This window comes from Diabrotica virgifera, chromosome 9 (genome assembly GCF_917563875.1).
Source record: "Diabrotica virgifera virgifera chromosome 9, PGI_DIABVI_V3a".
NCBI classification, from domain to species: Eukaryota; Metazoa; Arthropoda; class Insecta; order Coleoptera; family Chrysomelidae; genus Diabrotica; species Diabrotica virgifera.
The window spans coordinates 223,597,868-223,742,046 of record NC_065451.1 but is presented as its reverse complement, the minus strand read 5'-3'; the positions used below and the strand labels follow the sequence as shown (position 1 = coordinate 223,742,046).

At 34.4% G+C, this 144,179-nt stretch overlaps 14 protein-coding genes across 14 annotated transcripts; all 14 read right to left on the bottom strand.

Moving 5' to 3' along the window:
• Window positions 1–33,345: 33,345 nt before the first annotated feature.
• On the bottom strand, window positions 33,346–35,246 carry LOC114325078 (zinc finger protein OZF-like). Its single transcript, XM_028273008.2, has one exon. The coding sequence runs from the start codon at window positions 34,968–34,970 to the stop codon at window positions 33,405–33,407; it is 1,566 nt and encodes a 521-aa protein (XP_028128809.1). The 5' UTR covers window positions 34,971–35,246; the 3' UTR covers window positions 33,346–33,404.
• Window positions 35,247–39,917: 4,671 nt separating this feature from the next.
• Window positions 39,918–45,455, bottom strand: LOC126891675 (zinc finger protein 850-like). Its single transcript, XM_050660914.1, has 2 exons — window positions 44,705–45,455; window positions 39,918–41,762 (listed from the first exon to the last, which is right to left on the bottom strand). The coding sequence occupies exons 1-2, from the start codon at window positions 45,178–45,180 to the stop codon at window positions 39,968–39,970; spliced, it is 2,271 nt and encodes a 756-aa protein (XP_050516871.1). The 5' UTR covers window positions 45,181–45,455; the 3' UTR covers window positions 39,918–39,967.
• A 3,155-nt stretch (window positions 45,456–48,610) lies between these two features.
• LOC126892969 (zinc finger protein ZFP2-like) lies at window positions 48,611–50,690 on the bottom strand. Its single transcript, XM_050662920.1, has one exon. It carries the CDS (start codon window positions 50,539–50,541, stop codon window positions 48,661–48,663), a length of 1,881 nt encoding a protein of 626 aa, XP_050518877.1. The 5' UTR covers window positions 50,542–50,690; the 3' UTR covers window positions 48,611–48,660.
• Window positions 50,691–58,023: 7,333 nt separating this feature from the next.
• On the bottom strand, window positions 58,024–60,530 carry LOC126892968 (zinc finger protein 883-like). Its single transcript, XM_050662919.1, has one exon. The coding sequence runs from the start codon at window positions 60,513–60,515 to the stop codon at window positions 58,515–58,517; it is 2,001 nt and encodes a 666-aa protein (XP_050518876.1). The 5' UTR covers window positions 60,516–60,530; the 3' UTR covers window positions 58,024–58,514.
• Window positions 60,531–64,808: 4,278 nt separating this feature from the next.
• LOC114325077 (zinc finger protein 845-like) lies at window positions 64,809–67,271 on the bottom strand. The gene has a single exon (XM_028273007.2). It carries the CDS (start codon window positions 67,099–67,101, stop codon window positions 65,353–65,355), a length of 1,749 nt encoding a protein of 582 aa, XP_028128808.1. The 5' UTR covers window positions 67,102–67,271; the 3' UTR covers window positions 64,809–65,352.
• A 2,157-nt stretch (window positions 67,272–69,428) lies between these two features.
• On the bottom strand, window positions 69,429–76,847 carry LOC114325035 (zinc finger protein 567-like). The gene is made up of 2 exons (XM_028272958.2): window positions 76,783–76,847; window positions 69,429–71,610 (listed from the first exon to the last, which is right to left on the bottom strand). The coding sequence occupies exons 1-2, from the start codon at window positions 76,845–76,847 to the stop codon at window positions 69,429–69,431; spliced, it is 2,247 nt and encodes a 748-aa protein (XP_028128759.2).
• Window positions 76,848–79,135: 2,288 nt separating this feature from the next.
• Window positions 79,136–81,998, bottom strand: LOC114325076 (zinc finger protein 271-like). Its single transcript, XM_028273005.2, has one exon. The coding sequence runs from the start codon at window positions 81,467–81,469 to the stop codon at window positions 79,181–79,183; it is 2,289 nt and encodes a 762-aa protein (XP_028128806.1). The 5' UTR covers window positions 81,470–81,998; the 3' UTR covers window positions 79,136–79,180.
• Window positions 81,999–93,015: 11,017 nt separating this feature from the next.
• On the bottom strand, window positions 93,016–95,674 carry LOC114325074 (zinc finger protein 883-like). The gene has a single exon (XM_050662913.1). The coding sequence runs from the start codon at window positions 94,929–94,931 to the stop codon at window positions 93,162–93,164; it is 1,770 nt and encodes a 589-aa protein (XP_050518870.1). The 5' UTR covers window positions 94,932–95,674; the 3' UTR covers window positions 93,016–93,161.
• A 4,115-nt stretch (window positions 95,675–99,789) lies between these two features.
• LOC114325075 (zinc finger protein OZF-like) lies at window positions 99,790–101,145 on the bottom strand. Its single transcript, XM_028273004.2, has one exon. The coding sequence runs from the start codon at window positions 101,143–101,145 to the stop codon at window positions 99,790–99,792; it is 1,356 nt and encodes a 451-aa protein (XP_028128805.1).
• Window positions 101,146–101,824: 679 nt separating this feature from the next.
• LOC126892966 (zinc finger protein 182-like) lies at window positions 101,825–106,010 on the bottom strand. The gene has a single exon (XM_050662914.1). The coding sequence runs from the start codon at window positions 105,095–105,097 to the stop codon at window positions 103,667–103,669; it is 1,431 nt and encodes a 476-aa protein (XP_050518871.1). The 5' UTR covers window positions 105,098–106,010; the 3' UTR covers window positions 101,825–103,666.
• Window positions 106,011–106,848: 838 nt separating this feature from the next.
• On the bottom strand, window positions 106,849–108,264 carry LOC114325034 (zinc finger protein 664-like). Its single transcript, XM_028272957.2, has one exon. It carries the CDS (start codon window positions 108,262–108,264, stop codon window positions 106,849–106,851), a length of 1,416 nt encoding a protein of 471 aa, XP_028128758.2.
• Window positions 108,265–108,975: 711 nt separating this feature from the next.
• On the bottom strand, window positions 108,976–115,939 carry LOC114325033 (zinc finger protein 845-like). Its single transcript, XM_028272956.2, has 4 exons — window positions 115,833–115,939; window positions 113,862–114,642; window positions 112,884–112,957; window positions 108,976–110,368 (listed from the first exon to the last, which is right to left on the bottom strand). The coding sequence occupies exons 1-4, from the start codon at window positions 115,937–115,939 to the stop codon at window positions 108,976–108,978; spliced, it is 2,355 nt and encodes a 784-aa protein (XP_028128757.2).
• Window positions 115,940–116,507: 568 nt separating this feature from the next.
• LOC114325032 (zinc finger protein 567) lies at window positions 116,508–123,636 on the bottom strand. Its single transcript, XM_028272955.2, has 4 exons — window positions 122,586–123,636; window positions 118,893–118,902; window positions 117,212–118,800; window positions 116,508–116,542 (listed from the first exon to the last, which is right to left on the bottom strand). The coding sequence occupies exons 1-4, from the start codon at window positions 123,634–123,636 to the stop codon at window positions 116,508–116,510; spliced, it is 2,685 nt and encodes an 894-aa protein (XP_028128756.2).
• Window positions 123,637–131,516: 7,880 nt separating this feature from the next.
• LOC114325071 (zinc finger protein OZF-like) lies at window positions 131,517–132,824 on the bottom strand. Its single transcript, XM_028273001.2, has one exon. It carries the CDS (start codon window positions 132,822–132,824, stop codon window positions 131,517–131,519), a length of 1,308 nt encoding a protein of 435 aa, XP_028128802.1.
• Window positions 132,825–144,179: the final 11,355 nt, after the last annotated feature.

Below are 144,179 nucleotides of genomic sequence, written 5' to 3'. Positions count from 1 at the left end.
GGTACATGAATTAAATTATTTTTCTATTTTTGCCAATATATGGTTCAATCAGTGCACGTGGCATCGCCTGTGTGCAAAACATTTAATGGCGCCCAAAAATGCCCAATTTTTTAAAAAATATCTAAAAACTCTCTAATAACTCTAGTGGCGCTCCTTAATTGCTGTCGCGTGTGTTCGCGCACACATTTCACACTTGGACTACGCGACCCTGGTATCAATATAATAATCAAATCCTCAATTCAAGTTTACTTTCATAAAATAGATATTACCAAGTCACTTATAACAGTCCATTTCAGTAAGTATAGCTTTTACATTATAAAATGAAATGTTTAATAATTTTCTCTTTTAAAATACATAATAATATCTAATACCCGTACTTATTAGTAGGTAATTAATTTTTCAATTTCAATGCTCTATATCAGTGGTTCCCAACCTTTTATGTCTGGCGACCCACCTTCTGATGTTTTTTCATATTCGCGACCCATCCCTCACCCATGATGACATATATATGTACGCTACTCAGCTACTGTAAGAGCCGCACCGCGACCCACCTGAAATCTGCCCGCGACCCACCAGTGGGTCGCGACCCACCGGTTGGGAAACGCTGCTCTATATGATTTGGTACTGCATTTGAAATGGAAACAATAAATATTCAAAATGTAGTTGTCGGGATTTTTACTTAGGCGAGGATTGTAGCATGTCGAGATTTTGGCCGTCGGGATTTTGGCTGTCGGGGTTTTGGCTGTTTGGGTGCCACCGCTATTTGTCTAACCCGACTGGACTACTATGTTTTTTCTCCGATCATGAGTTATCATATGCCTTTTAAGGTGGGTTATCTGGACGAAAGCTTTCTTACATATGAAACAAGAATATGGTCTCTCTCCAGTATGGACTCGCATATGTCTCCTAAGATTGGGTCCAGTGTAGAAAGCTTTCTTACATTCGGAACAAGGATATGATGGCTTGCCAGCATGAATTCTCATATGTATGTTATAACCGCTACTGTGAGTGAAGGCTTTATCGCATAAATCGCATTTGTATCGCTTTTCTCCAGAATGGACTCTCATATGAAGGACAAAGCAGTTTTTCTTTCTAAATTGTTTACCACAGACAGCACAAACATACTTCACTCCTTTATGGGTACTTTCGTGAACCTTAAAACTTTTTTTTGTACACATTTTCCCGCATACGTTACAAAGAAGTCGTCCTCCAGATGAATGCAAATGGCGGTTATGGTTGTCTAAATTTTCTTGGTAGGGAAAGGTCACATCACACTGATTACACTTGTATTTGGTATGAGCTACCTGCACATGTTCGATCAACGAATAGTATGACGTGAAGGTAGATTTGCATCGGCTACATTTATATGTATCTCTTTTATTAAAGATTACGTGGAATATTTTATGATCTTCGAACCACTTCTTCGATAAGAACGCTTTGCCACATTCATCGCAATCCATTTCCTCTTTTACATGCACTTTAAATATATGCTCGTATAAGGTTCTAGTGTCTTTTGTTTGAAACTTTTTGCATATCACGCACTCATACAATTCTGGATCTTGATTGTGCTTGGCATTATGTATACTCAAGTTAAAATCGTCTTGAAAAGTACGTTTACACGTATCACAATGATGGTCTATCGGTTGGTGTTTATTAGCAACATGTCGTTTATATTTAGCTATGTTGTTATACGTCGTCATACAAATTGGACAACTTACTTCTGTACTGCTTATGTCATATGCATCGTCATTTTCTACGATATCACCTAGTTGATCTGTTATATTCTTGTGCATTTCGTAGTGCTCCAGAAGAAGCTCTTTTTCACGGAATTCTTTCTTGCAAATTTTACAAGCCCATGCGACATTTACTATTTCCTGCATTAAACCTTGTTCGTTTTTCACTATTTTTGGTCTGCTGATGGACGATATAGTATTTTTTACGTAAGGAGTATAGTCGAAAGTATTAACATATGTGGGCGAAGCACTTTTACCCTTGGTTACGACTTGAATGTTTGGATCTACATTTGACAAAGTTGTCGGGTGATTTATTATCTCTTTGGATGGGACTACTTTCAGTGGAGTTGGAGATCCAGATCCAACAGTATTTGATGGCATCAAAACTTTCGAAATTACTTTAAGTAATGGTGGAGAAGTCTTTGTTGTCATCAACAGTTGGTTTTGTGAAGGATTGAAATATGTGGATGAAGCACTTTTACCCTTGGTTACGACTTGAGTGTTTGGATCTACATTTGACAAAGTTGTCGGGTGATTTATTATCTCTTTGGATGGGATTACTTTAAGTGGAGTTGGAGATCCAGATGCAACAGTATTTGATGGAATAATAATTTTCGGAATTACTTTAAGTACCGATGAAGAAGCCTTCGTTTTTATCAACAGTTGATTTTGTGATGGTACTTCTTTAAGAGCACGTGGAGCAATTTTTGATGTCACCATTTGGGTTTGTGATGGCACAGCCTCAGATACAGAGTTCTTTGGTAAAATAATGTAATATTTTGATGTTCCTTGGACACGTGGTAGTCGAGTGGGTAAGGCTTGAACATTTTGAAGGTTGGAACTATTGGAAGATGATAATGACTTAAACAAAAAAGGTGAAGTTACTTTCAGTGGAGTTGGAGATCCAAATACAACAGTATTTGATGGCATCATAAGTTTCGGAATCACTTTAAGTACCGGTGAAGAAGTCTTTGTTTTTATCAATGGTTGATTTGGTGATGTTAGTACTTTAAGTGTAGGTGAAGCAGTTTTTGATGTCACTAATAGTTGATTTTGTGATGGTATTACTTTACGTGCACTTCTAGCCGTATTTGATGTCACCATTTGGGTTTGTGATGGCACAGCCGCAGGTACAGAGTTCTTTGGTAAAATAATGTAACTCTTGGATGATCCTTGGAGACGTAGTAGTCGATGGGACGAGGCTTGAACATTTTGAAGGGTGGAACTGCTGGAAGACGATAATTAATTGAACAAAAAAGTTGAAGTGTTTATTGTCCTAAAAAAAGTCACATCAATATAATATTTATTAAGGTAAAATATTACTAACACAATAACAGATAAAACACATTCATGTAGTGCGACTCAATGTACTCTGATATTGTTAACCCCTTCGGTACGGTGATGCACCCGTGTGCATCATGCTTGACTGTGCGCTCAGTACAATGATGCACACGGGTGCATCATGAGTTTTCGTTCGCCATATACGGCGGTGCCGCCATCTGCATCATATTTCAGGTATTTTTGTTCCGTTCGAATTACCTTATTCAAATCTAAAAGTGGGGAAACCACGCCCAAAAGTGGGTGATGTCCAGAAGGAGATTAGATTTAGTTAATTTGATTGGTGATAAGGTTTTTTGGATGCTTGACTGATGGGATTGTGTGGGAGGTGAGGTTACTGTGCTGCTGTTTACAACTTACCTTACTATCCCTTGCAAGATAATTCGGATGGAATTTCCCAGATTAGGAGACTGGGACGATATCAAGCACAAAATAATCTGGGGAATTCCATCCGAATTATCTTGTTTAGCTTTTTTAATGATTTTTGTTTAAAATGGTATTTTATGGATAAAATTTAATTTAACTCACATGCCATGTAGAATGATAAATTTAATAAAACTAGTTTTATTTCTAAAATTAGTGTTATAATTATATTAAGCTCTCGAATCCGTATATAGGAGCCGACTTGCCGAATGACGGTCCGGCACGAAGGGGTTTTAAGGCATGTATCCATTAAGTTGGTGCTCCGTGTAACTGCTCCAATGGATACGGCATGTGCTTCTCTACATATAAACCGCCAACGATCGGATCGCCGAGGGTAAGCGCCGCTCCGGGAGCACCAACGTATCCACTACGTAGAGCAGTGACACGGACCAGGGAGCACCAACGTAATGGATACGTGCCATTAAAAAATACGTGCAGCAAAAAAATACGTGCAACAAAAAAAAATGAGAATACCCAGGGCGTAGTGAGAAATGTTTAACAGCTGTATCCCTTCTCTGTTGTAAGTGTAATAACATATTGGAGAATCGCAATTCGTCAGGTACATCACATTCTGAAAAACAAATTATTTTGTTCTTCAAAAAGTAGCGAGGTGCGATACTTCGTGATGTACAGTGCTATTTAAATGCATTAAATGGTTTCTCTATCGGCAACTTTATTTACTCCGCGATTCAAAAACCTATCCCGGTCTACATCACTTTACGATGTGAAAGTCAAAAAGAGATTGAAAAAACTCGTTTTTCTAAAAACTGCTTTTTTCAAAGGCGGTGAGCATTGCAACTCAAAAACTACTTGACCGACCCACCTGAAATTTTGCATAGATTTTCTTTAGACATCTCGTGAGGTAACTCTGTCGAAATAATTTTTGTTTTATGCTTATTTTTTATTTAACAATGATAAATATGTTGATTTTCACCCATTTTTACGAAAAATTTCGTTATTTTGACTTCTAAACTCAAAAGCTAATTAAATCTTTTTGAATTTTTTATTTCACACGATCCAACGTCGACTTTTGATGTCCACCGAAAAATCCATTTCTGTCTGTAAAAATTTGCCATCGTTGGCTTATTTTTCAATATTTTTCCTTGCAATTTTTTTCGAATAATCTCTGAATTGTACTGATTATATTTATTTAATTTTAATTTAAAAATAAAATAACTCTACCATATTTTAAAAAAAATACAAAAATGTGCTTGAAATACTGATTTCAAACCATATCCCCTCCCTTAAGTGTGCCTAGTGCATTGTTAAATGTGGACTCGGAAATTATATTGAAGTGCAGATCGGAAGATTTCAAAAGTTTTTTAAGGGGATGGATACGTATTTTCGGATGCAATAGTATTTGAATGAGGATTAATTTTTTTCGAATCCTGAGAAAATTAATAAGTATTTTTGAAAAATTTAAACGCAGAATAAAAGATTACGTTCTTACCGAGGGCCGAAAGTTCCTGAAAACTTCTATAATGTTTATTTTAATAAATTACAGCTCTGAAAATACAAGAGAAGTGTGATATTTAATTTCAAATATTTCATTCAAAAGAAACTGCTTGTTTATTCTAAGGGGCTTTCCGCCCTCGGTAATAATGTAATCTTTCATTCTGCGTTTTAACTTTTTCTAAAATACTTAGTTTCTCTAGTTTTCTCAGGATTCGAAAAAAATCATATTACGATTTAAATGATAGTATACTCGTGACGTAATCGCACCCTTAATATTCATTGGTTAGTCGATCTGGGCAACCGTAGTAATGTCTAGAACCGTGGGCCTAGCTCACTCTCTCAAGGTGTGTGTTCGTCTTGTCCTAATCAAAAATATGAACTATGAAGATATGGATTGGAAGCAAACAAAACGATATTTTAACTAATCATGTTTATTGTTCAATAAAGATATAATAAAAATATGACTTATTAAAAGACACCGCCGGGAGTCAAACATTGTATTTGTTTCACATTGTGTGTGTACCACATTGTTTCTTAAGTTTTTTACCGTTAAAAGTTTTTTAGTTGTATTTTACGAACATTTTGTAGATTTTGTGTAGTTTTTAGTTGTAGAAGTACTTGAACGACTTTATTTAGTTTTAAGCATTGAATAAATACACATGAGTGAATATTTTCGAAAGTTGTTGGTAGACAATACACATGTTGCTAGTAGGTACAAGCAAAAGATTGTCAAAATAAATAATATAGATTTTTCCTCAAGGGAACTGAGTTAACATACGGTGGGGGCAGTTTTCCAAGCGTAAATAACATGGACATAGTTATTTACCATTTTTATAGGACGTTTTATATCATTTAACCATTGTTTTTGTCTCTCAGATGATAACTTATTTAGTTGTTTTATGCTTAAAATGGTAACCGATAAAACTGAACTTTATCATGATTACTTCGCATTCCACAGTTCAAAACACAACAGGAATGAGGCATATTATCATTTTAAATTAATTCTTCCAGTGAAAATGATAAATTAATCATTGTAGAAAACAAAATTACAAAGAAACGTAACTAAAATGATCTAAATCACATTAAGAACTCATAGAATAACATTTATATTTACCTCTAAACCGCCATATTGATTTAATTTTGACAGCATGTTGGAATACCCTATAATGAATTAGATAAAACTTATTATAGTTCGTCCGCTATAACTTTTCCCGTGCGTCACGATTCATTTTCAAACAAATTAAGTCAAAACATAAAGTGAAATGAACGTCGATGTATATATACATTTTGTATACTGTATACTATATACTACACCACAGCCACCTTTACTTTACAAGCCATGAAGAGAAAAAGGCAACGTCGCAATTGATGACGTCGGTAGTCTGACTTTCGGACTACCGCTTTCGAAACTACGATTTTAAAGTACAAATTCAAGTAAAATTTATAGTATTTTTTGAGTCGAACAGGAAAATATATTAATTAGAAGCTTTTACAATATCAAATTAAAAGTAATTCCTTGTAAGTAACGTTTATTATACAAAAAAACAAACAATGACAAGAATATGTGTAAAATAATTATATTTTAAATAAATAATATCTTATTTCAAATTATATACAAAATATCGCCAGAAATAACTATAAAAACAATTGCTCACAATGTTTGATGTGCATTGTTGGGGTTTAGAGTAGATAACTTTCTTTTTTGTTATCGCCCTTATCGTTATTTTTCTTTTTATACTTTTTTGACGATTCATTACTTTGATGGCTGCTATTTTTGTATAATTATTTAAAACAATATTACACATAATTTTTACAACAGCAGAATAAACTTTGAAGGCATTTTCCCCACATTCACACTAAAATTCACAATTTAAGTGAAATCCTTCATGCTGTTGTAAACTTTTCATTACCAAAGATCATAATAACATCAGGTGACAATAACTGTTTTGCAAAAATATTTTTTTAAGATTGGGATTGTTAATAATAAATTCAAATGTTGAACAAATGTGATAATAAATAAATATTCCTTAATCCGTTGCTAAGCACAAACCATCCCTTTGCAAATAATCATAGTAATCTTCTCCAGTTGTCTCTCCTTTACTGCAATAAAACAAGCTGTTTGAACTAGAATCATCTTAATAATATACCTTTTAAAGCTCTTTATAATTTGTAGCACGAAATATTGTAAAAATTTTCAGTTTCTCTGTAAATATGGTGAATATTGTATACAAACAAATGAGAACTGACAAGACTTAACCGGTCAACCATTAGATGTTGCCAAGTTTTAACTTCATGGCTTGTTAAGTAAAGGTGGCTATGACTACACACATCGGCGTACGTTTCACTTTAGGTTTTGACTTAATTTATTTGAAAATGAATCGTGACGCATGGGAAAAGTTATAGCGGACGAACTATACTAATGATATCACAAACTTATTACTAACTACAACAATTGTAAAATTGTACAGATCCGTCTCTAATTACCATTAGGTGGATGCGACTTTGTCTTTAAATAAATCAAAATTTGTTCATTTAAATGGATTTTACTCCACTTCCTGAAAAGTATAGTTAGTGAATTTTACTTCTAACATAGTAACTAGACCAGGGCATTTAGGAAAAAAAACGATTTTTTAAATACAGCACCTAGAGACTTTTAGCATTGTGTTTAGGATGATGTCACGAAAAAGTCTACTATAGAAAAATGGGTGGAAATGCATAGTTGCATTTTAAAGTGAGTAAATTGCATCCAAAAGTGCATAAATATGTCAAAATAAATTTATTAAGGGCCAGATTTTGTTACTTGGTGGTTTCTGGGGTCGCTTAACACGAATACTTCATCAGAACCGACCGCCGGACTAACATTGCTAAGGCACATCATCTGGAGTTTTGAGGCTTTTCGGCACTAAATTGATGCCAACAGATTATTTGGGAGTTTTTGGGGTCGCTTAACAAGAATACGCCATCAAAACCGACCCCCCGGTGCACCTGGTACCCAAAAAACATCCAAACTCCAGAAGATAATATGCCCTGAGCACCAGTTGGTCCAGGTGTCGGTTCTGATGGCGTATTCGCAATCAGCAACCCCAAAAACCGCCTAGTAACATATTTGCATGCATTCATTAACGAAAACCTTTGAAACTTCAAAAGATGACGTGCCTTAGCAGCGACCTTGGGCACCAGGTGCTCCGGTGGTCGGTTCTGATAGCGTATTTTGACATTATGCGCTTCTGGATGCATTTTTCTATTTACACCCATTTATTTATTGTAGACTTTCTCTGACATTATCGTGAACATAATGCAAAAAGTTGAAAGACTCTAAGTGCTGCATTTAAAAATCAATTTATTCCGGTCTTTTTACTGCTAAATGCTGATCTAGACGATATACATTTTATACACTTCAGAGATGTAGGCAAAATTAATACATTTTATTCAAAAAGCTCGTTAAAAGAAGATTGGTGACAAATAAAAAAAAATTATAAGAATATTTATTAAGATCGATAAAAACATTGAACTATTTAAAAGTATTACACTCTTTCTCATGAACATCTTTATTGGTTTTGGAAATAAACTTTTTTTACATTTGTCTTTCTCGCCAATTATGCATTCGCATATGAAAGATTTCTTACATATGGAACAAGACTATGGTCTCTCTCTCATATGGACTCGCATATGTATCCTAAGAGCGGATCCAGTGCAGAAAGCTTTCTGACATGACAATGACGCCAAGACTGGCTGTGGGCAATATGCAAAGATGCATCGAAGGAGAAAAGGATCCCAAAATATTGGAAAAACAATTTAATACTACCAATATAAAAGAAGGGCAAGGAAACTCTTTGTGACAACTATAGAGCAATCTGCCTAGCTCAAGTAACATAAAATATACACAAAAATATTGGAAAAAAGACTTAGAGAATATGTAGAACTAAATCTGGAAGAAGAACAAGTAGCATTCAGACCGGGAAGACAGACTAATGACAACATATTCAATTTAAGAAGACTGATAGAGAGAAAAATAGAAGGAGAAGGAGAAAACACTCATAGACTTGAAAGCTGCCTTCGATTCACTAGATAGACAGGAAATCAGGAAATGCTTAAAGGACTTGGAAGTACTCACAGAATTAATCAAGATTATCAAAAGTACATACGACGTAGTGAAAGCTAAAGTACAAATTGGAGGTCAGCGGTCAGAAGAGTTTCTAATGGACAAAGGACTAAAACAAGGCGACAGTCTCAGCCCCTTACTCTTTGTAATAATAATGGACCGAATAATAAAAAATATCAGAGCAAGGGGAGCAAGAAGTTAAAAACACAATCGGCTGCAGAAATTTGGAACCAGTAAAAATAAATAGTCTACTATACGCAGATGATATAATGCTTATAGCCAATAATAAAAATAAAATGAAGAAAAACCTTAATATATGGACTGAAGAAATTGAAATGATGGGAATGAAAATAAACATAGACAAAACCAAAACAATGATAATAAATTACAAGGAGGACCTACACAACAAAGAGATAAAGTGCAATCAGATAACAGTAGAAGAAGTTATCAACCTATAAATACCTATTATGCATTCGCATGTGAAAGATTTCTTACATATGGAACAAGACTATGGTCTGTCCCTCATATGGACTCGCATATGTATCCCAAGATCGGATCCAGTGTAGAAAGCTTTCTGACATGTGGAACAAGGATATGGCTTCCTGCCAGCATGAATCCTCATATGTATGTTATAAGAGATTGTCTGAGAGAAAGCTCTATCGCATATTCCGAATTTGTATGGCTTTCCCCAGTATGGACTCTCATATGACGTTTAAAGCCTTCGTTCTTTCTAAATATTTTACCACAGCCAGAACAAACATGCCTCCCCGCCTTATGGGTAATTTCTTGATCCTTAAAACTTTTTATACACGATTTTCAAAGACAATATAGTGCAGGTCGGCCTATATTCGGATCCTGTACTATCACGATCCTAAGGCAATCGTGGATTTCAAAATAGTATGAGACACGTGGTTAGAACCTTACACAATGGCGCCCAACGTGGGCACTTTAATACAGCTCCCGACTCTGAGCAACGAAACCTTAGTATCTTTGTTATATATGATCAAATTATTACAAAACTTCGTAAAAAGAAGATTGGTGACAAATAAAGAAAAAGGTTACAAAATATTTCTTAACAATGAAAAAAAAAACACAATCTTGAACTATTTAAAATTGTTACACTTGAACACTCATAAACACCTTTCAAGTTTCTGGAAATAAACCCATTTGAAACAAGACTATGGTCTTTCCCTCATATGGGCTCGCATATGCATCTTAAGAGCGGATCCAGTGTAGAAAGCTTTCTGACATGTGGAACAAGAATATGGTCTCTCGCCCGCGTGAATCCTCATATGTATGTTATAAGAGCTTGTCTGAGAGAAAGCTTTATCGCATATTTCGCATTTGTATGGCTTCTCCCCAGTATGAATTCTCATATGACGCTTAAAGCCATCATTCTTTCTAAATATTTTACCACATACAGAACAAACATGCCTCCCCGCCTTATGGGTACTTTCGTGATTATGACGATTTTTTATAGAACTTAACATTTTTCCGCATACGTTACAAAGAAGTCGTCCTCCAGATGAATGCCAATGGCGCTTATGTTGGTCTAAATTTTGTTGGTAGGGAAAGGTTACATCACACTGATGACATTTGTGTTTGGTATGTGCTTCCTGCACATGTTCCATCAACGAATAGTATGACGTGAAGCTAGTTTCACATCGGCCACATTTGTATATATCTCTTTTAATGATGTATACGTGAAATATTTTATGATCTTCGAACCACGTTTTCGATAAGAACGTCTTGTCACATTCATTGCAATGCATTTTCTCTTTTACATGCTCTTTGGATATATGCTCGTGTAAGTTTCTTATGATTTTTGTTTGAAACTTTTTGCATATCACGCATTCGTACCATTCTGGATCTTGATTGTGCGTGGTATTATGTATACTCAACTCAAAATGATCAGTAAAAGTATGTTGACATGTATCACAATGATGGTCTTTTGGTTTGTGTTTATAACCAATATGTTGTTGATATTTAGCTATGTTGCTATAGTTCGTCATACAAATTGGACAAGTTACTTCTTTGCTGCTTATGGTGTATGCATGGTTATTTTCTACGATATCACCTAGCTGATCTGTGGTATTCTTGTGCATTTCATGGTGCTTCATTAGTTGTTCTTTCTCATAGAATTCCTTCTGGCAAATTTTACAAGCCCATGCGATATTTACTATTTCCTCCATTAAATTTCGTTCGCTTTTCACTATTTCTTGTCTGCAGATGGAAGATAAAGTATTTTTTACGTAAGGAGTATAGTCGAAAGGATTAAAATATGTAGACGAAGCACTTTCACCCTTGGTTACGATTTGAGTGTTTGGATCTACATTAGACAAAGTTGTCGAGCGATTTATTATATCTTTGGACGGGATTACTTTCAGTGGAGTTGGAGATCCAGATGCAACAGTATTTGTTGGCATCATAACTTTCGGAATCACTTTAAGTACCGGTGAAGAAGCCTTTGTTTCTATCAGTAGCTGTTTTTTTGATGGTATTTCTTTAAGTGCATGTGGAGCAGCTACATGTGACAAAGTTATCGGGTGATTTATTATATCTTTGGACGGGATTACTTTAAGTGGAATTGGAGATCCAGATTCAACAGTATCTGTTGACATAATAGCTTTCGGAATTACTTTAAGTACCGGTGAAGAAGTCTTTGTTTTTATCAATAGTTGTCTTTTTGATGGTATTGCTTTAAGTGCAGGTGGGGCAGTTTTTGATGTCACCAGTTGGGTTTGTGATGGCACAGCTGCAGATACAGAGCTCTTTGGCAAAACAATATAGTACTTGGATGTTCCTTGGACACGTAGTAGTCGATTGGACGAGGCTTGAACTTTTTTATGACTGGAACTCTTGGAAGGTGATAATGATTTTATCCTAAAAAACACATCAATGTAATATTTATTTAAGTAAAACATTACGAACACATAAAACACATTCATGTAGTGCAGAGGAGGCCAACCCGTCGATCGCGATCGACCGGTCGATCGCGGCCCGTAGGACAGTCGATCGCTGACAAGGAAAAATTATCTACCTTCCTACCTATTCCCGTCCTAAATATTACGAAAATTCGTAGTCGGTAGGTCGCAAAGAATTAGAAATAGGGCAGTCAATGAGAGCAAGAACAGGTTATTACCTCCGAATTCTATCCTACTGCATGGATTTTAATGAAATTTTAGGAATAGCCTGAAAATATTTAAAGTCTACCCTATGCCGATGTGTGCTTTCGTCTTGGGGGCGGTTCTCACCCCTTCTCGGGGTGGAACATTTTTTGGTTAAACAACTACCAAAGTTGCTAGAGAACCCAATTCTAAGCAAAAACTGTTCTATAATTTTTTTTTCAAAAACTCAATACTTTTTGAGTTATTCGTGGTTGAAAATTGGCCATTTTCGTTGAAATATAAGACCTTTTCAAACGGTTTTTTGCGAATACCATAAAAAAAGTGCATCTAACTAAAAAAATTATATAAAACATTTTTGTAGCTCATAAAGAAACAAAGAGATTCGTTCCTTCTTCAATCTTCTAGTTATAACACAAAAAGAGATATGGTAGGTAAAAAGAGTTTGTTTTTTTGGTGCATGCCCAAAGCAGTGTATTCAACTTGAAATAACAGAAAAACGGTCGAGTTTATGTATATAATGCTACCAACACTTTTTATTGTGCTTGAAAGGTCCTTTCAAATAAGCAATATTAAATGTCGATTACATTCAAACTAAGCGAGATATGCTGCAAAAAATTGATGACTAACGAATTTTAAGAAAAAAATTGAGAAGTATATTTAACGCCTCATTCACAAGAATTTAAATGCATCGTTTTCCTTCTACAATACACTTTACTACTAGTGTAGGAAACAAAGGTTGAACCTTGCAAAATGGACACAAGTCCGGTTTTATTTTTTTTCTGGTATATCAAGGGGTGTTTATTATAAGACTAACTTTTTCTGAAAAAATTTCGCCCCGGAACCTCCCTTTTCACCCCTTTAAAGGGGGTAATTTGTGGTTTTTGCGGAACGTAGCCCTTCCTGTAACATTTACAAAAAATTTCTTTTATAGAAATATGAAGAGGACTATATTTTCTACGATTTATTTCCAACACCATCTCTCTATCATCCACCGTTTAGCGGGGGTGGCGCCCTAAAGTTGACAAGTTTTAAAAAAAGATGTTTAAAAACAAATATATATTTTTCCCTAACTGTAACGGAAATTAAGAAGAAATCCTGCGGAAATTATTCACAAATAATTGACTGATTTTTTGGTATAGGTCTTACTTAAGGGTAATTGCCCTTTCTTTAATTACAGGGTGTTACATTTTAAAAAACCTCTTTTTATACCACCTGAACCGTTTATGCTAGAGTAAAAAGACTTTCAGAGATTACCCATGTACTGGTGCTATTTACAAATTTGTATAATGCACCCCCATTTTTTCCCCGTAACCACCCCAAAAAAACGAAGAATTAATAAATAAATTGATTTTCTTGGAATCCTTCACACACAATGCCCTTTATTAATATGCTTCATACATCATTTTGTGGACGTTATTATTACCCATGCATGGACACCAAAAACAATTTCCTAGTGCAACCCCTGAAGCAAAAAAAAAAAATAAATAAAATGGGGAGTTGAAAATTTTTTTTCGTTTTTTGCTTTTTGATCCATATGGGCATATGCTTCATCGATAGTGCTTTTCAAAAATATATATGGTTATTGCAACATCTCTGCGAAAACCACCCCTATCCTTGAAAATATACTGCAGAAACTACCCCTATCCCTTGGCGAACATGTTTTTACGATTTTCTCATTACCTATGTATTCTTTTTAAACAAAACTTATACAAGGTTAAAGACCACTATTTACTCTAAAAATTATGTCCTATTCATTTTTTCGTATAAGCAACCGTTACGGCACAGTGGCGCCGTAAACCTCATATATGCTTTGGCGGGCTCCAGGTTTTGTTTTTTTTTTCGTCATCTGTTCGTTTTATTGATAAAGTACTTATGCAAAATAAAACAACACAGTGTAACCTACAAATTATGACTTATGCACATTTTACATTCTTTGCTCCCCAAAGCCAGAGTGGTGGCCCAAAGTAAATTTTTGCATATTTTCGCCACCTACATGCATTTTATTGCATTAATGCTACCTTAACAGCACAATATTTACCCTTAGGTGGTCGCTACGCAGTGGCGGATCCAGGGAGGGGTGATGGGGGTTATCACCCCCCCCTCTCAAACCAAGTGATATTATATTCAAAGATTATAAAAATATTCATTTATTTTTATAGAAATTTAACCAATTGGCACCCCCCTCTTAACGATGCTGGATCCGCCACTGTCGCTAAAGCATAAAAAGTCATTCTTATAAAAATAATATTAATATAATATAAGTATTTCTATAAAAATAAATGAATATTTTTATAATCTTCAAATATAATATCACTTGGTTTGAGAGGGGTGGGGGTGATCGCCCCCATCACCCCTCCCTGGATCCGCCACTGCTTAGCGACCACTTAGGGGTGAATATTGTGCTATTAAGGTAGCATTAAGGCAATAAAATGCGTGTAGGTGGCGAAAATATGAAAAAATTTATTTTGGGCCACCACTGTAGCTTTGGGGAGGAAAGAATGTAAAATGTGCATAGGTGATGATTTGTAGGTTACACTGTGTTCTTTTATTTTACATAAGTACTTGATCAATAAAACAAACAGATGACGAAAAAAATAAAGAAAAACTGGAGCCCGTCAAAGCATATATGAGGTTTACGGCGCCACTGTGCCGTAGCGGTTGCTTAAACGAAAAAAATGAATAGGACCTAATTTTTAGAGTAAATAGTGGTCTTTAACCTTGTATAAGTTTTGTTTAAAAAAAATGAATAGGTAATGAGAAAATCGTAAAAACATGCTGGATAAGGTATAGGGGTAGTTTCTGCAGTATATTTTCAAGGATAGGGGTGGTTTGCGCAGGGATGTTGCAATAACTATATATATTTTTGAAAAGCACTATTGATGAAGCATATGCCCATATGGATCTAAAAGCAAAAAACAAAAAAAAATTTCAACCCCCCATTTTATTTATTGTTTTTGGCTACAGGGGTTGCACTAGGAAATCGCTTTTAGTGTCCATGCATGAGTAATAATAACTTGCACAAAATGATATATGAAGCATATTAATGAAGGGCATTGTGTGTGAAGGGTTCCAAGAAAATCACTTTATTTATTAATTCTTCTTTTTTTTTGGGTGGTTCCGGGGAAAAAATGGGGGTGCATTATACAAATTTGTAAATAACACCAATACATGGGTAATCGCTGAAAGTCTTTTTACTCTAGCATAAATGGTTCAGATGGTATAAAAAGGGGTTTTTTAAAATGTAACACCCTGTAATTAAAAAAAGGGCAATTATCGTTAAGTGAAACCTATACCAAAAAATCAATCATCTATTTGTGAATAATCTCCGCAGCATTTCTTTTTAATTTCCGTTACAGTTAGGGAAAAATATATATTTTTTAAAAACATCTTTTTTAAAAACTTCTCAAATTTGGGGCGCCACCCTTGTTAAACGGTGGATGATAGAGAGATGCTGTCGGAAATAAATCGTAGAAAATATAGTCCTCTTCATATTTCTATAAAAGAAATTTTTTGTAAAAGGTACAGGAAGGGCTACGTTCTGCAAAAACCATAAATTACCCCCTTTAAAGGGGTGAAAAGGGGGGTTCCGGGGCGAAATTTTTTCAGAAAAAGTTAGTCTTATAATAATCACCCCTTGATATGCCAGAAAAAAAATAAAACCGGACTTGTGTCCATTTTGCAAGGTTCAACCTCTGTTTCCTACACTATACAGTGTCATTTTTATGTTCAAAAAGTTGAGCGGGTTTAAAATGAATGGTTTTTGAAAAAAATAAGATCAAATTATAGAGCGCATATTTAAATTTTCTTAAAAATCTTCTTTTTCTCCATGTAACTTGAAAATGATAAGAAATATTGTTATAAAAAATAAAATCAAAATGTTTATCTAGAAGAAGCCTTCATTTTTGTATGCCATTTTTTTTGGCATCTCTTATCATTTTCGAGTTACATGGAGAAAAACGAAGATTTTTAAGAAAATTTAAAAATGCGCTCAATAGTTTGATCTTATTTTTTTTTCAAAAACCATTCATTTTAAACCCGCCCAACTTTTTGAACATAAAAAGAACACTGTCGTAAAATGTATTGTAGAAGGAAAACGATGCATTTAAATTCTTGTGAATGAGGCGTTAAATATACTTCTCATTTTTTTCTTAAAATACGTTATTCATCAAATTTTTTACAGTTTATCTCGCATAGTTTGAATGTAATCGACATTTAATATTGCTTATTTTAAAGGTCTTTTCAAGCACAACAAAAGTTATTGGTAGCATTATACACCTAAAATCGACCGTTTCTCTGCTATTTCAAGTTAAATACACTGATTTGAGCATGCACCAAGAAAACAAGTTTTTTTCACTTACCATATCTATTTTTGTGTTATAACTAGAAGATTCATAAAGGAAAGAATCTCTTTGTTATTTTATAAGCTTCAAAAATGTTTTATATAGTTTTTTTAGTTAGATGCATAGTTTTTAAGGTATTCGCAAAAAACCGTTTGAAAAGGTGTTATGTTTCAATGAAAATGGCCAATTTTCAACCAGGAATAACTCAAAAAGTGTTGAGTTTTCGAAAAAAAAATATAGAACAGTTTTTGCTTAATATTAGGTTCTCTAGCAAATTCCGTAGTTATTTAAGCGAAAAATTTTCCACCCCCGAGAAGACAAAAGCATACATCGGCATAGGCTAGACTTTGTTTCTTGGGCTATTCCCTACTTACTGTGAAAATATCACGTAAATCGATATAGTAGGATAGAATTCGGAGCCACATACCCTCATTGACTGCCCTAAAAGGCAGACAGTAGATCTCGAGTCCGATTAAGTTGGCCACCCCTGATGTAGTGCGACTCAATGCACTCTGCTATTGTCAGAATTCTCTTATGTAAGTGTAAAAACATAATGGAGTATCGCACCTCGCCAGGCAAACTGCTACGCACATCGTATCCTGAAACACAAATTATTTTTGAAGTTATACTTCTTTAGGCGCAATTAGGATTGAATTTTTATTATTTTGCGCGCATGCGCACACAGACAGTATGGCGTTAGTTGCTAAATCTTTTAAGTTATGTATAAATATATCAGTGCAAAAAAGGTGTAAAAAGAATGTATTAGTGGTTTTAGTAAATATATTTATTATAATTTTTGTGTATTTGGATTTGTCTACCTCAGGAGTAAGATAAGTATTATTAAAACATTTATATTTTTATTATACTTCACTTCGTCTGTCTGTTACCGTGAATTGTCGTTATGTCCGAGACGATATACACCGAGACCTCGTAGCGTGATTGGTATAGCATTCGGCTAGAGATCGAGAGGTCTTCGGTTCAAATCCGGATCATTCCTATTCTTTCTTTTTATTTTTGGAAATTGGTAAGCATTAAAATTAGTTTAGTATTTAAATAAAATTAAAATAAACTGTTTTAAGTATATTTATTTAGTTGAAATCATATAAGAGAAGTATAACTTCTTACGTGCGTACAAAGTACACACACATTCTGTTTTTTTCAAATTATTCTTCAAAACGTAGCGAGGTGCCTGGCAAGGTGTGATGTAAACTGCTGTTTAAATGCATTAAATTGTTTCTTCATCGGCAATAGGCGATATGCATGTGCGTAGCGATTTGTGATGCTCCACTAAGTTTCTACACTAAATTACTCTGCGTTTCAAAAACAGATTCCGGTATGTATCACTTTACGATTTGACAGACAAAAAAGAGATTGAAGTGTGACAATCTGATCATTGACCAATGAGTAACGTTTTATCTATTCTATCTTACTAACTACTTAATATCTAAGAGTCACCCTTTAATGTCTTCTTAGTTGTCTTTATTATAACTGGGGCACTTTTTGCTTGCGCACTATCACACAAAGCGCTGCTTTTCACTTTTATCACGCACTACACCAACACGTTGCTTGCACACTAGTCGCGCAATGCTCCGCTATTAGCTTTGTCGCACACTACACCAACTCGTGAAGTTTGGTCCTCTTCAGTCTTCTTTTCTGGTTTGAGTTGTCCAGGAGCTGGATGACCTCAATATTTTCGTGGAGAAGGAGTTTTTTTCATGACTTTCTGCGTGTTTGATTTCTATGTCGACGGGCTCCATTCGTAGATCCTTGTGGAGGTCATCATAATAGATGTACCAGGGTGCGTTTACTATGTCCCTTAATACTTAGTTTTAAAAAGTTTGTATTATTTTCAAGTTTGTCTTTTTTGTACATTCCCATAGTTTGATACCATATGTCCATACTGGATTTATAGACCAGTAAGGATCTGCGAAAAAACGTCTACTTTGGATGTGAGAGGTGGCATTCGGATTTTTGCAGATAAAGTTAGGTGACACCTTCAGTAATAATAATTGACTTATGTTCCTTCTCAAATATGCCCGGAACATTAATAAAAAAATTAAAATATTAAAAAATTTCGAAAAGCATCGATTTTTTTCTGCTTTCTTTGCTTATAACTTTAAAAATATTCGTTTTGGAACAAAGTCGTACAGAAATAAAATAAAGATAATTGAAATTTGTATGATATACGACTGGTAAGAAATGTCTTAAGGTATTACCTTTTCTGCAATATAGCAATAAATACAAAATAAGGGGGCAAAATAAGTCCGTTGTTATTCAATATGTTTTAACCACTTTGGTGGCACTTAGAACCTTAGTAATTCGCTTAGGAAATTCTTTGTAACATACTTAAATCGTGTACCAAGTTTCATTAAAATCGACCTAATAAATTTGCAATCTAAATGTTTTTAAAAAAGTTCAAATTTTTTAAAATCTTTCTGAACAAAAAGTAGACCATTTAGAAGTTGGCTAATTTTTTTACACTTTTTTATACACTATTTTATCTAATACACTTTACAGAATTAAAATCGGATTATTTAAGGGACCCCAGCAATGTTTTAAATTTATAAAAAATTTTTTGGCTTATAAACAAATAGCTTTGTTTAATAATAAAAAAAAATAATTTTTAGCAATGCAAATAATTAAAACCAGTATAATTTGACTTAAACTTTCAAATGCTGTCAGCAGAATTGCTATTTTATTTTTTAATCAAACGTTATTCGCGTTCAAAAATTGCAAAAATTGCAATTTCTCGATTTTTTGAAAGTTCCACTGCGTTTATCTCGAAAACTATGCATACTACGAAAAAACTTGTAAGAACATTTTTGCTTAAAATTACCCAAGAAATACAAAAAATGTTTTATTTTGCGAAAAATCGATTTTATGTAATTCCTCAAGTTCTTTGTTTATAACAATCTTATCGACATCCGGATCAACTGTTACCCAAAAAATTCGTGTTCTACGGGTCAAAATACATAAAAAAAACTTGGGTAAGTCCATCTAAATAAAGGAGCCCGTAGCACCCCCTCCTGGCCACAGCACTAATTTGTTTATAAGCCAAAAAATTGTTAATAACTTTAAAACATTGCTGAGGCTGCTTAAATAATTGGATTCCAATTCTGTAAAGTGCATTAGATAGGTGGAGTACTTCTTTATATGTAAAAAAATTAACAAATTTTTGTATGTTCTAGTTTTTGTTGTGAAAGATTTTAAAAAATTTTAATTTTTTAAAAAAGTTTAGATTGCAAAATTATTATGCAAAATCTAGTAAGTCAATTTTAATGAAATTTGGTGGACGGTTTTAGCACATTACAAAAATTTTCTAAGCGAATTAGGAAGGTTCCAAGTGTAACCTAAGTGATGAAAAAACATTGAATAAGGACAGGCTTGTTTTGCCCTCTTATTTTATATTTATTGCTATTTTGAAGCAAGGGTGATGCATTACGACATTTTTAACCAATCGCATCTGATATAAAATTTAATTATGTTTGTTTTATTCCCGTAGGACTTTGTTCTAAAATGAATAGTTTTTAAGTTATAAGCAAAAAAATTAGAAAAAAAAACGAAATTTTTTGAAATTTTTAAATATTTTATTTTTTTTATTAATGTTCCGGGCATATTTGAGAAGGAGCATAATTCAATTATTATTAAGGAAGTTATCACCTAACTTTATCTGCAAAAATCTGAATGCCACCTCTCACATCCACCTAAAAACAGATCCTTACTGGTCTATTATAACTTGTTTGTAAATCAGCATCTTGTTATACGTTGACAACCCTGAGTATCTTCTCAATAGCCAGTACAATTTTTTTTATTAGATATTTAATTCTTCTTTCTTTTTCTTTACATGTCAGTGGCGGATCTACGGGGAGGAAAAAGGGGAAATTCTCCCCTAAAAAGATTCAAAATTAACGAAAAAAAATGTTGAAACCATAAAAATATATTAACTGACATGAAACGTAAACCACAGACAGAAAAATTCAACCCAATAAACACGCTAGTTAGGAAAATTAAGGGAACTTAATGCCTATAAGTTATTATTTATGTCTTTTATAAAGTTTGGGTATGTCTTTTGGTTGGTGTTTCATTGAAAGTTCCCCCCTAAGAGAAAATTTCCCCTCCCAAGGCAAATTTATAGATCCGCCACTGTTACGTGTGCTTTCCAGCAAAGCTTCGTGTCTAGCGTTAGACCCAGGTATTTGGCTGTGTTGGCATAAGTAATGTGATGTTCATTAATTTTTATTGCTGCGTAGAGCATTATTTTATTAGTGAAATCAACATGTATTGATTTGCTTTCTTTCAATGTAATCTTCCACGTCTTAGTCCATTTGTAAATTATTATTTAATAATAATTAATAGTCCATTACTCTGCTCATAAATCAAAAATAAAATTATTATATGCGCGAATCTGATTCGCGTACGGTTCAAGCAGTGACTTACGCTTGGGGGTCAAAAGATCAAAGTGTGCTGAAGTCGCTATCCATCTACCACTCTCGAAAACTTCGTACAAAGAAGATTGGTGACAAATTAAAACAATTTAATAAAAAATATTTATTAAGAGCAATAAAACATATTTAAAACTACGGAACTATTTAAAATTTACACCATTTGTTCTCATGAACATCTTTCTTGGCTTTGGTAACAAACTTTTTGTTACATCTCGAACAAGGATATGCTTTCACACCGGTATGAATTCGCTCATGTGTCTTAAGAGTGGATGACTGGGTGAAAGCTTTCTTACATATGTAACAAGAATATGCTTTCACACCGGTATGAATTCGCTCATGTATCTTAAGACTGGCTGACTGGGTGAAAGATTTCTTACATATGGAACAAGAATATGGTTTCTCCCCGGTATGGACACGCATATGTTGTCTAAGATTGGATCTAAGGGAGAAAGATTTCTCACATTCGGAACAAGAATATGGTCTCTCGCCAGTATGGACTCGCATATGTTTCCTAAGACCGCTTCCATTGTAGAAAGCTTTGTTACATTCGGAACAAGGATATGGTCTTTCGCCAGTATGGAGTCGCATATGTTTCCTAAGACCGCTTCCATTGTAGAAAGCTTTGTTACATTCGGAACAAGGATATGCTCCGCCACCATCATGAACGTTCATATGCTCGTTATAACTGCTTTTGTGAGGGAAAGCTTTACCGCATATTTCGCATTGGTATGGCTTCTCTCCAGTATGATATCTTGTATGAAGGATTAAGCCTTCTTTCCTTACAAATATTTTACCACAGACAGAACAAACATAATTCCCCGCCTTATGGATAATTACGTGATTATGTAGATATTTTCTTGCAACCAGTTTTCCGCATACGTTACAACAAATGCGTTCTTCAGGTAAATGCAAATGACGATTATGTTTGTTTAAGTTTTGCTTGTAGGCAAAGGTTACATTACACTCATTGCATTTGTATTTTGTATGAGATTCCTGCATATGTTTCATCAACGAATAGTTGGACGTGAACTCAGATTCGCATTGGCCACATTTATATGTATCCCCTTTATTAATGTCTACGTGAAATATTTTATGACCTTCGAACCACGTCTTCGATAAGAACATATTGTTACATTCATTGCAATACATTTCCTCTTTTACATGCTCTATGAATATATGCTCGTATAAGGTTCTGGTGTTTTTTGTTCGAAACTTTTTGCATATCACGCACTCATACAATTCTGGATCTTGATTGTGCTTGGCATTATGTATACTCAAGTCAAACTCGTCAGTAAAAGTATGTTGACACGTACCACAACTATGGTCTTTTGGTTTGTGTTTACGAGCAACATGCTGTTGATAACCATGCATGCTGGCATGAGTCGTCAAACAAATTGGACAACTTATATCTTTGCCACTAATGTTACATGCATCGTTATTTTCGTCAATATCACCAAGCTGATCTGTGGCATTCTTGTGCATGTCGTAGTGCTCCATAAGAAGTTCTTTGTCATCGAATCCTTTGGTGCAAATTTTACAATCCCATAGGAATACTCTTGCCTGCATTAAATTTTTCTCTATTTTTTGTCTGCGGGAGGACGATACATTATTTTTTATGTAAGGAGTGTAGTCGAAAGGATTCAAATATGTAGACGAAGCATATCTACTTTTGGTTACGACTTTGGGTTTTGGACGTACATTTGACGAAGTTGTCAGTTGTTTTAGTATATCTTTGGATGCGATTACTTTTAGTGGAGTTGGAGATCCAGATCCAACAGTATTTGATGGCACCATAAGTTTCGGAATTATTTTAAATACCGATGTAGGAGATTCTGTTTTTATCAATAGCTGATTTTGTGATGATTTTACTTTACATGCACGTGTTGATGGCACCATTTGGGTTTGTGATGGCACAGCTGCAGATAAAGAGTTCTTTGGTAAAATAATGTAATATTTCGATGTTCCTTGGACACGTGGTAGTCTAGTGGGTAAGGCTTGAACATTTTGAAGGCTGGAACTATTGGAAGATGATAAGGACTTAAACAAAAAAGTTGAAGTCTCTTTCAGTGGAGTTGGAGATCCAGATCCAACAGTATTTGATGGCATCATAACTTTCGGGATTAGTTTATGTATCGGTGAAGAGGACTTGGTTTTTATCAATAGTTGGTTTTGTGATGGTATTACATTAAGTGCAGGTGAAGCAGTTTTTGATGTCACTAGTAGTTGAGTTTGTGACGGCTTCACTTTAAGTGCACGTGGAGTAGTTTTTGATGTCACTAGTTGGGCTTGTGATGGCACAGCCGCAGGTACAGAGTTCTTTGGTAAAATAATGTAATACTTGGATGTTCCTTGGACGCGTAGTAGTCGAGTGGGCAAGGCTTGAATATATTGAAGACTGGAACTACTGGAAGACGATAATGAGTTGAACAAAAAAGTTGAAGTGTTTGTTGTCCTAAAAAAAGTCACATCAATATAATATTTATTTAAGTAAAATATTACTAAGACAAGAACACATAAAACACATTCATGTAGTTCGACTCAATACATTCTGCTATTATCAGAATAGCAGCAAAAAATAAAAAAAAAACTGATAATTCCTGTTCTGCGATAATTTTGCTTTGGAATATACGCAATAAATTTATTAGAAGTAATTCTATCGTGATTAACTAGATTATTTGCACATGTGTGAGTTTTAAAAATAACTTAACTTTGTCTCTGCCTACCAATTTAATATCAATAGCATCATTTTTGAAGGAGCTATTAATGAATAAAAAATGACCTACTCGGTCTGGTGATAATCTTTTAATATTCGGATCGATAGATTCTATCAATACAAAATACGGGATTTTACCGGATGATGTGTACCTATTATTTAGATCGAAACGAGGATTTACAGTATCCATATTTTCATCTTTATTTTTATCACGTTTTGGAACAATTGCAAACCATCCTGGATAACATACCTCATGAAGAACCCTTAATTGTTATGGGTGATTTTAATGCACGAATCGGAAATGAAATAGTTCCAGGAGTAAAACAAAGATTCAATGAAAACCATGTCAAACTCATGGCTAATCTCTGTGATTTTAACGAACTGAGAATCAATAATACATGTTTCGACCAAAAGCTTCAGTATAAATATACGTTTGAAAACTCCAGGGGGCACAAATCTATTATTGACTTTATAGTCACTAATAGAAAATCCACCCGAACCAGATTCTAGATATTCAAACTTTATACTCAGCAGACGCAGGGAGTGAACACAAACTAGTCCTAGCAAAAATAAGAATGAAACTAAATATAATAAAAATTCAATGTAGAATCACTGTCGAACGATTCTACAAGAGAAATGTACCAAAGGGGGCTAGCACAGAAGATACAGCTGAAACAAATATACGACATCGAAGATATAAACGCGAGCTGGGCGAAAATTAAAAACAACATTGAAGAGGCAGCAACAGAAGCTCTAGGAAAACGCAAAGTCATGATGAACAAAAGAAACAACAACAATACACTATGGTTCAGAAAAGAAATAAAAGAGAAATGTAAAGTGCAGCGAGAGGCCTACATGAAGTATAAAACATATAACACTCCAGAATCCAGAGACACCTATAGAAGAATACGAAATGAAACAAAGCAATTGGTAAGAACAACAAAAATTGAACACTGGGAACAGTTTACAAAAAGGATGGAAAGCGACTTTTACGGAACAAAAAAACAAATATGGACATTCATAAGAAACCAACGGAAAGAAATGGCAGAATTGAAGGAATACAATAACAGCAGCAAACGAATGGGAAATATACTTGACGGAACTGTTTAAAGGAAAGGAAAATAATCAAAACAATAACCTACCTGAATTAAGACACGGAACAGAAATCAGTTTTAAGGAAGTAGAGATAGCTATAAATTCACTCAAAAATAGAAAGTCACCAGGACCAGACGGAATAACCAACCAGCTTCTAAAATACGGAGGAGAAAGTATAACGCTAGAGACGACAAAACTTATACAAAAACTAATATTGCACTGCAAGATACCAGACGCATGGAGAAACAGCATAATGATACCAATATTCAAGAAAGGAGACAAAAACCAAGACCCCAACAATTATAGAGGTATAAATCTACTGAACACAGCACTAAAACTAACCACAAAAGTCCTAACCAACAAAATGAATAAACTAACAACTTTATCAGATGAACAACAAGGATTCAGATCCGGAAGGTCCTGTGTAGACGCCGTATTTGTACTGAGACAAATCACAGAACAGGCCATTGAGTACAATAAACCAGCATATCTATGTTTTATAGATCTGACAAAGGCTTTCGGTCGCATCCAAGTCGAAGACGTCTTACATTTACTGTATAGAAGAAACATACCAATCAATATTATAAAAACCATCGAAAACATCTCATAATCGAATACAAGCAAAGATAAATGGAAAACTAACGCAGTCTATACCAGTACAAAGCGGAGTCAGACAAGGTGACTCGTTAAGCCCACTGCTCTTTAGTATAATAATGGACGAAATAATAGAAGCAGTACGTAAAGGTCACGGTTACAGAATGAAGAAACAAAAAAAATCCAAATATTATGTTATGTAGACGACGCCGCATTAATCGCCGAGACAGAAGACGATCTCCAAAGATTAACACACATCTTCAATACAACAGCCAAGAAATACATTATGATAATATCACCAGAAAAAACCAAATGTATGACAACATCTAAATACCCATTACGATGTAAAATCGAAATTGATGGGAAAATAATAAAGCAGGAAGCATGGTTTAGATATGGCAAAAGACTAAGTTTTCAATCTAATGGCATGTAAAACAACATAATGTTACTCTACATCTCACCAGACTGAAAACAATGGGAACCTTCTCTGGTTACACCTCCGAGGTTTCTACAATTTGCAAGCCATAATGGACGCGAAGACTAAGGAAGATGAGCGAATTTTACATTTTATAATTCACGTCCCATCTGCTCAGCGCGGTAATGTTCCAACGAGAATGGTTCCCTTCGTACTCCAATCAGAGTAAACATGTAAATCAAAAATGAATAACCATTTTCAAAACGAAACTACAGCCGCATCATATTCTAGTCCAATCAGAGAGTGCAGCAAGCACCTCTACCGGTTTCGAAACTTATTAGTCTCTCATCAGGAGGCACATGTGTGACCTTACAAAAGCTTTTGATTGTGTGGATATTCAAACACTATTGATAAAATTGGAGTACTATGGAATAAGGGGTACCATACACGACCTTTTAAAATCATATCTTACAGGAAGAACACAGATAGTTGTATTTAATAATCAAGAATCTAATCCTTTACCAGTTTCAACTGGAGTACCACAAGGATCCGTTTTGGGACCTCTGCTATTCTTGATATATATAAATGATTTACCAAGTGCCTTGGATAACACCAACTGTGTTCTTTTTGCAGATGACACAACCTTATTATGTAGAGGTAAAACTGATTACAGTCAGGAAATATTAGAAAAATCTAAATCCTGGTTTAACTGTAACAAACTTAAGTTAAACGAGCAGAAAACCCAGACCATAGTATTTAGTTCTGATAGATGGGTTAAACCATCTGAACCAGTAAAGTTACTAGGTGTTACTATGGATACAAGGTTGAACTGGTCGCACCATATTGAAAAATTGTGTAAGAAGCTCGCCTCACAGATTTTTGCTATGCGCAGGTTGGCTACTTCTGTGAGTCGAGATATTCTTAGGTCAGTTTATTTTGGAATGGTTCATAGTATCCTGACATATTGCATACTTCTTTGGGGAAACTCGTCCTATGCATATAAAGTTTTCACTTTTCAAAAAGCAGCAATCCGAATTATTGACTCAGCGGAATATCGCGCCAGCTGTAAACCCTTGTTTAAAAAGTATGGCATTCTTCCTTTACCTTCAATATATATATTGGAAACTTTGTTAACTGTTCATAATAATATACAAGATCTAAAAACACATGCTGATCAACATCAGTATAATACAAGAAACAAAAGTCATATCATTATACCATATTCCAGATTGTGTGTTACACAACTTAATACAATAGATTATAATCTGTATAATTGTTTTTTAAACCTAAACAAAAATATTGATATTAAGGCAATGAATTCTAAACAATTTTATAAATTAGCAAAACACTTCCTGCTGGAACACTGTTTCTATAGTATTCAGGAATTTGTTTGTTTGAGCTCCTAGTGTGGTCGTTTTTATGAAAACTATATTACACCTAACTGATTTTTTTTTAGATTTTTATATTATTTCTATTTTTCACGTTATATTATGTGTTCTTGTATTATTTCTTAGTTATTTCTTATGTATACAAAAGTGACTTATTTATATTGTGACATGACATGTAGTGTTTACTATGTAAAAATTGTCAATAAACGTATCTATCTATCTATCTATCTATCTATCTATCTATCTATCTATCATAAGCTGCTCTCTCTGATCCAACGAAAACAAACCCCGGCGTGCAGTCACGGATTGCAACGAACGAAATGGCATAGATGCTCTAGCGACAACTGCTAGCAAAAGACTAAGTTTTCAATCTAATGGCATAGAAAACCACATAATGATACTCTACATCCCACCAGACTGAAAACAATATTCAATATTGAAAACTTAGTCTTTTGCTAGCAGTTGCCGATAGGATATCTATTCCATTTCGTTCGTTATACTCCGTGACTGCACGCCGGGGTTTGTTTTCGTTGGATCAGAGAGAGCAGCATATGTGCCTCCTGATGAGAGACTAATAAGTTTCGAAACCGGTAGAGGTGCTTGCTGCACTCTCTGATTGGACTAGAATATGATGCGGCTGTATTCTCGTTTTGCAACGAAATTGAAAACGGTTATTCATTTTTGATTTACATGTTTACTCTGATTGGAGTACGAGGGGAACCATTCTCGTTGGAACTTTACCGCGCTGAGCAGATGGGACGTGAATTATAAATTTTAAAATTCCCTCATTTTCCTTAGTCTCCGCATCCGTTATGGCTTGCAAATTGTAGAAGCCTCGGAGGTGTAACCAGAGAAGGTTCCCATTGTTTAGAGTCTGGTGGGATGTAGAGTAACATTATGTTCTTTTTTATACCATTATATTGAAAACTTAGTCTTCTTTGTAATAATTTAAGTTGCTTATAAATAAAAAATTAAATTATTGTATGCGCGAAGCGGAGCCACATACCCTCATTGACTGCCCTAAAAGGCAGACAGTAGATCTCGAGTCCGATTAAGTTGGCCACCCCTGATGTAGTGCGACTTAATGCACTCTGCTATTGTCAGAATTCTCTTATGTAAGTGTAAAAACATAATGGAGTATCGCACCTCGCCAGGCAAACTGCTACGCACATCGTATCCTGAAACACAAATTATTTTTGAAGTTATACTTCTTTAGGCGCAATTAGGATTGAATTTTCATTATTTTGCGCGCATGCGCACACAGACAGTATGGCGTTAGTTGCTAAATCTTTTAAGTTATGTATAAATATATCAGTGCAAAAAAGGTGTAAAAAGAATGTATTAGTGTTTTTAGTAAATATATTTATTATAATTTTTGTCACACTTCGTCTGTTTGTTACCGTGAATTGTCATTATGTCCGAGACGATATACACCGAGACCTCGTAGCGTGATTGGTATAGCATTCGGCTAGAGATCGAGAGGTCTTCGGTTCAAATCCGGATCATTCCTATTCTTTTTTTTTTATTTTTGGAAATTTGTAAACATTAAAATTAGTTTAGTATTTAAATAAAATTAAAATAAACCGTTTTAAGTATATTTATTTAGTTGAAATCATATAAGAGAAGTATAACTTCTTACGTGCGTACAAAGTACACACACATTCTGTTTTTTTCAAATTATTCTTCAAAACGTAGCGAGGTGCCTGGCAATTTGTGATGTAAACTGCTGTTTAAATTCATTAAATTGTTTTTTTATCGCCAATAGGCGATGTGCATGTGCGTAGCGATTTGTGATGCTCCACTAAGTTTCTACACTAAATTACTCCGCGTTTCAAAAACATATTACGGTATGCATCACTTTACGATTTGACAGACAAAAAAGAGAAGTGCGACAATCTGATCATTGACCAATGAGTAACGTTTTATCTATTCTATCTTACTAACTACTTAATATCTAAGAGTCACCCTTTAATGTCTTCTTAGTTGTCTCTTTAGTTGTCTATCACACAAAGCGCTGCTTTTCACTTTTATCACGCACTACACCAACACGTTGCTTGCACACTAGTCGCGCAATGCTCCGCTATTAGCTTTGTCGCACACTACACCAACTCGTGAAGTTTGGTCCTCTTCAGTCTTCTTTTCTGGTTTGAGTTGTCCAGGAGCTGGATGGCCCAATATTTTCGTGGAGAAGAAGTCTTTTTTCATGACTTTCTGCGTGTTTGATTTCTTTGTCGACGGGCTCCATTCGTAGATCCTTGTGGAGGTCGTACCCATAATAGATGTACCAGGGTGCGTTTACTATGCCCCTTAATACTTAGTTTTGAAAAGTTTCTATTATTTTCAAGTTTGTCTTTTTTGTACATTCCCATAGTTTGATACCATAATGTCCATACTGGTTTTATAACTTGTTTGTAAATCAGCATCTTGTTATACGTTGACAACCCTGAGTATCTTCTCAGTAGCCAGTACAATTTTTTTATTCGATTTTAATTTTTTAATTCTTCTTTTTTTTCTTAACATGTCAGTGGCGGATCTACAGGGAGGGAAAAAGGGAAAATTCCCCCTAAAAAGATTGAAAATTAAAGAAAAAATATGTTGAAACCATAAAAATATATTAGCTGACATGAAACGTAAACCACAGACAGACAAATTCAACCCAGTAAACACGCTAGTTAGGAAAATTAAGGGAACTTAATGCATATAAGTTATTATTTATTTACTAAACTAAAAGGGAAGTTCCCTAGGTTGGCTGTATACCATATAGTTAAAAAACTTTAACATCAAGTAAAAACCACTTCTATGTAAATGGTATATTTATTAAAAATTTAAAAATCCCAATGAATTGAATAAAATGTGTCCAATTCATAACGTTTTCGGACCTATCAGTCCATCATCAGTGAATTCGAATACTTGCTAAATAGCCCCAGAGCCAAACAATGGTTGAATTTATAATTCAATTTACATTATGTCATAGTAATATTGAACAGGCTAAACGCCGATGTTAAAAGATATAACCTCCGGGAACATGGTGAAACCCTACCAGGAAACTTAAACAACCATCTTAGGCCAACGCTGACTACCAAGTCAACCATTGTTTGGTTCTGGGGCTATTTAGCAAGTATTCGAATTCACTGATGATGGACTGATAGGTCCGAAAACGTTCTGAATTGGGCACATTTTATTCAATCAATTGGGATTTTTAAATTTTTAATAAATATACCAATTACATAGAAGTGGTTTTTACTTCATGTTGGAGTTTTTTATTATTTATGTCTTTTATAAAGTTTGGGTATGTCTTTTGGTTGGTGTTTCATTGAAAGTTCCCCCCTAAGACAAATTTCCCCTCACAAGGCAAATTTCTAGATCCGCCACTGTTACGTGTGCTTTATAGCGAAGCTTCGTATCTAGCGTTAGGCCCACGTATTTGGCTGTGTTGGCATAAGGAATGTGTTGTACAATAATTTTTATTGGTTTAATAATATGTAATTAATAGTCCATTACTTTGATTATAAGTCAAAAATAAAATTATTATACAGGGTGTTTCATTGGGAAACGGAAATACTTTAATTGTGAATAGAGGTCACCGAGGCGGTTCTAGGTACACTACATTTTTTGCTCTACCGACTTTTATAACAGAGTTACAGGGTGTTTTATCGACTTTGCCAATTTCTTTCCTAAGCCATAACTTTAGAACCACAGTGTATTATTTTTTGATATTTGGTACACATGTGTCTCATCCAAAACCCAAACGACCGACATACTAATCACAAAAAAAATCCAGATCCGCATTAACAAAAAATTATAAGGTAATTGTGACCTTAAAACAACACACTGTATATTGAAATTCTGAAAATCTGTTTGCATATTTGAAAAGAGCACAAAAACCAAGTCTAATCGTTCGCTTCAATTTTTCGGCCAGACAATTTTATGACTTTAATTTTGAAATTAAATTGAATTTTTTTAAGAACTCTTGACATTAAAAAGCAATTTAGTGGGAAATAAGCCACAATTAAATTGAAAAAATAATTTTATTAACGTTTCGAAGCCCAAATCGGGTTTCGTTGTCAAAATGCAAAATACTACTAATATTAATAATACATAAATAGTAGTATTTTGTATTTTGACAACGAAACCCGATTTGGGCTTCGAAACGTTAATAAAATTATTTTTTCAATTTAATTGTGGCTTATTTCCCACTAAATTGCTTTTTAATGTCAAGAGTTCTTCAAAAAATTCAATTTAATTAATTATTATTAATATTAATATTAATAATATATAAATAGTAGTATTTTGTATTTTGACAACGAAACCCGATTTAGGCTTCGAAACGTTAATAAAATTGTTTTTTCAATTTAATTGTGGCTTATTTCCCACTAAATAGTTAATCATAAAAAATGCCACAAGGAAATAGCTTCAGAACAACATTAAAAAGCAAGTATTATTATCTTTTAATTATAAATTATTAAAGCTATTGAATAAATACCCATTTTAAAATTAATCAATACTTATTTACCACATAGGAACGACCCAATTATTAATCACAAGAAAAATCCAGGTCCGGATTAACAAAAAACATAAAGTAATTTTGATCTTGAAACAACACCCTGTATATTAAAATTTTCAAAATTTGTTTGAAGACTTGAAAAGACGATTAAAATTTGAGTTTATCGGTTTGCTTTAATTTTTTGTGAAGGAAATTTAATGACTTTAATTTTGAAATTAAATATATTGATATTTTTAAGAACACTGAAATTAAAAAGCAGATTTTTAAAGCACTTTTAACAATAAATTATTAAAGTTATTAAATAAATACCCATTTAAAAAATAATCAATACTTATTTACGACATTCGAACGACCCACTTACAAATCACAACAAAAATCCAGGTCCGGATTAACAATATAAAGTAATTGTAACCTTGAAATAACACCCTGTATATTGAAATTTTCAAAATCCTTTTGCACATAAGTATGAAAAACTAAGTTTAATCGTTCGCTTCATTTTTTTGGCCAGACAATTTAATGAATTTAATTTTGAAATTATGTCGAAATTTTTAAGAACTCTGGGAACTCATAATAAAAATTTCGGTATAATTCCAAATGTAATGTCGTTAAATTCTCTGCACAAAAAAAAATAAAAAGAAACATTAAACTTAGTTTTTCGTGCTCTCTTAAGGTGTGCAAACGTAATTTTAATATACAGGGTGTTTTTTCAAGATCACAATTACTTTGTATTTTGTTGTTAATACGGACCTGGATTTTCTTGTGATTAGTCAGTGAGTTCTTTTAACGCAGTAAATAATACCTGATTATTTTTAAAATTAGTATTTATTCATCAACATAAATGATTTATTATTAAAAGTGCTTTAAAAACCTGCTTATTAATTTTAGGGTTCTTAAAAATTTGAATATATTTAATTTCAAAATTTCAAATTTCAAAAGTAAATTTTTGCACAAAAAATCAAAGTGAATCGATACACTCGGATTTTTGTGGTCTTTTCAAATGTGCAAAGAAATTTTGAAACTGTTAATATACAGGGCGTTGTTTCAAGGTCACAATTACTTTATGTTTTTTGTTAATCCGGACCTGGATTTTTCTTGTGATTACTAATAATTGGGTCTTTCCAATGTGGTAAAAAAGTATTGATTCATTTTAAAATAAGTATTTATTCAATAACTTTAATAATTTATAATTAAAAGTTAATGATACCTGCTTTTTATTGTTGAGTTCTTAAAAAATTTAATATAATTTAAAAATTAAAGTCAACAAATTGTCTGGCCGAAAAATCGAAGCAAACCATTAGACTTAGTTTTTTGTGCTATCTTCAAATATGCAAACAGATTTTCAAAATTTCTATATAGAGGGTGTTGTTTTAAGGTCACAATTACTTTATAATTTTTTGTTAATCCGGACCCGGGTGTACCAAATAGCAAAATCGATAAAACACCCTGTAACTCGGATATACAAGTCGGTAGGGCAAAAAATTTAGTATAACTAGAACGGCCTCGGTGACCTCCGTTTTTCCGTTTCCCAATGAAAGATCCTGTATGCGCGAAGCGGATGCGCGTACGGTTCAAGCCGTGACTTACGCTTGGGGGTCAAAAGGTCAAAGTCTGCTGAAGTCGCTATCAATCTACCACTCTCGAAAACTTCGTACAACGAAGATTGGTGACAAATAAAAACAATTTTATAAAAATGTTTTATTAAGAGCAATAAAATTAAAACTACGGAACTATTTAAAATTTACACCATTTTTTCTCATGAACATCTTTCTTGGCTTTGGTAACAAACTTTTTGTTACATCTGGAACAAGGATATGCTTTCACACCGGTATGAATTCGCTCATGTGTCTTAAGAGTGGATGACTGGGTGAAAGCTTTCTTACATATGTAACAAGAATATGCTTTCACACCGGTATGAATTCGCTCATGTATCTTAAGACTGGCTGCCTGGGTGAAAGCTTTCTTACATATTGAACAAGAATATGGTTTCTCCCCGGTATGGACGCGCATATGTTGTCTAAGATTGGATCTAAGGGAGAAAGATTTCTTACATTCGGAACAAGGATATGGTCTCTCGCCAGTATGGACTCGCATATGTATCCTAAGAAAGGTTACCTTGTAGAAAGCTTTGTTACATTCTGAACAAGAATATGCTCTGTCGCCATTATGAATGCTCATATGATTGTTGTAAGTGCATTTGCGTGCGAAAGCTTTACCGCATATTTCGCATTGGTATGGCTTTTCTCCAGTGTGAACCCTTGTATGAAGGATTAAGGCTTCTTTCTTTACAAATATTTTACCACAGACAGAACAAACATAATTCCCCGCCTTATGGATAATTACGTGATTATGTAGATTTTTTTTTGTAACCAGTTTTCCGCATACGCTACAACAAATGCGTTCTTCAGGTACATGCAAATGGCGATTATGTTTGTCTAAGTTTTGCTTGTAGGCAAAGGTTACATTACACTCATTGCATTTGTATTTGGTATGAGATTCCTGCATATGTTCCATCAACGAATAGTTGGACGTGAACTCAGAGTCGCATCGGTCACAATTATACGTATCTCTTTTATTAATGTCCACGTGAAATATTTTATGATCTTCGAACCACGTCTTCGATAAGAACGTCTTGTCACATTCATTGCAATACATTTTTTCTTTTACATGCTCTTTCGATATATGCTCGTATAACATTTTGGTGTCTTTTGTTTGAAACTCTTTGCATAGCACACACTCGTGCCATTCTGGATCTTGATTGTGCGTGGTATTATGTATACTCAAGTCAAACTCGTCAGTAAAAGTATGTTGACACGTACCACAACTATGGTCTTTTGGTTTGTGTTTATGAGCAACATGTTTTTGATAACTATCTATGCTGGCATAAGTCGTCAAACAAATTGGACATTCTATATCTTTGCCACCTACGTTATATGCATCGTTATTTTCGTCGATATCACCAAGCTCATCTGTGGCATTCTTGTGCATGTCGTAGTGCTCCATAAGAAGTTCTTTGTCATGGAATACTTTGGTGCAAATTTTACAATCCCATGGGAACACCATTGCCTGCGTTAAATTTTTCTCTATTTTTTGTCTGCGGGAGGACGATACAGTATTTTTTATGTAAGGAGTATAGTCGAAAGGATTCAAATATGTAGACGAAGCATATCTACTTTTGGTTACGACTTTGGGTTTTGGACGTACATTTGACAAAATTGTCGGTTGTTTTAGTATATCTTTGGATGCGATTACTTTCAGTGGAGTTGGAGATCCAGATCCAACAGTAATTGATGGCATCATATGTTTCGGGATTACTTTAAATACCGATGAAGGACACTTTGTTTTTACCAATAGTTGATTTTGTGATGGTTCTACTTTACGTGCACGTGGAGCAGTTTTTGATGTCACCAGTTGGGACTGTAATGGCACAGCCGCAGATACAGAGTCCTTTGGTAAAATAATATAATACTTGGGTGCTCCTTTGACACGTAGTAATCGAGGCAAGGCTTGAAGATTTTGAAGGCTGGCACTCTTGGAAGACGATAACGTGTCGAACAAAAAAGTTGGAGTGTTTAGTATCCTAAAAAAACGCACAGTAGTAAAATATCTATTTAAGTAAAACATTATTAAAACAATAACACTTAAAACACATTCATGTAATGCGACTCAATACATTCTGCTTTTGTCAGAATATCAGCAAAAAAATAATGAGACTGATATTTCCTTTTCTGCTTTGGAATATAAGCAATAAATTTATTAGAAGTAATTCTATCGAGATTAACTAGATTATTTGCACATGTGTGAGAAGGTTATAAATATATTATATATAAATATATTATATATAAATCACATAAATAAATTATTAGAAGAATTTTTTTGCTTAGCAACAACACTTTTATTTATTCTAGTAATATTTTGTATTTTGACAACGGCACCCGATTTGGGCGTCGAAACGTTAATAAAATAATTTTTTTCATTTTAATGGTGGCTTATTTCCCCATATAAATAATTAATCATAAAAATGCCACAAGGAAATAGCTTCAGAACAACATGTGTGAGCTTTAAAAATAACTTTAACTTTGTCTCTGCCTACCAATTTAATATTAATAGCATCATTTTTGAAAAAGCTATTAATGAATAAAAAATGACCTACTCGGACTGGTGATAATCTTTGAATATTCGGATCGATAGATTCTACCAATACAAAATACGGGACTTTATCGGATGATTCCTACCTATTATTTGGATCGAAACGAGGACTTACAGTATCCATATTTTCATCTTTATCTTTATCAGGGGGTGGCTTTTTGCCACTGAGTGTGATACCTCTTATGGATCTTAGGGTTTTCATCTCTGTTGTTCTCATTATTTGTTTGGTCTTATATGTCTTATAATTGTCTTATAAATGCGGACTTTGCTTTCGGTGCTCATATTATATTTATTCCGCCACATTATATCCCTCAGGAAACCAGATATTCTCGCTGATTTCGTTGCCTGCTGTTTTGATTCTTGCCACAGATGCCTGTGGCAATATTTCCACACCTAAGTATCTACAATCCATTACCTGTTCGATTATATGGTCGTCCACTACTAATTTACATCTAATTGGGTTCCTGGATATTACTATCGATTGGGTTTTCTCTTTGGATAGTGTCAGCTTATACTTTTTCGCGGTTATTTTGAATTGAAAGAAGATTGGTGACAAATAAAAACCTTCAGATGCCTTCAGATTTTAAACCACAAAATGACAAAATTAATGAGTTCAATTCAGTCAGTTACAAGCCTTCGGTCGGAAAAGAATAACACACCTCTCTGAGAACTAGGCACAAGCACTCCTTTTTCCCAAATAAATATATTATTATTGACAGTTTATTTAATATTATTTTATTTGTTTCCGTGGACAATAAGGTTATCACACGCAACCCAACACCAACCACTGAACAACTCCATTTGGAGTACGTAGGAAGCTTCTCGTTGGAGCTTTACTACGCTGAGCAGATGGGACGTGAATTGCAAATTGTAAAATTCCCTCATTTTCCTATAGTCTTGGTACACGTATGGCTTATAATTTTTAAAATCCTAGAAGGTTGTTACCAGAGAAGTTTCCCACTGTTTTCAATCTGATGGGATGTAGAATCATATTTTAATAATAATTCGCAAGGAAGAACTTCCTGTAGTTGACTGTATACCATTAATTACAAGTGAAATTTAATAAAAAAATTTCCTCTTGGTAAAAGGCATATTAGTTTAAAAAGCCCTAAAGGGCTACAAAAATATGAACAAAACGTTTTCGCTCTGTAACAAGAGCATCATCAGTGTTACCTAAAATAAGTATAACCATATTAATTAAAGCAAAATGTTAAAGTTAAAATGATGACCAAGGTAAAAGCAAAGTTTGGTTATACTTACAAGAACATGGTGAGCCAACCAAAAAATACAAGGTCTAATACAAATAAATACATCGAAAAATCCAAAGGATGGATAAAATTCCTAAGGATATGGTCCTAGGGCAACATATGACTCCCACACGTGGTAAGTGGGTCAAAAGGTAACTAGGTCATTATGTTATAAGATGTGGCAGGCAACTAAGAGATGAGACTTCAAAAGCGAATCTGTCTGATGTCAGGACGACAATTGTCAATGATTGAAGTTTTATGAAATGTTGGTTACGCAGCTACTAAAATTAAAGTTATTTATGGTACAAGCAATGATAACAGCTAACATCAGTGTGTTGGAATTATAAAATTACAAGAACTTTGTGAAAATAAATTATCTAAGATTTATAAAATAATGGGCGAAGTTGAAATTCCATAATCATCAATGAGGTGTATATAAATTGATGAAGTAAAGATAGGCAAACCAAAATACAGGAGACATGTTTTGTGGTTTGTGTTAAAATTAGATAATTAATATTTGTGAACCAACACAAATGATGGTTGATAAAAAAAGGGCTGCATGAAGATGAGACAAGTGAATAGGGGTTGTGATATCGAAATTTTTTTTAATTTATCTATCCAGCGTTCTTTTATTCTGTTTTACCTTTTAATTTTATTAAATAAACACATTTAAAAAAAAATTTTTCCCCATTTACTCAATAATTTTACTTAACACTTAACTTCATCTGACCTCACTTTAGACATAGCTTAGGCTTAGATACTTTTATCCAATTTTATTAATTTTTCTGTGCCCTAGATGTTATTTTACATAAAAGGACAGAATAAATAAATTTGGACTAAGCTTTAAAACAACCTTTTCAGTCATTTAAATTGTTGTTGATGAATCCATCTATATCCTATTAACTATAAACAATTTTTTTGCACTACAACATTACTCAGCATTCGATATCACAACCCCTATTCACTTATCTCATCTTCATGCCGCCCTATTTTTATCAACCACTATTTGTGTTGGTTCACAAATATTAATTATCTAATTTTAACACAAACCACAAAACACGTCTCCTGTATTTTGGTTTGCCTATCTTTACTTCATAAATTTATATACACCTCATTGATGATTATGGAATTTCAAATTAGCCCATTATTTTATAAATCTTAGATAATTTATTTTCACTAAGTTCTTGTAATTTTTTAATTCCAACACACTGATGTTAGCTGTTATCATTGCTTGTACCATAAATAACTTTAATTTTAGTAGCTGCGTAACCAACATTTCATAAAACTTCAATCATTGACAATTGTCGTCCTGACATCAGACAGATTCGCTTTTGAAGTCTCATCTCTTAGTTGCCTGCCACCTCTTATAACATAATGACCTAGTTACCTTTTGACCCACTTACCACGAGTGGGAGTCATATGTTGCCCTAGGGCCGTATCCTTAGGAATTTTATCCATCCTTTGGATTTTTCGATGTATTTATTTATATTAGACTTTTGTCTGTTTTTTGAAAGGCTTTGACCTTGTATTTTTTGGTTGGCTCACCATGTTCTTGTAAGTATAACCAAACTTAACTTTTACCTTGGTCATCATTTTAACTTTAACATTTTGCTTTAATTAATATGGCTATACTTATTTTAGGTAACACTGATGATGCTCTTGTTACAGAGCGAAAACGTTTTGTTCATATGTTTGTAGCCCTTTAGGGCTTTTTAAACTAATATACCTTTTACCAAGAGGAAATTTTTTTATTAAATTTCATTCATATTTTAATGTCGTTTTATGTATTATTAGATTGAAAACTTGGTTTGTTTCTTAGCAAATGTCGCTACGGCATCCCAGCCATTTCGTTCGGTGCAATCCGAGACTGCACGCTTCGGAGTATCTTGGTTCAATCAGAGAGAAGAGAATATGTGTCTACTGACGAGGGGAAAAAAGTCCCGAAACCGGTATAGACGCTTGTTGCACTGATTGAACTAGAATATAATGCTGCTGCGTTTTCGGGTGGCAACGAAATTGAAAATGTTTATACATTTTTAATGAATAAAATTACTAATAGTTAAAAGACTGATAAGTTTGTACACACTTGAATGAATAAAGGAAATGAAAATATATTATGTCAAAGTGTGTAAATAATTTATTTCTTTAGCTGAGAGCTTTCGACATAAACGTCATCATCGGAGCTAATGGTCAAATAGTAAAAAAGTACCTCTACATAGAGGTATAATCATAATCATGTGCATCTTATGAATATAAATATAATTTTTGATTGCAAATGCTAACTGCTTTGTCCTCCGTACAACACCAAACAGTAAAAAACAGAAAAAAGAAAAAAAGGCCACATACACGTTGCACAAACACATAAAAACTTTTTTCATGGTATGGGTGTTGGTATCACCCATCCATTCTTGGCCTAGTAGAGACAGCTGACTGACCAACACTGACGTTTGTGCAACGTGTATGTGGCCGTTTTTTCTTTTTTTTTACTGTTTGATGTTGTACGGAGGACAAAGCAGTTAGCATTTGCAATCAAAAATCATATTTATATTCATAAGATGCACATGATTATTATACCTCTATGTAGCGGTCCTTTTTTACTATTTGACCATTAGCTCCGATGATGACGTTTATGTAGAAAGCGCTCAGCCAAAAAAATAAATTATTTACACACTTTGACATACTACATTTTCATTTCCTTTAATAAAATTACTGTATGCGCGAAGAGGATGCGCGTACGGTTAAAGCTGCGACTTACGCTCGGGGGTCAAAAGGTCAAAGTGTGCTGAAGTCGCTCTCCATCTACTACTCTCGAAAACTTCGTACAAAGAAGATTGGTGACAAATAAAAACAATTTATTAAAAAATATTTATTAAGAGCAACAAAACATTTAAAACTACGGAACTATTTAAACATTTTACACCTTTTTTTCTCATGAACATCTTTCTGGCCTTTGGTAACAAACTTTTTGTTACATTTGGAACAAGGATATGCTTTCTCCCCGGTGTGAATTCGCATATGTGTCTTAAGACTGGATGACTGGGAGAAAGCTTTCTCACATATGGAACAAGGATATGGTTTCTCCCCGGTATGGACTAGCCTATGTTTTCTAAGATTGGATTTAAGGGAGAAAGATTTCTTACATTCGGAACAAGGATATGGTCTCTCGCCAGTATGGACTGCCATATGTCTCCTAAGACAGGTTCCATTATAGAAAGCTTTGTTACATTCGGAACAAGGATATGCTCCGTCGCCATCATGAATTCTCATATGGTTGTTATAAGTGCTTTTCTGTGGGAAAGCTTTACCGCATATTTCGCATTGGTATGGCTTTTCTCCAGTATGAACTCTTGTATGAAGGATTAAGCCTTCTTTCTTTACAAATATTTTACCACAGACAGAACAAACATAATTCCCCGCCTTATGGATTCTTTCGTGATAATGTAGATTTTTTTTTGTAACCAGTTTTCCGCATACGTTACAACAAATGCGTTCTTCAGATAAATTTAAATGCAGATGGCGGTTATGTTCGTCTAAATTTTTCTTGTAGGCAAAGGTTACATTACACTCATTGCATTTGTATTTTGTATGAGATTCCTGCATATGTTCCATCAACGAATAGTTGGACGTAAACTCAGAGTCGCATCGGCCACATTTATATGTATCTCTTTTACTAATGTCTGTGTGAAATATTTTATGACCTTCGAACCACGTCTTGGATAAGAACGTATTGTCACATTCATTGCAATACATTTCCTCTTTTACATGCTCTTTGGATATATGCTCGTATAAAATTTTGGTGTCTTTTGTTTGAAACTCTTTGCATATCACGCACCCGTACAATTTTGGATCTTGATTGTGCTTAGCATTATGTATACTCAAGTCAAACTCGTCAGTAAAAGTATGTTTACACGTACCACAATTATGGTCTTTTGGTTTGTGTTTATAAGAAACGTGGTATTGATAATTAACTATGTTATCATACGTCGTCATACAAATTGGACAAGTTATTTCTTTGCCGCTTATGTTATATGTATCGTTATTTTCGTCGATATTACCAAGCTGATCTGTGGCATTCTTGTGTATTTCGTAGTGCTCCATAAGAAGTTCTTTGTCATGGAATTCTTTCCTGCAAATTTTACAAACCCAAGCGAACACTTTTTCCTGCATTAAATCTTGTTCGCCTTGGCTACGTTTCTCTAGTTCGGCTATTTTTTGTGTGTGGGTTAAAGATAAAGTGTTTTTTACATAAGGAGTGTAGTCGAAAGGATTAGCGTAATATTTGGGCACAGGACCTTTACTCTGAAATGCGACTGTTTGGTTTGGAAGTATATTTGACAAACTTGTCGGATAATTCATTAGCTCTTTGGTTGGTATTACTTTCAATGAAGGCGCAGATCTAGATCCGACAGAATTTGATGCCATCACAACTTTCGGGATCGCTTGAAGTACCGGTGGAGAAGTCTTTGTAGTGATCAATAGTTGGTTATGTGATGGGATTACTTTAAGTGCAGGTGGAGAAGGTTTTGATGTCACCAGTAATGGCACAGCCGCAGATACAGAGTTCGTTGGTAAAATAATGTAATACTTGGGTGCTCCTTTGACACGTAGTGATCGAGGCAAGGCTTGAAGGTTTTGAGGGCTGGCACTCTTGGAAGACGATAATTTGTCAAATATAAAAGTTGAAGTGTTTAGTATCCTAAAAAACTCACATTAGTAAAATATTTATTTAAGTAAAACATTACTAAAACAATAACACATTGATGCGTTTTTAATGTCTGCTCAGATGGCGACAAGGATAAAAATAACTACATAGATATTGGGTGTCGAAATGGGGCTAAAGTAGAAAAAGCAGACACTCAAACCTTCTTTTGCTAACAGCAGCTCAGGAGTTGTTCGGTGGCGGGTCGTGGGTTCATTAGGGAGATAAGGGGGTTTTAAGAAGACTAACTATCATTACCAAATAAGCAAAGGATACTTACACAGACTTGAGGACTTTCCTACTATTTAAAATATGACGAATAAAATATCCTCCGATTCACTACTGGTTACTTACTGGACACATATCTTACTTACGGATACCAAATGGGGGGAAATTCATCTGAGATTCCTCTTTTGGGTCAAACTGGACTACTCTTAACATCTACCTTGGCTTCTATGCCAACTTCTTTTTTCTTTCACATTAAAACTCAATTTCAGTTGCATTAGAAATCTGGTTAATAATTTTCCAAAAGGTTATAGAAATAAAAATAGTTACATTTTATAATGTTTATTCAAACCTTTAGACTTTATTATTTTAATTTTAAGAAAACATATTCTTAAAGAAATACATATCTACTTTAACTTTACAATAGGAATGACAAAAAAATGTATAACCTTTTATGACTTCTAAGAATACACAAAACTTTAAACTTTACATGATTTTTACCAATACAAAAAATTTTCAACTTTATTGGGCAGTGTATCTCAAAATAAGATTTGACCTGTATATTTCAAAGTTATTCAGCTGTCAAATGGCAGTGCCATTTTATTTAATTTAAAAAAACTACCATTGTGAAAGCAATCTTTATTAAAATATTTAAAAATTTTGCCAACTGCAAATTTTAATATTATTTTTATATTATAAACAAGATTTACAGTACCTTCTTTTTTTTAACATTTCATTGTCACACTCAAACAAAACAAACAGACATCGGTGTCCTTGACAAGAGGCGTAGGAAGCATAACTTGGAAACAGGAACAACAATCCATCTTCTACAAAAACCTGTGTACAGCAAAAGGAAACGATTGGCAAGATTCTCCAGCAACCATATTATTAAAAACTGGACCATATTTGACTACACAGGGCTTCAAAATTCTAATACGCAATAGTATGCCACGCCCAAACAAATCCTCCATGAGTTCTGGGTTGCAATACTTGCAAAAGGCATTTGATTCAGATACTACACCATTTAAAGGAATGATTTCGCATCATTGAAGACTAAATACTTCAAAAAAACACTAGTTATGGGCTTCTGGCACCATTTCAACTTGAGACGCCATCTTCGGTTCGCAGCTCAGGTGTCAATCTCGAACTACTCTCCTTCTCACTTTTCTTCTCGCGCGTCGAGCCGATCACTTTCCTCGGCTGAACACGTTGACCAATCGGCTGAGACAACCAAGGAATCTTTCAAAATCTACTCCAATAGTAGCATGGGATTCTTCGCGCACAAAAGAAAACCATTCTATGCGTAGCTGTTAAGGGAATTTCAACAAATTTCACAACAAAGAATTACGACACTGTTTACTCAGGTGTCGCAAACTACGTATAAAATAAATAGATTAGAGGAGCCATGTATACAGGGTGGGTTAACAAAATACTTAGGATAGGATATAAAATTAATGTTGGAGTTTTTTCAAACGCCACAACATAAATCACATTCATGTAAAAGTCAATGCACTCTGCTATTGTCAGAAGAGCAGCCAAAAATAAGGATACAATGCCACAGCGGAAAAAAATATTTATTACTGCTAGGCCTGACCACACCGGAAGTAAACCGTACATAGTGAAGGAGCTAAAATATGACAATTTTTTCGCCCTTTACAACTTAACTATTTCGTTTACCGTGTCCTCAATTGAGGACAACCTATTTTATAATTTTTTGTATGTAGCTCCATTTGTTTTTACCCTTGTAACACATTGTCCCGATTATGGACATCCTATTCCGCTAATAAGTACTTGTGCTGCCATTTAACAGTTTCTGAACAAAATATTAAATTTTTTGAAATATTGGTTTCTCTATTTCATGCGACATTTCTATATTGTCATGTGAGAAATGCAATGTTCATCTCTGTATAAGTAAATAAAAAAATTGTTTTGTAAGATATTACAAGAATAAAAAACCGCTAAACGCTGTAAAAATGAGTGGCGCATACAACATTCCGGCTAAAAAAGAACTGATATGAGTTATACGTGGCGCGAAAACGTATTTTCATTTTAATGAAAATTAAAATTATAGTTTTATTTTGAAAGATTTTTTTCATAATATTTGCTAAATTTGAAGTAAAACGCATCACAAAAGAGTGACTTTGATACAGTTTGCATTTTGAGGATCTTTTAGTGCGCTTTACTTCAAATTTAGCAAATATTGATGGTATACATACATATATGAGCAAACAAAAAAACTTTGCCGACCCTGTCTCTAAGGCCACGAGCCGCCAGTGGTAGGGGGGTTGGAATTCAAGCGCGGATGCGCTTGGCAGTCAAAAGGTCAAAGTGTGCCGAAGTCGCTATTTATCTACTACTACTCTCGAATATTTGGTACATAGAAGATAGGTGAAGACAAATTATAAAAACAATCTATAAAATTTTTTTATTAAGAGCAGTAAAACATATTTCAAACTACGGACTATTTAAAATAATTACACTTTTTCTCATGAACATCTTTCATGCCTTTAGTAATAAACTTTTTATTACATTTGGAACAAGGATATGTTCTCTCCCCGGTATGGATTCTCATATGTACCTGAAGAGTGTTTGACTGGGAGAAAGCTTTCTTACATATGGAACAAGGATATGGTTTCTCCCCGGTATGGACTCGCATATGACTCTTAAGACTGGTTGACTGGGAGAAAGCTTTCTTACATATGGAACAAGACTACGGTTTCTCTTTGGAATGGACTCGCATATGTTTGATAAGAGCCGTTCTATCGGTGAAAGATTTATTACATTCGGAACAAGGATATAGTCTCTCGCCGTTATGAATTGGCATATGTATTTTAAGACTGGATGCATGAGAGAAAGCTTTTTTACACATAGAACAAGAATATGGTTTCTCGCCAGTATGGATTCGCATGTGTATCATAAGGCTGGCTGTGTTGAAGAAAGATTTCTTACATTGGGAACAAGAATATGGTTTCTCACCTTCGGAACCAGGATATGGTCTCTGGCCATGAATTCTCTTCTTATGTGTGTTACAGACGCTGCTATGAGCAAAAGCTTTGTTGCAGAAATTGCATTTATATGGTTTTTCCCCAGTATGCACTCTCATATGAAGCTTGAAGCCTTGATTCTCTTCGTAGGCATTAAACGGGAGGTACGGCACATTTAAATCTGCCGATGTTTTATTTGGAAGCATCGGCAGAAATTGCAAAAAATAATCACGCCGTTTTACGTCGTTTAATTGATATTGTATTTTTTTAAGTAGTCAGGAATTATCATTTAGGGTACAAGATGAATCGGAGCATTCGTTAAATCAAAATATTTCTAGAGAACTAAAAAAATTGTTTGAGAAATACGATTTGGAATTTGCTAATTTATGTGTGATTCGAATATATTTAGCGGCGTGTATAAACCAGTACAGAATGAACTAATGTAATCAATTAGTTACATACTGAATAACGTTAATGAATCAGAATTCAGAAAACCATTTGCTTTTCGCTAGAAGTAGATGAAACTTCTGATTATCATGTCATTCACAATATTATTTAATCAATTATTATTGTTCGATACGCGTTGCGTGGTAATATTTATGAGAGGTTTTTAGGTTTTACAGACGTGAGTAAAAGCAAAAAGGCAGAATATATTTTTGGTGTTTTAAAGAACAAATTAAAATTTTTTGATATCAAAAATAAATTGGTAGGGCAAACTTATGACGGCGTTGCCGTGATGTCGGGTGAATTGAATGGTCTCCAGGCAAAAGTTTAAGCTATTGCACCACAAGCTTTATTTACTCACTGTTATGCGCATAGAACGAATTTAGTTTTGCAGGATACGTGTAAAAAAATTAAAGAATATTGTCTTTTCTTGCCAGTCTAGCTCGCCTAAACGGACTACTGTTTTAGAACAATTTTTTTCGAAAAAAAAAAAAAATGCAAACAGTTTGTCAATCACGATGAAATTTTAAATCTCGGTTAGTTTTCATTGTATAGTGGAGTCAATGAAGGTGAATATGAGCTATTACCTCCGATTTCGTTGAACCTTGATTGATTTGAATGAAAATTGGTGAGTGGTTAGAGGATATCTCAAGGAACAAAGGTGACATGGTGCCAACTTGCGCTTTTACCATGGGGGTGAATGCTACCCCTTCTCGGGGGGTGAACATTATTTTATTGAAAATAACCCCATAATTCGATAGAGGAACAAATTCTAAGCAAAATTTATTATATAAAGTTATTAAAATAAATCAAAACTTTTGGAGTTATTAAAGATCAAAGACTTTAATTTTTCTTGAGATAAATTCATGTTTTTAACCGATTTTTCATCAATAACTCAAAAATTATGTTTTTACAAAAAAGTTATTATTATCAAAATTGAAGCTATTAAAGAATGAAATAAACTCCTTGCTAGAAAAACCTTTTAGTGTTTTACTAGTAAACCTTAGTAAACTAAAAGTGAGTTATAGGTAATTGAATGTATATTTTTTTCGGCGAGTAAAAAAATCTACGTATTCAAGCTGAAATAATGGGAAAATGATGCATTTTATAACATAAACTTATTAAACATTTGTCAAAGTACTTAAAAATATGTATCTATCAAATGAGCCCCCGAACATGTTCATATCATTAAAATTTATGCTCCAAAATTTTTTCAAAATGTATCTTTTAAAGATGTTTCCAAAAAATGTTACTGTTTTTTTTAATAACTCCGTTCATCCGGGAAAATGATGCATTTTATAACATAAACTTATTAAACATTTGTCAAAGTACTTAAAAATATGTATCTATCAAATGAGCCCCCGAACATGTTCATATCATTAAAATTTATGCTCCAAAATTTTTTCAAAATGTATCTTTTAAAGATGTTTCCAAAAAATGTTACTGTTTTTTTTAATAACTCCGTTCATTTTTACGATGTCAGGTTTATCTAAAAACCATTTGAAAGTTAATTTCAAGTGCTATTTCACTACGTTGAGCTTAATTTTTTAAACCCCTTACTTTTTTAAAAATAAATGGTTAAATGGCCCCGGTTGCATGGTTTTCACAGCAAAATTTAAGATTTAAACGTTTCTATCGCGGTTATTTTTTACCCTATAGAAATAGTAAAACAGATAAAGTATTTGTCACAGAAAAAACTAAAATTTGGTTATATATCATTTTTACGTGTATTGAGTATTTTTGGAGTTTTTATCAAAAGAATATGAAAATTACAATAATTTTAAAAATTATGATTTTTTAAAATTATACCTTTTTTTCAAAAATATGCATTTTAAACCGGTCAAAATTATTCAAATAATTACTTATGCTAATATAAAGAAGTTGTTGAAAGGATTATTATAAATTTTATTTTTTGTGGAAATCGCGTATGTTTGATTTTTCACTTTTTCCTAAAAATTCCAAAGAGTTCTCTTATTTTCATCATAACTTGCTTAATTTTGATGCCATTAACTTGTTCTTAAGCTCATTTGATAGGTATTCCGAAGTACTTTGACAAATGTTTAACAGGTATATTTTATAGATTGCATCGTTTTCCCGTTATTTAAGCTTGAATACTTAGATTTGAGTACTCGTCGAAAAAAATACACATTCAATTGCCAATAACTCACTTTGAACTAACATTAGTTTAGTTCTTTAAGTGAGGAATGTATTAAATTTTTTATTACCTTCAATTTCAGTAATGATAACTTTTTTCCAAAAGCTTATAGTTTTCGAGTTATACGTGAAAAACCGATTTAAAACATGCATTTTTTTACGAAAAAATAAAATTTTTGGTCTTGAATAACTCAAAAAGTATTGAGTTATATTAATAACTTTATATAACAAATTTTGCTTATAATTTTTCCCTCTGTCGATTTATGGTATTATTTTTAATAAAATAATTTTCACCTCCGAGAAGGGGTGGCATCCACCCCCAGGGTAAAAGCGCAAGTTAGCATCATGTCACCTTTGTTCCTTGAGGTATCCTCTAATTACTCAACAATTTTCATGAAAATCGATGGAGGTTCTACGAAATCGGAGGTGGAAACCTTCAGTGACTGCACTAGTAGTAGATTTTCGTAAACAGCTTTTGAAAATCTTTTACTTTATTTTATTTTATAAATATAAGTTACCTTCGTCAAATAATTTCCAAGATATTTATTATTAAAAGTTAGGTACTTAAAAATTATGCTGATCCAAATATTTTCGGAAAGTGGTATAAGTTACAAAATATGTATAGTTTTATATACTACCTTAGTACTGCAATTCTTTACAACAAACGGTTCATCAATTCTCTTATTACCACCAACTTCTGCCTCAAATAACCGGGATTTCTCTTTTCTCAACAGAATCAAAACGTAGTGTCGAAACACCATGAAACAAGAGAGAATGTCAAGTAAACCAAACAAAAAAGAAACAAAAGAATCTCCTATGATGATTTAAGCCTTTTAATTAGATGGTATACCTATATGAGCAAACAAAAAAACTTTGCCGACCCTGTCTGTAAGGCCGCGAGCGCCACTGGTAGGGGGGTTGGAATTCAAGCGCGGATGCGCTTGGCGGTCAAAGTGTGCCGAAGTCGCTATTTATCTACTACTACTCTCGAATATTTGGTACATAGAAGATTGGTGAAGACAAATTATAAAAACAATATATAAACATTTTTTTATTAAGAGCAATAAAACATATTTCAAACTACGGAACTATTTAAAATTATTACACTTTTTCTCATGAACATCTTTCATACCTTTAGTAATAAACTTTTTGTTACATTTGGAACAAGGATATGCTCTCTCCCCGGTATGGATTGTCATATGTACCTGACGAGTGTTTGACTGGGAGAAAGCTTTCTTACATACGGAACAAGGATATGGTTTCTCTTTGGTGTGGACTCGCATATGTATCTTAAGGCTGGCTGACTGGGAGAAAGCTCTCTTACATATGGAACAAGAATACGGTTTCTCTTTGGAATGGACTCGCATATGTTTGATAAGACCCGTTCTATCGGTGAAAGATTTATTACATTCGAAACAAGGATATGGTCTCTCGCCGTTATGAGTTTGCATATGTATCTTAAAACTGGATGCATAGGAGAAAGCTTTCTTACACATAGAACAAGAATATGGTTTCTCCCCAGTATGGACTCGCATGTGTATCATAAGACTGGCTGTGTTGAAGAAAGATTTCTTACATTGGGAACAAGAATATGGTTTCTCTATCATACGTATCATACCAGGATATGGACTCTCGCCATGAATTCTCTTCTTATGTGTGTTGCAGACGCTGCTTTGACGAAAAGCTTTGTTGCAGAAATTGCATTTATATGGTTTTTCCCCAGTATGCACTCTCATGTGAAGCTTGAAGCCTGGTTTATTTACCAATATTTTACCACAAATATAACAAACATACTTCTCTGGTTTATGGGTTTTTTCGTGACGCCTAAGATATTTTACGTTTGTAAATGTTTTCCCACATTCATTACAAAGTAACTCTTCTGCAGTTACATGCAGATGGCGGTTATGTTCGTCTAAATTTTGCTTGTAGGGAAAGGTTACATCACACTGACCGCATTTGTATTTGATATGAGCTTCCTGCACATGTTCCATCAAGGAATAGTTGGTCGTGAAGGTAGATTTGCATCTGCTACATTTATACATATCTATTTCGTTAATTTCTACGTGAAATATTTTATGATCTTCGAACCACGTTTTCGATAAGAACGTCTTGTCACATTCCTTGCAATACATTTCCTCTTTTACATGTTCTTTGGTTATATGTTCGTATAAGTTTTTGGCGTTTTTTGTTTGAAACTTTTTGCATATCACGCACTCGTACAATTCTGGATCTTCATTGTGCGTAGCATTATGACGACTCAAGTAAAAATCGTCAGGAAAAGTACGTTTACACGTATCACAATTATGGTCTTTTGGTTTGTGTTTAAGAGCAACATGTGCTCTATAGCTGTCCATGTGGGCATATGTCCTCAAGCAAACTGGGCAAGTTACTTCTTTGCTGCTTATGTTATATGCATCGTTATTTTCATCGATATCACCTAGCTGATCTGTGGTATTCTTATGCATTTCGTAATGCTCCATTAGTTGTTCTTTTTCATGGAATTCTTTCGTGCAAATTTTACAAGCCCATGCTAACATTTTTACCTGCATTAAGTTTCCTTCACCTTTCACTGCAATTTTTTGTATGCAGATAGATGGTAACGTGTTTTTTACCTTAGGAGTATAATTGAAAGGGTTAATATATGTAGGCGAAGCACTTTTACTCTTGGTTACGACTTGAGTGTTTGGATGTACCTTTGTCGGGTGATTTTTTATAATTTTCAATGGGACTACTTTCAGTGGAGGTTCAGATCTAGATATCACAGTATTTGATGGCATCCTAACTTTTGGGATTACTTTCAGTACCGGTGAAGAAGTCTTTGATTTTATCAATAGTTGCTTTGGTGATGGATATACTTTAAGTGCAGGTGGAGCAGTTTTTGATGTCACCAGTAATTGAGTTTGTGATGGTATTACTTTAAGCAGACGTGGAGCCGTTTTTGATGTTACCATTTGGGTTTGTGATGGCATAGCCGCAGATCCAGAGTTCTTTGGTAAAATAATGTAATACTTGGATGTTCCTTGGATACGTAGTAGTCCAGTGGGCAAGGCTTGAACATTTTGAAGGCTGGAACTCTTGGAAGATGTTAATGAGTTGAAAAAAAAAGTTGATTCGTTTATTATCCTAAAAAAACTCACATCAATATATTTATTTAAATAAAACATTACTAAAACAATAACACAAAACACATTCACGTAGTGCAACTCAATACACTCTGCTATTGTCAGAATAGCAGCAAAAAATAAGGAGACAATGCTACAGCGGATAGCTATTTGTATAACAAGGGAGGAAAGTGCTACTTTTCCTCCCGAGAATGAAGTTTACTGCCCGACGCGTAGCGGAGGGCAGTAATCATTCAAGGGAGGAAAAGACACTTTACTCCCATGTTAAACATATGATTTTTCACCTTCCTCAAATAACAAGTCATTTTTTCATTTTTACTTAATTTACTCGCATTTATGTAACTAACCAACAAAATTTATTAGAACTAAAACTAACAAGTAGGTACAATATAACTGTCAACTGTCAAATATAAGTCAAATTATTAATGTAAACATTGTTAAATCAAAATAACAATTTACTGTTTTTTACCATTCTGCAAAATACAGGGTGTTTCATAAACGTTAAAATGTATAGATACTTACGAAATAGAAATTAGATATGATACAGGGCATCAATAAGTTATATTTCATGAATGAAATACCATGACGTCACTTTTACTTTTCCTCCCTAGGAAGGAAAAGTACAAATTTGCTCCCTACAATCAGGTCCGGAAAAGTATACTTTCGGTAGAGGTAGGTGCAAAAAAATATTTGTCACTGCCAGCTTCCGAATTTGACCGAGCTTCTATTGCTAAACAGAAAAGTATTGATCTCATAAAATATAAATATATATTTCCTTTGGTCTTGTAATATTAGCTAATAAATAGATTTGTTATTTGGACCTACATAAATCGACAAATGACAGTCGACATTTTGTGATCATTTCAAAGTTTAATTGTAAACAATATCAAATGTTTTTCAGTTTATCGAATTCTGGACTTATTTTGAACGAGAAGGCGTGAATCTCACCCCCAGGGCAAAAGCACACATTGGCACAATATCATTTTTTTCTTTGACATGTTAGCTATGGGTATGCCAATTTCATATAAATCCAAACGGTTCTTTAAAATTTATAGCAAAAACCGTCAAAAAATGTACTAAAATTTTTGTTTGTTTTATTTGTTACAAATGTTATCTTGGGAAATGTTTTTAACCACTTGGAAGTTTTAGTAAATTTTAGAAAAAATAGGAATTTTTTTTATTAAGTGTTATGGCCAATAGGTCCTGAAAGGCGCCCATATAAAAATTTATCAGAGATCTTTCTGTTTTAAAGGACATCTGTAAGTATCTATCTGTAGTATAATATTGTAGCACTCAGTATAACACATATTTAATGTTTAAGGTTAGGATTAACTATGTGTTAAGCTTCAGTTTGCGTGGACATGCTCCTAATCAAATTATCAACATTTTGTTGTGGTAGGTTGCTCCATCCTTCAAGAGCAGCTTGTACTAGCCGTGCCGTGTTTTGTGGATTATCCCGACGAGCTCTAATTTTTCTTTATGCATACCTCACAAATATTCTATAGGGTGAGCTCTATAAGAAGAATATGAGATTCTATAAGCTCGGGTGAGCAAGCAGGCCACTCCAAACAAGGGATACCTTCTGCTTCAATGACGTCTCTAGTCACTCTAATGGTATGTGGAGGTCCATTATCACTCAAGAAAATTAAATTTTCTCCTGTTGCACCTCTTCAGAGCCTAACTACAGGTTATCAACATGCCTGTGAGCAGTTAAAGTTGATTGGATGCAAATTAAAGGATTTTTTTACGATCACAATTCCTCTCCAGAACATTACACTTCCCCTTGTATATTTGTGAACAGATCTGACAGTTTTCGTTCTTGCTTGTCTTCCTCGACCTCTAAGTACACGATTTCGTGGGTCATCTGATTTTACACAAATCCTGACTTTTTCTGAAAATAGCACATTTTGTCAATTCCTAATGTTCCAGTTTTGGTGGTGAAGACACCAATTTAGGCGATCAATCTTGTGTTGCCTGGATAACTCGGGAACCCATAACTGTCTCCTGCTGTATACTTCTTGGCACGAACTCTTTTTCTTATCGTTTCAATTGAAACAGTTACACCTGTAGCTTCCAAAAACTGCCTTTGGAGCTGAAGGTGAGAAATAGTTGAGTGTCTTCCAGCTGATTGGACAATTAAACGATCGTGGCGAGCCGTTATTACTTTTTGGTGACTTTCCCTTGCTTTATTTTTGAGGTTTCTAGTTCCTGTTACCTATCATAGGTTTTGGACGGAACGCCCTGTATTACGCCTAGCTCTGCAGCTATGTCCCTCTGAGAACATTACTTGTTCCATAAGACCAATAAGCTTTCCCCGTTGTAAGTTGTATAACCCCACATGAGGCATATTTTCGTTTTTGGACGCAAAAGTTAGTTAATTTATTTTCGTTTAATTTGTAACTCAAACAATTAACCTATTAGTATAAGAGCTGTGAGACATTTTTGAGTAGGTATTTTAGGCAACCTGAAAATTTTTCAGGTGACTCTTCTATGATAGCTTAATACAAAAATGCCGATCTGGCTGGAGGGTAGCGGTTATTTTCCCCAAAAATCCCCCCCAAAGTTAAAAAAGGGTAAAAATTGTTATTACAAAAAATATCATTGATATGCCTTGAAAGTAAATTTAAATATTCAAATATAAAGAAAATAAACAGGCCAGACAATTTGAGGGCGATTTTAACTCTGCAAGATACTTGCATGGGCGCCCCAGGATTATTTTCAGGGGGTGCATCTGAACTTCAGAAGATTTCATTTGAATCTGTACATACTATTAACGAGTATAAAATATACAACTATACATGCATAGATATGTACATTCCTTCCGGACAGGGAGCTGCAATTGTTATTATGACAGGGTATTCTTTAATTTTAAAAATAAATATTCTAAAAAAGAAAGGTTTTTTTTTGGTAAAATTTTTCAACAAATTACGCGTGCATATAAATGAAAACCGCTATAGGTAAGCAGCAGTGTGAGAAAGAGCGTATACCGCTAGCTGTTTGCGTCCTCTGTTGTAGCTGAGCGAGTCCGTTCGCTCGAGAAAATCACGTGACCTGGCGATATCCATGTTTTTGTGCCTCGAAACGTTAGAGTAATTATTGTATATATCATAGTTTTTTAAGTATTTTTTCTTAATTAAAGGAAAATAATACGTACTATACAACAGATTTTGCAAATATGATAGAAAAAGACAAATTTATTATTATAAATATATAGGTAGAAATGTATAAAAATATAAACTAAATTAATTCTGTGTCCGAATCTTGTACTTCTTCTTCAAACTCCTCATCTGAGCTTAAATGTTGATTCTCTTCTTCTTCGTCAGACTCCCCTCGAGACTCAGATTCCTCTTCTACATGATCTGTAAATAGTTGTAATATGTATTTAGAATTAGTTAAAGATTAATCAGTGATTAATTGATTGAGTTGCTACGTATTCTCTGTCCTTTTATACGGAGTCGAAGCCTGGACAATCTGAAGAAAAACTTGCCATTGTTGAGATGTGGTGTTATCGAATAATGTAAAAAATATCATGGGCACAACACTTAACAAACACTGAAACATTAAGAAAGATGAAAAAGACAAAAGAAATACTCAACACTATGAAGGAAAAAAAAATTAGTTAAAATAAATATACATTCTCTTCTTCTTCGTCAGACTTCCCTTGAGACTCAGATTCTTCTACCTGATCTGTAAATAGTTGTAATATGTATTTAGAATAAATGAAAAATTAATTAGTGATTAATTGATTGAGTTGCTACGTATTCTTACTTATATAACCAATGCTTAATACTTTTCCTTATATAACCAAGCACATCACGTTTCTTTCCTTCATAGTGTTGAGTATTTCTTTTGCCTTTTTCATCTTTCTTAATGTTTCCTTGTTTGTTACGTGTGTCCATGATATATTTAACATTATTCGATAACTCCACATCTCAACAACGTCTTTCCTCAGATTCGCCCGTGATTGTCCAGACTTTGAGTCCGTATAAAAGAACGGAGAATACGTAGCAACTCAACTAATTAATCACTTATTAATTTTTAATTAATTCTAAATACATATTACAACTATTTACAGATCATGTACAAGAGGAATCTGAGTCTCGAGGGGAGTCTGGCGAAGAAGAAAAGAATGAATATTTAAGCTCAGATGAGGAGTTTGAAGAAGAAGTACAAGATTCGGACACATAATTAATTTAGTTTATAGTTTTATACTTTTCTACCAATATATTTATAATAATAAATTTGTTTTTTTTTCTATCATATTTGCAAAATCTATTGTATAGTACGTATTATTTTTCTTTAATTAAGAAAAAGTTACTTATAAAACTATGATATATATAATAATTACTCTAACGTTTCGAGGCACAACAACATGGATATCGCCAGGTCACGTGATTGTCTCGAGCGAACGGACTCGCTCAGCTACAACAGAGGACGCAAACAGCTATCGGTATACGCTCTTTCTCACACTGCTGCTTACCTATAGCGGTTTTCATTTATATGCACGCGTAATTTGTTTCATCAAATGGCAATTGAAAAATTTCACCAAAAGAACCTGTCTTTTTTAGATTATTTATTTTTAAAATTAAAAAATACCCTGTCAAAATAACAATTGCACCTCCCTGTCCGGAAGGAATGTACATATCTATGCCTGTATAGTTGTATATTATATACTCGTTAATAGTATGTACAGATTCAGATGAAATTTTCTGAAGTTCAGATGCATCCCCTAAAAATAATCCTGGGGCGCCCATGCAAGTATCTTGCAGAGTTAAAATCGCCCTCAAATCGCCTGACCTGTTTATTTTCTTTATATTTAAATATTTAAATTTACTTTAAACTCACGTCAATGATATTTTTTGTAATAACAATGTTTACCCTTTTGTTTAATTTTGGGGGGGATTTTTGGGGAAAATAAACGCTACCCTCCAGCCAGACCGGCATTTTTGTATTAGGCTATCATGGAAGAGTCACCTGAAAATTTTTTAGGTTGCCTAAAATACCTACTCAAAAATGTCTCACAGCTCTTGGACCATATACTGTATCGAGCTGTACTATCTGATTTTCTTGTCGATTGGTTTATTTTCAATAAAAACCTTTATTCTTCGCAACAATAACAAGTTTTTCGAAAGAAATAAATATTGCTTTGAAATACATGGTGATTCCATGTAAGTTTGGTTGTGTATACAGTGTGTCAATTTTAAAACTTACAATGGGCTATATCTCACGAACAAAAGCTGATATTGAAAATTGCTTGAAACCGTTTCTAAGAAAGTACGGGGGAACTAAAATAACATGAAAGAGAACTCACCCCTATCAACCCCCTAGGCCCCACCCACCATAACTAAAAAATTTTAAATTACAAACCCCTACTTGTGATACATCATTTAAAAGACTATAGAAAGTGCTATCCAATGGTATAAATAATAATTATACAGGGTGTTAATATCAGCCGGCTTACTATGACTTTTATATTTGTAATGCTATCTCCCGGACTATTATTGTGAATGATAAATGTCCGTTGGTACATTTTTTTGTATAAAAACTTAATTTGCCGTTTTTGCAAAACTTAATTTGCTGTTATTTGGTTTCTGTCAGATACAATAATTTTTGGTTTATTTGAGACCTTTAAATGTCATTAGTTTTGATTATTTGTACGATCGGTACTGTCATTAAGCTGTAGTTGTCACGATGGTTTACAGTATACCTGTAGTATACCTGCAGTATACCGTGGAGATCATTTTCATATTTGCGTCCCAGAACTAGTGTTATTTACGAACAGCTCAAATATTTAATGAAAGGCATCCGGACAAAAATTTAAGTCACGTGTACGTCCGCGATTTAGTTGAAAAATTTAGAGAAACGGGATCAGTGCAAAATAAAAAAAGGGATGCCCCAAGATTACTGAATGAAGCATCCCAAATTGAGGTCCTTGGAAATTTTGCAATAGAGCCTACTGCATCAACACGTCAAGTATCTGCAATGACAGGACTTTCACATGAGTCGGTTAGAAAGGTGTTGAAATTACATAAGTTTCACCCGTACAAAACATAAATCCTTCAATAACTAGGCGATGATGATCCAGACCGACGAATTGAGTTTTGTGAACTCATGACTGAAAGAATTCGCGTTGAACCGAGATTGTTAAAAAATATTTGTTTCACTGATAAATGTACTTTTATGCTGAATGGTAATGTAAATAAACAAAACTGTCGGTACTGGAGTGATGCGAACCCGCATCGATTCAGAGAAGGTCACACTCAATATCCTGAAAAACTGAATGTTTGGGCAGGAATATTAGGCGATGCTATAATTGGCCCCTTGTTCATACCAGGCAATTTAAGTGGCGACATTTATCTCGATATGCTGGAAAACACCATCGAACCTTTAATTGTGCATGAATTAGAGAAGCAAAGGGACGACCAAGGCAACCTAGCTCTAGACGAAGATTTGCTGCACTTCCAACAAGATGGAGCACCTCCTCACTATGCAGCTCCAGTTAAGCACTGGTTAGATACTAATTATCCGAACAAATGGATTGGAAGGAGAGGTCCTATTGACTGGTCACCGAGATCACCAGACTTACCGCCACCTGACTTTTTTCTATGGGGTTACTTCAAGTCAGTTGTTTATAAAACTCAACCTGCGTTACTTGAGGAATCGCGAGAAAGAATTACGCAAGCATATCGCGCTATTACAAGAACAACATTTGCCAAAGTTCGTGCAGAATTTGAAAATAGGCTGTATTATTGTTTACAAAACAACGGAAGCCACTTTGAACATTTATTTAATTGACATTGTTAACAAATTTGTAGTTCAACAAAAACCTTATTAAATTTTTTATTTAATTTTTAAGTTTCACAATTATTGCTTCACCCTGTATAATTATTATTTATACCATTGGATAGAATTTTTTATAGTCTTTTCAATGATGTATCACAAGTAGGGGTTTGCAATTTAAACTTTTTTGGTTGTGGTGGGTGGGCCCTAGGGGGTTGATGAGGGTGAGTTCTCTTTGATGTCATTTTAGTTCCCCCTTACTATCCTAGAAACGGTTTCAAGCATTTTTCGATATCAGCTTTTGTTCGTGAGATATAGCCCATTGTAAGTTTTAAAATTGACACACTGTATATTATTCTAGCAGTTATTCTAATAACTAGAGAAACGGACGTCTTTCCTACAAAGTTTATATGCGCAAGCGTATGCGCGTACGGTTCAAGCCTCGACTTACGCAATGGGTCAAAAGGTCAATGTGTGCTGAAGTGGCTACCCATCTACTACTCCTGAAAACTTCGTCAAAAGAAGATAGGTGACAAATAAAAACAATTTTATAAAAATTTTTTTATTAAGAGCAATAAAACATATTTAAAACTACGGAATTAATTCTACAAAAAAAAACTCAAAAGACGGCTTCGGCCCCAAAAAAATACTAACCAATCCCACAAACGGGCAAGAGGGGCCCATATCTTCGAGCGCCGAACTGGACTTAGCCCAGAGCAGGGACCCGGGCGCCCGAGCAAGCAATACAGATCGAAGATAAGTCACGAGAGATAGCTAGGGAATAGAGCACCTCACGCTGGCCTGCATTGATCGAGGTAGGATTTCATGTGGGAGTCCGTGTACCTAGGACTCTAATGTGATAAGCATTTTGCTGATTGAGATCCCCTGTACCGCACCAGAGTGCTATCGGGGGGGAAGTGGATGGTCTGGAGCATTGGAGCAGACATGAGTTAATGTGAAAGTCATTCTCAAGGAGTGAGCAAGTCTCTCAGGCTAGGTTAAATCACTGTTACTTGCTTGCTCGCAAGCATTTAAAATTATTACATACACTTTTTCTCATGTTTATCTTTCATGGCTTTGGTAATAAACTTTTTCTTACATTTGGAACAAGGATATGATCTCTCCCCGGTATGGATTCTCATATGTACCTGAAGACTGGTTGACTGGGAGAAAGCTTTCTTACATATGGAACAAGGATATGGTTTCTCCCCGCTATGGATTCGCGCATGTCTCGAAAGAGCCGCTCTATTGATGAAAGCTTTCTCACAGACGGAACAAGGATATGGTCTCTCGCCGGTATGAATTCGCTCATGTATTTTAAGACTGGTTGACTGAGAGAAAGCTTTCTTACACATGGAACAAGAATATGGTTTCTCACCGGAATGGACTCGCATGTGTATCGTAAGAAAGGATGTATTGGAGAAAGATTTGTTACATTCGAAGCAAGAATATGGTTTCTCCTTGGTCTGGACTCGCATACGTATCTTTTGAGCGGATCCATTGAAGGAAGATTTCTTACTATCGGAACCAGGATATGGTCTCTCGCCATGTTTTTTCTTATTATGTGTGTTATAATCGCTCTTGTGAGCAAAAGCTTTATCGCAGAAATTGCATTTATATGGTCTTTCCCCAGTGTGACCTCTCATATGAATGTCAAAGCCTTCTTTCTTTTTAAATATTTTACCACAAACATAACAAACATAGCTCCCTGCTTTATGGATTATTTCGTGATTCCTAAGATTGGTTAATTTTGTAAATGTTTTCCCACATTCATTACAAAGAAACGGTCTTTCATATGAATGCACATGGCTGTTATGTCTGTCTAAATTTAGCTTGTAGGGAAAGGTTACATCACACTGATTGCATTTGTATTTGGTATGGGATTCTTGCATATGTTCCATCAACGAATAGTTCGACGTGAAAGTAGATTCGCATCGGCCACATTTATATGTATCCCCTTTATTAATGTCTACGTGAAATATTTTATGACCTTCGAACCACGTCTTCGATAAGAATGTCTTGTCACATTCATTGCAATACATTTCTTCTTTGACATGCTCTATGAATATATGCTCGTATAAGGATTTGGTGTTTTTTGTTCGAAACTTTTTGCATATCACGCACTCGTACCATTCTAGATCTTGATTGTGCGTGGTATTATGTACACTCAAGTCAAATTCGTCAGTAAAAGCCTGTTTACACTTATCACAATTATGGTCTTTTGGTTTGTGTTTACTACCAACATGTTGTTGATAGCAAGTTATATTAATATGGGTCGTCAAACAAATTGGACAAGTTACATCTTTGCCACTAATGTTATATGCATCGTTATTTTCGTCGATATCACCAAGCTGATCTGTGTTATTCTTGTGCATTTCGTAATGCTCCAGAAGAAGTTCTTTTTCATGGAATTCTTGCTTGCAAATTTTACAGGTCCAAGCGAATACTTTTTCCTGCATTAAATTTTGGTCGTTTTTTGTTACATTGGCTATTTTTTGTGTGCCAATGGATGATGAAGTATTTTTTACGTCAGGAGTATAGTCGAAAGGATTAACATATGTGGGCGAGGCACATTCACTCTGGGTTACGACTGGTGCATTTGAATGTACATTTGACAAAGTTGTCGGGTGATTTAGTAGATATTTGGTTGGGATTGCTTTCATTGAAGTTGGAGATGCAGATCCAACAGTATTTGTTGACATCATAATTTTTATATTTGATGGCATCCTAATTTTCGGGATTACTGAAGAAGTCTTTGTTTTCATCAGTAGTTGGTTTTGTGATGGATATACTTTAAGTGCAGGTGAAGCAGTTATTGATGTCACCAGCTGGGTTTGTGATGGAACAGCTGCAGATACAGTGTTCTTTGGTAAAATAATGTAATATTTCTGTGTTCCTGGACGATGTAGTAGTCGAGGCAAGGCTTGAACATTTTGAAGGCTGGAACTCTTGGAAGATGATAATGAGTTGACCAAAAAAGTTGAATTGTTTATTATCCTAAAAAAATTCACATCAATATAATATTTATTTAAGTAAAACATTACTAAAACAATAACACATAAAACACATTCATGTAGTGCGACTCAATACACTTTGCTATTGCCAGAATAGCAGTAAAAAATAAGGAGACAATGTCTCAGCGGAAAGATATTTGTCACTGCTAGGTCTGACCGAGCTTCTAATGCTAAACACAAAAGTATTGCCCTCATAAAATATAAATATATATTTCCTTTTGCCTTGTAGTATTAGCTAATTGTTTTGCGTTTCAATTTCAAAATAAATAGATTTGTTATTTTGACCTATATAAATCAAGAAATGACAGTCGACATTTTGTGATTATTTCAAAGTTTAATTGTAAACAATATCAAATGTTTTTCAGTTTATCGAACTCCGGACTTATTTTAAACGAGAAGGGGCGAATCGCACCCCCAGGGCAAAAGCACACATCGGCACAATAGCGTTTTTTTCTTTGACATGTTAGCTACGCGTATGCCAAATTTCATAAACTGTGATATACATAGTTTAATTATTATATTTATTGTACGTAGTATTGCAACATGCCTTGAGACAGGTTGATACATTGTTATTATTTCTATTTAAAGTTCGAAGACCAGATAAATAAAGTATAACAGTAAGATGGAGTAGTATTTATTATATTTGATCAATTAAGGACTAAAAGGCACTGCACGTAACTATCAACGTGTTAATTTAATTCATATCTTGAAAATGTATGAACATTTTCAATTTTGTTGCAACCCGAAACTGCAGCAGCATAATATTCTAGTTCAATCAGAGAGTGCAGGAAGCATTACTAGCAGGTAGTGCAGGAAGCAGGTACTTTTTGAATCAAAACTTTTATTCTCTTAATAGTTTACTTAAAAAACTGTTTTCAAAATAAACGCATTTTAAATCTGCGATACAACGTAATTCTTTGCATATCATTGAAGTTACACCCGGAAAATAAACTTGAAACCATAATAGTTGTGTTAGGTCTCATATTTATGTCATTGCATCGCAAATTCCATTTAAAGAAATTGCCGAGACATTTTTGGAAATTTTTATGGTTTTAAGTTATTTTTCGGGTGTAAGTATAATGATATTATGCTAAAAATTATGTTGCCTCGCAGATTTAAAATGCGTTTATCTCGAAAACGGTTGAGTTTAGCGAGATGAATGTAGTATACCATTTATAAGTAAAAACATTAAGAGAATAAAAGTTTTGATTCAAAGAGTATGTAGGATGGGTACTAAAAAAATGAACCTATTAAATGAGCGCTGAAAGGCGTAGGTGGCGCCCTCTGGGTAAGTCATCATTTTTGGTGGCAAATTTAGATTTCTTGTCTCAAAAAACCCCGCATACCAAATTTCGTGTTATTATCCCATGCCTTTTAGGAAATATTCAAGAATAAATAAGATAAAAGTTTAACTTTGACACCCTGTATTTCGGTTATTATCAACTTTTGTACTAAGGTTAGTTAGCTTAAATCGACCTATTTTAACCTTAGGAATCTAAAGTTAAGCTATGGCCCATTTTTTACCAAACACACTGTATATTATTCTAGCAGTGACTCTAATGACAATAACTAGAGAAACGGACGTTTTTCCCATGAAGTTTATATGCGCGAAGCGGATGCGCGTACGGTTTAAGGCGCGACTGACTCTTGCTGTCTAAAGGTCAATGTGTGCTGAAGTGGCTACTCATCTACAGTGGAACCTCGATAACTCGGATTAATCGGGACCGCGGCCGATCCGGGTTATCCGGAGAATATGGTAAAATTAATAAAATACGGTATACTTACAGATAAACTCCGTTATAATTGAAATAACATGAAATGAAATTGAAATAACATGTATATGCACAGTACACATCTAAATTACGTATATAGTCCATTCTTTCACGGTTTTTGCTCTAAATTTTAAAGAACCGCTTGGATTGACATGAAATTTGGCATACGTATAGCTTACATGTCAAAGAAAAAAAGTTATATTGTGCCGATGTGTGCTTTTGCCCTGGGGGTGACTTTCACCCCCTCTTGGGGGTGAAAAAATATATGTCCAAAATAAGTCCGGAAATGGGTAAACTGACTAATTTTAAGTAACTTTTGTTCTATAGAGCTTTTTCGCCAAGTCAACACTTTTCGAGTTATTTGCAAGTGAATATGTTCATTTTTCAACAAAATAACCACATTTTTAGACGGTTTTTCGCAAATAACTCAAAAAGTAAGTATTTTGTCGAAAAAAACGTTCTTAGCAAAAATATAGCCTATAAAAAAGTAAAAGGTCCCTTTTGTTTTTGCAAAAAAAAATCGGGAAGACCACCCACTAATTAGCAACTTAAAATTAAATTAATCGTTACCACTCCACAAATTATTTTACTTATGTTGTGTTTATATGATCTGTAAGTTTCATCGATTCAAAGTGCTTATTTATGAAAAAATTTGGTTTCAAAGTAAAATTTTTAAAAATTTAAATTTTGAAAAATATGTTTTTTTTTCAAAATAACTTAAAAATTGTTAGAGATACCAAAAATCTCGAAAAACAAAAAAAGTCGGATTTGCTTTTCTGAATATTATGTATTTTTTTGTTTCTCTGTTAGACAAAAATTGATTAAGATTTGGTGTTTCTAAATTTGCATACATTCGTGATCAGTGACTCGTTCAATCCCTTTTAACTACAGCCCTTTCAATAATAAGGACTTTGAACCGATGAAACTTACAGATCATATAAACAATATATACATGAGTCAAGAAACTTGTGAAGTCGTAACGATTAAGTTAATTTAAGATACTAATTAGGGGGTGATTTTCTCGATTTTTTACCAAAACAAAAAGGGACTAACTTTATTTTGAGCGTAACTTGTTTAATTTTGATGCTAAAAATTTTTTTATAAAACAAAAATGAAGCTTTTTTTAAACACTTTAAATAAGTTGTAATAAGTTTTCCCCGAAATGTGCTTCATTTTTGGTTATTTCACGTTAAAGTATTCCATTTGGAATTTGATGAATATGAACCTATTTTTCATTAGCTATAACTCTGCTTCTACTAGGTGTAGAGACGTGATATATACACCATTTTTAAAAATTTTTTACAGGCTATATTTTTGCTAAGAATGTTTTTTCGACAAAATACTTACTATTTGAGTTATTTGCGAAAAACCGTCTAAAAGCGTGGTTATTTTGTTGAAAAATGAACATATTCGCTGCCAAATAACTCGAAAAGTATCGACTTAGTGAAAAAATTCTATAGAACAAAAGTTACTTAAAATTAGCCAGTTTATCCATTTCCTGACTTTCTTTGGACGAATATTTTTTCACCCACAAGAGGGGATGAAAACCACCCCCAGGGCAAAAGCACATATCGGCACAATATCACTTTTTTTCTCGAACTTGTTAGCTATGTGTATGCCAAATTTCATGTCAATCCAAGCGGTTCTTTAAAATTTAGAGGTTTTGCAATATTTTACCGTTAAAGAACGGGCTACTGGTAAACCACGTTCGCATTCCGCACAAAACCACACATACAAAGCGTCGTCGATAGTCTCATTTTTAGCTTTATTAGCTTTGCACCGGCACCGATTGTCCAAACTGACTTTTGTTATCATTTTGAAACAAAATTCTTCAATTATAGTTCTATTTTTCTTCCAATCCGATACTGTAGATTGTGTAGATATACCGACACCATATGATGCTGCAATTGTTTTTAAAGATTCGCCTTTATCAATCCTACCTAATGCTTCTAGTTTCTTTTCCATTGTCACTACAACATTTTTACGTTTTGTTGCCATTACGTAGACAAAAAACACGCAATCACAAACTTATCTGAAACACGATTACATAACGGAAGCGAACAATACGACTGTGTACTACACACAATGTGGTCATAATCGCATGTTATTTAAGAACAGACTAAGATCTTTGTTTAAAAAAGGATTTTTTAAATATGTAGTATTTTAGTAATTTTTAAACAATGCTAATACAGTTTGAAATAAATAGGTGTACAAAAAAGGAATAACAGGTGTCTGTTGTTTCCGATAATCGGCTCTGCCGCCGTGTGCCATGAGTCATTTTTACTATCGTTTAGTTTAGTTCAAATTACACAAATACCCATTATCTCTCAAATATTATATTACATACATTTTTATTGTTGAAATGTTTGTCTGATAAAAATCGTCTCAAATATTATATTACATAGATTTTTATTGTTGAAATGTTTGTCTGATAAAAATCGGTCCGGGTTAGTCGGACTTCCGGGTTATCGGGGGCCGACTGATCGGGGTTCCACTGTACTACTCTCGAAAATTTCGCACAAAAAAGATTGGTGACAAATAAAAACAATTTATAAAAAAAAATTTATTAAGAGCAATAAAACATATTTAAAACTACGGAACTAATTCTACAAAAAAATTCAAAAAACGGCTTCGGTCGCTAAAAAAATCAATAAAACATTGACAACAGGCACAAGTCACAAAAATACTAACCAAACCCAAAAAAACGGGCAAGAGGGGCCCCCATCCTCGAGCGATGAGTCACCGAACTGGACTTAGCCCAGAGCAGGGACTCGGCGCCCGAGCAAGCAATACAGATCGAAGATAAGTCACTTGAGATAGCGGGAATAGAGCACCTCACGCTGGCCTGCATTGATCGGGGTAGGATTTCATCTGGGAGTCCGTGTACTCAGGACTCTAATGTGATAAGCATTTTCCTGATTGAGAGCGACCCTTATAGCGCACCAGAGTGTTATCGGGGGGATGGAGCATTGGAGCAGGGTAGAGTGATTCCTGATTACATGGGTTAATTCTCCTCGCCTCAATGAATTGTATCACCCAAATGTCATTCTTAAGGGCTGGGTTAAATCACTATTGCTTGCTATTTAAAATTATTACATACACTTTTTCTCATGTTTATCTTTCACGGCTTTGGTAATAAACTTTTTCTTACATTTGGAACAAGGATATGATCTCTCCCCGGTATGAATTCTCATATGTTCATGAAGAGCGGTTGACTGGGAGAAAGCTTTCTTACATATGGAACAAGAATATGGTTTCTCCCCGGTATGGACTCGCATATGTCTCACAATAGCCGCATTATCGATGAAAGATTTCTTACATACGGAACAAGGATATGGTCTCTCGCCTGTATGAATTCGCTCATGTACCTTAAGAGCGGATACCTGAGCGAAAGGTTTCTTACACACGGAACAAGAAAATGGTTTCTCCCCGGTATGGACTCGCTTATGTTGCGTAAGAATGTGTGTATTATAGAAAGATTTGTTACATTCGGAACAAGGATATCGTCTCTCCTTGGTATTGACTCGCCATGGTCCCTCGCCATGAACTTGCTTCTGATGTGTGTTACAACCGGTCTTGGTCCTGAAAGCTTTACCACAGATATTGCATTTATGTGGTTTTTCCCCAGTATGAACTCTCATATGAAGGTCAAAGCCTTCTTTCTTCTTAAATATTTTACCACAAACAAAACAAACATACCTAGCTGCTTTATGGACTATTTCGTGACTCCTAAGATTTTCTAATTTTGGAAATGTTTTCCCACAATCATTACAAAGGAAAGGTCTTTCTTTTAAATGCACATGGCTGTTATGTCTGTCTAAATTTAGCTTGTAGGGAAAGGTTACATCACACTCATTGCATTTGTATTTGATGTGGGCTTCTTGCATATGTTCCATCAACGAAAAGTTGGACGTGAATTTAGAGTCGCATCGGCCACATTCATATGTATCTCTTTTATTGATGCCCACGTGAAATATTTTATGATCTTTGAACCACGTCTTCGATAAGAACGTCTTGTTACATTCATTGCAATACATTTTCTCTTTTACATGCTCTTTGGATATATGCTCGTATAAAATCTTGGTGTCTTTTGTTTGAAACTCTTTGCATATCACGCACTCGTACAATTCTGGATCTTGATTGTGCTTGGTATTATGTATACTCAAGTCAAACTCGTCAGTAAAAGTATGTTTACACGTACCACAACTATGGTCTTTTGGTTTGTGTTTACGAGCAACATGATTTTGATAACTATCTATGGTATCATACGTCGTCATACAAATTGGACAACTTATATCTTTGCTGCCTGTGTTATATGCATCGTTATTTTCGTCGATATCACCAAGCTGATCTGTGGTATTCTTGTGCATTTCGTAGTGCTCCAGAAGAAGTTCTTTTTCATGGAATTCTTGCTTGCAAATTTTACAGGCCCAAGCGAATGGTTTTTCTTGCTTTATATTTTGGTCCTTTTTCACTGCATCGGCTACTTTTTGTGTGCCAATGGACGATGAAGTATTTTTTACTTCAGGAGTATAGTCGAAAGGATTAACATATGTAGGCGAGGCACATTCACTCTGGGTTACGACTGGTGTATTTGAATGTACATTTGACAAAGTTGTCGGGGGATTTAGTAGATATTTGGTTGGGATTGCTTTCAGTGAAGTTGGAGATCCAGATCCAACAGTATTTGATGGCATCATAATTTTTATATTTGATGGCATCCTAATTTTCGGGATTACTGAAGAAGTCTTTGTTTTTATCAATAGCTGGTTTTGTGATGGTATTACTTTAGGTGCACGTGGAGCAGTTTTTGATGTCACCATTTGGGTCTGTAATGGCATAGCCGCAGGTACAGAGTTCTTTGGTAAAATAATGTAATATTTCTGTGTTCCTGGGCGATGTAGTAGTCGAGGCAAGGCTTGAACATTTTGAAGGCTGGCACTCTTGGGATATGATAATGTGTCGAACAAAAAAGTTGGAGTGTTTATTATCCTAAAAAATCTCAAATTAGTAAAATATTTATTTAAGTAACACATTACTAAAACAACAACAAATAACCAAAAAAAGCTGTGATATTAAATACTTTCTTGTTTACAATATAGCATAAAGTTTTAATAAGATAAGAATTATGGTTGCGAAGGAGGTAGTAGTATTATAGTTTGGTGTCTTTTTTGCATTCAGTTTTAAACATTGTTTTTAAAGGATATATACGGTCTGAGCTTCGCTGGTGTCGCTCCTAGCGGATTACTAATGCAACTTTGACCGGTAATTTTTAAATTTAATATTTAATTGTTATCGCTTAATATTTACAACGCAAAAAAGTAATTAAATTGTAATCGATTTTTTTAAGATTTTGCTAATCATTTTGACGTTCTATTGATAAAATATGAATTTCTTACTTCGGATACTTTCACAATTATCGTGTAGATGGCGCAGATTAATTTATAATTACATATTACGGAACATTAGAAAAACTTAAATTCAGCATTTAAAACGTAAGTATATTTAAGGTAAAAATATATACCACAGCTTTGGCCAACCAATATTTTTTATAATTAATGTTTTTAATTTTAATTTTAAATTAATCACTTTGACATTTATGTCAAATATCCGGTAAACGTTTACAGACTTGCCACTACTGGCGCTCGCGAATTTGTAAATATCCCCTCTACGTACGAGCTCACAGCGTATACAGTCGGAAAAATGAAAGAATACCCATGGACGATCACATCAATCACTTATTTTGTATTTACTGTCTTTTTCTATAACAAACGTTTGCTATTTATAGAAGAAGACAGCTAATACAAAATAAGTGATTGATGTGATCGTGCATGGGTATTCATTCATTTTTCCGATTGTAAAAAATATCTAAAGTAATATTTTATAAATAAATTATGACATCATAACAAGCGAAAGTTTTGTTTTTGATAAAATTAAAATAATATTAAAAATAAAGGTAGGTACCTGTACAAGCACCTGGGCATGAAGATAACTGAAGATGGAACACTCGATGCTGCTATAAACTTGAAGCATTTGAAATGTGGTCATTGAGAAGAATGATGCGCATACCGTGGGTGGATAGATTTCGAAACGATGACGACTTTAAGAGGGCAAGCGTGGAAAGAGAACTCCTTGGATTAATAAAGAAACGCAAGATTAGTTACCTTGAGCACATATTAAGACGAGGAAAATATGAAATGCCACAGTTAATCCTACAAGGGAAGATCGAAGGTAGGAGAGGAGTCTGCCGCAAACTACTATCTTGGTTAAGGAATGGACACAGGCGAACTGTATCACACCGCCAAGAACAGAACCTTAGTAATGAGATAGTCGCCTACGCACTTTCGTGTATGGCATGTTAAGAAGAAGAAGAGCAATGGACGTGTTACGTTGGTGGTTAATGAAATCAATTAACTTAAATTAAAATAAGTGTAAAAACAACAAATTGTCAATAATATATTTATTTGTGTCGGTAAAATAGCGTGAATATTTCTCGAAAGAGGGTTTGTTATTCTTTGCGAGTGTGGTGGTGTGTCCGCGCCGGGTGGTCGCTGTGACTATACTGAAAAAGAAACACATGCCTGTAGTTTTATGTTGAAGACTAATTTATCGACATAAAGAGGCTGGCCATTTTATCTGATGTTTTAAAAGTTGAAAACATTTTTGTCAAGAAGCGTCCTCGAATGCATTCAAAAAGTGATTCATTGACATAAGGTCTGATAAGGTAACTATTTAATGGGGAATTTTTAAACTGAGATTGAACAGGCCATTACCATCTGGTTTCGTATAGAAAGAATTGTGAATTTTAAATGACCCATATTATTTTCGTTTAGAAAAGAAAGTTAATACTTAAAATTAGCAATTAAAAAAATAATAAATGAAGCGTGTCGCTACAGACGCCTTTCCAGCGAAGTTTCTAAAAATAAATAATTGCAATTTGCTTATAAATAAAAAATAAAATTATTATATGCGCGAAGCGGATGCGCGTACGGTTCAAGCCGCGACTTACGCTTGGGGGGTCAAAAGGTCAATATGTGCTGAAGTGGTTACTCATCTACTACTCTCGAAAACTGCGTAAAAAGAAGATTGGTGAGAAATAAAACGATTCATTAAAAATATTTATTAAGAGCAATACTCTTTCTTACATTTGGAACAAGGATTCGGTCTCTCACCGATAATGCGTTCGCATAATATGTTTTTTAAGACTGGATGACTGGGAGAAACCTTTTTTACATACGGAACAAGAATATGGTCTCTCCCCAGTATGGCCTCGCATATGTATCACAAGACCGTATTTATTGGAGAAAGATTTCTCACATTCGGAACAAGCATATGGTTTCACGCCAGTATGAATTCTAGCATGTGCGGTATATCTGCTCTTGCAGCTAAAAGCTTTATCGCAGAAATTGCATTTGTATGGTTTCTCCCCAGTATGGATTCGCATATGAATTTTAAAGCCCTGCTTTGCACATATATTGCCACAGACATGACATACACATTTCCCTGTTTTATGTGCTTTTTCGTGATACCTAAACCAGAGTAAATTTCTAAATGTTTTCCCGCATTCTTTACATAGGAACGGTCTTTCTTTTAAATGCAAACGGCGGTTATGTTCGTATAAATTTTGCTTGTAGGGAAAGGTTACATCACATTGATCGCATTTGTATTTGGTGTGGGATCCTTGCATATGTTCCATCAACGAATAGTTGGACGTGAACTCAGATTCGCATTGGCCACATTTATATGTACCTCTTTTACTAATGTCTATGTGAAATATTTTATGACCTTCGAACCACGTCTTGGATAAGAACGTCTTGTCACACTCATTGCAATACATTTCCTCTTTGACATGCTTATTGGATATATGCTCGTATAAGATTCTCGTGGTATTTGTTCGAAACTTTTTGCATTTTGCGCACTCGTACCATTCTGGATCTTGATTGTGCGTGGTATTATGTACACTCAAGTCAAAATCGTCAGTAAAAGCATGTTTACACTTATCACAATAATGTTTTTTTGGTTTGTGTTTAAGAACAACATGTCTTTTATAGCTATCTATGTGGGCATATGACCTCGAACAAATTGGACAAGTTAGTTCTTTGCTGCTTATGTTATTTGCAAGGTTAATTTCGTCGATATCATCTAGGTGATCTCTGGTATTCTTGTGCATTTCATAGTGCTCCATTAGTTGTTCCTTTTCAAAAAATTCTTTTCTGCAAATTTTACAAGGCCACGCGAATACGGATTCTTTTTCCTGCATTAAATTTCGTTCGCTTTCCAGTATTTCTTGTCTGCAGATGTACAATAAAGTATTTTTTACGTAAGAAGTGTAGTCGAAAGGGTTAATATATGTGGGCCAATCACATTCACTCTTGGTTACGACCTGAGTCTTTGGATGTGCCTTTGACAAAGTTGTCGGACGATCTTTTATATTTTTAGATAGGACTACTTTCAGTGGAGGTTGAGATCTACATGCAACAGTATTTGATGGCATTCTAACTTTTGGGATTACTTTAAGTGCCGGTGAAGAAATCTTTGTTTTTGTCAATAGTTGATGAAGTATCGGTGAAGAAATCTTTGTTTTTACCAATAGTTGGTTTTTTGATGATATTTTTCTAAGTATACGTGGAGTCGTTTTTGTTTTCACCATTTTGATTTGTGATGGTACAGCCGCATTTGGGTTTGATCTAGATGCAACAGTATTTGATGGCATCCCAACTTTTGGGATTACTTTAAGTGCCGGTGAAGAAGTCCTTGTTTTTTCAAATAGTTGGTTTTTTGACGGTATTTTTCTAAGTATACGTGGAGTCGCTTTTGTTGTCACCATTTTGGTTTGTGATGGCACATCCGCATTTGGGTTTGATCTAGATGCAACAGTATTTGATAGCATCCCAACTTTTGGGATTACTTTAAGTGCCGGTGAAGAAGTCCTTGTTTTTACAAATAGTTGGTTTTTTGACGGTATTTTTCTAAGTATACGTGGAATCGTTTTTGTTGTCACCATTTTGGTTTGTGATGGCACAGCCGCATTTGGGTTTGATCTAGATGCAACAGTATTTGATGGCATCCCAACTTTTGGGATTACTTTAAGTGCCGGTGAAGAAGTCTTTGTTTTTACCAATAGTTGGTTTTTTGATGGTATTTTTCTAAGTATACGTGGAGTCGTTTTTGTTGTCACCATTTGGATTTGTAATGGCACAGCCGCAGGTGAGTTCTTTGGTAAAATCATGAAATAGTTGGATGTTCCTTCGATACGAAGTATTCGAGTGGGCAAGGCTTGAACATTTTGAAGGCTGGAACTCTTGGAAGATGATAATGAGTTGGAAAAAGAAGTTGAATCGTTTATTATCCTAAAAAAAACTCACATTAATACATTAATTTAAATAAAATATTACTAAAACAATAACACATAAAACACATTCACGTAGTGCGACTCAATACACTCTGCTATTGTCAGAATAGCAGCAAAAAAAATAAGGAGAAAATGCCACAGCGGAAAACATATTTGTCACTGCCAGGTCTGACCCAGGTTCTATTGCCAAACAGAAAAGGATTAGTCCAGAATAGAAAAATAAAAACGAAAAAAAAAAACAATACAGGTATTTGATGGTTCTAAATCGTAGGGGGAGTATAGTTAATTAACAATAAATACAGAGGTACTCGTAACTCAACCTCATGTTTTATAAATAAAGGCCAAAATCATAAAATATTGTTTTTTGCATATAGCATCTTTAATATCATATATATGTTACCGGCCAAACCCGATTTCAGGACAAACAAGTTGAGTCTAACCCAAACTAGTTTGTCCTAAGCGCGTTAGGATAAACTAGTATGGCCTAGGCCAAACTAGTTTGTCCTATCGCGCGTAGGCCAAACTCGTTTGTCCTAGAACAAACTAGTTTTTCCTGATGTAAATACACACACTTTTAATTGATTACAGATTGGTTGCTGATTTAACCCATTTGGTCCCACTGTACTCGTCTAAGTACAGCAGCAAAAGTAATGACACATCTGGTAAAAAAAGTGGTACTCCACGTGTATGTACGATTCTATTAGGAAGTGTTCTACTAGATTTTCACAACTTATACCCTTGGTGGCGCTTTTCTTCGTAATTTTTGCCGCAGTAATTGTAACCTAACCTCGATATTTCTGTTTGATTATTGAAGTGCTTGTTATTTTGTGATTTTGATATTATTTATCATTTTTTTTAACTTTTACTGTTGTAAGGGTAAGTACTAGTAATGTTTATTTATTCAGTATAAGATTTTTTTTATTATTTTTGTTTTTATGTTACAAAATAGACCTGTACTCATTTGAGTACAGTGGGTTTGTATGAGATCAAAATGATTAATTGGTCATCACTCATCTAAACAGTTCATAAGGGGAAAGCCAGTAAGATTCGGGTACAAGGACTGGATGCTTTGTAGTTCAACTGGTTATTGCTACAATTTTGACACAATGTGTCCATTATTGTCGAGCATCAGTGGATAAATCTAAAGTCGCGGCGTTGCCTTTAGGATCACAAGTTGTTCTAAAAATGCTTGATGTCGTTGATGTGCCTACTGGCCACGAAGTATTTTTTGACAATTATTTTACTAGTTACAATTTGATGGAAACTTTAAAAGAGAAGGGCTTTAGAGCAACATGCACAGCAAGAGAAAATCATATAAAAAAATGTCTTTTGTTACCTTCCGCTGTAATTAAAAAGAAGAATCGTGGATATTACGAATATCGCTTTGATAAGACATGTCTACTACTTTTTGTAAAATTGAACGACAACAATGTCGTCACAATGGTATCAAATTACGATAGTATTGAACCACTTTCAAAAGTGAATCGTTGGTGTGCTACTGCCAAACGAAAAATTGATGTACCCCAACCAAAACTTTTTTCATCATACAATGCTTCAGTTGGCGGTGTTGATCTCTTTGACCAATCGGTTAATAACTACCGAGTCAGTATACAAGGTAAAAAATGGTGGTGGCCCATTTTTACCCACATGCTCAACTCAGCTCTTGTTAACTCGTGGAGGTTACAAATATTTGCTGGAAATAAAGAAATGGATCTTTTGGCTTTTCAACGAAATGTAGTAGGCCACTACGTCATTATTTAAGAAGTGTCGGGAAATCTACTTACTCTAGAAAACGACTAGTAGGATCTACACCAATTAGTCTAAAAATGGATGGAAGCGGTCATTTTCCAAAGAAAATAGACAAACAACTTCGATGTCGCTTATGCCATCAAAGAGTACGTTGGACTTGTATAAAGTGTGAAGTTACTCTGTGTATTGAACGTGATTGTTTTGTACAATTTTATACTAAATAGATTATAATACAGGATGTAACCAAGTATGTACCTATATTGTAAGAACATAAAATATTTTCATTTTTACACAATGTTTTATATTTTTGACCCCCGATCAGCCCATTGTACTCGTATGAGTACACCTACTTTTTGTTAAAAATTTAAATTTTTTATAGCAAATAACAATGAATTGTTACTATTTAACCCAGATTCAACAAGGACATTCAAAAAATCTTGTATTATCGAAAAAAAATGTCGTGGGATCAAATGGGTTAAACGTAAGCTTAGAAGACACTGTTAAGAGTTGTAAGACTTTAAAGTATTTAGGGTAAATGATACGAAATAAAATACGAACAGTTAAAGTGGAGTTTACGAGAAAGTGTCTACAAATCACCAGGAAGGATAGAATAAGAACAGAGGGAATATGAAACAGAAAAGAAGTAGAATGCTCAATTACAAAAAAGTTGTGGTAGTAAAAGTAAAGCCCTGGAATGGTACGAACATGTACAAAGAATACCGGAGCACAGGTGGCCGAAAAGATTACTGGACTGGCACACACGGGGAGATGCTGTGAGATGGAAAACTTACATAGGAAATGCTATGATAGATAGATACCTCGGGGATGGCGACTGGGAGAATAGAGTGCTACGGAAGACGAAAACGACAAACTCATAATGGGAAAAAGCCAAGAAGAAGAAAGTAATTTGATACCTCATTTGTCAATCTACCTGGTATAGTGACGGATGAGTTATATTCGCGGCTGGACGGACAGACAGCCTAGGTCAAATTTCTCACCATTAGTACCATCCTTGTATTATAAGCTTTAATTTGACCCCACATTTTTGTCATTCTACCTGGTATAGTGACGGAAGAGTTATATTCGCGGTCGGACGGACAGACAGCCGAGGTCAAATTTCTCACCTTTAGTACCATCCTTGGATTATAAGCTTTCATTTGACACCTCATTCGTCATTCTTAACTGGTATAATGACGGAGGAGTTGATTTCATGGACAGACAGAAAGACGGACTGACGAACGGACAGACGGACGTGGATAATTCAACGTTTTCACATTTTTTCAAAATTGGGTGAAAACAATATTAATTCGTACTTGATTTTATTCGTAAGTGTATCTTTTCTTTATATTTTGGAGAAAACCTCATCCTTTTATTTATTATTTTTTTATATTATTGGGACGTAAAATTAAGCCATTTAAGGTCAAAAAATCTTCTTCTTCTTTTTTTTTTCTCAAAATGTTATTTTATGCGATTTTACAGTGATTTGGTGTTTATTTAAACAATTTTGCATTTTTTATCCTAAAGTATCAATGGAAAACATAATGTTTTTATTGAAGGGACTCAAAAATGTCATTATGGCATTATAACAACTTATTTTGATTCAAAACAAGTTTTTGATCAAGTTTTATGGTGTAGAAAACGTTAAAATACCGTTTTTACATTTTCCTCCATTCCCAAAATACATCATAATCGATTTGGCTGAAAATTTGCCCACAGATAGCCAAAACATACGACTTTAAGTGGTTAGAAGGATTTGAATTATATTACAATACCAAAAAAGTTACATGCAATATCACAGTAAAAAATGTAGGCGTCTACTGTAAGTAAAATTAACTCGGAAAATATCGACCTCACGACAAAAATTGTTAAAAAAATTGTAATAATTGTAAATACGATTTATTTGGAACAATTTCAGTTCCTACCATTTTTGTCGAAAAGTTAAAAATGGCGGAGATATTGAGCAAAACAGGTTCTCCTTTAAAAATCAAGATGGCGGCTAACTCAACGGAGGAATTCATTCGCGATTTTAAATTTAGGCTACTATTGACTCCCTTAAAGATTAGAAAAATAAAATTTTGGGCAGCTCGACATGCAAGGTCAAAAACTATCCCGACTGGACTAATATACCTACTTTTGAGTCTGATATTATTGTATTTAACTTTTTTGATATTGTAATATAATTCAAATCCTTCTCACCACTTAAAGTCCTATGTTTTGACTAGCTGTGGGCAAATTTTCAGCCAAATGGATTATGATGTATTTTGGTAATGGAGGAAAATGCAAAAAACGGTATTTTAACGTTTTCTACACTATAAAATTTGATCAAAAACTTGTTCTGAATCAAAATAACTTGTTATAATGCAATATAATGATACTTTTGAATCCTTCTATTAAAATATAAAGTTTTCCATTGATACTTTACAATAGAAAATGCAAATTTGTTTAAATGGACACCAAATCACTGTAAAATCGCATAAAATAACATTTTGAGAAAAAAAGAAGATTTTTGAGCTTAAATATCTTATTTTTACGTCCCTCAGAAGCTATACACCAAGTTTCAGAAAAATCGGAGATCCAAAAGTTTTTGCCTGAGTGATTTGACATGGAATGTACCTAATAATAACTTTTACCAAATAGGCCGTAAGGAACTTATTATACCTTGATCATGAGGTAATTAAGTGCCTTTATTAGTGTGCAAAATTTCAAGAAGATCTGTTTGTTAGTTTAAATAGGACCTCTCCAAACGGCGCCCCTCCTAAATTGTAGGAGATTCCTCTACTTGTTTTCAATTAGGACGTCTTAGTAAGTGTCCTTGTTTCTTGATAATGGTGGTTAGGTCCCTAATCCCCTAAAGGTACCTACGATGCAGGGTTGCAACCACCGCGCACCATTGATGGGGTTGATTAACTTCGACACACTAAGTACTTGAATATATTTATTAACTAACTATGTAATGACAGTAACTAGTTGGTGTTGGATGGTTGTTACCCCATCTGGACTTTATCTAAGTCTGACCGTGAATTATTAATAACAGTATTTTTGTTCACTTACAGTTTTTACTATGCGTGGTCTAGTTTACACAAATCAATGCCAACTACTTACATAATCAAAACAATGAATTGTAATATTTACTTTAAGACTTTTAAAAATTAAACCGATTAAATATTCTTATATTCTGGACGCTAATTTAAATCCTTTACATCCCCATCCCTTACAAGAAAAATTTTCTGAGCAATGTACATTATTTTTCTCTTCCCTTACGAAAAAGAAGAAAATTTTTCTCGACATCATCACCAACCGCTTACTGTGTTTGTTACAAAACAATAGAAAATTAAATACCTATTCCTTATAACTATTAACTAAACACAAAGAAAAAAAATGTTCAATATCAATATTGTTCCCGTTTTCACATGTCACTCACGGTGTTCCTGGACTGTAAGCATATGGTCTGTTCTTATGTACCTTCTTGATCTTATTGTTTTCCATTTTAATTTTACAATTAACGTTATTAACCTGTTATTGTGAAGAGGCCTACATAAGGACTATCAAACTTACCATTCTCTTCTCTTTTGACCAGGACTAGGTCTCCTCTATTTTGAAGTGTTGTGGCATCGCTTTGGACTTATTCTTTTCTTGACGCTTTTTTTGTGAAATAAAAATGTATACCATTTTTATTCTGTTGCAATGCGAGGCCAAAAATGTATTAATTTTTACTTAGATTAGAGAGCGCAACCAGCACTCTTATCGACGATTTCGACTCTTGTTAGAGGCTCTTCAGAGAATGCATATGTTGCTTTCTCTAATCCAGTACATTTTTCGACATATATTAATCCCACACTGCAACTGACGTGAAGGTATTAGGTGACTAGCGCCATCTGGCAATTGAAAGATAAAGTTTTTCAATCCTAATAGCAACATTAATAATATTGAAAAATATTAAAAATATTACTAAAAGATTTTTAAATTGAAAACTTATTGGTACATTTCCCTGGTGACACCTCCAAGGCTTCTACAATTTGCAAGAAAAATGGATGCTGCAGTGAAGACAAAAGGGAAGGAATTCTACACTATGCAATTCACAACCCCGTCTGCAGCTTGGTAAAGTTCTAACGGAAAATGCACTTAGTTACTCTACGGAGTAATACTACTATAAAATAAAAATGTATATGTACCATTTTTATTCAGTTGCAGTGCGAGGCCAAAAATGTCTTAATTTTTACTTAGATTAGAGAGCGCAACCGGCACTCTTATCGACGCTTTTTTTGTGCTTTAGTTAGAAGGTGTTAGCTCTCTCGTGTGCGGATTGTTGTTTATATAGTAACTCATTGTAGTAGGCATCTATGTTGTTACATGGTTGAACCTCTCGTGTATGGTCTTCTGGTAAGTTAACTTTCCTGTCAAACAGCAATTCGAACGGTGTGTAACCATGACACGCATTAGGAGTTGTATTGTAGCAGTATGTGAACATTCTGCAACACACATCCCAATTTTCTCTGTCTTCATCTATGAATGACCTTACGTACTCGTTAAATGTTCTGTGCAGTTTCTCACAACTTCCAATCGACTGTGGATGGTATGCCGTTGAAAAGTTGTGCTCTATCTTTAACAGTTTTGTTAGTTCATTCATTACTTCGTTTTTGTACTCTGTGCCTTAGTCTGTTCTTATTTGTTTCATGAGTCCGTGTGTTGGTATAAAATGATCGAAAATTCCTCGCGCTATGGTCTCGGCTTCTTTATTGCACACTGGTATACTTACTGCGTATTTCGTCAGTTCACACAACATTGTGATACAGTATCTATTGCCTTCATTACTTTTAGTAAATTATATGGTGGTTGCAACCCTGCAAGCACCTGTGATGGGGTTGCAATCACCGGTGATGGGGTTGCAACCACCGGTGATGGGGTTGACTTCGACACATTTCTTCTTCTTCTTTGTCTAGTCATTCACGTCCACATCTGAACATAAGCCTCTTCAAGTCTTCCTTTCCATTGTTTTTTCGTTTCAGATCATCTGTCCATCTCATAGGAGGTCTGCCTCTGGGTCTTTTGCGTTGGTATGGTCTCCAGGTTAGAATTGTTCTGTGCCATTTGTTTAGATCGCTCCTAGCTACATGTCCAGCGTATTCCCATTTCAATTTTAGTGATTTTTGTACCACATCGGTGACTTTTGTTTTTTGTCTTATCCATGTGTTTGTTTTCCTGTCCTTAAGTGATATCCTCTTTCCATCGCGTGTTGAGTGACTCTGAGTATGTTCATATTCTTTTTTGTGATTGTCCATGTTTGTGCCCCATATGTTAATATCGGAATAATGCATGCATCAAAAAACTTTAGATCTAAACTTCGACACACTAAGTACTTTAATATATTTATTAATTAACTACGTAATGACAGTAATTAGTTAGTGTTGGATGGTTGTTACTCCATCTGGACTCTAGCTAAGTCTGTCTCTGAATAATCTCTGATACCTTTTTACGTATACATATCTAATGAGTATTTGTTTGTTATGATTTCATATTTGTCTAACGCGACCGTGAATTACTAATAACAGTATTTTTGTTTACTTGCAGTTTTTACTATGCGTGGCCTAGTTTACATAAATCAATGCCAACTACTTACATAATCAAAACATTGAATTGTAATATTTACTTTAAGACTTTTAAAAATTAAACCGATTAAATATTCTTATTTTCAGGATGCTAATTAAATCCTTTACACATCTACTACTCTCGAAAACTTCGTACAAAGAAGATTTGGTGAAGACAAATAAAAACAATTTATAAAGAAATGTTTATTAAGAGCAATAAAACATACTACGGAACTATTGAAAATGATTACACTTTTTCTGATGCTTATCTTTAATGGCTTTGGTAATAAACATTCTATTACATTTGGAACAAGGATATGTTCTCTCTCCAGTATGGATTCTCATATGTACCTGAAGACTGGTTGACTGGGAGAAACCTTTATGACATATGGAACAAAGATATGGTTTCTCCCCACTATGGACTCGCATATGTCTCAAAAGAGCCGCTCCATCGACGAAAGATTTCTCACAAACGGAACAAGGATATGGCCTCTCGCCGGTGTGAATTCGCTCATGTATCCTAAGAGCAGCTACCTGAGCGAAAGCTTTGTTACACATGGAACAAGAATATGGTTTCTCCCCAGTATGGACTCGCATGTGTATCGAAAGAAGGGATGGAATGGAGAAAGATTTGTTACATTGGGAACAAGAATATGGTTTTTCCTTGGTATGGACTCGCTTACGTCTCATCTGAGCGGAACCAGGATATGGTCGCTTGCCAGTATGGACACTTCTAGTATGTCTGTTGTAACCGCTCCTGGACATGAAAGTTTTACCACAGAAATAGCATTGATGTGGTTTTTCTCCAGTATGAACTCTCGTATGAATGTCAAGGCCTTCTTTCTTCTTAAATATTCTACCACAAACAGAACAAACAAACCTAGCCTCCTTATGGACTGTTTCGTGAGACCTAAGATTGGTTAATTTTGTAAATGTTTTCCCACATTCATTACAAAGAAACTCTCCTTCAGTTACATGCAAATGGCTGTTATGTATGTCCAAATTTTGCTTGTAGGGAAAGGTTACATCACACTGATTGCATTTGTATTTGGTGTGGGATCCTTGCATATGTTTCATCAACGAATAGTTGGAAGTGAACTCAGATTCGCATCGGCTACATTTATAAGTATGCCTTTTGTTAATAAGCCTTGTCCCCTTGTACACTTTGTCCCCTACGTGAAATATTTTGTGAATGTCGAACCACGCCTTCGATAAGAATGTCTTGTCGCATTCATTGCAATACATTTCCTCTTTTACATGCTCTTTGGATATATGATCGTATAAGGTTCTAGTGTTATTTGTTTGAAACTTCTTGCATACAACGCACTCATACAATTCTGGATCGTGATTGTGCTTGGTATTATGTACACTCAAGTCAAAATCGTCAGTAAAAGCATGTTTACACTTATCACAATTATGGTCTTTTGGTTTGTGTTTATTACCAACATGTTGTTGATAGTAAGTTATATTAATATGGGTCGTCAAACAAATTGGACAAGTTACATCTTTGCCACTAATGTTATATGCATCGTTATTTTCGTCGATATCACCAAGCTGATCTGTGGTATTTTTGTGTATTTCGTAGTGATCCAGAAGAAGTTCTTTTTCATGGAATTCTTCCTTGCAAATTGTACAGTTCCAAGCGAATACTTTTTCCTGCATTAAATGTTGGTCGTTTTTCATTGCATTGGCTATTTTTTGTGTGCCAATGGATGATAAAGTGTTTTTTACGTCAGGAGTATAGTTGAAAGGATTAACATATTTGGGCGAAGCACATTCACTCTGGATTACGACTGTTGTATATGTATGTGCCTTTGACAAAGTTGTCGAGCGATTTATTAGATCTTTAGTTAGGATTTCTTTCAGTATAGTTGGAGTTCCAGATCCAACAGTGCTGGCAGATGCCAACATAACTTTTGGGATTAATTTAAGTACCGGTGAAGAAGTCTTTGTATTTATCAATAGTTGGTTTTGTGAAAGTATTACTTTACGTAAATGTGGAGTCGTTTTTGTTGTCACCATTTGGGTTTGTGATGCCACAGCCGCATTTGGGTTTGACCTAGATCCAACAGTATTTGATGTCATCATAACTTTTGGGATTACTTTAAGTACTGGTGAAGGAGACTTTGTTTTCATCAATAGTTGGTTTTGTGATGGATATACTTTAAGTGCAGGTGGAGCAGTTTTTGATGTCACCAGTTGGGTTTGTGATGGCACAGCCGCATTTGGGTTTGCTCTAGATCCAACAGTATTTGATGCCATCATAACTTTTGGGATTACTTTAAATACCGGTGAAGAAGTCTTTGTTTTCATCAATAGTTGGTTTTGTGATGGATATACTTTAAATGCAGGTGGATCAGTTTTTGATGTCACCAGTTGGGTTTGTGATGGAACAGCTGCAGATACAGTATTCTTTGGTAAAATAATGTAATATTTTTGTGTTCCTGGACGATGTAGTAGTCGAGGCAAGGCTTGAACATTTTGAAGGCTGGCACTCTTGGGATGTGATAATGTGTCCAACATAAAAGTTGGAGTGTTTATTATCCTAAAAAAAGCTCACATTAGTAAATTATTTATTTAAGTAAAATATTACTAAAACAATAACAAATAAACAAAAAAAAACTTCGTAACAAGAAGGTTGGTGACAAATAAAAACAATTTATTAAAAAATATTTATTAAGAGCAATAAAAATACTCACACATGATATAACATTGCAAACATTATTCACAACGACGTTCCCGATAAAACAGATGTAAAGATGCCTTCTGGCACGAAACATTTTTAATTTTAGTCCACAATTCCGGAATGTCAGACGGTGGATCGGTCTGCCTTTTTCAGCAGTCCCCATATGTACAGGGTGTCCCAAATTGGTATGTTTTGCAGTGTATACTGAAAACTAAAGGAGATAGAAAAAAAGTAGTTAAGATGTCGTGACTTCTTTTTTCGTTAAAGTAACGATTGCCCAATCAAATCATCAATAGCTCCTCACACTATCGAGATACTGGGCGATTATTGAAAAATGTCGAAAACGGCAGGGTTACAGATCTTCCTTATTAAGAAAAATTTGAAAAAACTTTGTAGGAACTTTTGATATATATATATATATATATATATATATATATATATATATATATATATATATATATATATATATATATATATATAGTTTAGTATATTCCACAACAAAACACAGTATATTCCACAACAAAACGCCAAGCCAACAAGTGCAATGTAAATTTTAGTCTTTTGTTTTGTTTTATGTAATGTTTACAATTATTCATTAAAGTGCTTATTGAAAATGGCAATTAGCCGAAACGTTTAAGCCATAATAAAGTGTTTTATTTTTATCAGACCGAAAACCCAGGAATTAAAAAATTTCTATTATATATATATATATATAGTGATTTTTTGAATATATATATATATATATATATATATATATATATATATATATATATATATATATATATATATATATATATATCATTATGGACGGATTCAGTGGCGCACAAAAATTTTTTAGAGGGTCTCGCTATGGAAATATAAACCCTACTTATGTTTTTTTAAATGGGACACCCTGTATATTTTGACATTTTTCGTTTACCTTTTTAATTCTCTTTTATCTGATATGACATATCATATATCTATTTTCAGTTGTTGGAACTACCGTGCAAATAAATTGTTTATAGTTGACGCCAGGTTAAAGGCACTTAAAAATAAAACACTCGGTGACGTATTTTAACATTTTAATATTAGGGTACCAATCATTGACAATTTTATTAAATTTATTTATTAAAATAAAATCAGTACCTACCTAACTTTAAAATAAAGTAAATACTTAACTGCTTATTATTGGCTCAAAGTGAATTTTTATTTTTAAATTGTTGATTCCATATTTTATAAATAAAATGATCACGAAATAGAATACACTGTATTCTATTACGTTTTTCGTTTCCATTTGTAATTTTTTTACCCAATATATTATTATTGTCTTTTATAATTTCTATCTAAAATGACATATTGTTACATTTTGTAAGAATGTTCATTTCATCGAGTAGGCTTTGGTAATGTTGGCATGGAAAATAAAACAAGACATGTGTCATCTGTGTTTTCTGTCAGAATTAATATTGCCACCTAAAGTATTGTCAACAAAAACATGAATTTTGGAAATTATGAAAAATACGATATGCATTTATATTGAATATCAAAAGAATGTTATTGCTGCATCTGAATTATATTTTCAACGATATCCAGAAATAATGCAACCAGACAAGAGAATTTTTAAAAAGCTTTATTCAAATTTATTACAGTATGGATCTTTCGTAAAACCACGGCGTCAGTATGAAAAAAATAATAAAGCGAGACTTTTAAATACGTTGGGTTATACACACGCATTACCATAAAACTTCTTTATGTCAAATTGAGAAGGAAATAGGTATTCCACAGACAAGTGCTGGGAGAATTTTAAAGAAACATAAATTTAGGCCTTATCGTACATCTGTCCGAAAAAAATTATATCCCAACGATTATTTGAGAAGGATACAATTTGCAGAATGGTATATAGAAAAATATAATAAAAATCCAAATGTTTATTCAAAGGTAATATTTAGCGATGAAGCTCGCATATCCAGTGCAGGAATATTTAACCGACACAATGAACTATATTGGAATGACCTATATGACCAATGACCTATTTTTGTCAAGCATAATAAATTAGTTTATCACGTATTTGACGATAAACTAACTGCTGTCGGATATGTAGATATCTTAGAAACGAATTTAAATGACATTTTTGATGAGGAATATTTGGCTGATCGGAATACATTTTGGTTCCAATAAGATGGAGCACCTGCCCATAATGCAGAATTCGTTGGAAATTATTTAAATGAAAAATTTCATAATCGGTGGATTGGAACTTATGGTCCTGTTAGGTGGCCCCATCGTTCACCAGAACTAAATGCTCCTGATTTTTTTATTTGGGGATTTTTTAAAAACAATATTTAAAAAACTGAATTTAACACCAAGGAAGAATTATTACAAAGCATTCATCAAGCATTTAGAAAAATAAAACCCGTACATATACTCAATTGTGTAAGATCTGTAAGAAAAAGGTGTCAATTATTATTACAACAAAACGGTGAATATTTTGAGCATTTATGATAATTTTAATATTTTTGTAAAATTAATTATAGTTGTTACGTTGTTTATTATTGTTGTTTGTTGGTTTATGTTAATGTTATTATTTTTGTAAAATTAATTCTTGTAGTTAAGTAGTTTTTTGTTGTTGGTAAATTCGTTATTCCAATGTTTTAAGTTGATTGATTTTATTTTTGCTAAATAAAAATGTCAAGGATTTGTACCCTATATTAAAATGTTAACATACGTTACCGAGTGTTTTATTTTTAAGTGCCTTTAACTTGACGTCAACTGTAAACAATTTATTTGCACGGTACCTCCAACTGAAAATAGATATATATGTCATATCTGATGAAAGAGAATTAAAAAGGTAAACGAAAAATGTCAAAATATACAGGGTGTCCCATTTAAAAAACATAAGTATGGTTTATATTTCCTTAGCGAGACCCCCTAAAAAAGTTTTTTGTACGCCACTGAATCCGTCCATAATATATTTATCAAAAGTTCCTATAAGGTTTTCTAAAATTTTTCGTAATAAGGAAGATCTGTAACTCTGTCGTTTTCGACATTTTTTCAATAATCGCCCAGTATCTCGATAATATGTGAGGAGCTATTGATGATTTGATTGGGCAATCGTTACTTTAACGAAAAAAGAAGTCATGACATCTTAACTACTTTTTTTCTATTTCCTCTAGTTTTCGGTATACACAGCAAAACATACCAATTTGGGACACCCTGTACGCATCAGGTGGTTTTAGGTCTTCTGATGGTACACGACAACCCCCACGGAATTTTCCTAATTTATTTGTTATAAAAATAAGGTCATAATATTATAATTGCAATTTGTATAATTTATTACGATAGTAGCAAAGTTCTAAGTATTCAACTCATTTGAAAGACTGCAAAGAAAGCACACGCCATTCTTAAAATACGTATAGTACCTCACCATATATGGTCATGCATATTGGCACTGTTTTTAACTATAACAGATATAAATAGGAAGGTCGAGTACCTGAGACATCGTTGTTGTCGTTGGACTCCGTCGCGCGTGATCAGGGGATATAGTTACCGAGAAATGGGTTATCCCCGACCTATCTCAAGGTCAACGTAATGTAATTGTACATTTAATTATATAAGAATAAAGTTTCTGTAAAAAGTTTAAGTTTGTTTGTTCGGGGTAGTGTCTTCGTCCAGCAACCCCCAACTTCACAGTCTGGTGAATGGCGATCTCTCAAAATGATCGCGTAGTATTTGAAGAGACTCCCTAGCCGTGTGACAGATTGCCCGGTCTTGCCGAAACCATTGTTGACTTTAAGCTTGAACCGTTTTCGCGACCTTTTCTGTACGACCGAAAATAGTACTTCATGATAAGTTCTTTTCTGAGAAACTGAGAACCATCCTAAAACACCTACCATTAACACGACATTCACATACGTTATAAGTCAGAAGAAATATTCAAAAAAGCATTAGAAGATGAAGTAGTAGGCATAAAAATAAATGGCTTACCCATATGCGCAATTAGATGCGCCGATGACACAATACTAATAGCAGAAACTATTACAGATCTACAAAAAATTTTAGATAAGGTTGTTGCAACGAGTGAAGAATTTGGTATGTCACTAAACATAAAGAAAACGAAATTCATGTTTATATCTATGAAAAATATTAGAAACATCAATCTACACGTAAATAATAAGACGATATAACGAGTTCAGAATTATAACTATTTAGGGACGAACATTAGTGAAACAAACGATTATACCAAAGAAATCCAAATTAGAGTAGAAAAGGCTAGAAGTGCATTCACTAATATGAAACAAATATTATGTAGTAGAGACCTCACCCTAAATCTTAGAAAGCGAGTACTAAAATGTTATGTATTTTCTGTTCTTTTGTATGGTGTGTAAACATGGACTCTCAATAAACAATGCCTCAATAGATTGGAAGCATTTGAGATGTGGACGTACTAATGAGGAAGTACTAAGGAGAATACAGAACAGCAGGCAGATACTGGATTCCATCAAAATAAGAAAACTTCAATACTTGGGTCATATAACACGTGGTGACAGATATGAACTCCTAAAATTAATTATGCAGGGAAAGATTAAAGGAAGGCGCAGCATAGGTAGGAGAAAAATGTCCTGGCTGAGAAATCTCAGAGAATGGTTTGGATGCAGCTCAACTGAACTCTTTCGGGCTGTAGTGTCGAAAGTGAGAATAGCAATGATGATTGCCAACCTTCGTCGTGGAGATGGCTCGTAAAGAAGAAGAAGATAAGTCAGTGCACTCAATGCGTTTCGGCGCATGACATATGCAAATTTAAGCCATACGCATTTTAGTACTGTTTATTTTTTCGCATACCGCATTAGGAACAATTTTTTGTTCATGAACATCTTTCATGGTTTTGGTATATTACACTGGCGGGCAAAAAATTTAGGTCACATTTAAATTTTGTGTTTTGAGGTAGTAATTTGTTTGTATACTCTGGGCTAATTAGCAAAGTTCATGGAAAAGTTATTTACCAGCAATTTTATTGCTGGAATCGAATTATAAGATCCTATATATTAATAATATATGTATGCAAAGTCCGCAGATAGTGTGCTACTTTTTTTATAAACAAAATGGCGCCGACAAATCGTATTTTTTTCAATTATTGCTCTATAACTCCGAAGATTTTAACTTTACAACAAAAACACCCAAATAAAAATTCACCTCAATTAAATTCTGCATAGAGATATGTTTTTCAAGATTTGCTCCGACGAAAATTTTTCTCGAAAAATGCGGGTTTTCCTAACAAAAACTCTAATTTTCAAATAAAGTTTTAGGTAGGTAATTATTAATCAATAATTAAATAACTCAGTGACATCAAAGCTTTCTTGGTAAATTGTAATTCCAGAAGCCGGTGAAAATTAAACGAATATTTTAGCAACAATTAAATTGTTAATTAACAATTTACAATCGCAATAATAACCAAAATAATCATGATACATTGATCAAACTTATAAAGATTATAAAGATGAGATGGTTATTTAATATTTTATCGACAAAATATAAATTTTTCTTTTTTTTGCATAATCTTTAAATTTTGAAAAAAAAAAGATAGTTATAATACGCTGGTATTATTAGTAAAGTACAAAGAAAGGTTATTTACCAGCAATTTTATTGCTGGAGTCGAATTATAAGATCCTATACATTATTAATATAGGTATGCAAAGTCCGCAGATAGTGTGCTACTTTTATTATAAACAAAATGGCGCCGACAAATCTTATTTTTTCAATTATTGCTTTATAACTCCGAAGATTTTAACTTTACACCAAAAACACTCAAATAAAAATTCACCCCAATTTAATTCTAAATGTGGGTTTTCCCACTAAAATCCCGAATTTTCAAATATATTTTTTGGGCCAGTAATTATTTATCAATAATTATATAGCTTGGTGAAATAAAACCTTTCTTGGTATAGATTATAAATTCAGAAGCCGGTGAAAATGAAACGAATATTTTAGCAACAATTCAATTGTTAATTAACAATTTACAGTCGCAATAACAACCAAAATAATCATGAGACATTGATCAAGCTTAGTAATATTATAAAGGTGTGATGCCTATTTAATATTTTGTAGACAAAATATAAATTTTTCATTTTTTTGGATAATCTTTAAATGTTTAAAAAAAATTGTTATAAAAAAATTAACATTTCTCAGAAATTGTTTATTATATTCTAATTTTATAACATACTTAAAATGCGTATTTCATAGGTCTTGAAAATGAATGCTTTAAAAATTTTTTCCAACCATTTGCAAAAAAGTTATGAAACAGCAAAGTAAATATACGAATTCTCCGTTGTTTATAATTTGTTTTAATTGTTTCAAAGCTTAAAAGTGAGTCAATGGTACAATCTAATTACTCACAAAGAATGTCAAAAGTTATATATATATATATATATATATATATATATATATATATATATATATATATATATATATATATATATAAGGCTGAAATATTGGGGTAGCAGCAATCTCAAAGAAAACTCTTTATAATAGTTCCAAGCTTTCGAAAATGTTTATTTTCATCATCAGGGAAACTACAATCATAAATAGACAGTATTTAACAAATAGGCTAACTGAAATCAATAATAATTGCTATCTTTGTGTTACCATATAATACTGTCTATTTATGATTGTAGTTTCCCTGATGATGAAAATAAACATTTTCGAAAGCTTGGAACTATTATAAAGAGTTTTCTTTGAGATTGCTGCTACCCCAATATTTCAGCCTTGTTTCCTAACTGTTCAGCAAATATTATATACCTGTTATATATATATATATATATATATATATATATATATATATATATATATATTTAATATATAAAATGATGTTGTTTAATCGAGTACAAATATAAAAATAAATAAGCAAAATCATTGGCTAATACTCGTAAAGTGAATGTGAATTTAGTTGGAAATATATAAAATGATGAAGGGTCATCATTCCATACATTTCTGTGCAACTATATACACCGGTGTTTCGGCCTATTTGGGCTTCGTCAGTATAGTGTAGCAAGTTAAAAAAGTTGTTTGTTAACTTGTAAAAGGATTACTACAGGAGCAAGGTTACCATTTTTGGTCAGATTGTTAGAAGACCTGCAGTCGCAAGGCTACAACTAACATTGCCAAGGAGGTAAGGCTACCTGAGGAAATGAAAAGCCATAACATTATTAAATAAAATGATGTTGTTTAATCGAGTACAAATATAATTTATATAAAATATATTTAATATATATTTTATATTTTAATCGAAGATTAAAAATACTTTTTTTTTGTAATTTTTAGCGCAAAAGTAGGCCTGATACAGAGTCGGAGCTAAAATGTTCACTCGAAGCGACTGACACGCAGCATACATTATTTATAAAAGTGTACGTCTCGCGCGGCCGGTCGTCGCTCCGAGTGAAACTTTTAGCTACAGTACTGTATTATTCTACTTTCGCGCGTGTAAATTACAAAAGAATATATTTATAATCTTTAATTAAAATATAACCATTAAACTGATAATCGATATTTATTTGTAAATAATTAGCTTGTACTTTAAACTCACTTCTACGCTTTGAAAGAATTAAAAAAAATTATAAACACCGTAGTAATCGTATGTTTACTTTGCTGTTTCATAACTTTTTTGCAAATGGTTGCAAAACAGTTTTAAAGCATTCATTTTCAAGATATTTGAAATGCGCATTTTAGCTATTTTTTAAAATTACAATATAATAAAAACTTTCTGAGAAACGTTAATTTGTTTATAACTATTTTTTAAACATTTAAAGATTATGCAAAAAAATAAAAAATTTATATTTAGTCGACAAAATGTTAAATAGGCATCTCATCTTTATAAGATTTCAAAGTTTGATCAATGCATCATAATTATTTTGGTTATTATTGCGACCGTAAATTATTAATTAACAATTGAATTGTTGCTAAAATATTCGTTTAATTTTTATCAGCTTCTGGAACTATAATCTAAGCCAAGAAGGCTTTTAAGTCACCAAATTATTTTATTATTGGTAGATAATTACTTATCTAAAACTTTATTTGAAAATTAAAGATTTTGTTGGGAAACCCGCATTTTCCGAGGAAATCGGGAGCAGATCGGGATCCGAGCAGATCGGGAAAAACACGTCTCTATGCAGAATTGAATCACGGTGAATTTTTATTTTTAGTGTTTTTGTTGTAAAATTAAAATCTTCGGAGTTATAGAGCAATAATTGAAAAAAGCACGGTTTTTGGGGAGCCATTTTGTTTATAAAAAAAGTAGCACACTATCTGAGGACAATAAAATTGCTGGTAAATAACTTTTCCCAAAAATGGCCTATTCTCCGATAATCAGCCCAGACTAGTATCCGTTTCTTAGTAGACGCCGATATATTACTTTCCGAGAAATAATGTACCATTTGTTATTATTATAATATGTTAGTTCAGTTACGTATTGTCACCGTATTTACGACGTTTACGACTTTTTTATGAAAAATCTGCATTCACTCTAGCACAACCTTTACAGTAAATTGCCAATTTTTCCAAATAAGTATTATTTTTTTGTGTAAAACCTATCGACGGTGCAGTGTATTGTTGATGGTGTATGTGTATATCTAATGAATCATAATGCCTTTAGATCCAGTTACTATGGCATTGAAACAATATGGCCGCGGACAAAGTGAAACTGCAAGATTTGTTGGAAGGAGTATATGTGCAGTTCGAAATGTTTACCAGTGCTATGAGGAGACTGGTCTAATAACCAGAAGACCAGGATCCAGGCGAAATCGATTCACCACCCAAAGAGATGATCGGTTTGTGTTATTTGCAAGTTTGCGGAATAGCAGAGCCTCTGCGGTTTTCTTATGTATCAACTTCTAATTAGCGAATGGACCATTAGAACTATTCTTCGAGCTGCTGGGTTATCATGCGCAGAAAGATGGCTACAGGCCCAACATTACAACGGCAGCATTAGTTAGCAAGATTCAATTTTGCTCAATATCGCCTGCATTGGAATAATGTAAATTGGAGCAAGGTACTGTTTTCAGCCGAGTCCCGATTTTGTCTCTATGGGTCACACGGATGTCGTTGAGTATGGAGAAGATCCGGAGAAAGATATGCTGCGGCTTTGTATTGATGAGCGACATTTGGCGGTGGGTCGGTTAAGGCCTGGACAGGAATTACTTCATAAGCACGCACAGAGTTAGTCTTCATACAAAATGGCTTCCTTACGGTTCACAGATACATTACAGAAGCTTTAGATGATCATATTATGCCTTTCATGACTAGTGTGGGCGAAGATGGCATTTTCATGCAAGATAATGCTAGACCCCATACTGCCAGAGTTGTTAGAGAACATTCTGATGAAGTGAGAGTTAGGCGGTTTGATTGGCCACCACTCAGTCCAGACATGAATCCTATCGAACATGTCTGGAACGAGTTGGGCCGAAGTAACCGAAGGCATAAACCCGCTCCAAGCGCTGCCCAGGAGCTACGAGAGTTGTTATTACAAGAATGGGATAACATCGACCAGAATGTGATTCGTAATTGATGTACGCCTCGTCGCTTACAAGCTGTTATTAATGCAAGAGGGGGAAACACACGCCATTGATGAACATTTTTTCCATAACTTTTATTTTCAATATTTTTTTGTCAGCTTCTTAACAATAAGGTCGCACTTTGTTTTAACTGTTATATGTTGTACAACCGCAAACGGAAGTTTACAACCGAAAATCTCAATGAGACATCAAAATTTCTTTCTTACATTTTAGACCAGGGCTCATCTGTAAAAATATTAGTACATTTGGACGTTGAGAGGTGACTCAAATTTTTTTGCAGAAATTGCTTGAAAATAACTCTAATAATAATATTTGAGTTATCCTCCCTCTCAAAAAGGTCCGGAACATTGTTTAAATAATCAAAATGTCAAAAAATGAAGGAAACATTCGACTTCTTTCTTCGTTTTTTGATTATAACTTTAAAAGTATTCATTTCCGAGAAAAGTTGTACTGATATAAAAGTTGCGTAATTAAATTTCCTACAATATAGAATTGTTAAAAATTTAAAAAATAGTCACCCTTTTTGCAAAATAGCAATAATTGCGAAAAAACATACAAAACCAAGTATTCGCATTTTACGTTTTTCAACGATTTATGCTACACTTAGGACATTATTTCACCCAGAAAAACTTTATGATACCGTAAAACAATACTGCAAATTTCATTAAGATCGGTTTAACAGATTTTGCAAAATAAATCTTGCAATCCAGCTTTCGCAAAAAAAATTCATTTTTTCAAAAAGTTACAGGACTGAAAATAAAGCAGATAGCAAGTTGAATTTTTTTGCGGATAGAAGTGTTCTGTACCTTTCATTTGCAATTTTCAAAACTAAAATCGATTAACTACCACGGCGTCAGGAATATTTTTAAATAAACATTAATTATTGGTGCTACGCGCAGGACAGCGGATAGTTTGCTCTGATTGGGCATTCCAATGACCTTTGATAATGATTGATACATTTTAATTTTTATTACATTTCGATATAAATAAATAAATTTGTTTATTGCAACATTAAAACACATACTCTATCCTTTGAAATAACACTTTTTTTCGCAAAAACCTTCTTTGTTCATATATTTTAACTTAGAGAATAAAAGTTTATTATTTTTAAACATATGCAATTGTTTAAACAATATTTCACAAACAATAATAAAATTAGTTTGATTTTTGTGGAATTAAAATATTAAAATACAACAAAATATAGAGTAAGAAAATAATATGTTAGATAAAGATTGGAAGAAATTTTGGTAGAAATCAACTTGTGTGAATCGAACACCGCTGTCCTGCGCGTAACACCAAAAATGAATGTTTATTTAAAAAATTTTCCTGACGCCGTGGTAATTAATCGATTTTAATTTTGCAAATTGCAAATGAAAGGTACAGTACACTTTTATAAGCAAAAAAATTCAACTTGCTATCTGCTTTATTTTCAGTCCTGCAACATTTAAAAAAATGAATTTTTTTTGCGAAATCTGGATTGCAAAATTTATTTTGCAAAATCTATTAAACCGATCATAATGAAATTTACAGTGTTGTTTTAATATATCATAAAGTTTTTCTGGGTAAAATATAAAGGTCCTAGGTGTAGCATAAATGGTTGAAAAACGTAAAATGCGAATACTTGTTTTTGTATGTTTTTTTTTCGCAACTATTGCTATTTTGCAACAAGGGTGACTATTTTAAAAATTTTTAACCAATTCTATATTGTAGAAAATTTAATTATGCAACTTTTATGTCAGTACAACTTTTCTCAGAAATGAATAGTTTTAAAGTTATAATCAAAAAACCAATAAAAAAATCGAATTTTGGCTTCATATTTTGACATTTTGATTATTTAAACAATGTTCCGGGCCATTTTGAGTGGGAGGATAACTCAAATATTATTATTTGAGTTATTTTCAAGTAATTTCTGCAAAAAAATTTGAATCACCTGTCAACGTCCATCTCAAAACAGATGCCCCCTGGACTATTTGGAAGAATGATTCGGTTCTTGTCGCTAATGCATTCGCATGTGTTTATTAAGAGTGGATATATGGGAGAAAGCTTTCTTACATATGGAACAAGGATATGCTCGCTCCCCCGTATGAATTCGCTCATGTATCTTAAGAGTGCGTGACTGGGAGAAAGCTTTCTTACATATAGAACAAGAATATGGTTTCTCCCCGGTATGGACTAGCATATGTTTCTTAAGATTGGATCTAAGGGAGAAAGATTTCTTACATTCGGAACAATGATATGGTCTCTCGCCTGTATGAACTCGCTTATGTTTCTTAAAACTGGATAAGCAAAAGAAAGATTTTTTACATATGGAGCAAGAATATGGCCTCTCACCAGTATGAATTCTTCGATGTGTGTTACAATCGCTCTTGTGAGCAAAAGCTTTTTCGCAGAAATTGCATTTATATGGTTTTTCCCCAGTATGAACTCTCATATGAAGGTCCAAGCCTTCTTTCTTTTTAAATATTTTACCACAGACTGAACAAACAAACCTAGCCTCCTTATGGACTGTTTCGTGAGACCTAAGATTTGTTAATTTTGTAAATGTTTTCCCACATTCATTACAAAGAAACTCTCCTTCAGTTACATGCAAATGGCTGTTATGTATGTCCAAATTTTGCTTGTAGGGAAAGGTTACATCACACTGATTGCATTTGTATTTGGTGTGGGATTCTTGCATATGTTCCATCAAGGAATAGTTGGAAGTGAATTCAGATTCGCATCGGCCACATTTATAAGTATTCGCTTTATTAATGTCTACGTGAAATATTTTGTGAATGTCGAACCACGCCTTCGATAAGAACGTCTTGTCACATCCATTGCAATACATTTCCTCTTTTACATGCTCTTTGGATATATGCTCGTATAAGATTCTGGTGTTTTTTGTATGAAACTTCTTGCATACAACGCACTCGTACGATTCTGGATCATGATTGTGCTTGGTATTATGAATACTTAAGTCAAAATTGTCAGTAAAAGCATGTTTACACTTATCACAATTATGGTCTTTTGGTTTGTGTTTATTAGCAACATGTTGATGATAGCTAGTTATGGTAATATGGGTCGTCAAACAAATTGGACAAGTTACATCTTTACCACCTATGTTATATGCATCGTTATTTTCGTCGATATCACCAAGCTGATCTGTGGTATTCTTGTGCATTTCGTAGTGATCCAGAAGAAATTCTTTTTCATGGAATTCTTTTCTGCAAATTTTACAGGCCCATATTTTTTGCTGCATTAAATTTTGGTCGTCTTTTACTACATTGGCCATTTTTTGTGTGCAGATGGACGATGAAGTATTTTTTACGTCACGAGTATAGTCGAAAGGATTAACATATGTGGACGAAGCACATTCACTCTGGATTACGACTGGTGTATTTGGATATACATTTGACAAAGTTGTCAAGGGATTTATTAGATCTTTAGTTGGGATTACTCTCAGTGAAGGTGTAGATCCAGATCCAACAGTATTTGATGCCAACATAACTTTTGGGATTACTTTAAGTACCGGTGAAGAAGTCTTTGTTTTCATCAACAATTGGTTTGGTGATGGCATTACTTTAAGTGCAGGTGGATAAGTTTTTAATGGCACCAGTTGGGTTTCTGATGGCACAGCCGCAGATACCGAGTTCTTTGGTAAAATAATGTAATACTTGGATGTTCCTCTTTGGACATGTAGTAGTCGATTGGACGAGGCTGGAACATTTTGAAGGCTGGAACTCTCGGAATATGATAATGTGTCGAACAAAAAAGTTGGATTGTTCATTATCCTAAAAAAAACTCACGTTAGTAAAATATTTAAGTAAAACATTATTAAAACAATAACCCATAAAACACGTTATTGAAAAGAAGATCAAAAGAATAAAAAACATCATGGGCATTAGAGAACTGAGATGGCCCAGATCGGGAACATATGGCAAGTAGTTTTTTACCTTTGGAAGCCATCTGTTATGAACCAGTCGTACTGCAGCCACATGGCATGTTCCATTACTTTATGAAACCTCATTCCAGAATTCTAGAACCCTGTACTAGCTTATGCAGGTCTAGTGGGTGGGTCCCATATACATATTTTGAGTCACTACGATGTCTCCAAAGGTATTTTGTAGCTGATGCTCTCCTGGCAAGTGCATGAGCTCTTTCGTTACCGTAATATCCCGATGATCTGGAACCCACACCAGTATAACACTGTTATGTTCGTATCGACATTCCCACACTAGCCTAGAGTTCATCTTAGGGTTCTATGGCACGTAGTAATGGACCACTATTATATATTATTCTGACAGTGACTCTAATGACAATAAGTAGAGAAATGGACGTCTCTCCAACGAAGTTTATAAACCTAAATAGTAATTGTAATTTACTTATTAAGAGGATCGTTACGTATTTTCGGCTGCAATGCTATTCAAATGGGGATTCATTTTTTTTTCGAATCCTGAGAAAACTAATAAGAATTTTTGAAAAATTTAAACCCAGAATGAAAGTTTACGTTATTAGCGAGGGCCGAAAGTCCCTGAGAACTTCTATAATGTTTATTTTAATAATTTACAGGGATGAAAAACTAAGAGAAAATGTAGTGTGATTTTTAATTTCAAATATCTCATTCGAAAGAAACTTCTTATATATTCTAAGGGACTTTTGGCCCTCGATAATTAGTCTTTCATTTTGTGTTTAAATTTTTTAAAAATATTTATTAGTTTTTTCAGGATTCGAAAAAAATGGACACCATGTCCGTGGAAATCGAACATTTGCTATCTTTGTCATACAACGCACTCATTCAAATATAATGTTATGACAAGACAGTGACAAGTAGAGATGTGTCCGACCCGCTATTTTGATATAGCAGTTCATTCTGCTACTGCTTTTTAACGCTTTTACGATGATAATAAAATCAATCAAAGAGTTGTTTATTAAATAGTATTGATAGTGTATTTGATAAATAATAATTGATTTAAGGCGTACAATTAATAAAAAGTTATTTATTATAACGAGTAGGTACGAGTTTAGCTATACACTAAAGTGCCCATGGTGGCATAAAATGTAGTAAATGCTAATGCTTCAAGTACGTACTCCATTTTTGAAGATTTCACTACACTTAAAAAGCATTTGCTTTTCTCCGTAGTATTTGCTACTATTTACCAGCCTACATAGAAGAATGTACTACGCTTTTAAAGTATGTGCTTGTTTGTAGTAGTATTTTGCTTCAGTTTAAGTGAAGTTGGTGGGTGGACGTCTTCGGCGTAGGTATTTTTTTGTTACAATATGGCAGCATTTATGAATGTGTGTCATAGAAAAATTTACAAACTAAGAAGAAGATTCTTAATTTTTGGGGTCATTCTTTTATCAAATAAAATTTAATAATTGTGAAGAAGATTAACAAATAACAATTGTTCATTTTTATCCTCGCGTAACTCTTTTTGTCCCTTCGGATCTGAGTCACTCATTTTTACTCATGTATGTTCTTTTCATGAGCATTTTTCAGTGCGTCACAAATGATAGAAAAAAAGGTAAGTCCGTGATAATATATACATTTTAGTGACATGACATTTTAGTTAAATCTTACAGTTGTCACATTTTATTTGCAATTTGGCATAAAAACAAATCAATTTTGTTTATTGCATTTATAAAATGGTATTTTCTTTGATTTGTATTGTCCTATAAATTGTTCAGATTAAATTCGTAGATATATTATATAATTCGCAAATTATTTTATTTTCGATTATGGCGCCATGTACTGACAACTAAAATAAATGCTATAAATGTCACCGACGAAATGTAATCATCGACGGGCGTTTTTCTGTCACATACAATTTAATGCGTTAGAAAGAAATCGAAAAACTGTGACGCACTGAAAGATCCTCATGAGAAAAAGCATACAATTCTAATAATTTGGTACGTAAAACGTAAAAATGTGAATTAATAAATCACAAGCACATGGAAAACTAATTCCATCACGATTGGTGTAATGCAAACACGGTTGGCGCTACGCTTTGTAGTGATCATAGTAATAAATCATTTGATGTGATCATTTGATATGACCACAAACATATCTACAATCGGCAAAAACTTCCAACAATCCAACATATAGACTCCTTTAAACGAGAATAAAATTTAATGCGAAAATTATTGGTTTACCGATAGATTTTATAGATCATATTTTCACTATAAATTTAAAATTAATTTGAAAAATACAAAAGTAATTAATTTGATGTATGTAAAAAAATGTACTTACTTCAATTGAGCCAACCGTCTATTTCTTCGCTTTTCAGTAACACATTTCTTGTAACAACGTCCCATATTTTAATTTGCGCAAATAAAGAAATAAATAAAGTATTTATAAATTAATTGAGTAATACTACATTTATACAACGCAGTTCTTCACATGTTCAAACCTTATCTAAGCTTTCCATGGTAACAGGACATTATTAAAATAACTTTACAATTTTTTTTTCTTTTTCGACTATTTGTATAGTATATAAATAATGGTAAATGGTAAGTCTGGTGAAAAAATTATCCTATCATTTATACAGTAAAGGTTATCCAAGAACATTCAAAAACTGAACGAAACCGAAATAGCCATCTCTACCTTTCTAATGACAATGTCACTGTCAACCTAATGTTTACATCTGCAGTTTCCATACCAGTGAGAATTTTACTACACGTAATTTGCCGTGTAAAGACAGAAAAAGTAGGGATAGCCGTAAAATATTTGCGAATTATGTACCCATAGCCTTAAAAAATAAAATCAAATTATATGCGCGAAGCGGATGCGCGTACAGTTCAACCCACGACTGACGCTTGGAGGGTCAAAGGATTAAAGTGTGCTGAAGTGTCTAAACATCTACTACTCTCGAAAACTTCGTACAAAGAAGATTAGTGACAAACAAAAACAATTTATTAAAAAATATTTATTAAAAATAATAAAACATACTACGGAACTATTTAAAATTGCAGTCTGCGGCAAAATAAACAGTACTGAAATTAATATTGAAATGTTTATGATTATTCATACATGCATATTTATTATGTATATTTAGCATACATGATATAGCATTGCAAACATTATTCACAACGACGTTCCCGATAAAACAGATGATACCCTCTGGCACGAAACAATTTTAGTTCACAATTCCGGAATGTCAGATGGTGGATCGTCCTGCATCCTTCAGCAATCCTTATATGTACCGGGTGTCCCAATAAGAATGGCTCTCGTCCATATCTCAGGAACCGTTTATAGTACAGCTTTGAGAAAAAAATATTTATAACAAAAGTCGCCTCGGGAAAAGCCTGGAAATTATTTTCATAATTGAAGGTCCACCGCTAGAGGGCGTAATTAAATATCAAAAATTAAAAAATCAAAATTTTACAAAATTTACCTAATGAAAGGGAACTAGAAATCCAATCATCGGATTCTTCATAAAATTCTGCGAATATTTGATTTCACAAGTTTAAGTCTACCTTTGCAGATAAGAGGTGGGCGTGAGTGGGAACCTTGTTATGAAAAAATGGCTGTAAGTCCGGTTCTGCTAAATCGAATTTTGCATACTTGGTCTTGTTGAAAACAGCTCTTTTTCGTCAATGTAAGTGTCTTATTTTCGAAATAGCCTAATAAGTAATATGCAAGCCAGAAGGCGTTATTTAATTATTTTCAGAAATCTAGTTTCCTTTGGAAAATATTAAATACAAGTATGCATTTTTAATGTTGTATTACAAAATTAGACTAAATTAGCAACATAATACCGAAAACCGCATGTCGATACCTTTTTTCTATCTCGAGATATCTTAAGAAATGTGTAAATTTTAAACATAACTGTTACTGTCACCGGTAAACGAGGTTAAGGATAAGTCGTGTGCTATAAAAAAAAAACAAATAAACATTTTCCAGATGTAAACGTATATAATTAATTAAAACAGAAATAAGACAAACAACACTATAAAATATAACAAAGAAATAAAAGCAACTGCATAGTCTTAGTGACTACCTAAGGCTAAGGCTCCACGGGCGACAAATTTACGCTAGCAGTAGCCGTAAAACGAACTTAAGGTTCCGCGGAACGGAGTAGGAATAGCCGAAATGAACCAACTACAGGACTTGTGCGTAGTCGGTTTAGTTCGGCTATTCCTATTCCGTTCCGCGGAACCTTAAGTTCGTTTTACGGCTACTACTTTTTAAGTGAAAATGTAAAAAATGAAAATTTGTGTAATTCCAAGTTCCATGAGAGTTTCCCATGTCACAACAAATTGTAAGTAAGTTAAGTAGTAATATTAATTCGGGCAAAAATGCTCAATTCAGGTTAAACAAAATGTCTCGTTTTAATTCAGTTCAATAAAAATCACACGTCTTGAATAGCTGATGGAATTTATTGTTTTTATTCATCAGCTTACTTACTTTTACCACTGGTTCTTGGTAATTGTATACAATTAGGTACCGATTATCTAATTTAACCGTAACATATCTTTCTTACATTTGGAACAATGAATCGGTCTCTTGTTGTTAATGAATTCGCATGTGTTTATTAAGATTTGAAATCTGGGAGAAAGCTTTCTTACATATGGAACAAGAATACGGTTTCTCTTTGGAATGGACTCGCATATGTTTGATAAGAGCCGTTCTATCGGTGAAAGATTTAAGGTTGCCTAAGAGCCGATCTATCGGTGAAAGAATTCTTACATTCGGAGCAAGAAAATGGCCTCTCGCCTGTATGAATTCTTCTATGTGTGTAATAAACGTTCCTTTGAGCAAAAGCTTTATCGCAGAAATTGCAGCTGTACGGTTTTTCCCCAGTATGACCTCTCATATGAAGGTTCAAGGCTACTTTCTTTTTAAACATTTTACCACAGACAGAACAAACATGCTTCCCTGCCTTATGGATTATTTCATGAAACCTAAGAGTGGACAATTTTGTAAATGCTTCCCCACATTCATTACAAATAAACTTTCCTTCAGTTAAATGCAGATGGCTGTTATGTTTGTCTAAATTTTGCTTGTAGGGAAAGGTTACATCACACTGATTGCATTTGTATTTGATATGAGATTCCTGCATATGTTCCATCAACGAATAGTTGGACGTGAATGTGAATGTAGATTCGCATTTGCGACATTTATACGTATGTCTTTTATTAATGTCCTCGTGAAATATTTTATGATCTTCGAACCACGTCCTCGATAAGAACGTCTTGTCACATTCATTGCAATACATTTCCTCTTTTACATGCTCTTTGGATATATGCTCGTATAAGGTTTTGGTGTTTTTTGTTTGAAACTTTTTGCATATCACGCACTCGTATAATCCTGGATCTTGATTGTGCGTGGACTTATGTATACTCAAGTAAAAATCGTCAGTAAAAGTATGTTTACACGTATCACAATAATGGTCTTTTGGTTTGTGTTTTTGAGCAACATGTTGTTGATAACGAGCTATATTGGTATACGTCGTCATACAAATTGGATTCAAAGTTACTTCTTTGCTGCCTATGGTATATGTATCGTTATTTTCGTCGATATCACCAAGCTGATCTGTAGTATTCTTATGCATTTCGTAGTGCTCCAGAAGATGTTCTTTTTCGGGGAATTCTTTCCTGCAAATTTTACAAGTCCAAGCGAATAAGAATACTTTTTCCTGCATTAAATTTCGTTCACCTTTAGCTGCATCGAATATTTTTAGTCTACAGATGGGTGACAAAGTGTTTTTTACGTAAGGAGTATAATCGAAAGGGTTAATATATATGGGCGAAACACGTTCACTCTGGATTACGACTTGAGTGCTTGGATGTACATTTGACAAAGTTGTCGGGTGATTTATTAAATTTTTGGTTGGGATTACTTTCATTGGAGGTGTAGGTCCAGATCCAACAGTATTTGATGCCATCAAAACTTTCGAAATTACTTTAAGTACCGGTGGAGAAGTCTTTTTTGTCATCAACAGTTGGTTTTGTGATGGTGTTACTTTAAGTGCATGTGGAGCCGTTTTTGATGTCACCATTTGGGTTTGTGATGGCACAGCCGCAGATACAGAGTTCTTTGGTAAAATAATGTAATACTTGGATGTTCCTTGGACACGTAGTAGTCGATTGGACGAGGCTTGAACATTTTTAAGACTGCAACTCTTGGAAGAAGATAACGAGTTGAACAAAAAAGTTGAAGTGTTTATTGTCCTAAAAAGATCATATTAATATAATATTTATTCAACTATAACATAACACTAAGACAATAATAATAAAAAATATATGATTTAGAATATAACAATGAATTTTTTCCAATAAACTTATAAAGGATCAAACTACGAAACAGACATAACAGAAAAATTAACAACTGCTAAGATAAACACACCATCTTGAGCTGAAAGAAAAATTAGATAATATACAATAAAAAATAAAATTCAACATGGTACACTTACAATAAAATATTGTGAGAGCCCCACGTTGGGCGCCATTTATGTGACGATAGGTTAGGATAATGTCACATACTAATTATTAATTAATCTCAGAATTGTAAGGGTCCTTTATAATAAAAATTTTCAATATTGTCTTTTCTACCTGTAATTCTAAAAGATGAAAATACATTAAAACAAGGAACTAGTCGAGCGACCTGATTTAGGCCTACGAATTATATGTATTTGGCAGTTTCTATCTAACGCTACAGTTATGGGCGTAGAATAAAGCTTTATTTTTTACAAAATTTATTTACATATACAATGCTATTTACATATGCAATACAGAATAGTTACACTAAATAATGTTGACAACAAAATTATAGAATATAATTTTTTTTATCCAACAAAGCTAAATGACAGCAATAAACGAAAAAAAGATGACTACAACTCTTATTGACTAAGAAATGAACTGAATAATGACTCAAAAAATAAGTCTTTTACGGTAAGGAGGGGATTAACACAAGGAGATCCACTGTCCACAACTTTATTTAACCTTATTCTAGAAGCTAGAAGAGGCAATAAGTTATTGCTTTTGCAGACAATATACCATTGATTGCGAGATCAAAATCAGAACTCATAAGAACATTCAAAAAAGTAGAAACAATATGGAAAAAGTTTGGACTATGCATAAGCGAAAATAAAACAAAATATTTTAAAACGAGAGCAAAAAAAATTGAGCCGGAAGATAATCTAAGAATGAGTAGCGGAAGTAGAGAATATCGTTTTGAAAAAGATGATCAGTTCGAATACCTTGGAGTGACGATTACAAATAGAGCCAAAGAAAATGCGCAAATAGAAAAAGGATTACTAAAGGAAGTAAAGCTGTATGAGTACTAAACAAAATGATCAAATCTAAGTCTATCCAGGATTACGAAAATCAGGATATAAAAAATGATTGTGCACCTTTCGATTATGTACGGCAGCGGAACTTAGGTGTTAAATTAAAGAAAGATATTATGTAAGATATACGGAAGGACAATGATGGAGTATGGAGAAAAACAACAAATAAAGAGGTAATCATCAGCATCATCATCCAGCCCTTTGCGTCCACTGTTGGACATAGGCCTCCCTAATTTTTGTCCATTGTGCTCTATTTTGAGCACTTTGCATCCAATTTCTAAGGAGGTAATAACTAAAAAAGAACTAAATTGAAAATTTACAGAGCAGCAATTAGACCAGTAATCACATAATGGTACTGAAGTAACATGTTTGACACAGAAATATGAAGAAAGATTGAGGACACTAGAGAGAAAAATAATTCGGAGGGTAGCAAGCCCACTAAACTTAAGCAATATTGAATTCAGAAAACTGATGAACCACGAAGTAAGAGAACTTTTGAAAGGAGAAGACATCGTCAGATTTATCAAGATACAGAGACTCAGATGGATGGGACATAAAGATAGGAGAAATCCAGAAGCCGTTATCAAGAAAATTATCAAATGGAGACCTGTATCAGGCAGATGAGAGAACCAGATAGCCGAGGACCTTAAGAAGATGGGAGTTAGAGAATCTGTATCCATAAATAAAAACAGGAAAGAATGGAGAAAAAAATTGTAGAAGATGCCAAGTCACCCAACCAATGGTAAAACTAAAATGTTAATGCGGACTTATTTTCCGCCACAAATGAATCGGAAGAGCTCAAAGCTTGAATAATAGATGCCATGATGGCAATATTCGAAAACGTAAAAAGAGATTGGTGACAAATAAAGAATTTACAAAAATATTTATTAACAGCGACATTAGACAAAAATGGAAATAGGAAGAAAAATCACAGATGACACCGAAAGACAACAGCTTGTATGGTACGGACAAGTAAGACGAATGGAGGAAAGGAGAATCCCAAAAAAGTGTTAGAATGGACCCCACAGAAAAACGAAAACGAGGAAGACCAGCAACTACATGGATAAAGGGCATCTCCAAGACGATGTCTGAAAGAAATCTAAGAGAGGAAGACTGCCACAATAGAAAGGAGAGATGATTAGGAATGGAAAGACGTAGAACGCTATAAAACCGATATAGTATGTATGTATTTATTAACAGCGAAAAAAATATATTCTTATAAACTATATAACTATTTAAAATTATTACACCTTCTCTCATGAACATCTTTTACGGCTTTGCTAATATGCCCTTTCTTACATTTGGAACAAGGATATGGTCTCTCCCCGGTATGGATACGCATATGTATCTTAACACTGGTCCTCTGGGAGAAAGATTTATCACAGAAATCACATTTGTGTGGTTTTTCTCCCGTGTGAGTCAGCAAATGGTCTTTAAGGTAATTTCTCTTTGTGAACACTTTATCACAAACAGAACAAGCATGCTTTCCTTTTTTATGCAAAGTTTCGTGAAGCCTAAGACTAGATATTTTTGGAAACGTTTTACCGCATTCATTACAAAGAAACTCTTGTTCAGTTAAATGCAAATGGCGGTTATGTACATCTAAATTTTGCTTGTAGGCGAAGGTTACATCACACTGATTGCATTTGTATTTGGTGTGGGATTCTTGCATGTGTTCCATCAAGTAATAGTTGGTGGTGAAGGTAGATTCGCATCTGCGACACTCATATGAATCTTTTTTATTCATTTCTACGTGGAATATCTTATGATCTTCGAACCACGTCTTTGATGTGAACGTCTTGTCACATTCGTTGCAATAGATTTCCTCTTCTACATGCTCTTTGGTCATATGCTCGTTTAAGGCCATGGTGTCTTTTGTTTGAAACTTCTTGCATATCACGCACTCGTACCATCCTGGATCTTTATTGTGTTTGGTATTATGTAGACTCAAGTAAAAATCGTCATTAAAAGTAAGTTTACACGTATAACAATGATGGTCTTTTGGTTTGTGTTTATGAGCAACATGTTGTTGAAATAAAGATGTGGTGCCGTACGTCGTCATACAAATTGGACAAGTGACGTCTTTGCTGCTTATGTTATATGCATCATTATTTTCGTCGATGTCATCTAGCTTATCTGTGGTATTCTTGTGCATTTCGTAGTGCTCCAGAAGAAGTTTTTTTTCATGGAATTTGTCCTTGCAAATTTTACAAATCCAAGCGAACACTTTCTTCTGCGTTAAATCTTCTTCTCTAGCCATTACTTTGGCTATTTTTCGTAAACAGATCGACGGTAAAGTGTTTCTTACGTAAGGAGTATAGTCGAAAGGAAAAACATATGTAGGCGAATCATCTTCACTCTCAGTTGTTACTGGTTTGTTTGGAGGTACCTTTGACACAGTTGTCGGATAATTCATTAGTTGTTTGGTTGGTATTACTTTCAATGAAGGTGGAGATCTAGATGCAACAGTATTTGATTCCATCTTAACTTTCGCGATTACTTTATGTGCCGGTGGAGACGTTTTGTATGTTACCAGTAGTTGAGTCTGTAATGGTACAGCCCCGGAACTTTTGGAAGACGATAACGAGTTGAACAAAAAAGTTGAACTGTTTATTGCCCTAAAAAAACTCACATTAATATAATATTTATTTAAGTAAAACATAACTAAAACAAGAACAAATAATAAAATAAAACATAAATGTTTTAGGGTATTTTTTAGTTGTCTAAATATTTCTTTTTTTTTTGAGTGAATTTGATGGCCTTGGCCGAGCCAATTAGTCAGACATTTTGTTATTTTAAAAACAAACAAAATATTTTTTAGAATGCCAAAATTTTGCCAAATATTTAATTTTTAATCATGTTCGAACAATTTCATCTGAAATAAACATCATATTCATATTCCGCGACTTTGCCAACATAAATTATAACCAAGGTAGACCATTCGCCAAACAATTAATGTTTGTAGTTGGTAGATACTCCAGGGCCGGATTTAAGGGAGGCAGGCTGGGTAGCGACCCAGAGTCCCTACAAAGCCCCAAACGTAAAAAACAGCACATTATTTACATATTATAATTATTTTTGTTTTATGCAAACACATACGTATATAAAAAATAATGTCTTATTTATTGCTGGATTCACACTCAGCCTTTGCCACTGCTCCTGCCACTGCCGGAAATATTGTCCGGAATACAATATCGACGCGAATGAAGTGTTCACATCAGTCCTCACCAATGTCCTCACTCAACTCATTTACCCAACGACTCGCAACGATGGAAGACGTGGAGGTTATTGCGGCGACAGCATTATGTCTTGTCAGTATAAATAATTATTTTATTAAAGAAATAAAAAATGCCGTCGTCAAAGAAAATGATGGATGAAAGAAATTCATCGCAATAGAACGACGTTATTTCAGGATGTTAAAATACAGGGTGTACAAAAGCGAAATTGATCGTTTTTCTTGGATGATTTTCGAAGTTCAATTATTTATATGCAATCTGCTTAATTATTAAAAACATAGGGGTAGCTTAATAGGGCCGTTTCATTACAAAAAAATAATAGAAGCAAGTAAGTACTTAGTTGTTCGAGAAACGACGAAACGCAATACTTCCTTTGACACTTAAATGCTGGCGGCAAGTGAGCAAGAGTGGCTGAATGTGAATACTCACTTGCATTCGCGCTGCCTCTCCTTTCATCCCAAAAAAAGAAAATTTGGGGATCGCCGTGCAATGGCAACCGGCAGCAGCATGAGCAGTGTCAGCGCAAGTGACCTATTTACACACTCATGCTGTCTAAATCCCTGCACAATTCCCTGTCCAACAGGACTGAGTGTAAATCCGGTATATCAAATAAGATAAGATCCAAATATTGACCTTAATTCAGGAATGGCGGCACTTATATCAGTTAAAGAATTTATACAGTCGAGACGTGACGATTTCGAAATATATAAGACGTGAGGCGCGATGGTAGTCAAGTCACTAAGTCAATCGTGGATTTCAAAATGGTATGACCATAGACATAATAAACGGTAGACCAGGCAAGGTATGGGTCGCTCTGTGCATCGAGGTGTAACGCCAATATTAAAAATTGAGTGGTCTAGCCATCTTTGTCTGTCATATGAGTGGGATCGCTTAGTAAAAAGAGATAGACAGACCACCGATCGACTGCCCGCGCGTTTCGCTTTTTTGGTCATTAGCCTTGTCTACCCTTAATATGTCTATGAGCATGACCCACTTGGTTAGAACCTTACACAATGGCGCCCAACGTGGGGCTCTAAAATCCACTCTAATAGAGCTCCCGAGTCCGACCAACGAGCCCTTAGTATATTTCCTATATACTATCGGATTATTACAAAACTTCGAAAAATAAAGAAAAAGGTTACAAAAATATTTAATTAACAGTGAAACAAATCTTGAACTATTTGAAATTATTACATTTCTTCTCATGGGTACCTTTCAAGTTTCTGGAAATAAACCCTTTGTTGCATTTGGAACAGGAATATGGTCTCTCCCCGGTATGGATTCGCATATGTATCTTAACAGTTGATGCCTGGGAAAAAGATTTATCACAGAACCGGCATTTGTGTGGTTTTTCCCCGGTGTGAATCCTAAAATGAACCTTAAGGTTTGCGGTTTTTTTAAACACTTTACCACAAACAGAACAAACGTACTTTCCTATTTGATGCGTAGATTCGTGAGTCTTAAGATTGGCTATCTTTGTAAACGTTTTTCCGCATTCATTGCAAAGAAACTCTTCTGCAGTTACATGCAAATGTCGGTTATGGTCGTCTAAATTTTGCTTGTAGGGAAACGTTACATCACACTCATTGCATTTGTATTTGGTGTGAGATTCTTGCATGTGCTGCATCAAATAATAGTTCGTAGTAAACTTAGCCTCACATCGGCGACATTTATATGAATCTTTTTCATTAATTTCTACGTGAAATATTTTGTGACTTTCGAACCATGTCTGAGATGAGAACGTCTTGTCACATTCATTGCAATACATTCCCTCTTTTTCATGCTCTTTGATTATATGCTCGTACAACGTTCTGCTGATTTTTGTTTTAAACTTTTTGCATACCACGCACTCATACAATTCTGGATCTTCATTGTGGATGGCATTGTGTAGACTCAAGTAATAATCGTCAGTAAAATTATATTTACACGTCTCACAATAATGGTCTTTTGGTTTGTGTTTATGAGACACGTGGGACTGATAATTAGATATGCTGGTATACGGCGTCATACAAATTGGACAAGTGATTTCTTTGCTGCTTATGTTATATGCATCGTTATTTTCATCGAAATCACCTAGCTCATCTGTGGTATTCTTGTGCATTTCGTAATGATCCAGAAGAAGTTCTTTTTCGTGGAATTCTTTCTTGCAAATTTTACAAACCCAAGAAAACGCTTTTTCCTGCATTAAATTTCGTTCGCTTTGGCTACGTTTCTCTAGTTCGGCTATTTTTTGTGTGTGGGTTAAAGATAAAGTGTTTTTTACATAAGGAGTATAGTCGAAAGGATTAGCGTAATATTTGGGCACAGGACCTTTACTCTGAAATGCGATTGGTTGGTTAGGAAGTAAATTTGACAAACTTGTCGGATAATTCATTAGCTCTTTGGTTGGTATTACTTTCAATGAAGGCGAAGATCTAGATCCAACAGTATTTGATGCCATCACAACTTTCGGGATTACTTTAAGTGCAGGTGGAGAAGGTTTTGATTTCACCAGTAGTGGGGTTTGTGATGACACGGCTGCAGAAACATGGTTGTTTGGTACAATAATGTAATACATGGGTGCTCCTTGGATAGGTAGTAGTCGAGTGGACATGGATTGAACATTCTGGAAGCTGCTACTGTTGGAAGACGATAATGAGTTGAACAAAAAAGGTGAAGTGTTTATTATCCTAAAAAAACTCACATTAATATCATATTTTTACTAAATTATTAAATAAATAAATAAATTCTATTAATATTATATTTTATAAACATGTCTTTATAAAGAAGGTGTCTCTGATACCTCCATTTGTCTTTGTACTCAGTAAGGCAGAGGTAACATGTAACTAATTTCTTGATAGAAGGAAGTAATATGGAAAATAGTTTAAAGGTCCTCGCCCATACAATAGTTTTTTAAAGGACCCATGCGAAAAGTGAGCTAGGACTAACCCTCAGAAGACGGAAGGACCTGAAGAAGAAGAAAGAATTTAGACCTGAAAACTGCAACGCTCAATGTCGGAAGTATGACAGATAAAGGAGGAATGCTCGGTATTATTTTGAACAATGAGTGGAAGGAACATGTTGTAAGAGTAACCAGAAGAAGTGATACGATAATGAGTGTCCAACTGAATGTAGGCAATACCAACGTAAACATTATATGCTCCTACACTTCACTAGTAGAAAGGAAAAGGAAGAATTGTGGAGTGCCCTTAATTGCAAGATGCTCGAGCTTCCTTTAGACGATTACGAAGGATAAAGGACAAAGAAGGAGAAAGACCACTGATGATGGAAACTATTTAATTAAAACATGTCTTTATGAACATTTTTATATTTTCTTTTTTATATTCGAACAATTTTTCTCGTGATAGTCCCTAATAGTCTTAGTAACAAATCCTTTTTTGCAGATTTTGCAAGCAAATCGCCTTTCTCCTGAGTGTATTCTTAAATGTACGTTCAGAGGAGGCTTCTGACTGAAAGACTTATCGCAAATATGGCATTTGAAAGGTTTCTCACCAGTATGAACCCTTGAATGAATTTTCAGGTTCTGTTTTTGTTTGAATTTCTTTCCACAAACCGAACATACATACTGCCCCTCGTTATGAATCTTCATATGGTGCGTCAGTGGTCCTAATCTGGGATAGCCCCTTCCGCAGATGTTACACAAGTAAGAGTTCTCTGTAGAAGTGTGGATACGCCTGTTGTGCTCATCCAGGTTCGTTTTAAAAGGTAAAGTCAGATCGCATTTGAAGCATTTGTACCGAGTGAGTTGAACATGTACCTCTTGCTTGTGTTCAAATAGTCTACGTTCTGTACTAAACTGCAAGGAACACATATCACAACCAATTGGTCCAGTCTGCTTGGCATGTATCATTCTGTGGTTGTGAAAAGACGCTTTAGATGCAAATCTAATTTTACACAAAGCGCAATATAAGTCTTCTTGTATTCCATGAAAATTAAGAAGATGTCTCTCATACCTCCATTTGTCTTTGTACTCAGTAAGGCAGAGGTCGCATTTAACGGATTTTTTATCTTCATTGACTTTTGGGGTTTCATCTTCTAATTTATCTATTACTTTTTTATGCATTTCGTAATGTTCTAACAAGGTACTTTTGCTCTCGAGGTTTTCGAAACAGAATTTACATTTCCAAGTGGTTTTACATCGTTCAGCACAATAATCAAAAGGATTTTTGTATTCCTTAGCACTAACTGGAATTTTCATAGGGGTAGTGACGTTACTCGACAATTTTTTTCTAGCATGAGGAATTTTCTTTTCTTCTTTCATACTTTCTATTTGATCTTCAGTTGAATCGTCTAACTGATCTAACATTGTTTTGTGCATTTCGTAATGATCACATAAACTGTCATTGCTCCTATATTCCTTGCAACAAATTTTACATTCCCATAGAAAATCATTCGTTGTATTTTTCATCTCTTTTTTTGTCAATGATCGTTGCTTCATTGCATATGCATTTACTGGAATCTCTTTAGATTTTGACTTTTTAGCTTCTGATTTTCCTCTGTTTGTTTTTCTTTTACCTTTCTTTGTATCTTTCAAAGGATCTGTTATTTCCTCTTGTTTTTTGTCGAATATCATTTCATTAGTTGTATTGGGTTCTGAAACTACTAGCAAACATTCAGGAAATATGCCAATATCCAATTCCAAGTCCATATTATCTAATGTACTAGGATATGTGATAATATCGTTATTTCCGTAAAACCTACAAAATAAATTATATTAGTAACTAAATTTGCCACCAATATTATTACATTTTCATGTTAAAACTCTCACAGAAATCAACTAAGTATGACAATTTTAAAGAATGCTGTAAATATTTCTTTACGATACGAGGAAGGTCTTCTATACTCTAAGTGGATCAAGTAGAGGAATTATTTATCATATTCTATGTTCTTCCTGTTTAGTCTCTTCCTCGCTTGCTATGGGTTCAATCTTAATACGAAAATGAATATTCAATCTCTGGTGTGTTAGCTTTCGTGAGCGACACATCTATCTTAGTTGAACCTTTCTTTGGGTACAACATCTTATTATATTATTCGAGTATTAACTCAAATATTTCTCCGAATTACATTGTCGCTAAACAAACGCTTTTTCTCTGTGCGCAATGATGTACGACGCTGGTCTGATTTAGAAAAACCGTTGATCCGTTAAAGACCATTAAAACTCGTATACGAAGCAACTGCGTGTGCAAACAGGACTTTGGGTAAGATTTTTTACGAATGACGCCCCACGTTGGGCGCCATTGTGTCACGATGAACTACCACAGAAAATTGAAATATCACTTTACGATAGTATTTAAATTTTTTCTGTGGTAGTTCATCGTGACAGGGTTATAAGAATATATCTTTTTATTTAAAATAAAACTATGTTTTACTGAGTCTGTTGTCTAACAGAGCTACCCGTCACAAATTGGTGCCCGAACAAAAGTAAGATGCCGCTTCAGCCAAAAACGACAAACACAGACTCAATAACCGGTACCACGACAGGTACGTCGAGGATATATCGCCTATCAAAGAGGAATTACACTACGCACAGGTATGCTTGGATTTTAAAGGAACCGTTGAAGAGTTGAGATTAAGGCTCAGAGAATTTTTTAAAGTTGCCGGTGAAGCGACAGGAACAATCCCAAAAGTCAAAACTTCCAAAGAATCTGAACCCGACATATTAACCCAGGAAATTTCGGTCATCAGAAGTCAATTACACGACCTAACGTTACCGAGACAAATAAGACAATCAGAATTAGTAAACCAGGTACGTAAGTGGAACACACACTTCTACAAAAAACGTTCGAACGTAGTAGATTTTATAGAAAGGATAGACGAATTAAGCCTGGTTTACAATATCTTAACTCAATATTCAGATAATTCTAAAATCCTTTTAAAAAATACGAAATACTTAACTACGATATTGTTTATATAAAATGTTAAATAACAAACATACGATCATTGTATACCACGCGTGAGGGGCAAGCATTTTGATGACACGGTGACTTCTGCTAAGTAAGCAGTAAACATAATATTATATCATACATATACAAACTTGAAATAGAAATGAAAATAAATTGTATACAAACAAATCGATCTAATAAATAGAAACACGCGGAATAATACGGGGATTATCATTAGTTAGATTGCGAGAGATTCAGTTAGGTTTGGGGTTGCCTGCCGCAACTCTGTAGAGTAATATATAATGATTGGCGTCATCAGCTGAGTACTATCTACATTAAACAACTGTATTTAACAACAAATAAAGTACTGATGGGTAAATAAGTGTATCCCTGCTGACCAACCCCATACCAAGGGCAAATACCACCCCAAGTCTTTATACTTTCCTATGAGATCCATAAATACGATCTGCTAAGAGCATTGACTATCAGAATTGTTAAGAGACAATTGATAAGGGACCATTCTTTTCTAGAAACCGGCAAAAGCAATAATTGTTTTACGTAATCTACCATTTTCAATGGAAATTAATTCCAATTTTTAAGTTAAAGTACTAAAAAAATCATTAAAAATCGCTGGAATATAACGTCCCGGCTTACTGTTGCTTCATAGATCTACAAAAGGCAATGGACCATGTAAAGGTGAATGACATAATTCACCTGTTATATAAAAGAAACATACCATCAGATATTATCAAGACTATCGAAAACATATACATCAGAAATAAGATGCAGGCCAGAATTAATAACAAACTAACACAGCCGATACAAGGAGACTCACTGAGCCCGCTGCTGTTTAACCTCATCATGGATGAAATTATTCATAAAGTCAAAAACCTGAGTATAGGGTACAGAATGGATGAAAAAATTATCTCTATAGTATGCTATGCAGATGATGCCATACTTATTGCAGAGAGTGAAGATGACCTTCAGAGACTTTTATATCAATTTAATATAACAGCAAGAAAGTTCAACATGATAATATTGTCAAATAAAATAAAAAGTATGGTAATCTTTAAAGTATCCAGTAAGAAAGAAGTATCAACTACCTGGGAGTACTAATGCACAGTTATAGAGATACAGAAGAGATTACAACGCTTCGGTTCAAACTCTTGAGACTTTTTATGAAACCTTTACCATGACCAAATTTTATATGTTTGTAACGTCTAAGTGGTTGTTTTTACTGTTTTACAATTATTATTTATAATTTATTAAATCTTTCATCATCCGGAGTTGCACAACAGACCAAATTTCTTAATACGATGCACACACCTACAACTCGAAGTAGTGGTACTTTTTTATACTTTGACCATTAGCTCTGAAGATGACATTTGTGTCGAGAGCGCTTAGCTAAGGAAATTAAATATATTTACACACTTTAATACACTTTTTTCACTTCCTTCATTCATTCAAGCGTGTACAAAATTTGTCAGGCTTTCAACTATATTGAATAATACTCAACGGTTTTCAAATGGGAACCAGTAGAGTGATAAGCAAAACTACAATCGGATATAATTTAAAAAATAAGGGGAGAAACGATCGTATCTTTGGCACCGTTTCAAGTATTTTAAAAACTAGTCAGTAATAGCTCTATTGAAATATTTATTGATAGCAATTGTACATTTTATTTCTTACAAGTTTTTTCATGGTAGTCTCTAATAGTTTTAGTAACAAAACCTTTTTCACATTTTTTGCAAGAATAAGGACGATCCCCGGTATGCTGTCGTAAGTGTACAGTGAGGGGTGATCTTTGTGCGAAAGTTTTGCCACAAACATGACATTTGTATGGCTTTTCCCCAGTATGAGTTCGAAGATGTTTTGTCAAGCTCGGTTTCTGTTTAAATTTTTTGTCACAAAAAGAACACAGATATTGTCCATCTTCATGTATTTTCATATGTGCTGTTAAAGGCCATTTAGAAGCAAATGAACGTCCACAATAAGTGCAAAGGAAAGACTTTTTGTCCTTATCGCTGGAATGCATATTTTCCATGTGTTGATCCAGATTTTTTTTATAAGGCAGAGTCAAATTACAAGTCGTGCATTTATATTTTTTGAACGTAATGAGAGAGTTATCGTTATGGCTTTCTTGTATGTGGACGAGCAATTGCTTATCGGTTGTAAATTCTCGAGAGCAGAGATTACAACGCTTCGGTTCAAACTCTTGAGACTTTTTATGGAACATTTTGTGACCCTCAAGCCAGCTTTTCGAGAAAAAATGTTTGTCACATTCTTTGCAATATAAGTCTTCTTTTACATGTTCGGAACGAATATGAGCGTATAAGGATTCTTTATTTGGAGTACTGAATGTTTTACAAACAACACAAACAAATGTATGGGGATCTGAGCTATGAGTCGCATTGTGGATGCTCAACCTGTACTCATTGTCGTAGTTTCTCTTACATATGTCGCAGTAATGTTCCTTTGATTTGTGTGTTCGTAAAACGTGATGATTATAATTCCATTTATCTTTAAAACTAACTTGACATAGGTCACAAGTAATTTTTCCCTCTTCCATACTTTCTACTTGATCTTCAGTTGCATCATCTAACAGATCTGATATTGCTTTATGCATTTCATAGTGATTAAACAAGCTGTCTTTGCTCCCATGTTTTTTGTAACAAATTCTACATTCGAACTGAATATCATCAGTTGTTGTATTTTGTATTTCTTCTTCTCTCAATGATCGTTTCTTCATTGCGGACGCAGTCAGTAGATTATTCTCAAAAGCAAAATAATCAAATGGATTTTTATATTCTACAATTGGAACTCTTTTTCTATAATATACTGGAATCTCTTTAGGCTTTGATTTTTTAGCTTCTGACTTCTCTTCATTTGTTTTTCTTTTGCCTTTCTTTGTATTTTCTAAAGGATCTTTTATCTTCTCTATTTTTCTGTCGAATACCGTTTCGTCGTTAGTTGTATTGGGTTCTGAAACTATTAACACACATTCAGGAAACATGCCAATAGCCAATTCCAAGTCAATATTATCTAATGTACTAGGGTATGAGTTAATACTATAGTTATTTCCGCAAAACCTACAAAATAAATTATATTAGTAACTAAATCTCTAACCAATATTATTATATTTTCATGTTAAAATTCTCATGTAAATGACATTGGGCATTCAGAGAAGGCGTTATATAAGAAACTCAATCAAAATGTAGAAACTTGTGACGATAATATATCATTTTATCGTCTAGAGCAGCGTTTCCCAACCCGTGGGTCGCGGGCAGATTTCAGGTGGGTCGCGGCGTGGTTCTTACAGTAGCTGAATAACGTACATAATATCATCATGGGTGAGGGATAGGTCACGAATATGAAAAAACATCAGAAGGTGGGTCGCCAGAGATAAAAGGTTGGGAACCACTGGTCTAGAGTACGCCAATGTATTAAGCAAAACGTGAAAGACATGTTCATGAAAGACAGAACCATTGATGAAGACACCTGGAGAGGTAGAAGTAGATGGCGATGGAAATACGTGAAGCGGCAGAAGTTGTAGTATATATACACGTTAAATTTGGTCTTCTTTTGAAGACTTTTTCTTTTTAAAGAAAGTTTCTTTTTTTAACTTTTACCCTTCTTCAAACAATTATTTTCACTTTCTGTTTTTTTCCTGTTCATGTGTTCTATCTTTTCTTTCTCTTCTCTGTTTCTCTCCCTTTCATTTTCTCTTCTTTTCTCCTTTTTTTCTCTTCCCTCTTACCCTCTTTCTGCTCTGTTCCTTTTTCTCATCTCTTTTATTCTTGTTTATTTTTGTTTAGTTATATTTGTATGTATCGTTGTGGGGCAGTCAGTGGGGAAGGACCTTTTACATCCGACCTACACAGGCTACCCCATCTTAATGCCAGAATGAATGGGAGGATGAGTAAGGGTGTGTACATGAAAGTAAGGAATAATTGGAGTTGAATGAAAGGAAGTATGAATGGGTGGGTGAGAAAGCGTGCATAGATGAAAGCATGAATGACTGGAGTTGCTCTTAACTGCCAACCAGGGTTGGACAAAAATTGGTTTAAAAAAAACAAAAAACATGTTTTTTTTTTGGTTAAAAACAATGTTTTTTGTTTTAAAACAGTTTTTTTTTCATTAAAAAAAACAGTTTTAAAACAAAAAAACACTGTTTTAAAACAAAAAAAAGCAAAGCTGAAAGTTGTTGCAACAGCTTTGGATAAATGCCACAGAAATACCTGCACTATAGCAGATGCAACAGACATTTGGAAGGACTTACTGGGTTATTTCCAAAGTGAAAGTGAAGCTCAACCTAACGGTTGTAGCAACGTGTTGGAACTTCATAAAGCAGAAGCACGTTTTCAAATGGCTAGAACAAATGCGCATTATTTATATTATTTATTAGACCCTCAACACTTAGGTCAGGAACTCACTGAGTGGAAGTTGATAGAGCATTGTTATTTATTTCGGATTTTCACCCAAATGTGATGCCCGAAATACTGTCATTTCGTGCCTTAGCACCGCCATTTAATAAACAATATTTGTTTGCAAAAAATACAGTAAACAATTTAAGTTCTTTAACATGGTGGCTATCTCAAAAACAGTTTATTTCATCGGAGTTGTTCCAGTTGACAACTCAATTATTTTCAGCAGTTGCATCCAGTGCTGGAGTGGAGAGGCTATTTTCTTCATATGGTCTAGTTTACTCGAAATTGAGGAATAGGTTAGGAAGTGACAAAGCTGCTAAGCTAGTAACAATATTTCAAAATTTAAATAAAAATTATTAAGGTTACATTATTAACCGTAAAAGCTCATTATTTATAGTTTTTATTTTTTTAAGGAACATTGTGTAATAGATGCTGTTGTAATTCAATAATTATTTACTTAATTTCTTAATTTTCTTTTTCTTTCAACTTTATTAGGAGTATTGGTTTAGTTAATGTTACTACAGCACTCAGCACTGTCTACCAGTACTAGTATGCTTGCTACCTGAACATAAATAAAGTTTAGTCAGTTACTTTTTTTCAGTTTTACTTTTTACTTCGCATTAATATTGTTATTGCACCTACCTACTCTATAATCTATGTTTGCAATTTTGAAAATTAGCAAACACAAATGTCTTATACCAATATTGTTTAAATAAACAATAACGAAAAAAACTATGTTTTAAAACACAACTGTTTTTTTCCAGTGTTTTTAAACATGTTTTAAAACGTTGTTTTAAAAAGCTTGTTTTCAAACAGCCCAATCCTGCTGCCAACTGACATTCCTTGGTTAGTTCCATCCTGGATTGGGGTGCACCCCGGCTTCCCGCGCACGGGTTGCGCTAGGCAGTCATTTCAATGAACGGTCAGGTGCGACGCGTGGACGGGGGAGCTAATCTATGGAATACACGCTGGGAGTGCCAGAGGGGAGCTATGAGTAAGATCGAAGGGTCCGATATGCTCGGTAAGAGCGGTTCCAAACCCGACTGCTGGAGAAAGAGGGGGTGGGTTTAGTCGGTAGGCGGTCCGTCAAGAAACAGATAGAACGGACTGAATCCGACACACCTGGGACACCTTCCCAGACGATCTTGAGAAGATTCCCACCTCCCCAAAAAAAAGTAATAGCTTTCTAGAAAAATTTATTAAGATCCTAATTGTACATTTTATTTCTTACATTTTTTTTCATGATTGTCTCTAATAGTTTTAGTAACAAAACCTTTTTCACATTTTCTGCAAGAATGTGGACGTGCCCCAGTATGACTTCGTATATGCACAGTAAGTGGTGGTCTCTGGGCAAATGCTTTTCCACATACATGACATTTGTATGGCTTTTCCCCAGTGTGAGTGCGAAGATGGATGGTCAAATTTGGCTTTCTTTTAAATTTCCTATTACAAGTAGGACAAGCATATTGACCTTCTTTATGTACTTTCATATGTTGCGTTAAACAGGCTAACGAGAAATAAGATTCCCCACAGTCGTTACAGAGGAAAGTCTTTTTGTCGTTCTCGTTAGCATGTAAATTTTCCATGTGATGATTCCGATTTTTCTCAAACGCAAAAGTAAAATTACAGGCAGTACATTTATATTTTTTGAACTTCATAGACTTAATGTCATGGTTTTCTCGCATGTGGACCAGCAATTGCTGAGAGGTTGGAAATTCAACATAACAAACACTGCAGCGATTTGGTGTGCAATTTTCTTGACTTTTATGAAAGACTTTGTGGCCTTCAAGCCAACTCTTCGAGAAAAAATGTTTATCACATTCCTTGCAATATAAGTCTGCTTTTACGTGTTGTGAATGAATATGGAAGAATAAGTAATCTGTAATTTGAGTACTAAATGTTTTACAAATGACACAAATGAATGTATTGCGATCAGCACTGTGTGTCGCATTGTGAATGCTCAAGGTGTATTCATTGGCGTACTTTTTCTTACAAACTTCGCAATAAACTTCTTTTGATCTGTGTGACCGCTGAACGTGAGAATTATAGTTCGATTTATTTTCAAAAGTAGCTTGACAAAGGTGACAAGTCATGTTTTCTTCTTCTGTAACTTCTATTTGATTTTCACTTGAATCGTCTAACTGATCTGCGATAGCTTTATGCATTTCGTAGTGATCAAATAAGTTGTCTTTGCTCCCATGTTTTTTAGAACAAATCCTACATTCGAATAGAAAATCAGGAGTTGTTGTATCGTGCATCGCTTTTTCTACCAACGACCGTTTCTTCGTTACATATTCAGTCAATAGATTATTCTCAAAAGCGAAATAATCAAATGGATTTTTATATTTTTCAACTATATTTCTGTTAGAATAATATTCAAGAACCTCTAACTTTACAGCTTCTGGCTTTTCTCTGCTTGTTCTTCTTTTGCATGTCTTTGTATCTTTTAAAGTAGTATTCATCCTCTCTTGATTTTTGTCTAATATCGTTTGGTACTGAGTTGCAACCAGTTGGTTCTGGTACGTTGGTTCAGTTGGAACCAGTTGGTTCTGGTACGAATATACCAGAACCTCTCTAGGATCTGACGTTACAGCTTCTGACTTTTCTCTGTTTGTTCTTCTTTTGACTGCATTTGTATCTCTCAAAGGAGTATTCATCTTCTCTTGATTATTGTCTAATATCGTTTGGTCCTGAGTTGTATTGGGTTGTGAACGTATTAACAAATATGCCGGGACCATGCCAATAGCCAATTCCAAGTCAATATTTTGTGAAGTACTATCGTATATGGTACTATCAGTATAAGTCGTATTTCCGTAAAACCTACAAAACAACAAAATAAAATATAAATTTCGTACAAAATAAATGATATTAATAACTAATTCCCTCGCCAGTATTATTATCATGTTTCTCACATAAATCGGCCTAAAAATGTAAAAGATAAATTAAAAAGAAAAAGATTCCTCTCATTGGCTGTATATCATAATAAAAAACTTACTAAGGAAGTAAAACTTCACTTGTAGGTAGATGGTATATAAATTTATTAAAAATTTTTATCTAAAAAGATCCAAATTGGATTGAAGTGGGTACATCACTAGTACAAAAAACGCAAACGTTTTCGGACCAATCAGTCCATCATCAGGTTGAAAACTTCAGATCCAAAGTAGTTGGAACTAGCTACATAGTTAGGTCGAAAGACCTTAGTATTACAAGAATTAGGCAATTTCGGCTCCAACAATGTCGACAATAAGTCGATGTTAAAAGAATATAAAAATGAAAAAAAAATTATATACCATCTACCTACAAGTGAAGTTTTACTTCCTTAGTAAGTTTTAAAAGATAAATATTCATTTATGGAACGAGGAAGGTCTCCCATACTCTGGGTGGATCTATTTGGAGGAATTATTGATCATATTCTACATGAAGCTTCCTTGTCAGACCTAGACAGAGTAGGATGAGGAACCATAATCCGAGCGATAGAGATGTGATCATATCAATGGAATATGAAAATATCAGCGGAAACAAAAATGTATGCTCAGAAATTAAATGTTTCAAAAGGAACTAGCTCGCTAGAGATTATTATCACGGTGAACGACCGGTCGTGAATGCAATTATAGATTCCCTTGTAGAGTATTTCACCACTCTGTTGTGCTTTATTTTTTATCTTAAAAAGCTCAGAAGGTAAACAATTCGATTTTTAGTTACTGACTCATTTGAATTACGATTTATAGAATGTTCTAGTTGCATCTTTCGTAATTATTTTAATAATTGCACCGAAAAGATTTGATTCCAGTTTAGTGCCTCTACAAAGGTGCTCTGATGAGGATAAGGTAAATCCGAAATACGTATAAGCACATAGTGTAGAATCTGTACTGTAATCAAATCTGAATCATCTTTACTTTTAGTTTAAATGTTTAAAATTGCACGCTACTTCAGATTCTAAAATACCGTAACGTTATAAACGTCACATGTTTGTTCATCATCAACCCGTACTCGTCCACTGCTGGACATAGGTCTCCCTCAACTTTTTCCATATTTCTCTGTTTTGTGCGGCTTGCATCCAGTTGCTGACAATACGCTTCAGATCGTCAGCCCATCTGGTTGGTGGTCGTCCTCTGCTCCGTAGTGCTTCTTCTCGTGGCCTCCACTCGACAATACGTTTTGTCCATCGGTTGACTGACAATCTGGCGACGTGTCCTGTCCAATTCCACTTGAGCGACGCGATTCTTTCGACGGCGTCCGTTGTTTTTGTTCTACGACGTATTTCTTCGTTTGGGATTCGGTCCCTCAAGGACACACCCAGCATCTGGCGCTCCATAGCCCTCTGAGTTATGCGAATCTTGTTCACTACCTTTTTTGTGAGTGTTAATGTTTCCGCTCCATAAGTGAGTACAGGCAATACACACTGGTCAAAGTTTTTCCTTTTCAGGCATATGGGTAAGTCCGATTTAAATACATAGTTGATTTTACCAAACGCTGCCCAGGCTAATCCTATGCGACGTGGGAGCTCGCACGTCTGGTTATCTCTTCCCAACCGAATTTCATGTCCCAAGTACTTATAAGATGCAGTCTACTCAATATCCATTCCATCAACAACAATATTACGATTTAGCACCAGATTAGTCATTATTTGCGTCTTGTTGATGTTAATCTTTAGTCTGACCTCTAAGGAAGCGTGATATAACTTGTTCAACATTATTATTGTATCATCCATACGATCGGCTATAAGGACGATTTCATCTGCGAATCTCAAATGACTGAGCTTCTCTCCATTTATATTGATACCATATTCGTTCACATCTGCCTTCTTAAAAGTGTGTTCTAAAAGGGTTGTGAACAGCTTTGGTGAGATGGTGTCTCCTTGTCGTACTCCTCGCTGCATACAGAATTTATTAATTTATTGATCAGAGAGTCTTACGCTAGCCGTTGCATTGTGGTAGATATATTTTATCATGTTAGTGTAGCAATGGTCTATTCGACATTCTGTCAATGCTTTTAGCATTTTCTGCTGGTTTATGGTATCGAACGCTTTCTCGTAGTCCACGAATATCAAGTGTTTTATTACCAGTAAGTGGTCATTAGTGCTATATCCGGATCTAAACCCAGCTTGTTCTCTAGGCTGATAGAAGTCTAACTTAGCCTCCAGCCTTTTTTTGATAATTTTTGTGAAAAGTTTATATGTGTGATAGCAGACTGATAGGACGGTAGTTTTTTAGATCTGTTATGTCACCTTTCTTGTGGAATAAAACAATGACTGCATTGTTCCATTGAGAAGGGGTTTTTCCTTGGTAAATGCATTCGGTGAAAAGTTTGACCAAAACCTGGATAATTTTATTTCTACCTTGTTTGATTGCCTCGATCACTACTCCGTCATCGCCAGGGGATTTATTATTTTTCATTTCTGAAAGTGTCTTTTTAACTTCGTGTGGTGTTACTTCTGGCAATAATTCTGATCCCTATACACATGTTTGTTATAGTCCTTCAAATAATTATGTAATTCCAATTTATTTCGATTTTATTCATTTGTTAACCTTTTGTTTTGTTTTATTATTTTTCTTCTAAAATTAGTTGGAGCTCAACTCTTCTGTCAACTATATATTCTATTTAATCTTTCTATCTCCATTTCAATTTTCATTTATTTCGATTATGTTTCGATTTATTCTTCGTACATTTCCCGTATTCATCCCTCTAGCCCTCTATCTACTATAGTAATAATACAAAATATTAGTTGGCAACTCTGATCTGGCATGTTAAATTTTACTTTAATACAGAAAGAAAACCATTTTTATCTATATCTTTCATTTATTTAAACTGATCTTTTAGTCCCAAATAAACATCTGCCGGAAATGAATTCACACTAACTACATTCAACAAGTTATCGAACTGCATATCCAGTTACAAGTATCTCTGGTGACGGGTAGACGTAGAAACACGTGTGAGAGAATGTTAAGAGACTCGAATTGAACCGAAACACCACCTTAACCCCTAACTACTTAATGGAAAATTAATTCCTGTATAATAAACATCATTAATAGTTAATATTTTATTTATCTTTTATTTATCCCTGCCAAACTCATTTTTTTTTTCAGTTTTGCATTTAAGACGTACGTACACCTGAGAGACATATCTAGTCGAAGCTAAAATAATTAGCTCCTAACGTTAGTTGGAGTCATATTGTTACACATTGGCGCTCGCCGTTTTTGTTGGGTAGCTATATTGTTACAATAGTATGTATTCGTAAAAGCTAGGAACAACTTTCAAAATTGTGCCCATCTCCACAGAGAACAAACAGAGAAAGTATTCGGAGAGAAAGAGATGGGACCTGAATACCTGGTTTTTTAACATACTTTACAGCTCGAGTTTACTTCTCTTACTAAGATAATTTCCGGTAATTTTACTGTTTATTAACTGGGAATGCCGATTGTAGGATTTTCCAACGCATGCCTAGTTTTGACAAACCGTACTTAAATTCAAACCATTTAGAAACATAATCAATAGTATTTTGTAGTATATTTTATTGCACTAAAAACAAATTACATCCTATGGATATTTATTAAACGTACATTTCTATAACTAAAACTTAAATTCTACATTTGATTATTTCTTACAGGTTTTTGAGTGATAATCTCTAATAGTTTTAGTGACAAAACCTTTTTGACACTTGCTGCAAGGGTAAGGACGTTCCCCAGTATGGGTCCGAAGATGGACAGTAAGTGGAGATCTTTGGGAGAATGTTTTGTCACATAAATGACATTTGTGAGGTTTCTCCCCAGTGTGAGTTCGAATATGAATGGTCATAGTCTGTTTCTGTTTAAATATTTTCTTGCAAAAAGGACATTCATATTGTCCTTCTTTATGTATCTTCATATGTTGCGTTAGACGAGCTACCGTAGGAAAAGATCGTCCACAATCATTGCAAAGATAAGACTTCTGTTCGCTGGAATGAACATTCTCCATGTGCTGTTCCAAGTTTTTCTTGAACGGTAGAGTCAAGTTACATGTGGCACATTTATGTTTTTTGAAGAGCACAAGAGACTTGGTATCATGGGTTTGCATATGAACAAGAAGTTGACGATTGGTACCAAACTCGAGAAAACATACACTACATCTGTTTGGTGTATACTTCTCCTGACTTTTATGAAATATCTTGTGGTCTTCAAGCCAACTTTTCGAGAAAAAATGTCTATCACATTCACTACAGTATAATTCTTCTTTTATGTGTTCAGAACGAATATGGAAGAACAAGGAATCTGTAATTTGAGTACTAAAACTTTTACAAACGACACAAACGAATGTTTTGGGGTCAGAACTGTGCGTGGCATTGTGGATGCTCAAGCTGTACTCATTGGCGTAGTTTCTCTTACAGATTTCGCAGTAGTTATCTTTGATTCTGTGAGCTCGTTGGAAGTGACCATGATAGCTCCATTTATTCTTAAAAGTGAGCAAACAAAGATCGCAAGTCACTTTTTCGTCATCTTTATCCGAATCCATAAACGTCAAGTTATCACCAGTTTCTTCTTTATCTTCACTCGAATCTTGCAATTGATCTGCTACTATTTTATGCATCTCATAGTGATCCCACAAGCTTTCTTTGCAATCGTGTTCTTTACAACAAATTTTGCAGTTCCATATAACGTCACTTGTCGATGCATCTTGCATCTCTTTTTCTACTAACGATCGTTTCTTCAATACATAAGCAGGGAGCAGATTATTCTCAAAAGCAAAATAGTCGAACGGATTTTTATATTTTTCTATAACTTTCGGTACTCTTAAGTCGGTACAATTAAGTCTGGTATTGTCTTTAGTCTTTGACTTTTTACTTTCTGGTTTTTCTCTGCTTGTTTTTCTTTCGTTTATTTTTGTTTCGTCTGTTTTTGTTTCGTTTGTTTTTGTTTCGTTTGTTTTTGTTTCGTCTATGTTTGTAACTTCTAAAGGATCTCTTGGTATGTCTTGTTCTTTGCGGACTGTTGTTTCAACGTTAGCTGTATTAGGAGAACGTATTAACAAATAAGCTGGAACCATGTCAATTGCCAATTCCAGATCAAGGTTGTCATTTCCGGAGGATCTACAAAATAAATCATATTAATAATTAAATCTATTATTTACATACTTGTTACATACTTATTCGCAAGATACTTTATAAACTTAACAATGTGTTTTATAAATATTGTTTTACTACAGACATGATCGTATAGATTTAAAAAAAAATGGAGAAGCATCAGGTCTGGGAAATGTTTCTGTTGAGCGTGTAAAATATTGTAAAGATATAGAGAAGTCCCAGATCTAAACAATAAATCTGCAACTTCTCGTGGAGTCACTTTCTTGTAACATCCTTAATCTCTGCCATTTACCGTTTATAAGGTAAGAAGGCGACGAATAAAGAAGACGAAAGGGACTCTATAATATGCAGTCACATTTCATCTATTCGTCTAGGAAATATTTCAACTAAAGTTGATTCCTTGTACTCAAAATATGAGTAAAATGAAAAATTACAACACTCCCTGGTGTAGTTGGTATAATATTTTAATAAAAAATTTAAATTTTTAAAAACCCAAAAGGGTTAAGTTCAAAACGTTTTCGAACTTATCAGTCCATCATCTTAGGGCAATAACCACCATGTGTGGTATTCATTGTACATAAAGAAGTCTTTAGTGTCTCTATCCAAAAAGCACTAGAAGAACTTACTACTGGAAAGAGAGTAAATGGTCGACCAATCAATAATAACGGTTTGCCGATGATACTATTTTATTACCGGAATATTTTGAGGATTTACAAGAAATAGTTGACAGGGTGGTATAACTCAACGAAGAAAACCTTAAAAAGGGTTGTCCCTAAACACAACAAGTAAGTCGTACTCTGGTTGAGTAGGTAGAAAATTCATTACTGCTCGCGCAATCGCAGACCTCATTTCTTTACTTCTTGCGAGGACGACAAATTCGACGCTATTCTTTTTAACTGACTACGTTGTACGCGTTGTTAATCTTCACATGGCATCCAACAGTGTCCGGTCGTCACAATATGCTCACGGCTTATCTATTATTTTCGTTCTTACTTCATTATTTCGTATTATATCTGCATTTTCCTTTCATCCTCTACACTTCTAATTTCAGTCGTTCTTAAAAATATTCGTTTTTAGAGGGGGAGAATATTTGGAGAAGTATTAAGTAAATGTAATATGATCTATGAAGTCGAAGTTGAAATGGTCAGGACACGTGGCAAGACAGAGAGACAACAGATGGAGAAAGAAGTTTTTAGAGTGGCGGCCAAGGGCAGACAAACGAAGTCGTGGAAGACCACCTACCAGATGGACCGACGATGTTAAAATAATAACGACAAACTGGATTGCAGCTGCCCAAGACAGATAAGGGTGGAGACATCTCGAGGCCTATGTCCGGCAGTGGACAAATTGGGCTGTGTGATGATAAATATGATCTTTTTTTTTACAAGGATTTCTTGAAAATGATCATCATCATCAACCCGTACGCGTCCACTGCTGGATATAGGTCTCCCTCAGCTCTTTCCATTTATCTCTGTTTTGTGCGTCTGGCATCCAGTTACCGATAACATGCTTCAAATCATCGGCCCATCTGGTTAGTGGGCGTCCTCTGCTCCGTAGTGCTTCTTATCGCGGCCTCCACTCGACAATACGTTTTGTCCATCGGTTGTCTGACAATCTGGCGACGTGTCCTGCCCAATTCCACTTAAGCGACGCGATTTTTTCGACAGCGTCTGTTGTTTTTGTTCTACGGCGTATTTCTTCGGTTTGGATTCGGTCTCTCAGGCCGATGTCAGATTATGCGTTTTGACCGGATGCGTTTCCGCCGCATCCGGTGAAAACGCATAGTGTAACAGATCGGTCCGGTTGCGTTGGAAACGGATGCGTTTTGAGTCATCGGTACGCGCTTACAAACTGCATCAGACTAAACGCATAGTGTGACAGGTCGGTCCGGTTGCGTTGGAAATGGATGCGTTTTCACCGCATCCGGTCAAAACGCATAATATGGCATCGGCCTCATGGAGACATTAAACATCTGGCCCTCCATAGCCCTCTGAGTTACGCGAATCGTGTTCACTACCTTTTTGTTAGTGTTAATGTTTCGGCTCCATAAGTAAGTACAGGCAACACATACTGGTCAAAGATTTTCCTTTTGAGGCATATGGGCAAGTCCGATTTAAATACATAGTTCAGTTTACCAAACGCTGCCCAGGCTAATCCTACAGGGTGTCTGCGTAACTTGGAACCATATGGGAAACTTTTTTAATATCAATTTTACGAAAAAAAGTCATTCTTTATAAAGTGCTCTGCATAGTCTAAAACCTAAGATGCAATCATCAGATATCAAATTTTGTCAACAGTATACGAGGTATGTCAAAAACTATGAATTTCGCTCAAGAGAAAACTACCTTTATATTTCAAAATATCAAAAAATTTTATTACGAAATAGTACATTGTTTACCGGGTAGGAAAAGCTTAACATTCCTGGACGACTGTGAAGATTGCTAAGTCGAGGCGCAAGCCGAGACTTAGCAACACAGAGTCCAGGAATGTGGCTTTTCCTACGAGGTAAACATACTATTTTTCCGCAAATCGTTTAAAATTCGACAGATATTGATTGATTTAAAAAAAACGCGATAATTTTATTCCCAAATAAATGGTGCTTTGAAATTCCTAATAAAATTACTTGGGTTACTATGGAAACGTATTGAGGTTGAATTGTCAAACTTGACGCTTATAAATTTAATTGCTGGTGTTCTCGAAAGTAAAATGATAAGTGATGATGAAATTTCCATTCCTGGGACTCCTCCAGAGCTGGTTGAGGCAGTGAATACTGCTTCATTAGAATTATTGCCAAAGAAATCAAGAGAAAAGTACGAAAATGCATACAGACGTTTTATGGATTATTAATAATTTTCTATCATTTATGTAGAACACTAACAACTGTACGGAAATATCATTTCCTTACAGTAAGGAAGTCCTGACTTTTTCTTCAAGAAATTTTGACAGGAATGTCAAAATTTCCTGGCGATGTGCGGAAAAGTTATTTGTAATTAAAAACCATATTTAAATATGCAATAACAGCCTTCTCCTTGAAAAAAAAAGAAATATTCCTAAATTACCGATTCCGAACATCATTTTTATTTATTAGACATGTAATATCTTTTTTATTAATAATTTTAGGAAAAAAAGTTATCCTTCATAAAAATCTGTGCATGGTTTAAACCTAAAGATGCAACCATCAGTTATCCAAGTTTGTTAATTTTATACGAGGTGTGTCAAATAATATGAATTTAGAAATAATTTAGGAAGAATTCTTTGTGAATTCATATTATTTGACACTCCTCGTATAAAATTAACAAACTTGGATAAGTGATGGTTGCATATTGAGGTTTAGACCATGCACAGATTTTTATGAAGAATAACTTAAAATTATTAATAAAAGAGTTATTACATGTCTAATAAATAAAAATTATGTTCGGAATCGGTAATTTAGTAAAATTTCAGAATTTTTCTTTTGAAGTAGACGGCTGTTATTGCATATTTGAATATGGTTTTTAATTACAAATAACTTTTCATAATAAAATTTTTTGATATTTTGAAATATAAAGGTAGTTTGCTCTTGAGCGAAATTCATATTTTTTGACATAACTCGTATACTGTTGACAAAATTTGATATCTGATGATTGCATCTTAGGTTTTAGACTATGCAGAGCACTTTATAAAGAATGACTTTTTTTCGTAAAATTGATATTAAAAAAGTTTCCCATATGGTTCCAAGTTACGCAGACACCCTGTATGAGTCGTGGGAGCTCGCACGTCTGGTTATCTCGTCCCAACCGAATTTCATGTCCCAAGTACTTATAAGATGCAGTCTACTCAATATTCATTCCATCAACAACAATATTACGATTTAGCACCAGATTAGTCATTATTTGCGTCTTGTTGATGTTAATCTTTAGTCCGACCTCTAAGGAAGCGTGATATAATTTGTTCAACATTATTATTGCATCATCCATACGATCGGCTATCAGGACGATGTCATCTGCGAATCTCAAATGCCTGAGCTTCTCTCCATTTATGTTGATACCATATTCGTTTAGATCTGCCTTCTTAAATGTGTGGTCTAAAAGGGTTGTGAATAGCTTTGGTGAGATGGTGTCTCCCTGCCGTACTCCTCGCTGTATACAGAATGTATTTGAAAATGATAATAAAAACAAATTAAACCATAGAAACGTTTATTACACTTATATAATCCTACATTATATTATTACTTACACCTTCTTTCATGGTTGTCCCTTTCATTAAATTTAAAATTACATAATATGAAACTATTTTTTACAAGATTTTTCGTGGTAGTCTCTAGCAGTTTTAGTAACACAACCTTTTTGGCACTTCCTGCAGGAGTAAGGCCGTCTCCCGGTACGCTTTCGTAGATGGACAGTGAGGACAGGTGTTCGGGAGAAGGTTTTAATGGAGAGAGAGTATAACAATACCCATCTACAAGAAAGGCGTAAAGACAGATCCTACGAACTACCGAGGAATTACACTACCCAATTCTACATCAAAACTATTAACAAAAATTCTATCCCAAAAAATGTACAAGAAAGTTGGTGTATCGGAAGAACAACAGGGTTTCCGCTCAAACAGATCTAGAATAGACGCTATCTTCATCATGCGACAATTAGTTGAGAAATCAATAGAAATCGACAAGCCCATGTTCACATGCTTTGTAGATATGAAACAGGCATTCGGCAGAGTACAATTGAAGGATGTGCTCACTATCCTTGGAAAAAAACAAAGAGCTCAATAGATCCAACAAAACAAGAATAAGAACCACACACGGGCTCACGGAAGAAATAAAAATCAATGTCGGCATTAGACAAGGGGACAGCCTCAGTCCATGCCTATTTAATTTAATAATGAATGAAGTTATAGCTAGTGTTAACAAAATGAATCAGGGATATAAAATTGGTAACCGAACCATGAGAATACTTTGCTAAGCATATGATGCAATCTTAATAGCCGAAAACGAAGATGACTTACAACGCCTACTACAAAAATTTAAAATAACCGCCGAAAAGTATAACCTGACACTATCCACAGAGAAAACCCAATCGATGGTAATATCCAAGAACCTAATTAGATGTAAATTAGTAGTGGGCGACCATATAATCGAACAGGTAATGGATTGTAGATAATTGGCTGTGGAAATATCTAGCGACAGGCATCTGTGGCAAGAAACAAAACAACAGGCAACGAAAGCAGCGAGAATATCTTGTTTCCTGAGGGATATAATCTGGCGGAATAAATATATGAGCACCGAAAGCAAAGTTCTCATTTATAAGACATGTGTAGACCCGTACTGACATACGCAGCTGAGACAAGGGCCGAGACAACAAAGACCAAACAAATAATGAGAACAGAGATGAAAACCCTAAGATTCATAAGAGGTATCACATGCAGAGATAGAATACGAAACGAATACACATTAAGAGAGCTAGACGTCCAAGACGTAGTGAAATGGACAAGAGCACGACGACGCATGTGGAGAGACTATGTAGATCGGATGGACCTTGAACGTATAGCGAAATGGACGAAGACTGAAGACACAGACGCCCAGCACCAAGCGACCCATAGGAAGACCCAAAAAACGATGGTACGAGAGCTGGAGCTCAGGATCGCAGCAGAAATTGTAACGGAAGAAACAGGACATAGTCCTATTAAAAGAAGAAGAAAAAGAAGACTATAAAACTATTTTTTACAAGTTTTTTCATGGTAGTCTCTAGCAGTTTTTGTAACACAAACTTTTTGGCATTTCCTGCAGGAGTAAGGGCGTTACCCAGTACCCAGTATGCTTTCGTAGATGGACATTGAGTGCTTGGGAAACGCTTTTATCACATAAATGGCACTTATGTGGTTTTCCCCTGTGTGAGTCCGAATGTGAAGCGAATGTCCGAATGTCAAGAATTTTTTCTGTTTAAACTTTTTGTTGCAAAAGGAACATACATACTGTCCTTCTTTATGTATTTTCATATGTTCTGTTAAAGAAAATTCTATAAAATTCTGAATAATGCTAAAAAGATATTCAAACCAGGGCTAAGACTATGTAAGGATAAGGAGGGGCACATACTCAATACAAAAGAAGAAATATTGAAAATGTGGGTGGAACACTATAAAGAACTACTTACTATCGAAGTAGAAGATCCAAATCAACCACCCCCAGGAGCAAGCAACAATACATCATTAGATTTTCCATACATTCAAGAAGTACGGGATGTAATAAAACACCTAAAAAATAATAAATCTCCAGGAAGTGATAGTATACCCGCGGAACTTACTACATATGGAGGTGCTACTCTGACTAATCAAATATATAAAATAATACTAAGTGACTGGAATGAGGAACAAATCCCGGAAGAGTGGTGTATTGGAATCGTTTTCCCGCTACACAAAAAGGGTGATCAATTGGAATATAGAAACTATAGGGGAATAACCCTCCTTAATACAGCTTACAAAATATTTTCGAGTATCTTATATGGTCGCCTAAGTGCGAATTCAGAGGAGCTTCTTGGAGAATATCAAAGTGGTTTTAGGTCTGGTCGATCAACAACAGACTAGATCTTTGTGCTAAGGCCAATACTGAAAAAAAAAAAACCAATGAAATCAATATCGACATATACCACCGTAGATTTTAAATCGGCCTATGATAGTGTCCTAAGAAATAAATTGTATGCAGCCATGGATGAATTCCACATCCCTGATAAACAAATAAGATTAGTTAAGGCTACAATGCGTAAAGTTGTTTGCGAAGTCGAAATACAGGGCGCACAATTACAGGCGTTTCAAACACATGTTGAGCTGCGACAGGGAGATGCGCTGGCGTGTCTCCTCTTCAACATAACTCTGGAAAAGGCGGTCAGAGATGCCCAAATAGACAACAGAGGATATATTTTTAATAAATCATCCCAAATTTTTGCATATGCAGATGACGTGGACCTAGTTGTCCGCACAACACGCAAGCTAGAAGAAATGTATACCACCTTCTCAAATGCCTTAAAAAATATAGGCCTGCAAGTAAATGAGGAGAAAACTAAGATGAAGGCAACAACACTCAACAATAGAGCCAGAAACATCGGTCACCAATTCACGGTTGATAACTCCACCTTTCTTTTCACCATCTGTGAAAATGGTGTTTGGAAGAGGAGGTACAACTACGAGGTATACCACAGATATAAACATATATTTGGTGGTAAAGATATAGTACCTCTTACAAGAATAGGAAGACTAAGATGGGCAGGACATCTAGCAAGATGACAGCAGAACAACCCTCCTAGAAGAATCCTCATGTCACAACCTGTGAGAAGTAGAAATAGGGGTAGGCCAAAACTCAGATGGAAGGATGGTGTAGATGAGGATGGCAGAAAAATAGGCGCAGCCAACTGGCAACGGTTAGCAATGGATAGGACTGACTGGAGTAATAGACTTGAGAAGGTCGAGGCTCTTTCATAGGGCTGTAGCACCATTGATGATGATGATAAAACTATTTTTTACAAGTTTTTTCATGGCAGTCTCTAGCAGTTTTAGTAACACAACCTTTTTTGCAGTTCCTACAGGAGTAAGGCCGTTCACCGGTATGCGTTCGTAGATGGACTTTGAGTGCTGGGCTTTGGGAGAAGCTTTTATCACATAAATGGCACTTATGTGGTTTTTCCCCTGTGTGAGTCCGAATGTGAAGCTTCAAGGATTGTTTCTGTTTAAATTTTTTGTTGCAAAAGGAACATTCATACTGTCCTTCTTTATGTATTTTCATATGTTGTGTTAAAGGCGATATTGAAGGAAATGATCGTCCACAATCATCGCAGAGAAATGATCTTTGCTGGCTTAGATGTACATGCTGCATGTGGCTATCAAGATTCTTCTTAAACGGCAGAGTTAGATTACATTCAATACATTTATATCTTTTGAATTTAATGAGGGAGTTATCTCCATGTTTTTCTTGCATATGGACAAGTAGTTTGCGAGTAGTTGTAAATTCGACAGAGCAAACACTGCAACGTTGGTGATTGGTTGTATACATTTTGTGAAACGTTTTGTGACCTTCAAACCAGTCTTTTGAGTAAAAATGTTTGTCGCATTCGTCACAATAAAAGTCTTCTTTTAAGTGTTCTGAGCGAATATGGCTGTATAAATCATTTGTAATCTGAGTGCTAAAAGTTTTACAAATTACACAAACTAGTGTTTTAGGATCAGAACTGTGTGTAGCATTGTGTATGCTCAATACATACTGATTAGCATAGTTCCTTTTACATATCTCACAGTAGTTTTCTTTCGATCTATGGCGCTGTTGAAGGTGAATATGATAGGTAGCCTTATTTTTTAAAGTCGCCAAACACAGGTCACAAGTAACTTTTTCGTCATCTGAATCCAATAGCACGTATTTATCTTCTTCATCTTTGTCACAATATTGTAATTGTTCTGCTATTGTTCTATGTGTTTCGTAGTGTTCAAATAGACTTTCTTTACTCTCGTGGCCTTTACAACAAATTTTACAAGTCAATGAAACACCGTTGTTTGTATGTTGCTGCTCTTTTTCTTCTAAAGATGCTATTTTTTTCTTTAATGCACATGGAAGAAGAATGTTATTCTGATAGGTGGAATAGTCAAATGGATTTGCGTATCTTTCAGTATTCGCAATAACACCAGGATCCTCTATTGGTTTAAAATTTTTAGTTTTTGAATTCTTTCTGTTCCTTTTTCTCACTCCTAGTTTTGTAGCTTCCACATAATCGTTTATTTTCTTTTGCTCTTTATAGAATGTATCGCCATTAGTTGAATTTGCGGGAGCCATGTTAAATTCCTGCTTCACATAGATGGTACTACTGTTATAAGTAGTATTTCCGAAAAACCTACAAAATAAATGATGTTATTAATTCAATTAATTAATTATTACAATATTACGCTCACGGACAAATTATCACTTGTATTGTTACGACAGTAGTATAAGATTAATCCCACATAGAAAAAGTGGCAGGGTTGTGTGCTATTAGATTAAAAACAAACTTTTTTCTAGCAGATGTCGCTGAGAAATCCCTGCCATTTCGTTCATTGCAATCCGTGACGGGACGCGTATTTACGTTTCCGTGTTCATTTCAAGACCGGGTAGTTTTGAAATCGGCACGTAAACGGCGGAGCATATCTGCTTTCAAACACGTGTGCATTTCAAGACGTTTAATTTTGAAATGCGCACTGGTTTGTAAAAGAACTTCGCGCCTAAAATTATCACAAATACGTGTTAAGTTGTAACATTATTTTATTTTATTTGAACTGTTTATCACAAATAGCTCCTATCTGCAGAATAACAAGTTATCATTCATTGCATCTGTGGAAATAAAAAAAATTTGTTACCAAAGTTACCTTCTTTTTTTCTTTATAATTTTTCAAAAAACTCAAAGTAGTGCAAAATATCCTGTCAAAATAAACTATTACGATACGTATACATTTTGTAGTAATGCACAACAATATAGGTACTAAAAGTGTTATGTATATTAAAAACATATTTTAGTTACAGCTAAACAATTATTAAAATAAGAAAATCTACGGTTTCGTTTTGATTAAAATCTGTCTTCCTCCATCCCCCGATAGTACTATTTCTAGGTCTACCTGTTGTCAAGGAGGCTCTAAGGAAGACAGATTTTTACCATTCCGACCGTAGATTGTCGATATAAATTAAAATAATTTATATCGAAGTATGGATAGAACGCCCTCTAACGGGGAATAAGCGAAATTAATTTCGACTCAATTCAAGCTTTCTGCTTAACCCAGGTATAAACATACCAAAAGGCACCGCCAGGAAAACATTCCACTTTGCGGTTCAGAGTGCCCATATGAAACGAGTCTTTGTACTCTATGCAGAGTATGGCATTAACAAAATAAGAAAATCTACGGTTTCGTTTTGATTACCTCCTTGACAACAGCCTTTGAGCCTCCTTGACAACAGATAGACCTAGAAATAGTACTATAATAGTACTATCGGGGGATGGAGGAAGACAGATTTTAATCAAAACGAAACCGTAGATTTTCTTATTTTGTTAATGCCATACTCTGCATAGAGTACAAAGACTCGTTTCATATGGGCTCTCTGAACCGCAAAGTGGAATGTTTTCCTGGCGGTGCCTTTTGGTATGTTTATACCTGGGTTAAGCAGAAAGCTTGACATGAGTCGAAATTCATTTCGCTTATTCCCCGTTAGAGAGCGTTCTATCCATACTGCGATATAAATTATTTTAATTTATATCGACAATCTACGGTCGGAATGGTAAAAACCTGTCTTCCTTAGAACCTCCTTGACAACAGGTAGACCTAGAAATAGTACTATCGGGGGATGGAGGAAGACAGATTTTAATCAAAACGAAACCGTAGATTTTCTTATTTTGTTAATGCCATACCCTGCATAGAGTACAAAGACTCGTTTCATATGGGCTCTCTGAACCGCAAAGTGGAATGTTTTCCTGGCGGTGCCTTTGGTATGTTTATACCTGGGTTAAGCAGAAAGCTTGAATTGAGTCGAAATTCATTTCACTTAAACAATTACTGTTTAGCAAACATATTTTTAGCTATTTTTAAGGAAGCAATATCAGAGGAAGAACAGGGTATATCAATAAACGGAAAATTCTTGAAAAACATAAGATTCGCAGACTACACCGCTATTTTTGCAGACAGTTTAGAAGCACTGCAACGAGTAGAACCTAAATAGATTACATCAAGTCAGTATAAAATATGGACTACGAATGAACGTTAAGAAAACCAAGTTCATGATTAATTCTAAGCAACATACAATAGGAAGGCTAGATATCGAGGGAAAACAAGTAGAAAGAGTGAATAACTACAAACATCTGGGAACCTGGATAACAGAAAACAACGACCAAGGTAGAAAAATCAGGACACGAATCGAAATTGCAAGAAAAGCATTTATAAAAATGAAAAAAATGTTTGTTAATCGAGACCTTTCTCTGGAGCTAAGAATAAGAGCCTTAACATGCTACCTGTTCTCGACTTTTTTATATGGAATGGAAAGATGGACACTGAAAGTAGACACCATAAAGATGTTGGAAGCATTTGAGATATGGTGCAATGGAAGGATTTTGAAAATACCAAGGATCCAACGAGTTACGAATGCACCTTAAATAATTTACTTAAACTTAAATACACAACACGACCCTCAAAGCTAAGTTGATAAACAGCACGTGCAACAAATAATAGACCTATTAGTTCTATGCACTTGTTTGTAGAATTCCAACGCCACATGTTTCGGTACAAACCCGTGCACATTTCGGTGGTGGGCGCTTTCAAATCAACACCTTTTTGGAACTAGATATGTATCACGGTTTCGGTGTCCGTTTCAAAACCGCAATGTCTTGAAATGAACACGCAAACGGAAATACGCTGACGGGACGCCAAGTATTATCCTAGTTCATTTAGAGAGGGGCTAAGAAGCCCCGAAACCGGTAGAGATTCTTGCTGTACTCTCTGATTGAACTAGAAATATAATGCAACTTCAGTTTCGGGTTGCAACGAAATTGAAAATGTTTATTCATTTTTAACGGGATTCAAAGGAGTAGTGATGCGCAATACAAGGTGTCGCTTGCTGATAACACCTCTAGCCAGCCACTCCTACTCAATTTCTATCCTCACCTCCAAGAAGTGTGACTTAATCACACGGGTGAACCCTGGTAAACCTGAGCAACCCTACCGGGGATTGGGTAACCAACCCCAGTGGAAAGTAGGGTCAGGACCGACGAGGAAGGGAGAAATGGCCCTCCGAAAAGAGAGTTGGGCGTAGGGCCAACAACCCTATCCTAGAAAACACACATGTTACGAACGTTCAAGGAAAGAAAACCGGACTGATCAAACGACGACGACTGCGCGAGGAAAAGGTACACGATTTAAGAATTGCGACATGGAACATCCGATCCTTATACAGACCGGGAGCCCTCCAAAATCTGCTCGGTGAACTGAATAGATATAACAGCTCTGCAGGGAATGAGATGGACCGGGATTGGCACTATCGACAAAAGACACCAGATTATATTCTATAGTTGCGACTCTAAAGACCACGCACTAGGTACTGGCTTTATTGTAAATAAAAAGGTTAAACACCTCGTAAGAGACTTTCATGCTATGAACCCTAGAATGTGTATCCCGAGACTAAGGGGAACTTTTTTTAACTATAGCATTTTAAATGTGCATGCCCCTACAGAGGAAAAAGAAGACGATGTCAAAGAAAAATTCTATGAAGACCTAGAAGCTGCATACCATTCATGCCCAAAGAATGACATCAAAATTATTTATGGTGATCCCAGCGCAAAAATAGGAGAAGAGCCACAATACCTACCAACGATAAGTAAGCACAGCCTCCATGAAGTATCCAATGACAATGGCATCAGACTAATAAATCTAGCAACTTCTCTTAACATGGTCATTGCCAGCACATGCTTCCAGCGAAAAAATATTCATAAGGGAACGTGGAGATCTCCAGATGGGGTTACAGTAAACATGATCGATCATGTTATTATTGACTCTAGACATCACTCAGACGTAATAAACGTATGCAGCAGACGAGGGGCAAATGCAGACTCAGATCACTACCTAGTGGAAAGTAGAATAAGAGCCAGAATCTCAAACATTAAAAAAGAAAAGGGATCCAAAATTGAAAAATATGAAATAAAAAACTTAGCAGACAACAGCAAAAGGGCCAAATACAAAGAATAAATAAAAGGAAGGCTAGAAAACAGACAAAAGCACGAGGATATAAACAGAGAATGGGAAGCGTATAAAAACATCATACAAGACGGTGCCAAAGAGACCTTGGGTCTACAAAAAAAGGTCAAATCAACTGAAGGGAAGTGGTTCGATGAAGAGTGTTGTAACATAACAGAGAGAAAAAATTATGCATATCAACGACATAGAACAAGACAGGTAGAGGAGGAATATAGAATGCTAAGGAGGGAAGAGAAGAAAATACACCACAGAAAGAAAAGAGAACACATAGAAAAAGAACTCCAAGAAATTGAAGTAGAAACCAGAAAATTCTACCAAAAACTTAACAAAAGCAGAAAATAATTTAAACCAAGAACAATGATGTGCAGAGACAAAGAATGAGATATAGTAACTCAACAGAGTGAAATACTACAAAGATGGACTGAATTCTTCAAAGAAAAGTTTGAACAAAACGGAGATCCACTATACGATGGAATTATACTGAATCAAACGGATATTACCAGAGAAACAACCCCCCCTTCAGTAGCTGAAATGTAAGAAGCAGTTACCAGACTGAAAAACAACAAGTCACCTGGATTGGACAACATTAGCGCAGAATTAATAAAAGAAGGCGGAGACTCCCTATTGAATGCGATACACGAACTTATAGTGAACATATGGAATAATAAACAACTGCCACAAGACTGGAATACCGGAGTAATCATTCCACTACATAAAAAGGGAGATCAGCTTCAATGTAAAAACTACCGGGCAATAACGCTACTGACTGTGGCATATAAAATACTGTCAAATATTGTGTATGAGCGATTGAGACCATATGCGGAACAAATAGTTGGGGGATATCAATGTGGTTTCTGCAGGCAGAAGTCCACAATAGATCAGATCTTCGTTTTGAGACCAATCTTGGAAAAAACTAGTGAATTTAATATAGAAACACATCATCTCTTCATTGATTTTGAGAGTGCCTATGATAGTATCCATCGAGAATTTTTGATCAACGGGCTGAAAGAGTTTAATATTCCAACTCATCTCATTGATATAGTAAAAGAAACACTTAAAGTACAAAGCAGGGTTCGAATTCAAAACGCACTAACAGATACAATCCATGTTAGACCGGGCCTACGACAGGGAGATGCCCTATCCTGTATTCTATTCAACATCACATTAGAGAAAATAATTAGAGAGTCAAAAGTCAACACCAGAGGAACAATAATAACAAAAAGTGTACAAATATTGGCATTTGCAGATGATGTTGATATCATAGCTAGAAGCAAAAGAGAAATGACAGAAGCATTTAATGCGATAGAAAGAGCGGCACAAAACAGTGGCCTAAATATTAAGGAAATAAAAACCATATACAAGAAGGCCAGCAAATCGACAGGCCAAAGAAACCTACAGAATCTGACAATAGGAGACTATAACATCGAAAGCGTAAATTTTTTTACATATCTAGGTTCACTAGTTACCGCAGATAACAATGTCAGCGAAGAAGTTAAGAGAAGAATACATATTGCTAATAAAACATATAATGGACTCATTAAACGTCTAAGATCTAACAACATCACGAAAAAAACCAAATGCAGAATATACAAAACCCTGATAAAACCGGTCCTTATATATGGATCAGAGACAAGGACACTGTCGAAAAGCGATAAGAACTTATTAGGTACGTTTGAACAAAAAATCCTTAGACACATATATAAGGGGGTGAAAGAAAATGACGTATGACGCAGAAGATATAATTTTGAACTATACGCAGCATACAACGAACCCAACGTCATAACATCCATAAAGATCGGACGTCTACGCTGGATGGGCCATGTTGAACGAATGTTGGAGACCGAAACACCAAAACATATAATGAAGCAAACACCAGTAGGGAGAAGGTCAAAGGGAAGACCCAAACTTAGATACATGGAACAAGTGGAACAAGATCTGAAAACACTTGAGATTACCCAATGGAAGAACAAAGCAAGGAACAGAACAGAATGGCGGAAAATCCTAGAACAAGACAGGACTAAAAAAGGGTTGTCGAGCTACTGATGATGATGATTCATTTTTAACAAAAGTTGAATTTTGACTAATCTTTGACTATCTTCAAGGGAGGTACCCTCTGCATTTAAATTATTCCATCATAACATATACGACCAGCACCTATTGGACAAATATTATGATGATATTATAACTCTTTTAGTTAAGTAACATATTTATTCAATAATATTTATTAAATTTAAAACTCTTATAATACTATTTCTTACAAGTTTTTTCATGGTTGTCTCGAACAGTTTTAGTAACAAAACCTTTTTCACATTTTTTGCAAGAATATGGACGATCCCCGGTATGCTGTCGTAGGTGGACACTAAGTGGTGGTCTCTGGGCAAATGCTTTTCCACAGACATGGCATTTGTATGGCTTTTCCCCAGTATGAGTTCTAAGATGAATCTTCAAGTAACAATTCTTTTTAAATTTTTTGTTGCACAAAGAACATACATACTGTCCTTCTTTATGTATTTTCATATGCTGTGTTAAAGGTCCTCTAGAAGCAAATGAACGTCCACAGTCAGTGCAAAGGAAATACTGTTTCTCCTTCTCACTAGAATGCATATTTTCCATATGTTTGTCTAGATTTTTTTTATAAGGTAAAGTCAAATTACACGTCGTACATTTATGTTTTTTGAATGTAATGAGAGAGTTGTCGCTATGGCTTCCTCGTATGTGGACGAGCAATTGCTTATAGGTTGTAAATTCGCGAGAGCAAACTTTGCAACGCTTCGGTTCAAACTCTTGATAGATTTTATGAAACAATTTGTGATCTTCAAACCAAGTTTTCGAGAAAAAGTGGTTGTCACATTCACTACAGTATAATTCTTCTTTTACGTGCTCTGTACGAATATGGGAGAATAAGGAATCTGTGACTTGAGTACTGAAACTTTTACAAATGACACAAACGAATGTTTTAGGGTCAGAACTGTGTTTGGCAGCATTGTGGAGGCTTAAGCTGTACTCATTCGCATAATTGTGCTTACAGATTTCACAGTAGCTCTCTTTTGACTGATGGCGTCGTTGAAGGTGACCATGATACTTATACTTATCTGTAAACGTTGCTAGACAAAGGTCGCATGTAACTTGTGCTTCTTCTGGATCCAAAAGTGCTTCGTCTCCTTCATCCTCACTACAATCCTGTAATTGTTCTGCTATTGTTCTATGCATTTCGTAGTGTTCGAATAAACTCTCTTTGCTGTCATGTTCTTTACAACAAAGTCTACACTCCCATATAGATTTTTTTGGATTTTGCCGCTCTTTGTCTGTTAGTGGCGCATCCTTATTAGCATACCGATACGGAGATATACTAGTGGAGGTACAAGCACTTCTGTAGACATGGACAGAATAATCGAACGGATTCTTATATTTTTCGGTATTTTCAATGACACCGGGATCCTTTATAGCTTTAGACTTTATAGTAACTGACTTTTTTCTCTTTGGTTTTATTTTGTCTGTTTTTGTATCTTTCAATGAAGCTTTTATCATCTCTTGTTCTCCACTAACCTCTGTTTCATCATTATTCATATTCGGGTTGGTTCGCATTAACACAAAGGCCGGGATCGTGCCAATTGCCAACTCCAAATCGAAGTTGTTTGAAGTATTCGTATGGATAGTATTATCGTTATACAAGACGTTTCGGAAAAATCTAAAAAATAAATAATATTATTACTCTAATACCTGTTAATAATATGAAACTTAAAGCTAAAATCAGTATCAATAAAATAATTAAGGCCATCGGTACATAATTCGCAAATATTTTACGGCTATCCCTACTTTTTGTGTCTTTACACGGCAACTTACGTGTAGTAAAATTCACACTGGTATGGATATGTAAAAATTACTAGAATGTCATTCTACTTGACAATGTCATCATTAACTTTAAAGAGATGGCTTTTGAATGTTCTTGGATAACTGTTATTTGTATAATTGCAAATTATTAATTCAGTTAATAAATGTGATAATTTTTTCACTAACTATATATTCAGTGATTGTAATAATTTATACGTACAACAAAAACTAATACTCAATCAAGAAAAGAGGAAAAGTGTTAGTGATGTTTTAATAATATATTGTTACCATGGAACGCTTAAAATTTTGAAAATATTTAACAAAAAATACTTGGATCACAGAATATATCCTGATGTATTCTCTGCTTGGATCTTTCATAAATAATAAACAAGAAATAACTTTTTATTAAGTTCACGTCTTAAATCAATTATTTATCAAATATACTCTCCATATTATTTAAACAACAACTCAAAATATTCCCGATGCCATGTCAAATATTTAAAACTGTCACTGTGTCTTGTCATCATATTCTATTTGACTCAGTGCGTTGTATGACAACGATAGCGAATGTTCGATTTGGAAAATATCACCACGGACATGGTGTCCATTTTTTTCGAATCCTGAAATTACTAATACATAGTTTAAAAAAAATTAAACTCAGAATGAAAGACTAAACTAGTATCGAGGACCGAAAGTCTCATAAAATAAATAAAAAGTTTCTTTTGAATAAGATATTTGAAATTAAAAATCACACTACATATTCTCTTAGTTTTTTACCCCTGTAATTTATTAAAATAAACATTATAGAAGCTTTCAGGGACTTTCGACCCTCGGTAAGAACGTAATATTTCATACTGCGTTTTAATTTTTCAACAATACTTACAGTGGAACCTCGATAAGTCGGCCCCCGATAACCCAGAAGTCCGGCTAACCCGGACCGATTTTCATCAGACAAACATTTCAATAATAAAAACGTATATATTATATTAAAACATCTTATCTGTAGCCTCTTCTGGAATGTCTTAAAAATATCGAGTTTCATTGATAAAACTTCGCTTTGACCAGAATATAATATTTGAGAGATAATGGGTATTTGTGTAATTTGAACCATACGATAGTAAAAATGAACTCATGGCACACGGCTGCAGCGGCAGAGCGACGTTCATTTTTCTCGGGCTATCGCAAACAACAGGCACCTGTTATTCTTTTATTTATTTCCAACTGTCTTTTAAACAATTCTTACAATGGTCTTTTAAACAATGAAAGAGCCACTGTTCTTAAATGGCTTCACTGGCACAACCGAAACTGACTGAGTTTTTTATCTAGAAATGAACAATACTCAATACTATCTATAATATAGGTAAGTTAGATGTGTACTGTGCATATATATTTCATGTTATTTTAATTATAATGAACTTTATCTATAAGTATACCGTATTTTATTAATTTTTACCATGCTCTCCGGGCCTCCGGCTAACCCGGATTTTCGATAACCCGAATCGGCCGCGGTCCCGATTAATCCGAGTTATCGAGGTTCCACTGTATTAGTTTTCTCAGGATTCGAAAAAAAATGATGCCCCATTTGAATAGCATTGCAGCTGAAAATACGTATCCATCCCCTTAATATTAAAATTAAACTCACCATGCTTCCGGGTTGAACAGCGCCGTCGGTTTCTAGACAGAGCTTTCGACGTCCTCTTCAGGGCTTCCGGGGTCTCAGTCTCCTGAGGCTCCAGATACTGCCCTCCCTACTTACTACTTCACTGCTCACTACAATACTGTACTTACTGCAGTAGTATTCAAATAACGTTTTTCTTAACAATTAATTAAAGATAAAAGTAAATTCCCACTAGTAATTAATACATTTTTATTCAATAATATTTATTAAATTTAAAATTCCTATAATACTATTTCTTACAAGTTTTCTTACACGTTTTTTCATGCTTGTCTCTAATAGTTTTAGTAACACAACCTTTTTGGCACTTCCTGCAGGAATAAGGACGTTCCCCGGTATGCTGTCGTAGGTGGACAGTGAGGGGTGATCTTTGAGCGAAAGTTTTGTCACATAAATGACACTTAAATGGTTTTTCCCCTGTGTGAGTGCGAACGTGAATCGTCAAGGATTGTCTCTGTTTAAATTTTCTGTTGCAGAAAGAACATACATACTGCCCTTCTTTATGTATTTTCATATGTAGTGTTAAAGGTCCTCTAGAAGCAAATGAACGTCCACAGTCAGTGCAGAGAAAAGAAACTTTCTCCTTCTCGCTGGAATGCAGATGTTTCATGTGTAGATCCAGATTTCTTTTATAAGGTAAAGTCAAATTACATGTTGTACATTTATATTTTCTGAATTTAATGAGAGGGTTATCGCTATGGCTTTCTTGTATGTGAACGAGTAATTGCTTAGTGGTTGGAAATTCGCGAGAGCAAATCTTGCAACGCTTCGGTTCAAACTCCTGAGACTTTTTATGAAACATTTTGTGATCTTCAAGCCAAGTGTTAGAGAAAAAATGGGTGTCACATTCACTACAGTATAATTCTTCTTTTAAGTGTTCTGTACGAATATGGAAGAACAGGGAATCTGTAATTACAGTGCTAAAACTTTTACAAATGACACAAGTGTATGTATTGGGATCAGAACTGTGTGTGGCATTGTGGATGCTCAAGCTGAACTCATTTGCGAAGTTGTACTTGCATATTTCACAGTAGTTTTCTTTCGATCTATGGTACTGTTGAAGATGTCCATGATAGGTCGTCTTATTTTTGAATGTCGCCAAACACAGGTCACAAGTAACTTTTTCGTCATCTGAATCCAAAAATACGTATTTATCTGTTTGATCTTCACTACAATCCTCTAATTGTTCTGCTATTGTTTTATGCATTTCGTAGTGTTGAAGTAAACTCTCTTTACTCTCATGTTCTTTAGAACAAACTTTACAATCCCATACAAATTTTTTTATATTTTGTCGCTCTTCTTCTGTCTTTGGCGGATCTTTTGAATGTTTTGAATTCTCCAAATGGACTGAATAATCAAATGGATTTTTATATTTTTCAGTATTTTGAATGAAACCAGGATTCTTTATAGCTTTAGAATTTACAGTAATTGACTTTTTTCTAGTTGTTTTTGTTTTCTCCGTCTTCGTATTTTTCAATGAAGCGTTTATCATCTTTTGTTCTCCACCAAACGTTGCTTCATCATTATCCGCATTAGACTCTGTTTTTATTAACACATATGTCGGGATCGTGTCAATTTCCAACTTCACATCAAAGTTGTTTGGAGTATTCGTATGGATGGTATTATAATTATACGAAGCATTTCCGAATAATCTAAAAAATAAATGAATGAATAAAAAAATAAATAATGAAAACTTACAGAGAAATAACAACTTCGTTTGTACAATAATATATTGTTTTATTAAAAACTTTAAACAACCATACAAATGGATTATAAAGTTTCCAGAACGTTGTCGATCTTATCAGATCATCATCAGTGACACATTATATTTTGTAGTTGAAACTAGCTCACCAGTTGTGTATAAAACTTTGGTATTACATATAGTCTTTAAATAATAATTAAATTCATAAAATGACACAT

Coding starts and splice junctions, on each gene's coding strand:
- LOC114325071 (XM_028273001.2), bottom strand. CDS start 132,824: ATGGCTCCCGCAAATTCAACTAATGGCGATACATTCTATAAAGAGCAA.
- LOC126892968 (XM_050662919.1), bottom strand. CDS start 60,515: ATGTTTTACTTAAATAAATATTATATTGATGTGAATTTTTTTAGGATA.
- LOC114325074 (XM_050662913.1), bottom strand. CDS start 94,931: ATGAACAATCCAACTTTTTTGTTCGACACATTATCATATTCCGAGAGT.
- LOC114325034 (XM_028272957.2), bottom strand. CDS start 108,264: ATGTCCACTCGACTACTACCTATCCAAGGAGCACCCATGTATTACATT.
- LOC126891675 (XM_050660914.1), bottom strand. CDS start 45,180: ATGCTTCCAAATAAAACATCGGCAGATTTAAATGTGCCGTACCTCCCG. Junction 41,763..44,704: donor GTCCATTCCAAAGAGAAACC/GTAGTCTTGTTC, acceptor TGAGTTTTTTAG/GATACTAAACACTTCAACTT.
- LOC114325032 (XM_028272955.2), bottom strand. CDS start 123,636: ATGCAAGATGCATCGACAAGTGACGTTATATGGAACTGCAAAATTTGT. Junction 116,543..117,211: donor AGACAATCATGAAAAAAAAT/GTAAGAAATAAA, acceptor ATTTATGTTCAG/GTAGCAAGCATACTAGTACT.
- LOC114325077 (XM_028273007.2), bottom strand. CDS start 67,101: ATGCCATTACAGACCCAAATGGTGACATCAAAAACTGCTCCACGTGCA.
- LOC126892966 (XM_050662914.1), bottom strand. CDS start 105,097: ATGTTTTACTTAAATAAATATTATATTAATGTGAGTTTTTTTAGGGCA.
- LOC114325078 (XM_028273008.2), bottom strand. CDS start 34,970: ATGATGCCATCAATTACTGTTGGATCTGGATCTCCAACTCCACTGAAA.
- LOC126892969 (XM_050662920.1), bottom strand. CDS start 50,541: ATGCCATCACAAACCCAAATGGTAACATCAAAAACGGCTCCACGTCTG.
- LOC114325076 (XM_028273005.2), bottom strand. CDS start 81,469: ATGTTGGACACATTATCACATCCCAAGAGTGCCAGCCTTCAAAATGTT.
- LOC114325033 (XM_028272956.2), bottom strand. CDS start 115,939: ATGCGCATTTGTTCTAGCCATTTGAAAACGTGCTTCTGCTTTATGAAG. Junction 114,643..115,832: donor TTCACTTTGGAAATAACCCA/GTAAGTCCTTCC, acceptor TTTATTTTGTAG/GTTTTGCGGAAATAACTATA. Junction 110,369..112,883: donor AAGTACCACTACTTCGAGTT/GTAGGTGTGTGC, acceptor TTTATTTTGTAG/GTTTTACGGAAATAACGATA.
- LOC114325035 (XM_028272958.2), bottom strand. CDS start 76,847: ATGGAAAACAATAAGATCAAGAAGGTACATAAGAACAGACCATATGCT. Junction 71,611..76,782: donor GCTTACAGTCCAGGAACACC/GTGAGTGACATG, acceptor AGTTTTTTTTAG/GATAATAAACGATTCAACTT.
- LOC114325075 (XM_028273004.2), bottom strand. CDS start 101,145: ATGGTGACATCAAAAACGGCTCCACATGCACTTAAAGTAACACCATCA.